The 116,260-nt window shown below is 44.3% G+C and overlaps 6 protein-coding genes across 18 annotated transcripts; 3 read left to right on the forward strand and 3 right to left on the reverse strand.

The window, feature by feature from the left end:
• Positions 1-5,631: 5,631 nt before the first annotated feature.
• Positions 5,632-46,306, reverse strand: HNRNPLL (heterogeneous nuclear ribonucleoprotein L like). The gene is made up of 13 exons (XM_071581161.1): positions 45,981-46,306; positions 29,497-29,615; positions 29,142-29,379; positions 21,316-21,401; positions 19,035-19,131; positions 18,874-18,946; positions 14,875-14,946; positions 13,064-13,281; positions 12,788-12,909; positions 11,913-12,114; positions 10,960-11,017; positions 10,749-10,847; positions 5,632-8,851 (listed from the first exon to the last, which is right to left on the reverse strand). Exons 1-13 carry the CDS (start codon positions 46,185-46,187, stop codon positions 8,796-8,798), a joined length of 1,647 nt encoding a protein of 548 aa, XP_071437262.1. The 5' UTR covers positions 46,188-46,306; the 3' UTR covers positions 5,632-8,795.
• Positions 46,307-46,482: 176 nt separating this feature from the next.
• On the forward strand, positions 46,483-78,068 carry GALM (galactose mutarotase). Of its 5 annotated transcripts, XM_071581187.1 has the most exons (11): positions 46,483-46,866; positions 52,398-52,572; positions 53,663-53,737; positions 61,754-61,834; positions 62,373-62,527; positions 65,378-65,584; positions 67,010-67,091; positions 68,673-68,814; positions 68,908-69,082; positions 69,571-69,679; positions 73,153-78,067. In XM_071581187.1, the coding sequence occupies exons 3-10, from the start codon at positions 53,719-53,721 to the stop codon at positions 69,646-69,648; spliced, it is 939 nt and encodes a 312-aa protein (XP_071437288.1). In that variant the 5' UTR covers positions 46,483-46,866; positions 52,398-52,572; positions 53,663-53,718; the 3' UTR covers positions 69,649-69,679; positions 73,153-78,067. The 5 variants fall into 5 exon arrangements, with proteins under 5 accessions (XP_071437288.1, XP_071437300.1, XP_071437295.1 ...); XM_071581199.1 differs by lacking the exon at positions 61,754-61,834 and having other exon boundaries at positions 73,153-78,068; XM_071581194.1 differs by lacking the exon at positions 46,483-46,866 and having other exon boundaries at positions 50,858-52,572.
• On the reverse strand, positions 72,878-79,176 carry SRSF7 (serine and arginine rich splicing factor 7). Its single transcript, XM_071581212.1, has 9 exons — positions 79,084-79,176; positions 78,582-78,762; positions 78,248-78,427; positions 77,292-77,366; positions 77,101-77,202; positions 76,697-76,750; positions 74,640-74,684; positions 74,052-74,087; positions 72,878-73,190 (listed from the first exon to the last, which is right to left on the reverse strand). The coding sequence occupies exons 1-9, from the start codon at positions 79,109-79,111 to the stop codon at positions 73,136-73,138; spliced, it is 756 nt and encodes a 251-aa protein (XP_071437313.1). The 5' UTR covers positions 79,112-79,176; the 3' UTR covers positions 72,878-73,135.
• On the forward strand, positions 78,910-86,013 carry GEMIN6 (gem nuclear organelle associated protein 6). 5 transcript variants are annotated; one of them, XM_071581260.1, is made up of 4 exons: positions 79,221-79,584; positions 80,544-80,695; positions 81,616-81,761; positions 84,720-86,013. In XM_071581260.1, exons 3-4 carry the CDS (start codon positions 81,634-81,636, stop codon positions 85,090-85,092), a joined length of 501 nt encoding a protein of 166 aa, XP_071437361.1. In that variant the 5' UTR covers positions 79,221-79,584; positions 80,544-80,695; positions 81,616-81,633; the 3' UTR covers positions 85,093-86,013. The 5 variants fall into 5 exon arrangements, with proteins under 5 accessions (XP_071437328.1, XP_071437361.1, XP_071437346.1 ...); XM_071581227.1 differs by lacking the exons at positions 79,221-79,584; positions 80,544-80,695 and adding an exon at positions 78,910-79,003; XM_071581245.1 differs by having other exon boundaries at positions 79,221-80,701.
• Positions 86,014-86,645: 632 nt separating this feature from the next.
• On the forward strand, positions 86,646-93,173 carry LOC139684910 (serine/arginine-rich splicing factor 7-like). The gene is given in 9 exon segments (XM_071581318.1): positions 86,646-86,762; positions 87,124-87,304; positions 87,440-87,619; positions 88,562-88,636; positions 88,769-88,870; positions 89,670-89,723; positions 91,641-91,676; positions 92,352-92,371; positions 92,374-93,173. Coding segments are annotated over 9 exon segments (747 nt in total). The 5' UTR covers positions 86,646-86,740; the 3' UTR covers positions 92,451-93,173.
• A 2,430-nt stretch (positions 93,174-95,603) lies between these two features.
• Positions 95,604-115,443, reverse strand: DHX57 (DExH-box helicase 57). 5 transcript variants are annotated; one of them, XM_071581298.1, is made up of 24 exons: positions 115,383-115,443; positions 113,532-113,761; positions 112,653-112,805; positions 112,218-112,382; positions 110,673-111,484; positions 109,076-109,269; positions 108,816-108,937; positions 108,355-108,550; positions 107,482-107,606; positions 106,226-106,359; positions 104,933-104,987; positions 103,968-104,170; positions 102,879-102,995; positions 102,437-102,533; positions 101,032-101,205; positions 100,274-100,474; positions 99,224-99,500; positions 98,581-98,676; positions 98,398-98,481; positions 98,122-98,259; positions 97,612-97,686; positions 97,079-97,213; positions 96,001-96,201; positions 95,604-95,885 (listed from the first exon to the last, which is right to left on the reverse strand). In XM_071581298.1, exons 2-24 carry the CDS (start codon positions 113,750-113,752, stop codon positions 95,742-95,744), a joined length of 4,119 nt encoding a protein of 1,372 aa, XP_071437399.1. In that variant the 5' UTR covers positions 113,753-113,761; positions 115,383-115,443; the 3' UTR covers positions 95,604-95,741. The 5 variants fall into 5 exon arrangements, with proteins under 5 accessions (XP_071437399.1, XP_071437407.1, XP_071437380.1 ...); XM_071581306.1 differs by having other exon boundaries at positions 115,392-115,413; XM_071581279.1 differs by having other exon boundaries at positions 115,355-115,397.
• Between the last annotated feature and the right edge of the window lie 817 nt (positions 115,444-116,260).

A 116,260-nucleotide genomic window follows, 5' to 3' on the forward strand; every position in this document is an offset into this window, starting at 1 on the left:
CAGCCCATCACAGGGAGATGGAAGGCAAGAGCTGCAGACATAGAGGAAATCATAATTAAACTAAAATAAAAACCTATGCCTGCTACTTTGAGATAGTAAACTTCTGCTTCAATTGACAGGAAAGTTGAGTGGGGGCCAGGAAGCATTTCAGATGATCAGGTGTTGGGACCAGAGATTCAAATCAGGTAAAATCCTGCAGAAGCCTGACAACAGCAGAGCTGCAGGTGGCTTGGTCCTGAAGAGGCCTCCATTCAAGACCCTGCCCATTGCTCCATGGCAGCCTTCTGTATTTCAGATAAACAGGACAGCTCAGGGTTTTATCACCTGGGCTGTGCCTGGCACAAAGGGAATTTAGGACTACACACTCTCCAACGCCATTTTTTCATCCTCTTTATTAAATACTATATCTTTTATCTATAGACAGAACCATAGGCCCTGAAAGGAACCAGGAGAGGAAGGAGCAGCAGAAGCCTGTTCTGAAAGGTCTGTAGAGATGTAGGCGATCAATGTCTTTGTGACAACAGCTGCCCTATACTTCATTGTTCCCACCTCCTCACTTGCACCAGATTCCTGGCAGGAACTAGTCCCTCCTGGACCCCGAAGCCCAGCAGGCAAAACCCCTGCACAGGCAGGTTATTCACATGCTCTGGGCTCCACACAACGCAACAACCAGTCCAGTAACATTCCCCTTCAAAGTGCGGATTTGTGGGAGGACCAAGACAGGCAGACTGGCTGTGCCTGTGAGGACCAATGCAATCCCCAAGGTCAAGCAAACTGCATGGGCATTCTCCAGGGGTAAGCTGCTCCATTTCACTACTAAACCAGAAAGAACTGGCAAAAGAGGAAAGTCAAAGATCTCGGGCCTCATGTATTCATCATGTGCAAGCCAAGTGACCTTGTACCAGGCCCAACACTATCTAAATAGCATCAATAAAATCCATTTTACAAAAATCAATCTACCAGACGTGTGTGTAAAAACTCAACCAGCCTGGCTCTGAAAGCTTTGCTGCTTTACAGGCCAGCAGCACAGACATTTGTGTTTGCTCTGTGCTGCTCCCACAACCAGGAGCCAAGGGTGTGCTCATGTTTCCTTTGCTCCTTTGGTCTGCTCACCTGTAACAGAGCAGATAAGAACAGTATCTCCCAGGTGAACACAGCATCAGCCTCTCCACCTCCCCTTTCTTCAGATGTCAGCAGTGAAACGGTCTGTACTTGGAAAGGACACAAAGCAAAAGGCAGTGGTTATCAGCTTGGCCTCTGTGTTGCACAGACTTAGGTACAAAGCTGATTCAGGGTTACTGACAGGGTGTTTTCCAGAAGGTAAACAGACTCCTGGCCAAGCTGCAGGACAAGTGTGGACAAGTTTATGAGCTACCAGAGAAACTAGGAGCACTGGGATCTTTCGTGTCAGGGCAGATTCTCACCCTCCCTGGCTCAGGAGCCAACTGCACGGCTGGCAGGCCTAAGCACAAACCACCTACCCAACTCAAAGCAGGCACTTGGTGGATGAGACTGTTGGGAACACTGATCTCCGTGGTCTTTAGTGGGAACCAGGCCAATATAAGGTACAGGCGGTCACACAGTGACTGGGGAAATAGGGAATATCAGCATTTAAAGAGGACTAAAAGATAGAAGCAGTTTAAGTGCTTGCAAAATGGCTTAAGAGCAGCTTCACATGGAAAGTGACTGCTCCTTAAGCAGTTTAAAGACTAGCCTCTCTCAAACATTGGTCACCTATGAGCAGCTTAGTGGAGGTATGTCTCCTGCCAAGGCTGCCAGGATGGCAGCACGCCACAGGAAAGAAACAAGTGTCCCCTTGGAACAGAAAGCCTCACCCCCCCACACATACCGCAGATGAGCACATGCCATCACAGACTCTGAGCTGTGCTGTCCTCCCTATGAAAGGAGGTTTATCCTTGGCCGGATGCTCTCCAGAAAGGTCCACAGAGTTCCTGGAAAGCTGTGACTGCTTTCAGCAATAAGAAAATCGAGGTGGTGCTGGCAGTCCCAGAGCAGGAGCTACAGCTCTTTCTTTCCTGCCAGTCTCAAAGAGCAAGATTAGCTTCTCTTGTCCCTGCATCCCTGAATATCCCTGCTCTATTTCTTCGGAAGATTCAAAATGTGCAGCAGACAGACAGATTAAAAGCTTTGCTTGGAAGCTCTGGGAGATAAAAAAAAAGAAAAAGTTGTCTCTTTTTTTGCAATGTCAGTGTCATCAAGGGTGTGGACACTGAAGGTAATGGCAGGGGCAGATTGAAGCAGCACTCAGACATAAATTATGTGTTACTGCCTGTGATGAAGAAACCAAGAAGAGGAGGGTTGCACTTGGTTGTGACCTTTGGGTCCATATCCTTAAAGACATGGTAAAGTATTATCACATTTTTATTCTTCATGGAGAGAAACCTGCCCTTTAGACCACTTAGGGTAGGGTTGTTTTTATTATTATTAGATAAAAACTGTAGCTGAAAACTGCAAGACTAGAGAGCATGTTACTCTGAAATGCTTTGAAATAAGTCTATAGTTCAGTCCTAGTCTGAAATCCTGTGGTTAGTTCTCATTGCTTCATGTTAAAAGGACACACAAAGGAAGAGTTAGAGGCATATAAAGGATCCTTTAAAAGCCACATACAAGTCTCTGCCTATAAAGCAACAAAGTGATGAAAAATCTGCACAGAAGTCTTGGGCAAGAGGAACATATTCCAGTTTGAGCTCTATGCTCAGAACTTGGGAATTTGTTTTGGATTTAAAGAGCCACCTCAAGAAGAAACATTCAGTAAGTAGGATTCCCACCTTAAACTACTGAAGTTTTAGGTTCAGACAGAAGCCATGCAGTAACTTCAAAAAAAGATTATCCAGGTCACTATTTGACCAGACAGTTTCTTAGACACTCCTGAAGCCTTTTGACAGGATGCTTATCTAAAGCCCACTGATTTAATCTGATTTAGCAGTTACAGTGCTGTGGTTAACAGAAGAGAAAACAGAAGCATGATCTATATTACACACAAATCCCTGCATGAATACTATTAGGTTTAAGGTGGCTAGAAGTTTACACTTTGATGATAGAGAAAGCATTGACTAATACAAATTGTGCTTCCTGAAGTATCCAAAGTCTGATGTAGTAACAGCCTGAGTGACAAAAAATTTAGGACTGTCTGTAAGAAGTACTCCAACTAATAACCTCTAGGGGCTTATTTGACTGCTATCCAGTTGAATTTGAGTGGAGTACAAACAATTTAATTTTCTTTGTAGCTTGAAGACGGATGAGACCACAAATGGAAAGAAAAGGTGGCCAGAGAAAATAAAAAAACAGATCATGTCTTATATGAAATTGAGCAATTACATCCTGTATTCTGCTGCAACTGCCAACCTCAGCCATCCCCCATGCTACAAGCAATTTCAGTATTTCATTCTCAGTATGGGTATACTGCCCCTGCCAGGGCTAATTTGTTTTCCTGGATCCCAGATGCTTTGGAAAAGAGGGTTAATTATGTTGCCATAGCTGCTGGCTCCCTGGCACATTCCTGCAGGACTCGTTCCCTTGTATGAAGACCCACTCAGTCTGCAGCTGTTCCATGAATGCCAGAGAAGGAAAAGCTAAATAAATCGTGCCAGAAATGAAGGCCATGCATCAGTACCTGCAACAGTCAGAAGTGCAGGGAACCTGTCTGAATTAATGCATGGCTCTGACCCAGGGAGCTGTCCAGTAAAGGCCAGGACAGGAAGACTTGGCACAGGACAGATAACAAGGCCTTGTCAACTCAAGAAAAGGGACTGAGGTTATTTCCTTTAGAGAGCCATGGTCAAAAGCACAGAAGTAATCTGGCTGCATTAGGTTTCTCCACATCCTGTGGGAATTATAATCCCTGGAGAAAGAAATCTTCTAAGAAAGAGCAATAAGCAGTAGGAGACTTAACAGTACACAAATATTTTGCTCTTTTAACTTGATAATACAACTGTCTAGAAATTGAAGCTCCTCACCCTTTAACAAACCAGATACATTAGCAGTAGAACTTGGGGGCCTCATCATCCCAAACCCTGAATGGCTACTTGTTTCAGGTTATTTTTACCTCAAACTATGGTTCTAAGGAACCCAAATGGCATGTTAGAAACATCACATTATCACGTGAGCCCTTCTGGTAACCTCTCTCCATAAGTGTCAGTATTAACGGTGCAACTGAGAAGATACTGCCTTGCTACTCACTTAGCATGCATGACGTTTAACAGGTGACTAAAACAAATGGAAAACCCTTGTTTTACAGATGAAGAATGACAGCAAATATTTCTCAACTGAGTTCCCTTAACATTTCTCACATCTCAGTCCACTGCCAGACCATGCTGTAGAGAAGCAAAGGTAGGCTGGGAAGAGCCTAGATTAAATTAAAACACGTGGTCTCTACAATTAGGAACAAACTGGTATCAAGCTAGAAATGAAGTAAAACACACCTCAGTCCTTGGGTGAGATCCTGTGTATCAGATCACTTCATCTGGCTGCAATTTAATGTGCACCTCTCACCCCTGTTAGTCCCACAGTCTGGGAAAGAGAAACACAGGTCTAGTGAACTCTGCTTAGAAAAGAATCATAGAATCAATTGGGTTGAAAAACACCTCTGAGATCATCAAGTCCAACCCTTGGTCCAACTCCAGTCCCTTTACCAGATCATGGCACTCAGTGCCACGTCCAATCTCAGTTTAAAAACCTCCAGGGATGGGGAATCCACTACCTCTCGGCAGGCCATTCCAATGCCTGATTACTCTCTCTGGAAAGAATTTTTTTCTGATCTCCAACTTAAATTTCCCCTGGCAGAGCTTGAGCCCGTGCCCCCTTGTCCTATTTCTGAGTGCCTGGGAGAAGAGACCAACCCCCACCTGGCTAGAACTTCCCTTCAGGTGGTTCTAGACAGTGATGAGGTCACCTCTGAGCCTCCTCTCCTCCAGGCTAAACAACCCCAGCTCCCTCAGCCTCTCCCCATAGGACTTGTGTTCCAGTCCCTTCACCAGCCTTGTTGCTCTTCTCTGGACCTGCTCCAGCACCTCAATATCCTTTCTGAACTGAGGGGCCCAGAACTGAACACAGTACTCAAGGTGTGGCCTCACCAACACAGAGTACAGGGGAAGGATCACTGCCCTGGTCCTGCTGGCCACGCTGTTTTTGATACAGGACAGGATCCCATTGGCCTTCTTGGCCACCTGGGCACACTGTTGGCTCATGTTGAGCTTCCTTAGTGACTTCCTTCCAGCACCACTTGCCCCTTGCTTAGATAAGATTCTTCATTCACCCTTGAATTTCACAACAAATCAGTCATGCAGCATAACTTCTCTCTGTCGTTATCCTAACTAATAGACTGGTTAGACTAAAGAGACATAAAATACGCATGAAACCGTGGAACGGTTAAAAACTCACTAACTAGTAGATACAGTTGTGAGAATGCAAGGTATTTTCAAAGGAGGAGACACACAAAAAGAATCTCAAAGATATTTAGACAGATCGTTGAAGTGAAAAAATAATAATTGAGCGTGTTCATGTTCCCACACTTCCATGTATTACTTAACAGAAGAGACTGAATGTCTCCTGCTAAGCCACCATCATATTCAGACAAGTTCAAGAACTGTTCACAAGAAAACACACAGCAGGAAAAGGAGCAAGTTGCATTTAATTACAACAAAAAGGTTTCAGCCAGTAACAAGCCAGCTTGCCCCAAACATTATCCTTTACTAAAAGACAGACTTACTGACACCACATGACGTTGCATCATTCCTTTCATAAAGCAGGACAACCAAATACCTTCTCTGTGGTTTCTTCTACATCTTCTATCACCCTAGCAATACACTCTATCTTACTGTGATGGTATACAAAGTCAAAAAACAACTCTTCTCACTTCTTGCATATAAGGAAAAATAAATACAAACAAGGATTAGAATATCATGAAGAGCAGAGGAACAGATCTCCATCTCAATATATCATTTACCTCCAATGAAAGGCGATCCATTAGAAAAATAAACAAAACTTCACAAACAAACAAACCCCAACAAAACAAACAGTGGGACAGACACATGAAGATATTACAATTTGAATTCCAGATGCTTACAAGCAGGGAATGTGCATAGCAGTGTTCAATGTTTTGCTTGCATGGCTTATGCAAAAAAGACAGTAAAAAACTGCATTAAGAGACCTTAAAAGTTTAAATTTAATCTAACAAGTATAGTAATACTGCTGCCAAATGAGACAAACTTCACTCCCCTTGAAGTGACTAACTCCCCACGTGTCCCACTGTTTTGGATCTATGCTAAAGGGCAAGATTAAAAGTGAATATAGACCTTATGTGTGGAAGGAGACTCACCTCATTCCTTCCTGAGCATAAGCATTCATCCTTGCAGGCCCAAGAGAAGACATTATTTTAACAGCAAAACACCAACAAGGATTCTTTTCTGTTCTCATGAATACATGAATAAGATGATTATTGTATGGAGAAAGAAGCCTGCACAACTTTTCAGTCTCCTCTCTTTTCTGCCCCACATGGCACACACTACTCATTTTGCATATGGGACTTCCAGTTGCTATCAGGTCCTCTAAGATCTATCTGGAACCGTACTTCATTTGCTCTGGGAAGCCACAGGAGAGATGCCTTTCACCTGAATATCTTAGGCACTGAATGCTGTGATCCACTGAGGACACCAAAACCTTAAAGTGCATTTCTTTTTTTTTTTCTTTTTTTTTAAATAAAACCTGAATGCTTTAAGGGTCGCTCATCCCACACTACAAACTGGACCAACAGAAAACATGCTATTTTTAATGCTTGACTACAAACAACTTGACTTCTGAAACTACATTAACACAAATAGCAAAGCAAGTTATGACAGAAGAAACAGGTTCCCACAGAACATTCAGGAAGAGAGATGAAAGATTGGGAGAGACCTTTTACAGTTAAAATGCTAAGCAGCATGGAGCACTCCAATAGTACCCAGCATTTCTGTGGCAAGTAGCAACATAGGGCACACAGACTTCTGCACTGGAGCAGTCTGGAAGCAATTTCTGGGGGAAGAGCACTGAGGCTGAAAAAGTATTAGCAGTGCCCCTAAAATGCAAGTCAGTTCATCACCTCCCAGACAGGAGGCTGGTACTATTCCACACCCAATGCTGATAAAGCTGCCAAACAGAAGCTGTCCTTCAGTTCCCAGGTCAGCCCTATCAGAAACCTGATCTGAATACCTGAAATATTCATTACCTGAAGGATGAACAAAATGGAGGTAGGATAAACCTGAACCATTGTTGATGAGAAAACCTGAAGGGCATCAGACACATTTTCCCTTGTATGATAAAGAGTATTTGCCTTGAAATTAAGAATGGGGAAAATAAAGTCTGTATTGAAAGATGTGAAATGCCCACAGCAACATAACCTGTTCAAGCACAAGCACACTGCACAAATCGTCTTGCATAAAGGATGGATATAGATAAAGTCTGTAAAGACAGAACAAAGAATTCGTATGAAAAACCAAAAAATAGCTGATAAAGTAATTTTCTCTGATGACAAGGAGAAGAACTGAAAGAAGCCCAAAACACTTTGCTGCAAATTCATTAAAGGGAACAAACACAAAGCCTAGGACAACACCTCCCAAGCTTCCCTGCTTGGATTCCCATTTCTGGGTTTTAGCCCAAATAAGACACAACTCCAGTTCTAGAAGAGAAGTTTCAAAGTACTGGGACAAATCAAATTATTTTCCCCAAAGTGAAAGACTTCTTGTCTCATCAATTTCACATCACATAATCAGTTACATTACCTCTGTTTAAGCTACAGCCTAGGCAAGACTATTCGCCCTTTGAATTCCTTCATGGTCATAATAGATGTTTAAGATAAAACAGACAAAAGAAAAACCTGAATTAACTGTCCAGGTATGAAAGAGCATGGTGGGGCTTGCTTTTTGTTTAAACTACTTTCACCACCTTGGTTTCTATTGCAATCAATCTTGTCACGTACCCAACTTTTACCATTTAGTATGTCATAAACACTGCTTTAAAATAAAAGAGTCAGAAGGATATGTTAAACACCAAAGATTCAAGTTTAAATTATGGAAAATGAGGATGAACACATTGATACAGGCTTGTAACTTTGATTTTTAAAAGGCCCTTATGGTGGGATATAGATGGCATCATGGTAATGTAGATGGAAAATACTTTAAAAAAACCCTCCAAAACACTTTAAATAAGTATGAATCATACCATACAAGTGCACATACGTATTAATTTTCTATGTTATCTTTGTTTGAACTATAAATCAAGTCTATACTACTAAAAGTTCAGTATGTGCAACATTAACCCCATCAAAGCATTTTATAAATACAAGCTTTTTAGTATTGCAACATACTTCACTACTTAACATATTGAAAAACAAATCCTACATTTAAAACTCTGGTGTAGAAGTTCTATCTGCCAATAAAGACTACAAATGGAAAAATAATTGCTAATCTTCAACATTTTGCAAATGCAAATATATTTTATTTTTTAAAAGAAACAATCTTGTTTATACTACTGGTGCTTCTTTAGACATTTGAAGATACTACACTAACAAAATACAAACTTTGTAGTAAGCTTACAACATGTACTTCTCAGAGGCAAAAACAAAAAATTCTAGTTTGTATTTATGAAGGAACATCCATTTATTATAAAACAAGATAAAAGATATTAGAATTAAGTTGAAACAAGGCAACATTAGAACAACCACTTTAGAGCTTTGTGAACAAAGTGTAGTTTTAAACTTGCAAATCGAGGTGAATTCAGCTCTTAACATGCTGTCCTCTTCTCTATAAATGGGATGAAGTAGAGAAGCAAAGCTTCAAGGTATACGGGTTGGAGCCATCTGTGAGGAGACAACACAGAACAGACCATGGGCACCTTGTTTAGCACAGCTCTCCTGCTGATCAACATCACCTTCCATGACCTGACAAATTCACCCATTCTGTGTATTTAAGATTCACACTTCCCTGCCCACTCCCACCAGTGTCCCACAGACACCAGCTGACCTGTTAGTAGGTGTTACTGACACTCTACCGGCATTTTTAGATACAAAAATGAAGCGATGGATCTGGTTGCAAGGCCATGTAGATCCAATTCCAAATGCTGTACTTTAGAGAAAGACTTTACCATTATAACACCCCCCTCTTCCTAGATAAATTATTTATAAAAGTAGTACCATATGGGCAATCTCAAACACAAAAGGCATAGATATTTAAGGAAGTCAAGACTTAGAATGAGGCACTTCTATCAGAGAGGCTCTGGACAGCATTTACATATGTTTGACTGAGAAAAGCACAGCAGGATTCCAGCACACCCTTCAGGCCTCTCCAGAAAGCAAAGCAAAAATGAACCCCTCTCTATTTGGAAAAGCTGGTAAGATCCACAGATGGCAGCACACATCTGCCCCTCAGGTAATGGTTCAGCCAGCCTCAGACCACTTTATTACAGCACATCTGAACCAGCAGTCCTAGGTTTAAAATACTGGTTTCCTTGTGATAGTTATATATTGGATTTTGCATTATGCCTTTATCACATTGAAAGAGAAAGCTCTTCTGCTGTTACCACCTCTCCAAACTGAGATAAAACTGAAATTGTGAACAGTATGTTATGAGTAATATCTTAAAACATATTCTGCTCCTGAAGTAATCTCAGTCCATTACTGAGAGGGTGGACCAAAGGTGTGGGAGAATAGGAAAGACTTTTAACACTCCACAAGGAGACGACTCTTAATAGTTTGGAGAAGGTAGTTTAAAATAATTAGACACTGGCTGGATTCAAAGTTATGCCTGTGAATACCTGGAAAAATTCCATAAATCCAGTAAACCATCTTAATGGTCCAGTGCAGACCTGACCTATTTTGTAGTTGTTTTGCAGGTGAACTCTCCCTGCTCAAGTCTTACCAGTTTGGAGCTAAAAATTCAGCAAGGCCTCACAATTTCTGGTTTCAAAGAGAACCCAGTACAGAAGTAGTAAACTCAGAGCAATAAGCTGAGTAAGTTGAAAAATCTTCTGCCCAAGACACTGCAGATTTCTCTGTATTTATTGTGAAATAATAGGGTTGAAGGGGACCTTAAAGATCATCTAGATCCAACTCCCTGCCATGGGCAGGGATGCCACACACTAAATTAGGTTGCTTAGAGCCCCATACAACCTGACCTTGAACACTGAGGCATCCACAACTTCTCTGGGCAACCTCTGCCAGTGCCTTACCACCCTCAGAGTCAAGAGCATCTTCCTAACATCTAAAATCTCTCCTCTTTCAGTTTAAAATCATTACCCTTTGTCCTATCATTATTTGCCCATGTCAAAAGTCACTCTTCCCTCTTTTTTACAGGCCCCCTCTAAAGTACTGAAAGGCTGCAAAAAGGGTACCCTGGAGCCTTCTCTTCTCCAGGCTGAACAATCCCAATTCTCTCACTCTTTCCTTACACCAGAGGTGCTCTAATCATGTTTGTAGCCCTCATCTGGATCTGCTTCAAGTGCCTGCATCGCTGTGCAGGGACTCCATAGCTGGATGCAGCACTCCAGGTGGGATGTCACAAGAGCAGAGCAGAGGGTCAGAATCCCCTCCCTCGACCTGCTGGACACACTGCTTTTGATGCAGCCCAGGGTGTGGTTGGCTCTCTGGGCTGTTGAGTGCACATTCCTGGGTCATGTCCAGCTTTTCATCCACCAGAACCCCCAAGTCCTTCTCCACAAAAAAAAAAGTTCTAGCAGCAAGATTAGGAAAATTTACTTACTTGGGACTCTGATCTGGTAGTGATTAAGTACAGTGAGAGCTTCCACTGCATCTGTCTTACATTCCCATTCCAACAGACCAGACAATGTTTTGGCAGAAGCTGTCAAAATGAGAAATAAAAAAAAAAAGGAGAAAATCAGTAATGTCTCCTGACAGTGCATGATCAAAATTGGAATTGAGATAATTTCCCAAACAGGTCAAATGTTACTTACGTTTTGGATCAAACACTTTGTATTTAATAAAGCTGAGAACTTCATGATCCTCACATAACTGTCAAAAAAATAAAATAAGAGGTAAAACTCCATTTAAAATGCATATAAACACATCAGCAAAAATTCCAAGTTCCTAGAAGAGACACACAAACCCAAAAAATCTGACACTTCAAGAGAGTTGCAAGAATTTATGGCAAATTATTGTTTTAAAAACATGTTTAGATTGCTGTTCTAAAGAGTTACCATTCTTCAGTATGCAAAACAAGACTCCTACATCTGTGGTATCAGTATTATCTCAAAGAACACATTTAAATACTAAGTTCTACTTTTTGACATTCCTACTTCAGTACAGTAGCTCAGAAGTTGTACATGCAAGGATACCGCTTGCGACCCAGAGTTAACTTTCAGAGAGAGCTTGAGAAAAATATTTTTATTGAACTGAAAAAGAACTCACTGAACTGCCAGCAATTTTACCATTGCCTCCAGCTAAGAGGCCCAGTATTGCATGTTTTAAGCATCCAGAGTTCATTTCTAGCTCAACTGTGCAAAGTGTTCCAGGTGCATGCTTCTCTCCATTCCAAAACATCCTAGCAGTTATTATAGTAACCATTTCAGGGAATCAGTAAATATTCTGTCAACTGTAATCCTAACTTTCATGTATCTGGCTTTGTGAGTCTTTTCCCTTTCCTTCACAAAAAATCCCCCATATTAAGCTCCTCAACTTTATTTCCAGGATTTTGTTTCTCATGTAAAAAAAAAAAACTGAAATAATTACTCCAGAATTGTAAAAATACAGCTTCTTCTATGAAGAGGGGCTACAAATGCATTTTAAGTAACAGTTCTCTTCCAGTGGCTATTCTACAACCATCCCAGTTATTTCTTTTTAAAAGTAGCACCACGTAAAGCTGGGACAGAGCCAAAAGCCCTGTATGTCAGTCATTCGTACTGCCTACCTTTACAAACGTTTCTTCAGTTACACACAGGGGAACATTATAATAATGCAGCACACAGGAGGGTGGTTGGATGATGTTCTTAGATGCTTGGCCAGCACTGGTGAAGCGATTGTTCTTACTCATTGCAAAATCCTTGTAACTACTCGTGCCATCCTCCAGTTCAAATATCTGGCTTGGAACTACTGAATGCTGCTTGGAAACACTGGAATTTAAGGATAGATAGATAGATAGATAGATACAGATAGCCAAAGTTTCTTAAATAATTAAGACTATCATACTTCGCAGATTATTGATCTAACCAGAAAAGAGTTGACATTTCTTTATAATAATTTGAAATACAGTAAGAACAAGATGGCTTGCTTGTATTTGATATTTTCCTTTAGAAAAATGCAGAAAAGATGGATAAGACAAATTAGGGAATACAGTTTACTAATGGCCAATCCATGTAATGCTAATATGCCTTATTAATATAAATTTTAAAAATTACAAGCAGTAATAAATCAGTCTTAGAATGGTTAGGATTAGAAGAGGGACCTCAAAGACAGTCTAGTTCCAACTCTCCTGCCATGGGCAGGGACACCTTCCACCAGACCAGGTTGCTCAAAGCCCCATCCAACCTGGCCTTGAACACTTTCCATGGCGCATGGGGCAGCCACAGCTGCTCTGGGAAACCTGTGACAGGGCCTCAGCACCCTCACAGGAAAGAATTTCTTCCTAATATCTTATCTAAGTCTTTCAGCTGAAAGCCAAAATAAACAGCTGTAAATTGGAAATCCTAACTCCAGCAATGACAACAGAATAATGGAATATTGTCTGTTTGAAACCTCATTCCACCTGCCTACTGATAGACTATTAATCTGATAAAAATTATTTACCAGACATTAAGTCTCTTTCCAAACAACTTGACATTATTGAGATGTGTGACTGCTCTTTCGACAGCATACTCATCACCCATTTCCACCAGTGCCGTGCCTGGAATAGTCTTCATAAATTTCACCTGAGATAGATAAGGAAAAAAATGACATTGCAACAAACAGCCCAACCAGTAGTTTCATAAATTATTAGGAAATATTTTTAGACCATCTCAGACAGGCTTTTCCCAAAGCATTTAAAAGTCATAATTACCAGGTTTCTAATAAACTATGCCTTACCTTCTCAATGTTTCCATACAAGCAGAACAAGTTGAATACCCTTGAACAGTTCATCTTGAGCTGATGCAACCCACTAACCATGACAACCGACCCAGAAGGGTTTCCACCATGCATGTAGGAAGAGGATGCCTGGGGCAATGGATAAGCAACAAGCTCTGGAGTGTCCCGAGATCCCATTCGGTACCGGCTTGGCAAGGGCAGCAAAGGACCATGTGATCCTAAGGAGATGACAGACCATGTTTTCATACGTTTGAAGTAAGTTTCACTACTTAATTGTGTATTAAAGCCCACATACACAATGCAAATTTAAAGGAGGGGTGGGTACCATTAATTCTTTCTCCCATTTAAAGAAAACAAAACAAACAATAACAAAAAACCCCAACCAACCAAAGAAAGAAACCCTCTTCTATTTCATTTAATGTTCCAAGTCTCTTCTTACACTACCGGGTAAGATATATGCAAGTGAAAAAAGGTATTTCAGTAATTACAACAATGCTATCTTCCCTGCACCATAAAAAATATTTGAACATATCAGAAAAAATATTCAATTCAACCCTTAGAAATATTCCCATGTCTACTTACAGAACTACATAGACACCAAGAAAGAATATTACAAAGTAGGGAAAAAAACAAAAGGAGTGAACTTTTAGCCAGAGGTCAGGAGAGGGGATGATACTGCTCTTTTTTCTAGAAACATGAGATTAAGTCAGAAGCCTGCCTTTCTACAAAACACTCATTTGGCAGAAACACAAATACTTAAACCCCTTCCCTAATGCAAAATGAAGCAGTCCTATTTTCCACTACAGGTGAAGTGACAAGTCTCACTGAAACAGACAATTTCTTTGTTTTTTTTTTTTTAATGATGAGACACTACTAATAAGCAATACTTCTATTTATAGAAGAGACATCAAGGGGAGGATCCCTGTTTTTCTGAGACAAAAATAATGTGAAATTCATATAAGCTAAGTATAAAAGGAACCTTCAGTCCTTTTCTCCCTAGCAAAAAGCAGTAATGACAGGGTGACAGTGGTATAGGAGAAGACAGACACATTACTTAAGGTAGAAGGATATATCAGAAGAATGAAAAAGAGCATCAGTGAATCAAGGTGGAACTTGGAAACTCTGGAGATTTGAAGAACCTTTTAGAAACATTAGGTAGGATGTCAACCTTACATCATAAAATATCATAAATACTTTTGGAAAGAAAGAGGAAAGACACATCACATTGCATCTAACAGCTGAGAGAAAAAATAACTAGAAAAGTTACGACTAAGTGGGGACATTTGTTTCTCAGCCCTGAGGTCTTGGTGCAGCACAGAACAGTGACAGATCTTCATTTACAGAGAGCACTGGTAACAACTGCAGCACTAATTTCAAAACATCATTCCTTTACAGTCACACAGCTATACCTTTTCAGAATTAGCTAAATTAGAGGAAACACAACACCCACAATTCATAGCTTTGCATGCAAGAACATCAGAGCTCTGTGCTGCACCAAACCATTGATGTTGCCGTTTTCTACAAGAAAACTGCTCTCCTAATACAGATGTTATTTTCCACCCATTGTTCGGCTCATGGCAACTGAAAGGAAACATTCTTCCAAGCAGTAAGTACGTAGAGCTGGATGCTCTCCGTGAAAGGAAGAGGCAAGGCAATGAATGCACATGGATTTCAGTGACCCAGCAGTGTTTTCAGCACTACAGGTGAACTGCTGATGCTGAAGGGATCCCCAGTCAAGCATTGATTGAATATTCAGAATTCCACATAACATGTAAAGACGTCATAACCACCTGTCATCCTGTGTTACTTACCATAACCATCATGTCTAAAGGATGATGGGTGCTCTCCCAAAATAGCTTGCCTCTGCCGGCCCTTCCCTCTGTCTAAGATGTGGGAAGGGAAAGAAAACAGTTTAGTATCCACAACTATACACTTGACTTCTCCAGTTAAGACACAAAGCTTCTAGTTAAGAAGCAAAAAAGTAATGTGAGTCCTTGTTAATTTTATAAATGATTTCTCATTCACTGTATGTCTAAAACCACAAGCTGTAGCCCTGGGACACCAAAATTAAAAGACTGCCATCTGAATAACAAATTGCACTTAAGTTGACTGGGGGCAGTGGCTAATGAGGAGATGCAGACATTTAAAGTTTATGGCAATACCCAATAGTTTTCCTAAACAGACACCACACATTAGTATAGAAAACACCATACAGCAGGATTGACCTATGTGTCTCTTAAAACAAATTTGAAATGCAGTACTTTTGAAAGACAGTACCTGAATCATAATATTAGCTTCAACAGCAACACATTTTCAAAGTGGGCTTCTTTCAAGAAGTTTCAGCATAAGCCAACAACAACCTGTATTACATGGTTTCATAATCAGTAAACAGAGAGCATTACATATGTGTACATATATATTTACAGAACACCTACTGATTTATGGGCATGCTGAAAGGATTGTACATTATGGCATTATCAGCAGCAACAGTAACAGTGCAACTGAAGAAAAATATCACTGAATAATGCATTCAAACAACAGTCAATCCTTTAAGAAAACCCAGTTCTCTAGGATATAAAGTTAAGCAAGGGATCTACATTAATGGAGAAAAGCAATGCATCACAGCTAAAGCTGTATTTTCCAATCAGATCCATGTTGCACAACAAAGGAAATTTAAACTTCCAGATTTCTTTGTGGTTAGCAACAATTGTTTTCTTACAATTAAAAAAGCCACATTGAAAAGATGGGGCAAGACATTTATCAGTTTACATCACTTTCCAGAAAATATAAGTATGACTGCTGAAAATAGTAACTCCAGCCCAAAGCAGTGGGAGGTATTTCCCCTGAAAAACAGGGGCTATTCACATCACACAACAGTGGAAGATGAAAACACGTGCCCTTTCTGCTCAGGATTTTGAGGACAGGTTCCAAGTCAGATATTTACTTTGGCAATAAAGTCTGAAGAGAGAACAGTAATGAACATCTTCAAGTATACAGAAGATTGCTGTTGTCAAGTTTTGCTTTTCCACTTCCTTTTCAGGGTAACAGCTCTGGTTCCTGGCTCTAGAAAGCAAATGGGTGTCATATCAAGTATTTTGAGCATTTAAACTGTATGCAGTAATTATCTTTCAGAAAGATCAGTTTTGTAATTCCAGTCTGTGGAGCTAAATCCTTTGAAACTGCCCACAGTAAAATACAGTAAAGCATCACATTCTTCAAGTAAAGAATTCTGGGAGAACAGTCTGACAAGTATTTTCTCCTCGTGGTGGTGTAGTCTGCTGCTCTCTCCTTGCCCTGTACTTGTTCCTTCCTTGAATAAAGTCCCTGGACTGTGCCAGTAAATACTTGTGTAAACAAGCATTGAAACATGAGAACTGATTCTGTGTTAAAAATAATTCTGAATGGAAAGGTTCTTTATAATCTTGTTTAAGTTTGGTTTTGTTGATTTTGGGGATTGTTTTCCAATCAGATCCTTGAGTCAATGAGCATGTTGGTATTACCACCAAAAGAAATGCTCCAAACTACAGTTTGAACATTTTGGCTAAAGGCAGGTGTGTTTTTTGGTTCAATCTGTTGCAATATGGGTTCATAGCAGCAGGCATTAGTTATGACACTTACTTTAGTGAAGAAATACTATGAGCAAGTCTGTAATTTGTTACCATACAGAACTAAAAGTAGTTCTTAAAAAAATGTCATTAGCAAAATGCATTTCTTTCCTAACATTTGAGGGGGTGGTGTGAAATTCTGAAAGGATTTATCAGCATGTCTGTCCCCAGAATGCAATTCCTTTGGGCTAAGATCTTCACTACAGTGAGAGCCATACAGTTCGGGTCACATTAAGTTCAAAACCCAAACAATGATGTTCCAAGAGTAAGTTGGACATAAATACAAAAAATCTCTCTCTCTCAAAGAATACCCCAACTCCTGAATTACTTTATGGGCAAAATTGCTCCAGATGCCTGCCTTCTCAAGTACATTTCAGTGTTCATTCAATAATTTCTTATTTCCATTTTCTAGAAAAATGGATGTAAGCCACAGTAAATGAAAAATCATGTCATATACAATATATAAGGAGATTGTCATATACAATACATAAGGAGATATATATTTCTCTAATTTTTTTCCTCTTATGTTTAGTGGGGTGATGTATAGAGAATAGACAGTAACAAATGGAAAACAAAAAAGTAGAGAGCTCTTGAGAGACAGCAAGCCATTCCTATCCTAAGTTTTTCATTTTCCACTGTTTGCTCTAGTTTGGGAAACCTTCAGTTCATATAACCATATCTATCTGCAGACCAATTATATAATGTAATGAGATGTACAATGTTACAAGTCAGCCTCCAAACACTGCAATGATCAAGAGATATGAGGGTCAAATTAATCCTTCAATTTTTTCAAATTTTTCAATTTTCTTCTTGCCCTTGAATTTTGAGTTTCTTCAGAATCCCTTTTATTTTTTAACTCACGAATTTGAGAAAAAAAATTTGAATCCCAATACAAGTAGTCATAATACACAAACTGCAACCAATATTGTAGCTCCCTTGTTAACTTTTTACAAGAACTTCATTTTGAAAATCCAAGCCCTAAGTTTTTAGTTGTACAACAGTTTTACAAGCCCAGCGTCTCTGCAGAATTACTTAGAAAGTGCATATCTCTTGAGACAGCCAAAGCCCTGGTTCTCATATAACCTTTGGTAAGTAGATACTCTATCTTGGTCACATTAGCTTCACTTTTCTAACTTTACATTGAACATATTATTGTACATAGGTTACTGAACACTGCACTCAATATACAGATTTTTGGGTTTTTTTGAAATAAACATTATACAGGAGTCAGGCTACACAGCAGTTTGACTGTACATATATAATCATAGTTTCCACTGACATAAGGTAAGCTCTGCTAATTTTTACAGCTGAGTACTTAAGAGACAGTATGCTGGTACCAATTATGAATCTCCCTGCTTTATTACTTGTGTATAGCTGAGGGGGCCTATTGATATTGCACTGCTCAGTTCCAACTCTCTATATATAAGGATTAAATTTCCCTATAACTAGATAATATTTACACTGTTAAGTCTGAATGCAACTCTGACATACAGCAAGTAATAAAATTATTACAACACCAATGAAATTAGCAAGAGGTTCTTAATTTTGGAGGTTCTCAATTTTTCAGTGGTAATTTTAAGTGAAATAAGACCAGCATACGTACAAACTTGAACAGAATGGGTACAGTCTATCATGTTATTCATCCCATACAAATCTGAAGTACTGAAAATGTCCTCCTTTAAAAACTTGTGGTGGTGGTGCATGCAGTATGCAGACAAGGTGAACTGCAAGTCTGAGTTTTTTTCAGAGGGCTTTTTGTTTGTTTGGGTTTGGGTTTTTTTGCTGATGCCGATGTGGTGCATGATGAAGTGTAGAGTCAGCCTGCTGAAGTCCTCTATCCTTCTTAATGCCTTGTCCAACATAGGGGAAAAGAATCCTTTCGAAGGAGAAGCAGTGTGCAAGTTTGTAGTTTATAAGGAATAGTCTGTGCCAGGTTTCCTCTCCTCCAAAGAGAGAGAGCTGCTTGGAGAAATGCAAGTCCTTGAGAAGTGCGAAGGTGCTTGCAGGTGTGGGCTCCTTGTTGAACTAAGTGGCTCAAGCACACGGCAGTAGGGGGCACTAGGGCTCAGGGTTAATTCCCTGCTGGTGACACGGCCTTCAGCGGCACTGGCCTGCTTTGAATGACTATTGCCATACAGCCTGACCACGTGAAGGATTCTCATTAGTACAGTCAAACATCTACAGTGATAACGTATGAAAACCTACCTCGTCGGCCCAGATATGGCTTAGTGTAGTCCCAACTATCGTTGTCGTTTCTAATGACATTAAGTCGAGTTGGCTGTTCAAATAAAGTAGAAGTGAAAATGGTTAAGTCTTGACTACAGATATTTTTCTAGTAAAATGAAAAGAGAAGGTCCAAGCATTACCCTTGCATATTCAATTTTCAGTGTGCAGCATCCTGCATAGATATCTGCTCCATTGAGTGCAGCCTTCGCTTTCTGGGCACAAAACACTGATTCGAACATACACGTCATGTTAAGGATCTTTTTCCAGGCGTCTCGTTCATGTCCCTTTTATCTGATATGGCTTTATTTTTGCAGCCTGCAGATATTTCGCTACTGTACATACAACAAGAACTCCATACAGACTTATAAAAAATAACCAACAAGTACATCTGGGTTCAACTTCTGTTAAGAGATCGTGCAGCACACGATGAGACCATTCATAAATCGGTTAATTCCTCAGTGGATTATATGGATGCAAGTGTTGTTTATGCTCTGATCTTATGCCATTTGGAAGATGATTCTGGTGCAGTTAGTAATTTTCATCAGAGGACATGGAAAGTTACCAGCAAGTCTAAAGAATATTCGAAAGGAAAGTTCAAGCTGCTTCATTTGGGAAGAGGTCAGAGTTCAGGTGTGAGAAGGTGTGTTTTAAGACAATGCTTCCCTGGGAAAACATGAACTCAGAGTAGTTACTGCACAGGAAAAAGAACTAAGAAACTGTATACCCTTTTAGCTTTTAGCCAAATAAAATCATATAACTAAGAGAACTTTGAATGAACAAATAATCATTTTGCATCAAAAAAACCCAACAGGTAGACGCACATACCAGGCTCCAACAACATAAGTTATTTCATATGCTCTAAGATTAGTTCTATGATTAGCAGAAAAATGTACCTGAGCCTTGGCAGAGCACAACCCATGATCTTATACACCCTCAACAACATATAGTGTCAGAAAGTCTGAACTTTGCAGTAGAACAGACCTTTTGCACCATGCTTTGTTATCATTTACTGAAATTTTGAAAGTAGTCTACAACAACAGCATATGCCTTGAGTTTTACCACATTCCTTGCAGCCCAACTTCTTCCAAAGTGATGCAGGCTCACTGTGGAAATTAAAAGTGAGAAAAGTTAAGCTTCCCAGACCTATAAGAAACTGCCACTGGCTAGAACTGTGGGGAATCTGCAAAAGTAATAGCTACTGCAATTAGCAGTGGAGTAAATTTTAAAACTTTTCAGATAAGGCTTGTCTTGAAGCTCAGTTTCCTCTTGAAGCTCAGTTTCCTCTGGCCACCCAGTTGTTTACCTGTGCTGCTGCATTACTTCACTGGTATTTGTGAGTTTTCTTTTAATTGCTGGTTGTTTCTGTTTTTAATAAAAGGCATGCTATGGAATTTAATTCAAAGGACATAAGTATACACACAGTGTGTGAAGGATCCTCCCCACAACTTCCCTAATCTTTCACAAGATACTGAATAACCCCTGACTGTACAAGTCATATTGTACAGACAAGACCACTTACCACAAACTCAACAGGAAGTCAAACTACTATTAGAACACACAATTTGTCTGAATATTCTACACAGTTAAATAGCAATTAGTTTGCTTTTATGGACATAAGGCTACGTCTCTGCCTGGGTAATCACCAATGCAGCCACAGGTTAAGTCCTGTTTTACAGATGGGACCCACTAATAAAGCTTGCTGAATTACTACCATCTGCAATCACAAAAGAATGCCTGAGATGTTGTTAAATTTTGTCCAGATAACAGCTCAAAAATGCAGGGTAATCAGCCTTTAAAAAGATGGCTATCAGAGTTTTATAAGTGAAGGCATAATCATATCAGACTTTGGACTTTGCAAACAGCAGTAACACACAACTCTGAACATTCAACCCATGTACAACTTAATGCCACAGAGTAAACAGTTGGATAACAGAGCAGGGAATTTCCTCAAGACATGATGAACAGGTCAAGGAGGCCTAAGCTGGTCTTGTGCTTTACTGAAGTCAGAATAGTACAACAAGCAGTACATTCTGGAACTATTTCAGAAGAGTCTGAAATCAAACTGCACCTCTGCAATCCCTCACCCATTTCTTGAGTATCAACACAGGCAGAAGCCATGAAACTTTTGTGTACAAGGGGTTATCAAATCTGTGACATATGTCATGTCTGCAATGATTAGCCTTAGGGCCTACAAACATGGCTATCCAGACCACTATTGACAATGCCATTTTCCTATAAAGATGAAATGTGTAAGTGTAACTTTCTCTTACAGACATACAGAAATTAGAAACTTTCATGTCTTAGACAGAAATTAAAAAATAATTTGGTCTCAAAATACCATGGTATTTTTCTGGCATTCTCATATTAAACCCATCTGGAGTCAAGAATCTACAGAAAAAAAATAGCACTGAAAAAGGATATTCAACCATGGCTTGTATTCCATTTCTCTTGAATATAACAATGCGCTGAACCTTTCCAACAGGGTTGCACACTGTATACAAAACATCCTAAGGAAAAAAACAGAAATATTTTAGTCAGATGTGAAATTTCAAACACTTCTGATCCACCAAACTTTTTCCTGCATTGGCATTTAAATGTCAAAGAGCAAAGAAACGTCTGGTTAACTTTTTGTTTCTCATTTTCCCCTACTTAATTGATACATACATGATTAGCATTTTTCTTCTCCGGGGACACCCCCTTGTCGCGGGGGAGAAGCTTGCGTGCCCTCATGAGGTTGAGAGCTATGCTGGAGGTGGTTTGCGCCGCTGGTAGGGTCTCCCATGCCAGACAAGTCTCAGCTGAAGGGTCAGACAAAGTGTGTCCACGGGCAGGATGGGCTCACTAGCCGTCTGGCAACCATCCTAGGAGAAGGACAACTCCAACCCCAAACCCGGGCAGATGGAGCTCGTTTAGCCCTGTAAGGCCATCCACCTAAGAGAAGGATACTCTAACCAAACCTACGTCCTGAGATATTCGCTGTCACCGTCCAAGCTCGCTAGGCCGTGGCAGATGAACCTTAGGAGTAAAGGGTGGGGCCAGTTCTGTCACGGCTCAACATTAACATTGCTGATCTCAGTGAAGTTCGTCTTCATGAGGAAGGCAGTCTTAAAGAACATGGTGCTGGCTACACACTCTACTGGTCAGGCAAACCCAAAACCAAAAGACACCTTTCAGGAGTTGGCTTCATGATTAAATACTCCATTGCCTCCAAACTTGAAAATCTGCCGATAAGGTCATTCCAATCACATTATGTCCTTACGCCTCCCTCTACACAACAAGCAACATGTTGTTCTTTTTAGCGTATATGCCCCAACTCTCCAAGCTGACCCAGAGGAAAAAGAAAAATTCTACACAGACCTGCGCCTCCTCACCCAAAATGTTCCTGCAGATGATAAGATCATAATCCTTGGTGACTTCAACACCAGAGTAGGTAAGAATTCTGAAGCCTGGAAAGGAGTCCTGGGCAAGCATGGCATTGGAAACTGCAATGACAACGGACGCCTCCTGCTAGAGTTTTGCGCAGAACGGCAGCTCACCACCACCAACACTATCTTTCAACACAAAGACAGCCTGAAGACAACCTGGATGCATCCTCGATCCAAGCACTGGCACCTCATTGGCTATATCTTAGTACAACAGAGAAACGTCAGTGATGTCTGTCATACTCGAGTGACACCGAGTGCAGAATGTCAAACAGACCATCGCCTTGTGCGCTGCAAACTTAACCTCCACTTCAAGCCCAAACCTAAGAGAGGCGGCATTCCAAGGAGGAGGCTCCAAGTCAGGAATCTTCAAACAGCCACAGTGAGAGACAGCTTCCAGGTAAACCTTCAAACAAGACTTAAAGATAATCCCATAGATCCCTCTCCTGAAGCGCTTTGGCAACATATTAAAAGTTGCATCCTGCAGTCCTCTGAAGAGACCCTAGGATTCTCCTCCAAGAAAAATAAAGACTGGTTTGATGAGAACAATCAAGAGATCCAGGAATTGTTGAAGAAGAAGAGAACTGCTCACCAAGCACACCTTGCTCAGCCATCTTGCCATATAAAAAAAGCCGCCTTTTGTATTGAATGCAGCAAGCTCCAACAGAAACTTCGAGACATCCAGAACAAATGGTGGCTCGACCTAGCAGAAAAGACACAACTATGTGCAGATTTGGGTGACCAAAGAGGATTCTATGAGGCCCTGAAAGCAGTGTATGGACCCTCACACCAGGTTCAAAGCCCCCTACTCAGTGCAGATGGTCAAATGCTTCTAACAGATAAAACCTCCATCCTGAACCGATGGTCTGAGCACTTTCAGACTCTCTTCAGTGCCAACCATGTAGTCCAAGGCTCGGCAATTCAGCACATTACACAAGAACCGGTGAAACATGAATTGGATGCAGCCCCTACAATGGGAGAGATACTCAAGGCCATACAACAGGTGAAAACTGGCAAGGCAGCTGGGGTTGATGGAGTTCCACCTGAAATCTGGAAGCATGGAGGTCAAGCACTCCATGCCAAATTCCACGAGCTTGTTGTGCATTGCTGGGAACAAGGGGAACTACCACCAGATCTCCGGGATGCAGTCATTATCACCCTGTACAAGAAGAAAGGAGAAAAATCAGACTGCTCAAATTACCAAGGTATTACTTTGCTCTCCATTGCTGGTAAAATCCTTGCAAGAATACGTCTGAACAGATTAGTCCCCACTATTGCAGAAGATCTACCTGAAAGCCAGTGTGGTTTCAGAGCCAATAGGAGCACCACAGACATGGTGTTTGTTCTCAGACAACTGCAAGAGAAGTGTAGGGAACAGAACAAAGGTCTCTATGTAACCTTCGTTGACCTCACCAAAGCTTTCGACACTGTGAGCAGAAAAGGCCTGTGGCAGATCTTAGAACATTTAGGATGTCCCCCCAAGTTCCTCAAAATGATCATCCTGCTACATAAGGATCAGCGTGGACAAGTCAGATATGGCGATGCACTCTCTGAGCCCTTTCCAATAACCAATGGTGTGAAACAAGGTTGGTTCTTGCACCAACTCTATTCACAATCTTCTTCAGCATGATGCTCCAAAGAGCCACAGCAGACCTCGATGAAGAAAACGGCATCTACATCCAATATCGTACCGATGGAAGCCTATTCAACCTAAAGGCGACTGAAGGCCCACACCAAGAACCTGAATCACCTTGTCCGTGAGCTGCTTTTTGCTGATGATGCCACCCTTGTTGCTCACACAGAAGCAGCTCTGCAGCGCTTAACATCCTGCTTTGCAGAGGCTGCTGAGCTTTTTGGGCTGGAAGTCAGCCTGAAGAAGACGGAAGTTCTCTACCAACCTGCACCTCAAGAAGTCTTCCATCATCCTCACATCACCATAGGCAATTCAGAGCTTAAGTCAGTCCAGCAGTTCATCTATCTGGCAAGTATCATTTCCTCAGACGGTAAGATCGACAAAGAGATAGATAACAGGCTAGCAAAGGCATACAAAGCCTTCAGAAAACTCCATAAAAGAGTCTGGTCCAATAAACACCTGAAGAAAAGTACAAAGATTAGTGTCTACAGAGCCATTGTACTGTCTACTCTTTTATATGGGTCTGAATCCTGGGTCATCTACCACCACCACCTGCGGCTTCTCGAACGCTTCCATCAGCGCTGCCTCCGTTCAATCCTAAACATCCACTGGTCTGATTACGTGACCAATGTGTCTGTTCTTGAACAGGCAGGGGTCAGCAGTATCGAGGTCATGCTGAAGAGAACGCAGCTGCGCTGGGCAGGGCACGTCTCCAGGATGGAGGATCACCGCCTTCCGAAGATTGTGCTCTATGGTTAACTCGCCACCGGCTGTTGCAAGAGAGGAGCCCCGAAGAAGAGATACAAGGACTCCCTGAAACAACACCTCAGCCTTGGCCATACTGACTGCCACCAATGGTCCACTCTGGCCTCCAATCGGGATTCATGGAGACACACCATTCACGACGCTGCTGCTTCCTTTGAGAATGCACGGAGAGTCAGTCTTGAGGAGAAAAGACAACGCAGAAAGAACCGTTCCTTGCCAATGTCACCTAGGGAGATGTTTCGCTGTACCTTTTGTGACTGGACCTTCCTATCCCGTATCGGCCTTTTTAGCCACCAGCACACTTGCAGCAAGCGTGGGTAATGCCCTTCTCAAATCTTCGTTCGCGAAGCCTAGCCATGAATGAATGATTAGCATTTTTATGGATTAATACAGTACAGCAAATCAAATCTGAAAACCAAGAAAAAAACTTCTATATGAAGTATTCATGCAAACATCAGTTTAACAAGTATTTTCAGCTGTGTTAAAACCCAGTAATTGCATCCATATCTCAAGCTCTGCTACCTTTGAAGGATGCACTGCAGTGGTTCTACTAAAGCAGAGAGAGACAAAGTGATACTGTAGTTATAGCACATTGAATGTCATGAGACTGTAGCAGCTGAGTCCATGTTCATTTTCATAGAGTAAATGGGGACAGTCCAAGATGTAAACCTGGGTAGCTCATCAAAAGAGATATTCAATTGTTTTCAATTGAATCAAAGACACTCCAAGTGGGTGCTATGCATCTTCATTTAAGGCAGAGAAAAATTTTGACAGCAAACTCTGGATTCATGCAAACTCATTGCTAATGCTCTGCTTTCAGCAGCATTTGTCTGTATTACAAGGAATCAATAAAATTCACGACCATCCTCAGTGCTGCAGGGGAACCAAACAGTAAGGGGTAAAGTTCGCTCTGCTGCACGTCAGGCCAGCTCAGGATGTGGTGCTGGAAGTAACCGAAACTACATGTAACAATTCAGAATCACAGTACCGAAACTACTTGCCAGCACAACTCTGGCCAAGAAAAATAAGTTTATTTTAGAGTGATTATACACCCATACTCAGAATTCCCAGGACTCAGGCCTGAGAACCCAAGCAAACAGGAACTTTGATTTCTAAAAACAATTCACCCATTAGATCATATTCAAACAGTTGAAAGCGCGTTACTGGACAGCCAGTTTCATAGCTACAACCAGCAGGCAAAGGCACTGACACCTTGGTAAAACGCTCTACCACAATCCATTTTTTGTTTCCTTTTTTAATACCTCAACCAAATACCTCCAAAATGATCGTTCCAGGATACTGGCATATATCCTCGAGTTTATTTGGGGGACAAGAGGGAGAAGGAAGAAAGAAGGTAGGTGTAGTATTTACTACACTTCTGCAGAAGAGAGGAGCAATTGGGAGGCACAAGGGTGAGAGGGATGCTGCATTTCATAACACTAGAAAAAACACAGCCCACATAACCCCCACACAAACACAAGAAGAAACTTGAAAAAGAGTATATTTTTGGTGGCTACAGCTCAGCTGCAGTGGTGTAACTTCTGGCTCATATAAAGTACCATAAACTTTAATATACACCTATATTACCTATAAAAACAAACAAATAAAGCCCCCCCCTACAACAAACCAGACACACTGGCCATGCTGAGGGGCCTTGCCCCAGACACTCCACCAAGCCTTCTGTCAAGCTAAATGAAGCAAACAGAGGAGGTTGTCAACCTTAAGATTTTTAGAAGATGGACAGACATTTTTAGAAAGGATTCAGGCAGCCTGAACCCATAAAAAATAAAATCTATGAGATAATTTATAGGTATATTTTCTATGCACACTCCACAGGACAAAACAGCTGCCGACCATCTCCCCTTGTTTGGGAGAAAAGATTCCTAGAAACTTTCCAGCTCCAGGTGACATTAATTTTCAGGCATATGACTTTCTTTCACAAGAAATTTCTGCACAGCCACTTAATTAAAAGCAAAAAATTGTCCTTCAAAACGGAAGCTCTATTCAAAATGCCATCAGTGCCATTAGCCAGCAGCCACACACACAGCTTGATTATTTTATTTTTTTAAATTCAGCTACTTTGTATTATCAAATCAATCAAGTGATTCAAAAGATACAGTAACATGGGATGTTTATAAAAAATTAAGCACTAGCATTGTATACATACTAGAATATCACAAAAAGGTGCAGCAACTTAATCTCAGGGTATGTTGATAGTTAAGTTTAAAACATTTCAGTTGCCAAGTCATATCATAACTTCCTGGTGCATGTACAGAAGGCTTAGAATGTAAGAACTAAGAGAGAGCAGCACAGGTATGGCTGAACAGACAGCAATGACTGCAGCAAGATGAGTCACTTTGAGAAGGTCTGTTTGAATAGACAAATCCCTGACAAAGTTCTGCCCACAGATAAGGAAACTGGGAAAAGAGAACTTCAAAGACCTACTTATGACATCTTGGGCAAAAAGCAATTAGGAATTAAATACAGGTAATTCGCCCTTTGCTGTCACACCCTTAAAAAAAAGGGTTGGAGAGAGAAGCTGGTCATAATTTTAATGCAGGAAATAACCTGCAGCAAAATTTTTGAACAATTTTGCTTTTGCCACAAGATGCCCTTGAACAGACCAATTTCTCTTTAAGAGCTCTTTACTGTTTTGAAATAAAACTCTTAAAAACTATGGAACAGTTACTGCAGTTATTCACACTTTGCACTTAAAACTGGTTGCAATTTTTGATATGTTTTGTCTAACAGTAGTTCAAATTTAGGAAGAGAGAAGTGTTGAAGAGGAAGAAGTGGTGTTGGGCTTTGTGCCTTTTTTTTTTGAGGGGGAGGATTGTTTGGTTGATTTTTGTCTTCTTTTCCCAGGGGTGTGTTTTTTCTTGACAATGTCGACTTTGCCTGAGGCATTCTGAAGTCAACTGTTTCTTTAACCCCTTGGCCAAGTGCAAAATTGGTATTTTTCTCATCACATTCTTAGCTGTTACAGGTACAACTGCTGTCACTGTTGGACTGCACTGTCTTCAATGAGCTCTGATTTTTGCCAGAAATTCTGGAAATGTGCCTGCTTCTAGCACTGCTGGTATATGCTAAGCAGACAGCTGGGTGCAGTGGGAAGGAAGATGTTGGGAGGCAGTGTTTGTTTTTAAAAAGGAGCTATACTATGCTTGGGGTTTCATCCTCAGAATTTCCATGGGAGTCTCTCAGCCAGAACCACACATTGCTACTAGTGTCTTCAAGCAGTGTGTTCAACTCAGCTGCTTATGCAGGACAAATTTAAAACACGTGAATGAAACAGTTTCCAAAATTTGATCCCAGTCAGATGCAAAGAATACTTTAACCTAAGTCAGTGGGGATTTGTTCACACAGCTCAGAGCAGGTTCATTTTTAAACACTAAAAAGCAACTCATACCTTGACATGATTTTCTATAAAGAAAACTGACAGGAGAAAGGAAATTCATCATCCACTAATGAATTAAGAGGAAAAAAACTATGGATATTCACAAAATAGTGAAGCAGAAAGCACAATATGGAACTGACTACCTGAGGTAATTTCAGGAACACTAAAGTTGCAATCAGTCTGGTAGCATAATTTACAGCACATTAAACAAAACTTAATGCCTGCATTACATTACATGGTTCCACACAACCCAAACACTTTGATTGGTCCATACCATCCTATATACTTTCCTAAGAACAGGTAATTCATGCTCGTATTATAGTACACAATTTTAATTTTTTATTTATTCCTGAAATATTTCTGTGCAATTAAACATGTACTATAAAATCTCTAAGAAAAAATATAAGCATTCAATGCATGATATAATATACATTCTAAATACTAGCAAAAAACCCCTGTATCTTTAAAACATCCACATACGTGTGCCATAAATTAATGGTACTACACTAGGATGCAACTGTATACATGATATGACTTGAAATAATGAAAAGGAAAATGTATAAGCCCAAATAAAAGTGAGGAAGAGTCCATCAAACTGGAGTTGACCATCAACAGGTGAACATTTCAACTTTTCATAAAGGAAATACTTAAGAGGGACTGCAAATAAAATAACCCTTCCAACTGGAAAAATTACTTGCTCTTTAAACATACACCACTCAGCCTAAAGGCTAAAGAACAATCTTGATGTTGTGGCAACACATTTGGAAGTATTTCAGTAGCATTTCAAAATCGTGCCCTCTGAAGCCTTCAAATGTATCGTGAAATATCCATACAAGACCGAATCATGTTGAAAAACCCTTCCTTTTAGCTCATGTTACCAATGTGAAGATGGTGTAAAGATTTGGTAGGTGAATTTAACTTCTACTCAAATTAACAAGTAATACTCAATGGAAATAATGTAACAGAGATTGCTGCTCCCTGCTTTGTATTATTTCATTTAAAAACCCCAAAAAATTTAAAAGAAACATACCACTGTAATTGGGTAGAGAGGATTCTGAATTGACAACAGGAGAACTTTATTTCCCCCAGAGGGGTCATCAGTGTTCCCTGGCCGAGTAATCCTCTTGCTGGTGGAGTAGTTGAAGAAGGCTTGCTGCCCAGCAATGTACACAGGCTCGTCTGCTGCAAATGTGACACATTTCTTTGCACTTTCCACATTCTCAAACTCCACCAGAGCCTGGCGCTTAAATGGCATCATCATGACATAGCTGGTGAGAGAAATAGCACAGGAAGTTTTCTGAAATACTTGCTCTAAACAGCTCCCAAGTCCCAAAATGGTCATGTATGACATGGCTTCTTCTAAACAATTCCTATCAGAGACATACCATATGGTTCCAAACTTTTCTAGAGCTTCCACGAGATCTGCTTCCACAACTGATTCACACAGTCCTCGGACATGGACGACAGGAGACACAGAGACTTTGTGGTGACTTCCCCCAGCATCCTAGCAACAAAACGGCATTTTAAAATTCAGCACAGAACAAGGAATACTGCTGTCATTAACTAAAGTTAAGTATTTGGTAGATACCACACTAGGTCCAGAAGCAGCCATCTCCACAGTCTAAGTATGTATTAAAGAATTTAACTTTCTTTCCAAACAGATTGCCAAGTTCAGTTGCTGATGTTTACCTAAAATAAAAAGCTTTTTTAATTAATCTGTTTGCACACACAACATTTTTCTAATATTAAAAAAGAAGCCTATTTACCACTGGTTGAATTGCAGGATGGCTTACACCCTATTCATTGAAAGCATAAAAAAAAATTTAGGACATGCCAATAGCTAAAATATTTCTGACATTCTTTCTGTTTGCTGTTGCCAGTATTTGTTTGAGACAGGCTGGGGGAATAAAAAAGCAAGAACAAGGGCCATCAGTAAACTGAATGAAAATTGAGTATTTTTCTAATGTGTGTAGAGCTTTGCTCCACAACGCAAAAAAAGTCAACTCTGGGCTATACTTGAAATAAACCAAACCTTCCTTCTAATTCTGAACACTGTTCACACATATTATAAAAATTCACGATTTCTGTACATATGTGTATGTTCTCTCTTTTTACTATGAGTTTGAATACCATTAAGAGATCCAGACACTGTACATTAGCACACAGAAATTCCCACCATGAACACCTTTCAAGCTACTGCTGTGACTTCAGAGAGTCTCAGTTCTGTGTGACAGAAAAATTTGGGCTGGAATCAGCTCATCTTTTCATGCAAAGCCTGAAGTAAGGCTAAAATTTACCTTACATATTTTAAGATACAGGGTAAAAAAAAAAAGTCAGCTAATAATGAGAGATAATAAAAAATATTAGAGACAATAAAGGGCACACTAAAATATACTGCAAACACCCAGCACCCAAATTTCCTATGTGTAACAGCAGTGTAAAGTTGATGTATTTGAATTTAGAAACTACATCAATGTGTTCAATCCAGCAGATCAGGTCTTGTTGATTTTTCACTTTCTCCTAAACAGCAGTATAGCATCTTCTGGAACTACGGAGAGATTCTCATCTGTAGCACAGAGGAGCATTCAGCTCCACTAATTAAATAACCACAATGATTGCTGCTACTTCTAGACATTCCTCTCTTCCTTGTCCATTTGAACAACAGATTCAAGGAAAAAAACACACAATCCAGATAATTACAAATTGAGTCATGTGTTTAACTCCTGTGTTCCATACGTGTGGCAATGCATTCTCAATACATGGCTTGGAGGATGTCATGTCAGAAATGGGCTGATGAAGAAAATACACCAGCCACAGAGAATGCTTTAACAACTGATATTTTTAATGTGGTTTAAATGTACTAAATGTAAAAATTGCATAGTCACTGCTTGTTCTTCCCATAAACCCCTGCCAGGCCAGGGGGCTGGGAGAAGGACAGTGACCTCATATTTCCTGTCACCCCCTCCCATTGAATGTAAATCCCCATACTCCTATTGGCACAAATCCAGATTTCCCTCTTGTCCCTTATTGGTGAATTTGTATCCCTCCAAAGTCCATATAAACCTGTACCCCTGATTAAACTTCCTCTTTGTTCCTGCCTTCGCCGGTGGTCCCTGTGTGTCCTTTGTGGGGGCTCTCAGAGACCACATGGTTGGGGTGAGCATAGAGCACACACTTCTCCTAGGTTAATGGACTGATAATCCAGGACCAGGAGATTCCATATCGCTGCAGATTCCTTCAGCACACAGCATAACGAGGCTACAAGAAACCAACCCTCATACATATGCAGTTCTCACTAAACAAGTACTTTTTTCTTTAAATCAAGGATTGGACCATTCTGTCTGAGCTGAAAGTCAGCACTTCCGACTTCCTCAGATGTCAGAACAATCTTCTGTGTAATTTGTTAAGCTCAGCTTACATTTTATTTGTTTGCAATATGAAAGCATTTTAAGTGGCAACATATTTCTTTGAATAAGAACTCTGACAATGCTGGTAAAAAACCACTAGTGATATTTGCATAAGATACTGAATCAGCTCAGGTCTACAGCAGCAGCAGCGATCAAAGTCATCATAAAAGGTTAATACTTTCAACTGCAAATGTTTAGGCAACTGCAGAAGGAACAGAACTACAGAGAGGTTTTATTTTCAGCTTATATATTCTTAACCCACATATACACTTTTCAAAGCTGAAAGAAGCATCTAAGAAAACCGTCAAAAGAAAACTAACAAAAATTATGATTTTTTTCCTGCAAAGCCTATTGCTCTAAGGTGTTAAGATAGCAGGCACCCTTATTTACAGTCTACAGAACAATCAAAAATTATTACATTTAATATTCATTGCTCTGCATACTATATTAAGATCCCAGTTAGTGCTAGGGTGTGCTGGTTTAAAGGTGAACCAGCAGGGGAAATGAACTCACCACGAGAGAGATTATAAGACAGAGCTAAAATTTAATAATAATATTACAATAACAACACTGACACACAAGGGAAATTGCTTTCAACTCACAAAACCCCAGCAGTATAACCCAGTGTCCTGGGGCACAAACCCAAGGGGGGGTTGTTTGCCCTTATGCTGAGACCCCTGTGGTTCCCCCAAGTCCAGAGCAAAAGGAAAAGAAAAACCTGTTGGTGCAGGCGAGGGCTGTGGTCTGGGCAAGAGCGGGGATCTCCTCCTGTCAAGGTCCTGCTGCTGCTCTGGATCCGACGAAAGGTTCCCGAGGTCTTCTTACCCACCACTTATGTACCCTCAGGGAGCACTCAGTCCCTCCCCCTGGGCGGGGACTCACACAATGGGTGATTAACTCTGGGAGCCAGGGGGTGTTGAGCTGTTGATGGCCCATTAGCAGCTCCGCCCCCCTCAGGCTGGGTGTGAAGGTGATAATGGCTCCCTGGGCAGCTGCTGCTAATGGCCCATTGACCTTGGGGAATGAATAGAGGGGGTAGAATACACAGCTTTGATCACCCCCACACAGGGTTAGCTGGTCCCTCCTACTGAACTAGGACATTATCCACCCCTTATTCTACTCCATCTAGTCATTCCCAAATTAATCTCCCTTTTTACCTATACATCTATATACACATATATACAATGAAACATTACAAACTCTTCTCGCTCAAAATTAGGTCCCCTTGTGGTACACAACATGTTTCTCCATCTTTTTGCGTTACCCACCAAGTGCAACCAGGTCCTTGAGCAAAGACAATCCCTCGGATGGGTTTGCCTTTGTTTGAGGTGGGACTAACCCAAACAGTCTTTCCTAACATACCCCTCATATGGACCACAGGGACTTTATCTCCATCTACAGTATTCAAGAGTTCTGATTGGGCAGGGCCAGCTCGATTGATGGAGCCCCGGGTGTTGACCAATCAGGTGGCCTTTGCCAAATGCAGCTCCCAGTGTTTGAAAGTTCCCCCACCCAATGCCTTCAAGGTTGTTTTCAGCAGTCCATTACATCGCTCAACTTTCCCGGCAGCTGGAGCATGGTAGGGGATATGATACACCCACTCAATGCCGTGCTCTCTGGCCCAGGTGTCTATGAGGCTGTTCTTGAAGTGGGTGCCGTTGTCAGACTCTATTCTCTCTGGGGTGCCGTGTCTCCACAGAACTTGTTTCTCAAGGCCCAGGATGGTATTCTGGGCAGTGGCGTGAGATACGGGGTATGTCTCCAGCCATCCAGTGGTTGCCTCTACCATGGTCAGCACATAGCGCTTGCCTTGGTGTGTTTGGGGAAGTGTGATGTAGTCAACTTGCCAGGCTTCCCCATACCTGTATTTCGACCACCGTCCACCATACCATAGAGGCTTCACCCGCTTGGCCTGCTTGATGGCAGCACATGTGTCACAGTCATGGATAACCTGTGAGACACTGTCCATGGTTAGATCCACCCCTCGGTCACGAGCCCATCTGTATGTCGCATCTCTGCCCTGATGACCAGAGGCATCATGGGCCCATCAGGCTAGAAACAATTCACCTTTATGCTGCCAATCCAGATCTACCTGAGAGACTTCAATCCTGGCAGCTCGATCCACCTGCTCGTTGTTACGATGCTCCTCATTAGCCTGGCTCTTGGGTACATGAGCATCTACGTGACGGACCTTCACACTCAGCTTCTCTACCCGGGCAGCGATGTCCTGCCACATCTCAGCCGCCCAGATGGGTTTCCCTTTGCGCTGCCAGCCGGCCTTTCTCCAGCGCTCCAGCCATCCCCACAGAGCATTGGCCACCATCCACGAGTCAGTGTAAAGGTAGAGTCTTGGCCACTTCTCTCGTTCAGCGATATCCAAAGCCAGCTGAACAGCTTTCAGCTCTGCAACCTGACTTGATCCACCTTGTCCTTCAGTCGCTTCTGCAACTCGACGTGTAGGACTCCATACAGCTGCTTTCCATTTCCGGCTTGTCCCTACAATGCGGCAAGAGCCATCTGTGAAGAGAGCATATCGCTTCTCCTCTTCTGCTAGCTGGTTATATGGTGGGGCCTCCTCAGCTCGTGTCACCTGCTCCTCTTCTTCTTCAGAGGACAATCCGAAACTCTCACCTTCCAGCCAGTTAGTGATGATTTCCAAAATCCCAGGGCGATTAGGATTCCCTATCCGGGTTCGCTGCGTGATCAGAGCGATCCACTTACTCCATGTGGCATCAGTGGCATGATGGGTAGAAGGAGCTTTTCCTTTGAACATCTATCCCAACACTGGTAGTCAGGGTGCCAGGATGAGCTGTGCCTCAGTGCCAATCACTTCTGAGGTGGCTCGAACTCCTTCATAAGCTGCCAGGATCTCTTTCTCAGTTGGGGTGTAGCTGGCCTCAGATCCTTTGTATCCCCGACTCCAGAATCCCAGCGGTCGTCCTCAAGTCTCCTCAGGTACTTTCTGCCAGAGGCTCTAGGATGGGCCATTCTCCCCGGCTGCAGTGTAGAGCACATTCTTCACATCCTGTCCTGTCCTGACTGGCCCAAGGGCTACTGCATGGGTAATCTCCTGTTTAATCTGTTCAAAGGCTTGTTGTTGTTCAGGGCCCCGCTGGAAATCATTTTTCTTCCGTGTCACAAGGTAGAGAGGGCTTACAATCTGACTGTACTCAGGGATATGCATCCTCCAAAAGCCCACGGCACCTAGGAAAGCCTGAGTTTCCTTCTTGCTGGTCGGTGGGGACATAGCTGCTATTTTGTTGATCACCTCTGTTGGAATCTGACGACGCCCGTCTTGCCACTTCGCTCCTAGGAACTGAATTTCCTGGGCAGGTCCCTTGACCTTACTTCGTTTAATGGCAAAACCAGCTCTTAGGAGAATCTGGATTATCTTCTTTCCTTTCTCAAAAACCTCCCCTGCTGTGTTCCCCCATACAATGATGTCATCAATGTACTGTAGATGCTCTGGAGCCTCACCCTTTTCCAATGCAGTCTGGATCAGTCCATGGCAAATGGTGGGACTGTGTTTCCACCCCTGGGGCAGTCGATTCCAGGTGTACTGCACTCCCTTCCAGGTGAAAGCGAACTGCGGCCTGCACTCTGCTGCCAACGGAATGGAGAAAAAGGCATTGGCAATGTCGATGGTGGCATACCACTTGGCTGCCTTGGACTCCAGCTCATACTGAAGCTCCAGCATGTCCGGCACAGCGGCACTCGGGGGGGTGTGACCTCATTGAGACCACGGTAATCCACCGTCAGCCTCCACTCTCCACTGGACTTACGTACTGGCCATATGGGGCTATTAAAGGGTGAGTGAGTCTTGCTGACCACCCCTTGGCTCTCCAGCTCACGAATCATCTTGTGTATGGGGGTCACAGAGTCTCGGTCAGTGCGGTATTGCCGACGGTGCACTGTGGCTGTGGCCAGCAGTACCAATTGTTCTTCAACTTTCAGCAGTCCCACAGCAGAAGGGTCCTCTGAGAGGCCAGGCAAGGTGCTCAGCTGTCTGATTTCCTCTGTCTCCACAGCAGCTATGCCAAAGGCCCAACGCAGTCCCTTTGGGTCTTTGAAATATCCATTCCTCAAGTAGTCTATGCCAAGGATACATGGGGCTTCTGGACCAGTCACAATGGGGTGTCTATGCCATTCCTTCCCAGTCAAGCTGACTTCAGCTTCCAGTACAGTCAGCTGTTGGGATCCCCCTGTCACCCCAGAAATACAGATGGATTCTGCCCCGACGTATCCTGATGGCATCAACGTGCATTGTGCACCAGTGTCCACTAAAGCTTTGTATTTCTGTGGGTCTGATGAGCCAGGCCACCGAATCCACACAGTCCAATAAACCCGATTGTCCCTCTCCTCTACCTGGCTAGAGGCAGGGCCCCCCTAGTTCTGGTCATGGTATTCATTGCGCTCTCCCTGTGAATAAGACCGGGAGGTTCCTTCAAGACGATCGGGCATAACATCATCATTCCTATACTGTCTGGAGCCTTGCCCACGAGAGACCGGAGCAGCCTTCAACCTTGAAGAATTCCCTGTGTTAGTTGTGCCTCTTTGCAATTCACGTACCCGAGCTGCTAAGGAAGAGGTGGGTTTCCCATCCCACTTCCTCATATCTTCTCCATGCTCATGGAGGTAAAACCACAGATTGCCGCGTGGAGTGTACCCTTTCTCCTTAGCTGAAAGACGCCTGCTTCTGATGGCAGAGACTCTCGTTTGTTCTGGAGAGATATGGAAGAGTCCTTCCTTAATCTTCTCTTCCAGTTCAGCCAGTTTTGTTTCCACAGCTGAGACGTGGGCTCGTAATGGAGCAGTGACAGTGTCTTCATAAATCCTGAGTTTGCTGACCAGTGCACCCACCTTGTCTTCTCCCTCTCTCCACTGCAACGTTGCAAGGTAGCGAGAATACATTTCTGGCCCAAGTCGTGCAAATTTTAACCACATCTGGGATGTGCACTGGACACCATCTGGACTTTTAGGGAATCTCTCATCCTCTGAAAAGATTATCTCCAGTACGGCTAATTCCCTTAAGCACCGGATACCTTGTTCCATCGTGTTCCATTGTCCTTGCTGTACGTGGAGGTCCTCCTTACAAAGATATCTCTCCCTCACGCTTGACAACAGTCGCCGCCAGAGGCTGAGAGTTTCCTGTCTCTTTCCAATGCCCTGATCAATGACCACATCTCGAGACAGGGATCCCAGCTGCCTTGCCTCACTCCCAATCTAGAATTGTATCATTGGCTGCAGCATCCCAGATTCGAAGTAGCCAGGTCAAGATGGACTCATTTGCCTGTCGTGTGAACTCTCTCCGGAGCTCACGCAGCTCTCCCAGGGATAGGGACCGGGTGATTATTTCTGGCTCCATTTCTTCTGCTTGAGATGAAGGTCCTGACTCTTCCTCGTCATGCGCTATACGAACTGATTTGGTCTTTGATTTTCTTTTCTGGACAGGGGCAACTGCTATCGGTTTCTGTTGTCCTTCTGGCTCCTCCATGGTTTGTGTGGACATGGTGCTGGTTGATTTGTTTCCCTTTCTCTCTGGCTCAGCTGTGGTTTGTGTGGGCATGGTGCTGGTTGATGTGTCTCTTCTCTCTGACTCAGCCATGGTTTGGGTGGACATAGTGCTGGCTGATGTATCTCTCTTCCTCTCTGGCTCAGTCACGGTCTGGGTGGACATGCTGCTGGTTGATGTATCTCTCTTCCTCTCTGGCTCAGCCGTGGTTTGGGTGGACATGGTGCCTGTGGATTTGCTCCTTTTCTCCTCCTCTTGATGATGCTGTACCACACCAAGCAGTGTGCGGTAGGCAGTGGCCAGGGCCCAGCAGGTTGCTGTGAGCTGCACATCTCTGGGACTACCAGAGCATCTTCCTTTCACATAGCTTAGCATTTTGGCAGGGTCCTGCAGTTGTTCTGGGGTGAATTTCCAGATCATTTGAGGAGAGAAGGTCTCCAAATACTGGCCCATATCTTCCCACTTCCCGTGCCACTCAACATCATCCGCTCCCAGGGCAGGCCTCCAGCAAGTCTCCTTAGAAAGCCCAGTTCTGACCCTAAACATGGTGTATACAGTACAGAGGAGACAAAGCAACACTAACAGCACTAACAGTAGGATTATGCTGTCCCTAACATCAAAAGGAAGCTCAATATTTTCAATGATTGTTGTAGCAGAGGTGAAAAGGTGGAAGTAACCATCTCCGCCTGTTTTCCCCACAGTCTGGGTGCTATTTTTAATGAGACCCCAGAGATAATAACCCAAACCAGGACAGGCACACCAGACTGAATATACATTCACAATGAAATTCATTGCTTCTGATGTTATGACAACATAAACATAGTATATTAATAAAGCAATTTTGATCCTTCTCCCTGGTATTAAAGAGAGCATCAAAATAGGCACATGGTTCCCCATGTGTCGGAATATGAACAGGCCCAGATACAGCATCCACATGAATACATCAAGCAACATGGTAGTCAGGGAGTTTCTGTATCCAAATACACAAAATGAAATTGTAATTCTGACTTCTCTCTCGTGGCCCCACGCTGGGCGCCAAAAGATGTGCTGGTTTAAAGGTGAACCAGCAGGGGAAATGAACTCACCACGAGAGAGATTATAAGACAGAGCTAAAATTTAATAATAATATTACAATAACAACACTGACACACAAGGGAAATTGCTTTCAACTCACAAAACCCCAGCAGTATAACCCAGTGTCCTGGGGCACAAACCCAAGGGGGGTTGTTTGCCCTTGTGCTGAGACCCCTGTGGTTCCCCCAAGTCCAGAGCAAAAGGAAAAGAAAAACCTGTTGGTGCAGGCGAGGGCTGTGGTCTGGGCGAGAGCGGGGATCTCCTCCTGTCAAGGTCCTGCTGCTGCTCTGGATCCGACGAGAGGTTCCCGAGGTCTTCTTACCCACCACTTATGTACCCTCAGGGAGCACTCAGTCCCTCCCCCTGGGCGGGGACTCACACAATGGGTGATTAACTCTGGGAGCCAGGGGGTGTTGAGCTGTTGATGGCCCATTAGCAGCTCCGCCCCCCTCAGGCTGGGTGTGAAGGTGATAATGGCTCCCTGGGCAGCTGCTGCTAATGGCCCATTGACCTTGGGGAATGAATAGAGGGGGTAGAATACACAGCTTTGATCACCCCCACACAGGGTTAGCTGGTCCCTCCTGCTGAACTAGGACATAGGGATACACATTTTCTTTAACACATTCAAAAAAATCTTACCTAATAATATTTCTGTCTAATCAGATGGTAAATATAAGCAATGACTGGCTCATTGAAGCAAAGACTCCCTAGTAAGAGCACAGCTACTGGCAACTCAGTACTTGCTACTCACTACCTTACTCAACTAGTAGCTCCATAAATCAAGTCCAGTTTTTCAGAAAATGGATCATAATGGAGTGGTATTTTGCTTTCCTTGCTCTTCCCAACTCAAACTTCAGTTATAGTTTCAGTTCATGTTTCCTTGCCAGGCATATCCATTTGTATTTTTATCTATTAGCAGAAATTATTTGACACAAATCTAACAGTACAGACTCTCTCAAAAGTCAAGACTTTTATACTTGCATCTTCAAATCCATTATACAGGAGTTATCACAGAATCACAGAATCAATTGGGTTGAAAAACACCTCTGAGATCATCAAGTCCAACCCTTGGTCCAACTCCAGTCCCTTTACCAGATCATGGCACTCAGTGCCACGTCCAATCTCAGTTTAAAAACCTCCAGGGATGGTGAATCCACCACCTCTCTGGGCAGGCCATTCCAATGCCTGATTACTCTCTCTGGAAAGAATTTTTTTTCTGATCTCCAACTTCAATTTCCCCTGGCAGAGTTTGAGCCTGTGCCCCCTTGTCCTATTGCTGAGTGCCTGTATATGCACATATACAGGTGTTTCCACTTCTGCAATTGGAATTATTCTCAGAACTATCAACAAATACAAATTTCACTTTCTTTAGTGGTTAAAGCAAAATTTGGCTTTCCAAGCCAAATTCTTCTCTCCCATAACAACATAGAGAAAGCGTTCTTTTAGCAAGAGACTTAGCAGGAATCTAGACCTGCTGCTACTAACAGCAACCTGTGCAGAAGCTCAAGAAGCACGGAATAAAAATACCCAAAACCCCCTAGCCAAACAACAACAAAAACCCCACCCTCTACCAAAAAAAACCAACTAAACACAAAACACTGAAATCTTGCCATGAACTTAAGGACTTACCTACATAGCATTTCAGAACCTCATTTATACAGATAAAACCACTGAGATGGCCAAATCAGTGGCCTCTGCATTACTTAAAAAATGGTTTCTAGCCAACAGCAGCAAATGACAGCACAAGAACTGAGCATAAGTCAGTACTGAGCCAGGAAGCCTCAGACTTACACTCATAGAGCATACAAAGACAGGAACACGTGCCACAGGGGTATGTGTGAGAGCAAAAAAGTCTTCACACAGGGCAGACATCCATATTATCGTCAAACAGGTTTTACAGCTACAAAGCAGATCTAGAATGATCCTTGATTTCCTCTAGGAGAAATAAAACCACTAGACCACACGAAAAATCAAACACATGCATCTACAGCTAAGGTCAGAACGTGTACAACTCAGCCAACTGCTGCTGTAATTTCTTCCCAGAGATGAAAAATACAGGAATTTGACCAAGATCTCACAGTCACTGTACCTTGAAAACTACACAGGCTGCAGCTGAGCTGATCCACAGACAAAGGTCACATCAAAGCATCTGCCTGCTACCATACAGACCAACCACCACCAGTACTTCTCTGCCTACAAAGGAGTCTTTCAGTAACTCCCACTACAGCACAAAAGCCCCACGCAAAACTCCAACACGACCCCTGCACTCCACCAACTCCAGGAGAACAGAGTAGCTGATGTTACTGCTGCAGCATTAATATATACAGCTTAGAGGGGGGTTGAAAGCTCAATAACAATTTCTTGAAGAATCATTAGCTGGACAGAAACTGCAATTATTTAAACAGATAGTGGAAAAAGACTTCCTTTCTACATGCTCAAGGACCAGTAACAAGGACAGAAAAGGTGTCTCTCAAGAAAGAACCTAAGAACATAAAAATCTTTAACACTGAAACAGAGCTGAGGCACAAAGGGAAGCACTGACGTAACCAAGCAGATGAAGCACAAACAAGTGACTTCACATAGGTAAGACTAAACAGGAGCAGCTTGAAAGAACAGCTGTAGCAGTTTAACATCCATTTTTGGTGACCTACATAGCACTAGACAACATTTGAAATACATCAATGGTTTCTTGACAACTAATTATGATTTGCCATTCCAAAAAGGAAGAAAGTCATCACGGGCTGTAGGATGATGTCTTTCTTGCTCACTAATTGCAGATTAGAATTTTTTCACCAACTGTTTAGCACAATAATGTGTCATTTATCCTTTCTCCAGACACTTTCCAGTCAGTAAAGTCACACTAGTCCTACAAATTTGTAATACCCTTTTTTGAGCATTTCCTTCTTTTCTTTTCACTGTTTACCCCATCTCTCTTTTTTCTGTTACTGCAAAAGGATGGCATTCCTCTCTAATATTCTCTCCTCCAGGCACCTAAACATACTGTTATTTAATTTCTTGCCATAGAGATTATCTTATTCACTCTCAACTTTTTCGTCTTTCTGCATCCCTTTTAACTGCTCTGAAATTTCTTAGATAAATATGACAGAACTGGTGGCCAAGGGGGGAAGCCCTAAAAGGTTGCTTAGTAAGTATGCAAGTGCCCAAAACTTCATTAATGCCTAACTATGGACTGACCTGCATCCAACTGCCTTGCTGAATGTCACAGGTAGCTAAAATTATTGCACTAAAAAGTCAAAATGAAGGTACACAACACATTTCCCAATAATCTCAGCACTGCCCATGTCAGGTAGTCTGATTAGGAAAGGCTTTCCTAAGCAGATACATAGCACCTCGTGTATACTCTTCAACTGATACTTTTAGTGCATCCTGATGGCATTACTTAAAGCTATTTGCCCTGACAGACACCATCCCTGCTATTACACCTGTCTGACTTGAGCGGTTCTGTCTCTTCCCTACAGAGGCACAGGAGACACCTCTCTGCATGACACCTGTGCTGCAGTGACAACAGCATTTCCAATAAACAGTGAATTAAGACAGTGTCTCAGAAGAACCGAGCAACAAGACAAAGTTAAGGTTCCATGGCAGTAGAGGAATATATCAGTTTTGTATATCCTGGATTTGTGCTTTTTTTCCTCTAGTTGGTTTAGGGGGAAAGGCTACATGGTGAGAAAGGCATTAAGATTAACCACACTCCATATCTGGAAGGCTACCTGGCATTTCTGTTTTGGATGAGTAGTTTGGGTATAATTTCTCTTGTTTAATGCAAAGCTCTTCCTAGCGTTCTACCCTTTCAGTGATTTCAACTGCTACAGAACAGAATACCTGCACTCTGACCCTTTCTGCTAATTCTGAATTTGACCTGCAGTGGTCAGGTAGTTGGACTAGATGGTTGTTGGAAGTCCCTTCCAAATGAAATAGTCTATCCTACTTTCCTCTCTGCTCAGCACAATCTGAATATCCTTCCAAAAAAAAAACCCCACAACAAAACAAAACCCAAGCAAACACCACCCCAAAACAAAACCCCACACAACACAGCATTATCAGGAGATTCAACCTAAGGTACTGAAAGAACTATACTGAAGGTTTTTCGACAGGAGACAAAAGAGGGAAGATGATTTACACTTATTCCAAAACCGATTTCTAGGATGTACTTTATTTAAATGAATACATGAACAGGTCAAGCAAAATAGGTCAAGATCTGAACTCACTGTACCTAGCTCCTGCTTCCACACTGTGATAAACACCAAGTAACTGAGCTGCAAAGAGCTGCTTTTCATTTACCACCAAGCAAGAACACTGCCCCGGAAGTTTGAACAGAGTGGCTGAGAAGCTGCATGTTACATCCCTATCATACCTTGCGGTAGTTTATAGTTATCTTTCTGTGTCTGGACACATCTCACTTCCCCAAGAACAGGGATAATAAATCTTCATTTCTTCACAGAAATTTTTAAGAATAGGTATGTAAGAGACACAGTGAATGCTACAGTTTATGCAGATTCAACACTAATCAATAAAACTGAAATTCATGGGAAGGAGAGGGGATGGAGCCAAAAGGCCCCTCAACTCCCTTAAACACAGCTCTTAGCACACATCCTCCCAGTGTTCTGACCCTCTGCTAGACTGAAATTCTGATTACTCTGCCCAAGCCTCTTCACCACTCAACACTGCCTCTGTAAAGGTCATTCTTCCAAATCATACTCTCCTACACTGAGTTATTTTTGTGGGAATACATCCTGCTCTTTCCCTGGTCAACATTTTGGTCTCTTCCTGGCTCTTCATGCTCCTCAGCCTGGAGATGAGCCATGAAGAAGAGGGTACACCTCTGGGTTGTGAGATGTGTCCGCATGAAAGGCTTATGCAGCCCAATGAAACAATCCCAGAACAGGAAACTGCCACAATAATAAATATAGCCCAGGAAGGAGACCCCACCAATCTGCTTAGAATCATAGAATCAATTGGGTTGGTAAAGATCTCCAAGATCATCAAGTCCAACCCTTGGTCCAACTTCAGTCCCTTTACCAGATCATGGCACTCAGTGCCACATCCAATCTCAGTTTAAAAACCTTCAGGGATGGTGAATCCACCACCTCTCTGGGCAGCCCATTCCAATGCCTGATTACTCTCTCTGGAAAGAATTTTTTTCTGATGTCCAAATTAAATTTCCCCTGGCAGAGCTTGAGCCCATGCCCCCTTGTCCTATTGTTGAGTGCCTGGGAGAAGAGACCAACCCCCACCTGGCTAGAACTTCCCTTCAGGTAGTTCTAGACAGTGATGAGGTCACCTCTGAGCCTCCTCTTCTCCAGGTTGAACAATCCCAGTTCCCTCAGCCTCTCCCCACAAGACCTGTGCTCCAGTCCCTTCACCAGCCCTAGCAGGGTTCTACCACAAAAGAGTATATAATCCATATGAATGCACAGTTCACTGATATTCCAGGGCATATGTCAGGGAAAAATAAAACAAAAATAAACGATTACCCTACCAGACTCCTACCACTCCTTTTATCCTGGTCATCCATTTTCCCATTTCTCCAAATTCCCCATTCTCTGCACTTCCTCCTACTTATTCTTCTTTCTGCTCTCTTCTGAGCAATCCAGGGCACTTTCACTTCTGCCCTCCTCTCAACCTGCTTCATCTTGTATGTCTGAACCACAGACAATTTTTATAAGCTGAGACCATTTCCCTGCAGATAAATGAATAAGATACATCCCAGAATAAGTTTCCTGTACATCTTTGCATCAACTAGAGAAAAAACCCATGAAAACTCATATTAACTAACTCTACTTAATTGATGCTGGCATTTTGCTATTTAAAAGCTTCACACAAAATTACTAACAAAAGCACCCTGTCATTCATTTTTCATATATCCACTTGATGTTATAGCTTAATCTTAAAAACTAGTTTGATCTCTACTATCAAGACAACTTCTGCCTCTCCAATAGTGAATCTGGGAACAGAGACAGTAAATCCTCAATCCACAGGCAGTAAATCCTCAATGACCACCCACCTCCTTGAGGTACCCTGTAACTGACACAACAAGCTGCCTAAAAATCCTCATGTTCTTGACCTGGTACACATTTCCTTCAGTTTCTTTACTCACAAGATTCAGCTCATGCCATTCTTGAGATGCTAAACGTAAAGTTACATATTCCATGCTCTCATTACCTAACGGGGTAGGGCAGCGTTACCGCACATTAACTTGGATAAACTGAGATACTCATAGATCATGTAGCTGCTCTGAGCCAGAACCCAGAAAGAAGGAAAAAGAGAACGGTACAAACTTGTTCATTTTATAAAAATACTGCAGAAAAGAGGAAGGGAAGAGCAGGATCTTGTTCCTACTTGAAACACTCACTGCATGATGTCCTGCTCTTGTACAAGACAAAGCACATTGCTCTGTCTTGACTGCAACAGTGACAATGCTCTGTCACAAGAAACTAGAGAATTAAAATAGTTCTCTCCAGAGATACATTTTGTTGCAGTTTCTCAGGGAACTTTTGTAATAATGTCCTAGTTTGGGCTGGAGCAAAGCTAATTTTCTCCATAGTACTATGGGCTATATTTTGGATTTGTGGTGACAATACAGACATGTGATCATTACTGCTGAACAGTGCTGGCTACACAGAATCAAGATTTTCTCTGCTTCTTCTACAGCTCCACTAGTGAGCACAGCCAGGAGAGATGACCCTGACTGACCTAAGGGATATCCCAGACCACATGACATCATGCTCAACATATAAAGTGAGGGAAGAAAAAGGAGGACAAGGGCGTTCTGAGTTTTCTCGCTTGTAGCCTTCTGATTCCAACCCCCATCAGGCTGGGGAGTGGGGCTGTGAGCATCCCTGTGGTGCCTGGTTGCAGGCAAGGGTTAAACCACAGTAACAAATGTAGCAGGTACCCTCTCCATCAACAGTTTTAACTGATGGGAAAATGGTAACAGTCATTTAATTATCCCAATAATTGCACACGGCAAGTTCATTCTAACAAACCACGAAACAGGTATTCTAAATACCAAGGTCTGCCTCTAAAACAATGTTTTCTTTATCTGGCTTGTTCAAGTAAGAAACAGAAAGAGCCATCAAGAAGAAAAATGGTTGCAATCAGATGGACAATTAGTTACTTAAGGAATTAAACAGTATATATGAAAGTGTTATTAGACCTAATTTATGGCTCAAGGACTATCTTGACACTTAGATGCAAATTCAGGAAGAAAAGGGCATGTTGCAAAAAAAAAAGTGAACAAGCATGTTTATAGCACTGGCGAAGGGGAAAGTAGAAAAACTATGAATTTTAGGAGAAGGCAAGCCTTTATGATCAGCGTTACCGGGGTATGCTGCCAGACACAAAGGTAAACCCGAACGATGAAAGGAACGCTGTGCCTTGGCTGCAACACCCCCCATGTTTCTATAGTTACACTCAGCAACAGGGCGAGCACAAAACTTGCCGTGGCGATACCCCCCAAAAGACAACCCAGCTGCCCACGGGAACAGCGGCAATCCCTGAGCCGCACAACCCAAATCCCATCCATCCATCCATCCATCCATCCATCCATCCATCCATCCATCCATCCATCCATCCATCTGCAGGCTCAGTCCCTTCCCGCGGGCACCTCTGGTGCAGAACAAGCGGACATTTGCGGAGAACAGGACCCAGCCCGGTGCCCCCCGCCACTCCCAGTCCGGAAGCGCCTCCATATCCCGGGAGGTCCCGACCCCGGGAAGGCCCCACGAAGCCCCCCGCCCCCGCCGGGGGAGCAGCGCCGGGGGCGGGCACGGCCTCGCCCGTGGAGGGGCGGGACGGGCCCCCTCCCCCCGCCCGCAGCCTGAGGGGAGCCGCCCCCCAGCCCCGCGTCCCTCACCGCGCCCGAGAAGCCGCCGCCGCCGCCGCCGCCGCGCGGTGCGGGGGGCTTGTCCCGCCGGCCCTCGCTCTCCTCCGCGCCGCTGTACTCGATCTCGCCCTCCTCGGCAGCGGCGCTGGGCTTCAGCCGCTTGGCCTGGCTCTCGTAGGCTCCGTCCTCCTCCTCTTCTTCCTCCTCGTACCGCTCTCCGGACGACGGCGACGACATGGCCGCGGGGGGGAAGGGAAGGGGCAGCCGGCGGTGAGGGAGACACGGGAGCGCGGACAGAGCCGACGGCGACGCCGATCCCGAGCGATGCTCTGCGCTCCGGCCCCGCACACGGCCCGGCCCGGCCCCGCCCCCCGCCCGCCACCGGCGCTTCCATTGGCTTTCAGCCGGGGCGAGTGCGAGAGCGCCGCGGCGATAGGTCAACAGGGATGTCCATCAAGCCACAGCGTGGCGGTGATTGGGCGGCGAGCGGCCCGTCCGCGCGGTGAGGCGGTCGCGGCCCCGCCCCCTCGCAGCGGTGCCCGAGGGCTCGGGCTGGGGGTGGCGGCGGCAGCAGGGACGAGCCGAGGACTCCCCAGAGTCCGCCCTGCGCCCCCGGCACCGCGGCCTCTTCCGTGCCCACTGTCGCCTCCTGCAGTCCCCGCCGCCTTTGTCTCCTTCGCGGAGCCGCCGGCCGAGCGGGCGGCGGAGAACGCGCGCCCCGGCGCTGCAGGCCGACAGGGGCGGCGCGATCGGTGCGTTCCGGCTGCGAGGGCCACGGCAGCCGTGAGTTGCCAAGGTCATACAGAGGCTTCGGAGAGCCCTGAGACCGCCTTTGACCACCCACACCTGGCCTTTGGCCCCTGGCAAGAAGTAGGCACGCTCGTTCACGGGGGCCGGTGGGGTCCGGTGTCCAGCGGTGAGAAACAGCAGCGCTCTTTGGGCGAGCCCGGTGGGCAGGAGACCTGCCTGGACAAAGGGCACTGTAGTATTGCAGGCAGGTCTGTTTGCTGGCAAGTGGTGGGTCTGCTCAGGTTCCTTCTTCAGGGTGATGCCGAAGGTGGTTCTAAGAGCCCGTGCCTGACTGCAGAGAATCCAAACAATCCAACAGCCCAGGCTGGAAGGCAGCTGGCAAGAACACTGGTCCAACTTTTATGAGAGGGAGCCTAGACGAGATTATCTAGCAACTGTCCAGTAACAATGTGAAAATACCTCCCGTGACAGGACTCTCACCACCACGTCCATGGTCCATGGGTTCTAATCACTGGTTATTCTCACTGTGAAAAAATTCATGGTGTCCCTTGTCTTCTCCCTGTGGCTCTTTGTGAAGAGTCTCCATCCTCTTTGTAGCCACTCTTTAAGAGCTGGTGTATTCAGATTAGCCCCATCCCGAAGCGTTCTCTCCTCGAGGGGGTAAGACCTAAATCCTTCAGTCTTTCCTTAAGGGCAGATTGTTTTCCAGTTTAGTATCATCGGCCAACGTGGTGAAAGTGCTTTCAATCCCCAGGATCCACATCATTGTGAAGATGGTCAGCATGGAGCCCAGAGTCAACCCCTGCGGGGGTCCACTTGTGACAGGCAGGCAACCTGAGTTACCACTGTCTGAGTGCAGCCTGTTAGCCAATTTTCTACCATTTTGCAGACTACCTCTCCAATCTGTAATTGCCAGTTTGTCCAGGAGAAGGCTTCCTTATGGATGGAAGCATGGAAAGACTTCTAGTGTTATATGCTTACAGGACATCCTAGCTGAATTAGTTTCTGCAGCTGTGAGTGCCAAACCCAGATGGATGTGGAGTGGAACCCTGCTGGAAGTAGATCACTGGAGAATGGATATAGGTTTGCTTTTGCAGTTGAGCAGCCAAATAGGAAGACAGCCAAAATAAATGTTATCATTTTCTTCTTCTTTCGGTGTACATGTGGCAAAAACCCCAAACCCCCACACCTTGTTCCTTGTTTCCCTTGTTTCTTGTTCCCCACAAACTTGTTCCATCTGTGTGGGATGATGGCCCCTCTGATAAAGCCTGATGGGTTGACAGAGACGCCCCAGCCCCCTGCAGAGATGCTCCTGGCCGAGGACAAAGGCTTTCAAACTGAAAAGATTAACAAAGGATGGAGTGTTAAGAAACAGCACAGCCTTCCTTTGCAATATCTTCTATGGCTGCTCTAGGAGCCACCTTGCCTCAGGCATCTGCATCACCATCACCCCTCCCAACAGATTGACTATTGGTCACAAAACCACATGAAGGAAAAAAAGGTATAAAAAGTGTGTGGAGTTTTAACTCCAGCAGAGAGGGGGAAATGCCAGTGTCTCTGTGAAGGTAATTACTGCAGCTTGTCCTGTCTCCTCCTCCTCCTAGAACAATGTAGGGGTGAGACCATGTGCTTTCTATTTTTAGTAACTTTACTTTCTTAACTTTCTTCCTTTCTAACAGCTACTTTGATTCTTACTTTATAAGCATTTCCTTTACTAAATGTATTTTGCTGCCTTAATACTAATAACAGTAACTTGCTTCACACTTTGCTACTTTATATTAGTTATCACTTTTTGCTATTCTTACTTTATAAGACCAGCTCTGTTTTGCAACTACAGTAACTTGCTTTACTTTCAAGGTGCAGTTTCTTTTTCAACATGTATGTTGATAAGAAGCAGCTCTGCTCTTTCCTTTTGTGTTACAGAGAGAGTGGTGTGCAAGATATTTTATTGTTATTGAGAGAGTGTCTGGATAAGTGTTTTAGGTGGCTGTGTTTTTAGTTAGTAGTTTTTTTCTTGCTAGTTTCTGTCTGTTGTGAAAATGGGATACATTGCTGTATTGTAACTTGAGTTTAGTGTGTTTGTCTCTGTAGAATGTGTTTTGCGCCGGTATCTTTTGGGATCTTTTATTATCAATTAAATACAATCTTGCAGCTGAATGTTATCACCGGCAAAGCAGAACCCACAATAACTGTCACGTATTTGTATTAACAAATGTTATTTCGGAAGCTGTTGTGAGAAAAGTTCCTTTTATGGCTTAAGTGTGGCTTCATATTAGAAGTCAGAAACACTTCCAACCTGTGGGCTGTCTGTTAGTTGACAGACAGTGTTGGGGAACATAAGGCTCTGATTATCTCGAAGCACTTATTGCTAATAATTTTCTCCCTGACTTAAGTGTGATCCTCATATCAGGGGTTAGAAAACCTTCCAGCCTGTGTTCTGTTCTAGTTCGGTGGGCAGCGCTGGGTTCATAAGGCTCTAATTTTTCTGGAGGCGCTTATTGCTGTAATTTCTCCCTGGCTGAAGTGTGGCTTCATATCAGAGGTCAGAACCCCTTCCAACCTGTGTGCTGTCAGTTAAAAGACAGACAGTGTTGGGTACATAAGGATTTGATTGTCTGGAAGCGCTTACAGCTAATAACTTTAATACAGTTAAGACTAGATATCTTTGTATTTCTGTCTCTCTCCTCCCTTTCACGTGACAATCTGAAATGGTACTTGTAGGCTTTGAAAGCTGGAAAAGAAAGCAAATAGTGTGTTGTTTATGCATTTTCTGTTATCCTGAAACTTAAGTAGTAAAGGCACTCCTCCAAGAAGTGGGAAGAGGTTCAGTTTCCCATTCAGCCTGGCATGATTTGAACCTGCATCTCTTGGATACCTCACCTAAGCATCTTATCTACAAGCATGTACACTTGATTTAACTTAAGTTGCTGTGTTTCTCACTTCGTTTTCTCTTTGGCCTTTGTTTCTTAGTTTATGTTTTTCTTTCAGTATTTCTTATAGTTGTACCTATTTTTTTAACAAAAAACATTGCAGCTTTGAGAGCATACAGTCCATAGGGCTGAGGCTGTGCGTACATCTGTTGTGGGTTGAAACAGTCAATGAGGAACATGCCATCTGTGAGCATAAAGCTTTCTTTCTTTTCTTGGCACTTCTTTCCAAATACATTACTCATATTTCTGCTATGGACATAAATGCTGACTTGCCAGATGATATATCTAGTAAATTAGTTTTATGTGATAGAGCTCTGGGATTTTAGCAGACATTCACACCCTAACATTGCAAAAAATAACAGCCTGAGAAATCACAGAATGTACCAGAGTCAGAAAATGGCACTGAAATGCTGCAATAATTAGATTTTATTTAATAATTAAATTTTCTTTCCTCCGTGTATTTAGAATTACTTTTCTTTCTGAAAATGAGGAAATGACATACTGTTTAACCAAATTCTTATTTACAAAGTGTTCTGAGAAACAGAAAAATTTCAGCCTGCTTCTGTGCAGCACGTGGGCTCCAATGTCACTGGGTAGCAGCCCCTGCTTTGCTGACTTAGTAGAGTATTTAATTATTCCACTGTGGAGATGTCAAGGTTTTTTACACATTTAACTTTCAACATTGAGCCTTCCATACTAAGCTAATGTGAGCAGCTTTGGATCAGTTGTTCTTTCTGCCTGTGCCCTGTGCATAGGAAAGGAGGGAGGAAATATGGAAATACACCCCAATTATGTAAATTTGTAACTGAGCATCTGACTCAGATTTCACTGTTACATTGCTCGTCAGACCTGCTTCTTTTATAAAAGAGAGAGAGAAGAAAGATGCTAATACTGCCTGAAAGAGTTCTTTCATACAATTTTTATTACCTGGAGCTGATAAACAGAAGTCACAGTTTCAGTCTGCTACCCTCCAATAAGAATCACAGTTAGTGTTATTTGCTTACCACTGTACACTCAAGTATAACCACATAATTACATAAAGAGCACAACAATGACATCAAGAAAAATCCCCAAACCCAGCAGAAATCTAAATCACATAATTATACTCGTAGTTTGGAATTACATGTTACCAGTACAATTTTCTCTCCTCTTCCTTTGTGCCTTGTCTTTCTTGCATCCTTTACTGTAATTTATATTACATTAAGCTATTAGCTCACTGTAGCAAGGAATGTGTCTTACAATGCTAAAGCATGACATTTGCAGGGTTTTTGTTCCTTCTTTGGAATTTACTCTCAGCAGTTTAAGAAATTAGTACTCTGACCACACTCCTGTTGGAAGTTGCCTCTACCTCACTTGCAGAGGGATGGTGAAAACACCAACATACCTGCACAAACCAAACTGGAAATTTTTTCTCTTTTTTTTTTTTAAATTTTTTTGATTTCTCCATGCTCTCCTCTAGGCTCAACAGCACTTACTGCTCCTTGCCACTTGTTACTCTTTTCAATCCACCCATAGCAGTCTACAGCCCCCTATCTGGGTACTCATTGCAAGACTTTTGATGCCAAAACTCAGTAGTACTAAGCATGTGAAACACTAGTTGTTGTCAAGAGAAACTATGACTGCCCAGCATGTTTGACACTGCCTTGAATACCTAAATTGGTGTGTGCTTGGGTTGATAAACAGCTGTGGTAGAGGTCAGATCCACTGACCAGTAAGGACTTACATTGCCTTACATGGCAGAATCACCAAGCTTTGCACTATTGCCAGCACATTCAAAAGGTTCACAAATACAGGGATATTTATTGTTTCTTAAAGCATCATACTACAAATATCTCCAAATTTAATTCTCTAAGTAAACCTATAGAAGTTTGTCTCTGTCTACTGAGTACATCTGAAAAAAACAATTAATTTTTTTGATTGCAACTGAAAAGCATGATTCTTAAATGCTCCCATGCCAGGGGCAATCCAGCTATAGTCAGTTCAAGTACACAATCCATAAAATCACAAAAGCAGATCTCAGGTTTACTTTTGGATCACCCGACACAAAGTTTTCAAATGTTTTTGTTCATTACCACTGTGTTTCTGTATATATACAGGGTCAGAGTGCACACAGATGCACACATACACAAGGAGTTTAAAAGTGATGACACTGCTTGCTTTCTCTTCAGACAGCATAATATAGGCAAGTTACTTGAACCAGATGCTTACAATCAGTCACTGTTTTTTTCTCATTTTCTTACAGATGAGGTGGCAATCTCAAAATTTATTTTCAGAACTGAGTGCAAGATAAAATTGTATTATCTGTGAAATCAGGCCTTAAACATCTTAAATAGTCCCTTAAGAAGTGTATGGCCAGAACACATCTGGCCAACAGCTGTCTACATATCAGTCTTCTAGCCCTGCAGCAGAATACAGCAGCTGCTCACCTCACATGGCAGTGATGTACGGCAGTGAAAAATACTCAAAAGAAAACAAGTCAGTTTTACCAGAGGAAGAGCTGGGGAGCTCTGGGCACGGCCTGAGCTCCCTGTCTGAGGGGGAAGAAAGCAAAGACTGAGCTACCTGGGCCCAGCCTGCCCAGTACACCAAGTGAGGCTGCAGCCCCATGAGCAAATGAATCACTGGCTGTAAAACAGAAGTCCTTATCACAACAACTTATGCATAAAGGGATCAAAATCAGCCTGCATTTACAACTTTCAGTTTAGCATTTTCCATTACGTATCTTTTTGAATTTGCATGTTTTATTCTTTTTCTTTGTTATATGCAGAATGTGTGATTACCCTCTGTTAAAAGGATAAAAAGGCAGCCTGACAGGCCATCCTGTGGGATTTTTCACCCTTGAATACAGCAGAGATACATCAGCAGACAAGAGGCACTACACTTGTTTGCACTGGTGCAGCCATAGTGAAGATAAAGGTCCCACTGTCACAGTTCCTACCCAGGTATGGGGCCCCTATGTGGGCAGTGGTTTTTTACCTCTATGGTTTGTTTGGTTATCAGCACTGGATGGACAGTGTAAGGTATCTGTCTGGTCAGTGCTCGTTCTCTCTGGTTCAGATCACTTTCTTCTGCATAAATACTAGACACCATTTGTTGTTCAAGACACTATAATGGCATTTTCACATTCCCATCCAAGGATAGCTTTGCTTCTTAGGGGCTGTAGCACTAAATAACTGCAGTTTCAAAATTTCTTCCTTTTGCTAGCTGGTTGCTAGATTGTCCACAAGACACAGATTTTTCCAGCAACATATGGATGTGCTAAACACATTGGTTGTGCCCTGTGCGTAATCAAGTGCTCTGAAAGAAACCCAGGCAGCTTTCTTGTCCTGCCTGGCTTAGAAAACATGGTCGGAAATCATGAGTGAGCAGGACATTGGGGTGTGCAGAGAGAAATGAGGGCTGACCAAGATGGCCTGCAACAGTAAGAGACCCTGGCTGCCTGTCAGTGTAATGCTCTCAGGGTTGTCACACAAAATAATGCTGGGGCAGCCTGTCCTACTGAGGAGGCCGAAAGCTTTCCTGTGCTGTGGACACAAATCATGCCCTCAACCAGCTCTGACCTTTGCTTACAACCTGAACTGCCATCTGTGAGGAAAGTTGTATGCAGATACCAAGACTGTTCTCCCTATCTTAAAATAGCTGCTCCATTTTAAAGGCAGAGAACTTGGAAGTATTTTTTTGTTCCTAAGCTTGGCATCCCTGAATGGGGAATGGGTCACAATTCTGGATTTATATTGGGCAACAGTTCCTAAAAATAATCAGTGCTCAATTTGTGAAGCATGGATTGCTTCTCAGAATCACATGATTCACCTTGTGAAGAAGAGCCATCAGAGCTACCAGAAAATATATGATTTGCTGAAATAGCAATTTATTTGATGTTATGTGGTTTGTATTTTACTCTTTGATGATGGAAACTTAACTTGAGCATAAGGTCCAGTAGCTAAGTGAGAGAATATCTGAGAGTCCAGTGCTTTCCTATGAGTTATTGTATTCTATTTCTAACCTTGATCTCCTCCATCTCTTTCCATTCAGGATGAAGCAATGCCTCTAGAGTATTTTGCTTTCTGTGGCAGGAATGCAAACTGCTGATGGATTTTGATCTGACTGGTAAGCAAGAATGTCTACAGGGTGAGACTGGGTGCAGCACAGAGGTTTCCCCCGCCCTTGCGCTGGCTGGAGGTGCTACCACCCTAGAGCACAAATCAACCTCTTCTATGTGTCTTTGCTTGGGCTTCCAGGTTAGCTTAATGCACATTATACAGCACAAATACTTTGTAATATTAAAGCAATTCTGCTTACTAATGTCCTTGTGCTCTATGTGGTACGTGAGGATTAGTTCTATTGATTGTCATTAAAATGTTGTCTACACCTATTTTCACCCATTCCAAAGACGGTTCTGCTGGCTAAAGCCATACAAAACATTTTGTACCATTTCACCTAGTTAGCTGCAATAACCTTGATGTAAATCCCTTGTAACTTCCCTAAAGAATTACTTTTGCATCTTCCTGGACTCCCTAAGAGTGACACTAGCACAAGAATTTTGACTGTAACAAGGGGGGTGAGTTCAGCAAGTATTGCTTCATAAGGAGGAAATATTAAATTAAATTAAAATAAATTAAATTAAATTATTCCTACTTGCACTTTGCCCAAATTGACAGCCTCTAAACCTATGACAATTAGATGGCTGCTCCTGGCAGCCACAGATGACAGCACTGTGTGTGGGTGGAGGAATTGGGCTCAGTGAATTCGTGGTTGGTATCTATGTGCAGTCAGCTTTCCCTTAAGCAATGGCAATACAATTCACCACCTGAGCTACTCCATGACTATTAATTTGTCTGGCACAACTCCCTGCCTGAGAAAATGCTGTTTATACAGATAAAGTCTGTGGAGCATCTTTGCTACCCCTTTAGAGCTCCTGACTTGACTATCATGTCCTTAGGGTGCCACTGGCATGCTCTCTTGGGTGACACACTTCAGCTTTCACACTCCACAGGAGCATTTATGCATTGTCCAGCTGTTGCCATACATTTAGGCAGGATACCTACCCTACAGTTATGTAAAATAAGTATTTTTAATGACACGTGAGAACAAACTTTTGAGAGTTTTTTTCATCTTACGCTGTCTTTGCGAGAGAAGTGAGAAGAAATCTTCTTCTCTGAGAAGAAATCATTACTAGGCCAGCAAGAATACTTATCTAGCACAAACTATTTTTCCAATAGAGAAACCTGGCAGGGGGTTATGGGAAGAAGACGGTGACTATGCAGTTTTTACATTCAGTACATTTAAACCACATTAAAAACATCAGTTGATAAAGCATTCTCAGTGCCTGGTGTATTTTCTTCATCAGCCCATTTCTGACATGACATTCTCCAAGCCATGTATTGAGAATGCATTGCTACAGAGAAAGGTTTTTCCAGCTTCCCCAAATTTTTAATGTAGCCGCAGCTTTCGCTTTTAATATAACAAGTGGATGTTCTGAGTCATTAGCAGCTCATTACAAATGTGAAATATCAAGTAATTGGTAACAAAATTGAATACCAAATTAACCCAAAGAAAAATCTAGTTGTCCAGAAATACTTTCATTAATAATTTTTTTAGACCAGTACTGCCAGTCCTAGAAATCAAGTCATGGATTGCCCCTGTCCTGCTCCCCACCTAAACCACAGCTTAAAAATCAGAAGTCATATTTTTGTGGTTTAATCAGTCTGCATTATTTTGTTTGCCTTGTGGTAACTTGTGACTGTATCTCATGCTTGGATCATGTTTTTAATTATGATTTAAAGTCCCCATAACAACTGCAGCTTTCCTGTTTAAGGCAAACCAAGATTCTCCCACACTCGACTCCATTGTGGGTGAACGAAGAAATTTTGTTACTTTGTTAAAGCTGCAGGTGTTGGCCACTCTGAATACAGGTGTTTCAAACACAGAGGATAATCTATAGAATCAAGTAATACACTGGACTGATTGTGAAATTTTGTCTTCACATGCCTTTGACTTACTTTTTTGTTTCTTGGAACATCTTTGCATTTAGAATTTTGTATCTTAAATACTGTTTTTACTGGTGGGCTTCAGGGACAATTTTAAAGTTTTGGTATACCAAAAATGCAGCCACATTTTCTGATATAAAAGCAGAAAATTTACCTCAAGAGCTTTATAAAAAGGCCATAGGAAATTCTCAGATTAAAAAAAAACAAACAAAGAAACATCACCACAGGTTTAATAGAGAACAAACTACTTTTTCTCATAGTTAAAGCCTGCACAATGGAACAGCTGTGACTTAAAGGTTTGGCTCTCTAATCATAAAAAGAAATTTTAAAATACCATAGAGAACCATGAGTGTTGCAATGAAGCATTTCCCGAGTCATTTTTTTCAGGGATTTCCTTGACAAAGTCTATCATCCTGTCTTACCCTGGGATTTTCATGATCTTTAAGTACTATACTTAGAGGTGCTGTGTAAGTAATCTTGGCTACACCCACACTGAGGGGAAGAGGGCTTGGGAACACCAAAACTGCATTGACTTCCAACCAGCCTGGTGTCAGCAGAAGGCAGGACACAACAAGCCTGTCCCAGTCAGGGGGACATGCAGGTAAGGCAGGCTGAGCCCCCCATGCCCAGCATCCATAGGCTCTCCCTGCCCCGACGGGGCTTCAGGGCATCAAGGCAGTCCTTGTTTGGTGTTCACTGCAATGGCAGCATCACCCTTGGCTTTCCAGGGCTATCCCTCCATAAGAAAAGTTACCAAGCTTTAGTTGTACCAGTGTTGTTAAATACAAGACTCATCTAGAAATACATGGGCATGCCAAAGGGTGCTTTATCCAGCATTGCCTGGGAAGAATGGGGATGCTCATATGACTTCCTGCTGCTTTAGCTCTGTTGGTAGAGCACTGTATTTCAGCAGTCAGGCTGTGTGTACGCTATGCCTGAATTGGGGGTGGGGATTGCAGGGATGGATCTGCACATCTACATGTGTGAAGCAAGTTCTTAACACCTGCTCCCTGCAAGCCAAACTCATCCCCCTCACATAGGAAGGCCTAGTTTTGGCCTGTGGTTTCCCCAAACACCCTCCCTCCCTGCAACTCTGTATGTTGCTGTTGCTCAAACAGGAACTGTTTCGTGCTCACAGCCTTTAGTAGATGATGCTCTAATCTCCCTTTGACATCTTCCTGCCAGTTGCCAGTGCAGGCATGTACACATCTGAGAGCAATTTTTCTAGGACAGCAACATGAGGCAAAATGGTTTCCCTATTTGTTTTCTTTGTCATTTCATCCTAGCTCTTCCTGCCCCCTTCTCTGAGCCCTTTTTTATACCCTCCTATCCTTTTGACTGCAAAACCAAACTGGCAATTGCTGGGACCCTTATGTAGGTCAACCCTTGTGAGTCATGAGTGTGGTCTGCAGCTGACCTTCAGCTGCTTCATGATGCAGAAGGGTTATCAGGCTTATCATTTCTTGTGCCACTTGCCCTTGCCTTTCTGCTTCTACTTGCTTGGCAGATCCAGAAGTGCCATGCTGTGCCAGCCCACCTGGCTGTGAGCGCCACAGAAATCCCTGTTTTGTCAGTCCAGGACCCCAAAGCCTTCCTATTCAGTGCCTCCTCCATGACCATGCAGAGCCCTCCAGAGATGCAGGTCCATTTGGTAGTTACTTTACCAGTGAAAAAAATGTTGAATGAAGCAGGGCTGTCCTACTGGTCACGTTCCTCCTTGACCTGCTTAGGCATTTTTGAAACCCCTCTAAGCCCCCACACCCACTGTTTTGTAGGGTACTCAGTACTGCAGATCAGTTTTGGCATGAGCCTCACTCTGTCTCCTACCAGCTTTCAGTAACAGAAATGGAAAGCAAATCCATGTCTTCACCCCATCAGAAACCACAGCTGCAAAGCGGTCTTACTGTTTCATAAGCTACTTTTATTTTTGAACCTTTAGACCTGTAGCACATCCTCTACAAAGGTTGAATTCAAAATTACTTGCACAAGCGCAGAAAGAGAAGTCTGTATCTCAGCATACATTACAGTCCCCAACCCCCTCCAAAACAAAATGGAAGTGTCTCTGGTTCAAGGCAGCCTACACAACAGCGAGCTGCAGGAGCTGTAAGCTATTATTTTAGTTCCCAAGGAAAGTAATTACTATAGCAACCAGCACATCTGAATGGCTCTTTGGCTGCTACCGAGGCACAAACAACTTCGCACACAAAGGCACATCAGAAACGTGCTGTGTTTAACGTTCTTGGGGAGCTCTGTCTTTTGAAGAGCTTTATAAAACGTGCGTAACAGGCTTCTGAGAAATGACTGCCAGAATAACAGCAAGCAATTGTACCATGCCATGATCCCAAAATAACCTAATGAATGGCTCAGTATACTTACCCCTCAAGAGATGAAGCAAAAAAACTGCAGGCTCCATTTTAAGCCTGTGTGCCAGGAAGTATCCAGCAGAGCTGAAGATACATTCAATAAACAGGCAATAAAATGGTGGGGAAACGTCTCCCCTTTTGTTCTCTGTACTGATGCAAAGTCCCTGCAAGCTTCAAATGCCAGCTCATCCCCTAGGGCTTATACAGAGTTTGTTGGAAAAAGGGATTTAATACAGCTTTGTAATGCTGGAGGGTGTAACAAGTCATGTCTGGCATTCTTTCCTGTGTCTGTGCAGCAAACAACCCCCACAGACCCCATCTCCAGCTGCAGTCCTGGGTACATCACTGTTGCTATTGCTGAATAAGGAAGCTTCTTGAGCAACAGCAAACTGTAATCATTGGCCATTGCTTAAGTATTACAGCATATTGTCTGTCACCTGCAAATCAAAATGCCACTGGTGTAACAACCGCTTGCTAGTTTCTGGTGTCTGCCTGCAAAGCTGTACCACTTCATGGTGCAGAGATATACAGCTTAGATCCCCAAAACAAGAGATCTGGTCCAAGCAACCTGGCCCAGGAGTATTGACTGAAGTTTTGACACAGGACACATGCACATATGTCACCTGTCTCAAGGAAGGTGAGGAGCATTAACATCACATTCCTGCTCCATTTCACAAGGCAGTTCTGATGGAAATGGAGGTTATGAATTTGGCTAACTCAGAACAGAGCTGGATCCTATAAGGGAGTACATGTCCCTTCCCATATCTGAACTGCCTTTTAAAATTATTTTTTAATCAGTTGAGTCCTAAAGTCTTTCTCTGGGCTCAAAATAAACTGAAAATGACAGCTGGATTTAACATAAAGACAAAATTAAGGAAGGAAATGTAGTGATGTAATTTATTACAGAAGTGTCTTACAACCAAATAAAAAAGGATCTTGTCATGGCAGGTTCTGCACGACAGTGTTTTGGTTGACAGGAACCTTTTAAGCAAAGTCACTTTATTTTGTATTAAAGAAAAACATGCAAGAAAAAGCACAAAAATAAAATATTCGTAAGAAAATAGCACAAGTACATATAAAATCCAAGCCCCACTTCTATCTTTGAACATGGTAGTTGCCCTGTAGGCATCTGGAATTTCCAAACTGCTCATCCCAGAGAAATAAAATCTCCTCTGTAATTTTTCTCATAACAAGTTCATTTTCTGATAGTAGTTGACTGGGCATTATATAGGTCCCTCTTGAAAAAAAAAAACAAACAAACAACAAAACAGTTCTTTTTCATAGTGTGCTTTTTTACTAGCTCTTTGGTGGCGGAAAGACAGGACCACTCAGAAGCTGATTTCCCAGTTTGCCTTTGTTACTAAACAGGAATATCTTGCCTGATTTAGAGTAGCTGGGACCAGTGGGACCAGGCTTTGAGGCAGCACATAACCTGCCTTCATGCCATACCTCTGCTATACCTGAAGGGTCACTGGCTGCAATAGAGCAGGTAGATCTTTGTTTCTAACAAACATTTTGCCTTTTGGGTTGAAAAAGGCTGCTGCAGTGCCTTTTCAGTGAGAGCGAGGGGAGATACAGAGTAGAGAGCTAGTGCATTGCCCAGCTGCTCGTGCAGAGCTGCAAGGCAGAGAAGTGAAACCAAAGTCTCAGAGGTGAGCAGCAAACTCTTTTGAACACTCATCAGCTGTGGAAGTGCCCTTCTGCTAGTGCCAGGTGTGTTCATGCCAGAACGGCAATTTTCTTTTAGGAAGAAAGAAGACAAAAAGCAAATGAATAAGGCCCAAACCAAATGCTTTCTTGAACACAGGAATGATCAAAACCAAAATCCAGTGTGGTGAGATATTGAACATGACTCACTTGTATCTTCCCCTTCCCCTCATCCACTTCCCCCATCCACCAGAGGCAGATGGGCAGGATGTATACAAAGGTGAATTATGAGAAATCCTCAAGGTCATGAAGCAGGACTGTTGGAATACCTTGCTCAAAACCTGAAACTGGCATTGCTCCTTACTCTTTCCTGCAAAATTCAGGCTTGTGCAACCTGTTTTCTTTTCTAGTTTATCTGTTGGCTTGAAAATCGAGTGAACAGATTTGTATGTGGTATTGCTTTTGCACCTACACAGCCTTAGATGTCACTGACACTTGAGCGGTCTTGCATCTGTGAAGGTAGGTGAGAAAATCAGGGTGTTCATGACTATTACATCAAAGACCTGGACCTTCTCTGGTGCAAATCAGAGAAGTAAATCAAAATGGCATCCCCTGTTGTGTTTAAAAAACACAGAGCTAATGAAATCCTGTCTTTGCAAAGCAGAAATGCTTCCTAGCCCTGAAGAAGCACATTAAGAGAGAGGTGTTGAGGGAGCCAAGGTGCTAAGGACTGAGCTTCTGGGAACTCTCTGCATGTGAAAACATGTTATGAAATGGTTATAAAAGGTCATCCTCTCTTTCATCCATCTGGAGCCTTCCTCACTCCAGAGTTTGTGCTGCTCCCTGTCCTGTCTCAAATTGGAGGTGGTATGGATGAGCAGTAAAAAGCATGTTTACTTGCCATGTCATTTTTGGATAGAGAGCATTGGTTGTGAAGATGCAGAAGAAAACACAGCAAACAAAGAAGTGCAGGTTCCCAAACCATCTCTGCTCAGCCCTGAGTGGGAGGGCTTATTTCTGTGTTAGCTTGGAATTTGTCTCCCCAAAAGATGATAGCTGTGTTTGAAATTAATATTTAGCTACCACTAGTTTGATTGATTGATTGATTGATTGATTGACTGATGCTTTTTGGTGGCAGTTCTTGGAATTACTGCTTCTTAGAACAAATTCTGAAAATGGGCCCTCATAGAAATACAACCATATCAAATTGTCCTGAGGTTCTCATCTTGGACTTGAGCCTTGCCAAGAGAGGTCAAAAATGTGTACACACATTACTTAAATGTTACTGGGGATTTTCCCTGCAGACTGAAATTGCCTGCAAAGACCTGAGATAGTCAGAGGTCGATATTTAAAAAGACAAAGATTTTTAATGGAGCCCAGGTCAAAGCCATGACTTTGAGAATATCAACATCTTGGTCAGTAAATGCCCTGAGCCTGATTTAGAGTTCCATCAGCAGGCGCTGCTTTGTGCCTCTTGTGGAGGGACTATGTGTGGGGCGGGTCACAAAGGGAAAAAACAGCATTCTATCATGTCATGCTTTGCAAGGGCCGTGAAAGTCGTATCGGTGTGATGGAAGTGGGAGAGAGCAGCCGGTGGCGGCAATGTTCTGTCCTCCGAACTTGCGAGCTGGCGGCTGCGCTGCCCGACCCGGCATCGCCCGCCTGAGCACCGCAGCCTCGCTGCATCCACTCGACATCCCTGCCGCTCCTCTCGGCATCCTTCTCGCTCCCCTCGGCATCCTTTTCGCTCACCTCGGCATTCTTCTCGCTCCCCTCGGCATCCTTCTCGCTCCCCTCGGCACCTCCCGCGCCCGGTGGGGCTGCTCCTCGCTCCCAGCCCCGGACTGCCCAGCGCTCCTCTCCGGCTCCTCCCCGCCGGGCGGGTGTTCTGGCCGCCCTTTGGAGCCCTGTGTGCTCCGATCCCGGCCGCCATTGCTCCTTCCTCACGGGCGTCCTTCCCGGGCTGTGCTGAGGCTCCCCGGAGGTGCCGGCGGCCGGGTTTTGGGGAGCGATGACAGCGGTGCGGAGAGAGGCGTTCGGGCGGATGCCCCCGGAGCAGGGAGGGGGAGAGGTGGAGAAGTTCGTCTTAGAGTCGGACAGCGTGAAAGTGGAGATCTTGTCCTTAGGGTGCATCATCGCCGCTTTGGAGACAAAAGACAGGGATGGGAAGTTTTCAGATGTTGTCCTAGGATTTGACACTTTGGAAGGTGGGTCTAAATCGATTTCTTTAAAAAAAACAACAACAACAACAAAAAAACAAAAAACCCAAAAAACCCCTAAAAAACTCCCAAAACAAAACCAGGAACCACGATCAGGCAGTTTAGCAATTTAACCAGCGTTTACTGGTTTATTGTCACACTGTGTGATCTGCTCCTAAGCGTCCCCTCCAAATCATGATCTGAACAGATGCAGTTCCTGCTGCCTGTCCTGGGCTCAGTGGTGGGTGTGGAACAGGGACACCAGTGGCTGCAACTTGCAGTGTGCCACTCTGATGGGGCAGCTCTTTAACTGCAAGAGGCCTTTTCTGCAAGTCTGCAAGTACGCAAGATCCCATCAGGCCATTTGAATCAAAGATGTACATGACTAGTGAGCTATGTGTCCTGTGAAACACTGGGACTGCACTCACCTATTTAGTCCTGGAGGGAAGCAGAGAGAGACACCTCTGGGTACATAAACACACCTGGAGACCACCCATCCCTTCCTTCCCTATGCTTCTGTTTAACTGTATGCTCTTTTTCTGTACAGGTTACACAAGGAAGCATCCCTTCTTCGGTGCTGTTGTAGGGCGCGTTGCCAACAGGATTGCAAAGGGGAAGTTCACTGTGGATGGAAAGGAGTATCAACTGTTCCTCAACAATGGGCCCAACAGCCTGCATGGAGGAGCCAGGGGATTTGACAAGGTGAAAATCAGGCTGGCGGTCCCAGTGTTGGCCCAGCACACAGCCTGTGGGGTTGTGGTTAGAGAGTATGATGTCTTTGCTCCCGACTCTGTAGCATTTTCTGGTGGTTACTGGGTTGAATCAACTCAGAAAGTGCTGTGAGTGCAGGAATGGGGGAAAGTGAGACAGATCTTGTGAGCTGCTGGGTTGACTTGTCTTTGAATTTGCAGGGCTTGCTGATATCATCCTTGGATGCTGTGCAGAGAGGGGTGCTGTGCTTCCTCTGTGTGACCACAGCCCTGTGTGTTCATAAGCCCAGTTCTGACAGGGTTGTCCTGGGTGAGGTGCTGCTGCCACAGAGCCTGGGTTGCGACACAGCAGTGACGGCTCAGCCTCAAGTGAAACGGAGGCTCCCAAGGTGCCAGCTGTACCACCCTAAACTGAGTACTGCAGTTGTGCCAGTGTCCAAACACAAGTTTCCTAGGGAACAGTGTTCCACGCAGGCTCATTTCTACCTGCAGTTTCAAGGATAGGCGGTTGCCTACCCATTGCTCCTCCCGGAGTCAAAAGGACCTGGATTGTGGAAACTAGGTATCATTGTTTGCAACAACACTGCCAAGTAAGGGGAGAGGAGGGTGGTGCTGCAGGTTCAATGCAGTCGTTGCATTGCCCCCTTCTGTGCTGCCTGCTGACAGCATCTCCCAGGCTCTCACTGACTCACAGCAATGGGGACTTAGATCAGGCCTCCAAAATGCCCCAGGATCCAAGATTGCTATGTCTTCTTCCCAGCCCCTCTGCCATGACCTCCTGAGATAAAATAACCTTTCCCTGGCCCCAGGGCACCCAACCTTTTCCATCTTCTCCCAATAGCTTCTGCTGAAGTCACATACTGCCTCTGCACTATAGATGGTAAAGCAACAGAGCATTTCCTCTCTTGAAAGTCTTGCTGATAACCTTGCTTGATTGCAGAGCAGGCTTAGAAGTCTCTACTTTCCTAATGCCTTGGGCTTTGTCAGTTCAAATGTATTTGTAACCAGCAAGTAGCTGATCCACCATTTCCCCAGAAGAACATATATGAATGAGCTGGTGGAGCTACTTTCCTGGGTTAATGCTTTATTTCATGAAAGGACATCCAGGCTGATGGGACAAAAGTCAGAGTGTCTTGAAAAAAAACACTTTGAGGCGGTGCAGTGTGAACTGGCATCAGGTTGGGATGAAATGCTCCTCAGCAGCCTTAGAAGAAAGGGTGGTTTGGCTGTTGTACCCCAAAGAGAACAATCCAGTTTAAGGTTTCTTTATATATACCCTGATCCCTGTGAACTGGAGCTGAAAACAAACACTCCATTGCACCTGGGACTTCCAAGCTGTCTTCTGCAGGTGGGGAACGTGGTCTCTTCTCCTGCCTCTTCCCCTTGCTTGCTGAAGGCACACCAGCTTGGTGGGAACAAGGCAGTGACATCTCCCAGCCAGAGCTTTGTGTCCTCTTGCCCACAGGGCACACATGGGCACCTGCTCAAGACCTCTTCAGCTAGGAAATTATCACTGTTCAGAGACAGCCCTAACATGAACAACAAAGACCAGCATTTGTCTGTGATTATCTTTACCATCTTGTCAGTTTTTCCTGATCTTACAGATCTCAGCACTGGGGTCAGTGCATGGTCTGATGACTGTCTTGCAGCTGTGCTTACATGGCAGTGTGACCACACTGCCGGGCCACTCTAGAAAATAATCCTCTTATCTTAAAAAAAATAGTTATACCTGTATGCTTCCTGGACTTTACTGGCTTTTTCTTCAAAGAACCTAAATTGAAACTCGTGTTTAAAACTGCAGCATCCGTGCAACAGTGGGAGCTGCAGTCAAACTGCATTCTGTGCAGGAGGACCTGCTCTGCAATCTGATATATTTGGCATCCTCAGTTCCCCTGTTTGGTGAAAATGCTGGCTTTTGACACTGCCCTGTGTTTGTGATCTCTGTGCAGGACATGGGAGGGATCATCTCGAAAGCATTATCTGGTCCCTGTTCCTGAATCTGTCCTTTTTGACTAGACAGTAACTGTTCGTTAGGTAGATGCAAAGCTCCAGAATCCAGACACCTCACCTCTTGCCACGCGTCCATCCTTAACACCAGTCCCATGGTCAGGGTCAAACAGGCTGTCTGGGCAACTGTGTATGGTATGCTGCCTTGCTTTACTCACTGGAAGACCATGTTTGGCTCCAAGCAGAGCCCTGGTCTCTGGCAAGGGCAAGAATGGGAGCACTCTGGAGAGAGACCTATAGATGTGTCTGGCAGTACATCTGGTATTGTTTAATGCAACCCCAGCCCCTGAGCAGGAGCTCCCAGTGTGTACTTATATTGTCCTAGAAGCCAGAGCCTAGTGAGCAAAGGAAAGTGTGTCAATTTGTTGAAGTGATGTGATGTTGCACATCAGGAGATCCATGGAAAGGTGAAAAAGTCCAGCTGCTGGACAAAAATCAAGCATGTAGACTCTCTTAGGCATAGAGTAACACAGGCTGGAACAGACCCTCATCAAACTACCAAACTGCCTTTTTGTTTGGCTGCTCATTGGAAAAGTTGCTCCATGCTGCTGGTCCTGGCTGACCAAGAGTAGGCCAGTGCCTGTGTTTTCTTCCTTTTTTTTTCCTCCAACAAGAGGGATCTTAGTTTTAATCCTTCATAAGGAGAAAAAGATTGATCGGGCTCTTGGGTTTTTTTTCTTCTAGAAGTAAAGGCAGGAAAGATGAATGACAAAGCCTTTGTTTCAGTGCAACATCCCTTGAGTGCCTTCTGTCCCTGGGCTTAGCCCAGCCTGAGGCAGGAGGAAAGAACATCATGTTTCCCATTACTGTCCCACTAACAACATGCTCCTTGCAGGTTCTCTGGAGCCCCCAGATACTCCCGGATGGTGTCTGCTTCTTCCGACTCAGCCCTGACGGTGAGGAGGGGTACCCTGGAGACCTGAAAGTCTGGGTGACCTACACCCTTAATGGCAGGCAGCTGTCCATCAACTATCGAGCCCAGACCAGCAAGACGACACCCATCAGCCTAACAAACCACGCGTACTTCAACCTTGCAGGGCAGGTAAGTGTGAGGAGATGAACCCTGTGGAGAGACACTGTGCAAGGTAGGAAAGCCTGGGGACCCATGGGATGACCCATGAACTTCCCATTGGATCATTGGGACCAACATGCTGATCTGGGGACAGAGCATGTTTTTGGGGGCAGAGCAGTAAGGATTGTCTCTGCATCGTGGGCTGCATGCAGGGGCAGGACTGAATTGCAGAGACCTCAACTGAGGACATGTTGTTTCTGTGCTTCTTGAACAGAGACATCCCATCACGAATGTTAGCTCTCCTTTTGTGTGCAACTGGGGAGTCTCAGTCTCTCCTCGTCCCTTGGGAAGATGACAGAGGAGGTGCAGAGCTGGCGTGCCCTAGTGGTGGGCTGACATTTCTTAGCTGTATTCTGTTGGCACTTCTGAGACCACATGCTGAACACTTGCATAGGTGGTGCAGTTGAGACTGGGGCCTGTAGTGCCAGCACTGAAATACCCAAGGTAAAATGGGGAGGAGAAACATCATAAAATGGGGATGTGAGATGGCCAGAGTTGCAGAGTAGCAAGGTTGCAGTAGCTGGGTGCCAAGGTCTCCCACACACTGTACAGGGTTCTGTCAACCAAATGGGCACTTAATTGCAGCAGTGTTTTAGTCTCTGTTTATAACTGAGGAGAAAAAGGAACTGAGAAATAAAATGTTGCTGGGCAGAGCAATAGGATAGTACAGTGCAGTCACGCTTGGACATGAGACAAAGACCCTTACAAGTGTTAGTGGGAGACAACCCAGCCCCTCTGTGCAGGAGCTCTGCTCAGGCCGCTGGTGATAATGTCTGTGCAGTTACTGGTGTACCCTGTGTTTGTACTCCCAGAGGTGCAGTAATATCCACACCTGCAGCGCGCAACTCAGATGTGTTCCAGAGGAACAGGAGACCTTTGGGCATGAAATTGCTTTTCCGATTAGATAGTGACCTGAAGGCTCAGCTTTGGTCCTGCTCCCTTTCCAACCTAGCAGGTTCCCTGCCAGCTTTCCCAAGGCTGTGGAAGAGGAGGAGGAGCGCACTCCCACTGCAATGCAGGAGGTGAACCAGGAGGATGGGTTTCTTTTCCCCGTGCTTGCTTCCTTCCCCCTTTGCCCACTGCTGAGTGCTCAGCACACAGTGTGTTTTGGATAGTTAGCCTGCAGGTTGGTACTGCTTAGTGAGGTACAAGTACAGGCTGATGGTCTCAGCCCTGTGGGATTTACAGCTCTTAGGGCCCATGCAGGTTTTTGCCTGTGCCAGTAGCTTTGTCCTGTGCCCAAGGTCAGGGCAGGATGATGGCCAGGTGGTCCCCCAGGCACTACCAGATCAGCTGTAGCACCACTGTGGACAGTCACTTCCCAAGTGTGTTTAGGGTTGCTTGAATAGTGGAAGGGCTGCAGCAGGAATCCCAGCATTTCCCATCCTTCTGCAGGGCTCGCGAGATGTCTATGACCATAAGATCTCTATTGAAGCAGATTTCTACCTTCCTGTGGATGACACCAAGATCCCTACCGGTGGGTGGTGCGGCACTCGTGGCACGTGGTGGGAGTGGTTTTACAGAGGAGTGTCTGTGGGTGTTGGGAGCAGCACTGCCCAGCAAGGGGACACGCCAGCATCCAGGGGACCCCAGACACAGCAGGGCCCTCATCCATGGGCACAGAGTGGGCAAAGTGAGGTGCTGGTAACAGGGTCCATCACTACCTCCAGACCTGGAGACGAGGGTCTGCCTAGAGGGTGCAGGTAGGAGCAGCAGGAAATGGGGTCAGAAGCATATGTGATGCCCATCCAGAAGAAAAGCTAGCTGTGATACCTGGAGGAGTGGATTCCCTGGTTCAGGTGGCTTTTGCTCAGCTCGGTGTGTCATGCCTGTGCTAAAGAAGAAGAGCTTAAGGCCATACCAAAACCACTGCCCTGCTAGAAGCTTTCACCGTCGAGCTATTTTTCATGTCTTAGTTGTGGCCAGCTTGATACTCCTGCTTTTTGAAGTTCCCTCTTGTGTGTGTTGTCTTAGTCCTGGGGTGAAGACAAGACTTGTGCAACTATTAAAGACTGCTGTATTTTATGTAACTGAATCAGAATGGTTTCATTTTTTTCCAAGGTGTTTTTCCACTCCACAGACGAATTGAGTAAATACATTCCTTTTAGACAGGATCAGGAGCCACAGAAGTGCTGTTTGTCAGGTACAGACTGATGCTTCCCAAGGTTTGCAGAGCACACCTGGTGCAGAGCCACAGATGAGGTGGATGTGTGGCTGCAGTGAGCAGAGAACAGCTCATGGGGCCAGCAAGGGGGCTGAGATGTCCCCATGCCAGCATCCCCAGTGCTAGAAGCTGCCTGCTGACCTTTGGAAACCTCTCCCTTTAGAGAGGGGCAGAAAAAATATTCCTCCCCTTCCCTTCCTCTCTCCCCTCTCCCATGCCAAACCCCTTGCCTTTGGGTTGGGGTGACTGTTTTGCACTGTGTTTGGTATGTCTTATTGTTCTTGCTGCTTCATCACAGGACTGCATTCCCACAGCACACCTTAAAAAAGATGAGAGAAAATGTTGAGTTTATGGTCTTGAACCATTTTGCTGAAACAGTGCCCTGAGGCAGAAGGGGACTGGTCCCACTATACAGCCCATATTCACCGTCCCATAGGTGGACCACCTTCATGGCCATCTCACAGGTGTTTATTCAGAGATTTGGGAGGATTCATTTATTTATACAGGGAGAGATAGTATATGTATGTAAACACTATGCATACACAAACTTTAATAGCCAAGAAGTTTTGGGGTTATATTAATTAGCTGGTATAGTTACATATACAAAGCTCCCTTATGTTTTCTTGCTCCCTGTCTGTGCTTTGTCCCTGCTAAGAACAGCAGCATCCCCAGGGGCTGCCAGCTATGCTGGGGACAAGTGATGTCCCAGCCCCAGTCACAGTGGCCACAAGGCGAGCTTGCTTGAAGCAGGACACTGCAATGAGACAGGGATCACTAATGGCTAAAACCCCTCAGGTCACCAAACCAACAGATCTCAGCCCTGCCCATGGTCAGCCCCACCAGGGTTTGCTCGTGTGTGGGTGAGTGGCTGATGCTGCTGTTCTCCTTGATCAGGGGAGGTTGCTGCCGTGCAGGACACCAGATTCGATCTCCGGCAGCCCGTGGAGCTGGGGAAGCACATGCAGAAGTTTCACCTCGATGGCTTCGACCACAACTTTTGCCTGCAGCAGGTGCAGTCTCCACACCTTGTAGCCAGGTAGGCTGGGACCTTGGCAAGGGTCCCCCACCCCTGGAGCTGTGGGGGCCCATTCAGCCAATCCCCTGACATCTTCCACTGGCATCTCCCCAGGGTTCACCACCCACCCACTGGCAGGACCATGGAGGTTCACACCACCCAGCCTGGCATCCAGTTTTACACGGGGAACAACCTTGATGGCTCCCTGAAGGGCAAAGGTGGCATCACATACCCCAAGCACTCGGCGCTCTGCCTGGAAACCCAGAACTGGCCCGATGCCATCAACAAGGTGAGCTGTCTGTTCCCCCACAGGAGCCCTGTGGCAGGAACCATACCCCCACTGCCCTCAATGTGTCTGGGGCATTACATATATAAAGAGAGTCTGCTTGTCAAGGAGATGCTTTGCAGACACCAGAACAGAGGCAGGCACAGGCCACAGCATACCATGGCTTTAGGCAGGGGTCAGTCAGTGCAGCGGGTACTGGCCCTGTGCAGTCCCAATTCCCAAAAGGATGGGGTCTACAGTAGAAGGCTCCACTGGGGCCTTGCCACATCCTCATAAATTATTCCTCATGGTCTGAATTCAACCAGCAGGAGGACTTGCCCACTCAGCCAGCTGGCAAGTGATGATGGTTACACACTGCTGCTGGAAATGGCTGGTGGGAGCTGTGAGATGATACCCTGGGAAGGCCAAAGGGATGCAGCCATACTTTTATGACCCTTTGTGGTCCCATGGAATTCACTTACAGTCACTGACATGCTGCTTCCTTTCCCCAGCCCCACTTCCCCAACGTCCTGCTCCAGCCAAGTGAGGAATACAACCACACCACATGGCTCATATTCAACACTGCCTGAGAGGGGCTGCTGACTCCCACCAGTGAGAGGGGTAAGTGCCTCCAACAGCTTAACCAGAAACCTTGCCAGGTGCCAAACAGATCTTTCCAATTACCCTGGGTGACGCATCCCACTTGGTGGGAGCATTTTTCCTCCTCTGTGGTTTTCACCTGCAGTTCCTGCTGGTTTTAACGTGTGTCACAACCTCTGCTGCTGTCTGGTCTGTGCAAAGCTCTCACATTCTTTCCAGCCTCACCCTGGGCCCTGGGTTTTGTTTTGCAGTAAAAATGCACTGAAAACACCTTGTCTGGGGACATGGCCTGTCGCAGCCCCAACTGCAGCTGGGGAATATCTGGTAATATTTACGGAGAGCATGTGGGAAGGCTGATGCAGTCGTGGTTGTTCATTACAACATCTGCTATTTCCAGAAAAGTGCTCTGAGCTGCTCTGGCTGCTGCTGTCTTTACACAGTGCACAGTGCTCATGCAGAATAGCTTTCCAGAGGATGATGGTGTGCTGGGATTATCCCAGCTGGCTGCCCTGGATCCTCTGGTTTAACTCCTATTTTGAAGTCAGCAAGAGCTGCACAAGAGCATCTTCCGTGCTATGCCTTGGCTGCTGAAGTGAAGCAGGCACATCCATTTAGTCCTGAATATGCAACTGCAGGAGGAAAACCATCATCTTAATGTTGTGTTTCCACATGAAACACACCATCTCAAAAACCCTGTAACAGGAGCCTATCTGATAAAAATCTCCATGTTTCTGAGGTTTTGTACAAAATTGGCAGAAGCCAGGGGGATGGCAGTACTATCACATTAGGTAGCTGACAGCCCTCTCCCCAGGGAAACAGACAGGCCTTGGGCCAGGTACCCTGTGCAAGGCACTGCAGTCTGACTCCCACCTTCTCCTGCCTTGCTGCTGCTGAAGGGCATGCATAAGCCCCGGCTCCCACTGGCAGATTGCAGCCAGGGCCTGTAGCACTTTCAGCTTGCTTCCTCAGCTGCAGAGCTGCAGGAATGCTCTTGCCCACAGCGTAAGTGCCTGGCCATTGGGGTTGCAGAAGTGGCAGACCTGTCAGTCAGTTCTGCCCCCTAACACCTAAAGAAGCACCCTGCTACTCTCCTGTCACACCTGGCATTCACAGACATGCACAGTGAGTGGTCACACTACGCAGCTGCAGTTCCTACCGAGGGCTGGTATCCCCTGGAGAGCAAAGCCCAGCAGGGGGGATCACCAGGTTGCAAACCAAGGGAACACCATTATAGGAGCGGGGTTTGCACACCACACCAGAGACCTTGGATGCTTGTCCCCTGACACTGAGCTGTGTGGGGTATGCACACCCTGCCCAGAGGCACAGCCTAGGAGGGTCACAGCAGCAGCAATCACACCACACACCTGCCAGGGAATCTTTTCGTAATGCTCACGCTGTGTGAAATTTGTGGTGAAATCCTACCAAACTCACGTGAGAGCTGGAGCTACACAGCCTCCAAGGATGAGGAGCTGAGGGAGGCACCACAGCTGTGCAGAAGCACAGATGCCAGCTTTGCCACTGCTCCCTCTCTGCACCTTAGAAGTGCTGGGTGTCCTTCATAGTGGCCGTCCCTGCCAGGACAGCCATTTCCTTGCTCAGGTTCTTGCTGCTTTGCCTGGGTTTAGAGGAACCCCAGCCCTCTACAGAACCCCCCCGGCTCCTCTGCTCAGTCTTACAGTGTCTCTGGGTACTGAAAAACAGGTACCAGCATAGCTGTCATGTCAGTCTGCAGGTTTATTGTGGAGTAGGTTTGCCTTAAGAGTACAGAGAAGGTGATCAAATTCCAGAGTGGTGGTGTCGTGTGCCCCTCACCAGGCACACCATAAACCAAGGCAGGCAATGCGCAACCAGTAAATATTCCAAACACGTTATCACAGGCTTTGGGCATTTGGGATAAATCACTGCAGGCTAACATTTTGTGCCACCCCCTGCTCTCCCCTTGCAGCAATGGTGGAATATAATGGGTATTGGCAGAACACTGATCATCATATATGAACACCAACACCCACTTTGCTCAAAATCTGGGCTGTTGACTCATACACCAGAAAAGCTTCATATTAACAGTAAACTTGGGTTTTGAAAACCATGGGTTACGCAAGGTATGACTGAAGTTCAGCTTGTAACTTTTTTTCCATTTGAACTGCTCTGCTGTGGCTTACACATTGGAAGCAAATGGTCATAAGAGGCTGAAACAGGGCTTGCTTTCCATTTCAGTGCTTATTTACTGATGAAACTGGCTTTTACTTCTGCTACACGTCCCATCCTAGCAAAAAAAGTTTGCTTTTCTCCCCTCTGCTTACCAGTCTTTGTTCACAGTCTAACATTATTTCCAGACTTTTGCTGTGATCTGCGTCTACAAAGTGCCTTATCACACAATTCTTTCATACAGAATGAGGACAGAGCATGGCACACCTATACACAAATAATTAGTCATGCAAGTTGTACATTTGCTGTAAGAAATCAGCATAATTTAACAACCCCAAGATATGGATGGTGCTTTAAAACCATACTGGTGGTTTCTGTGAAGCAGGTTAGAACTCCTGAGGTCAGTCAGCTGGGAGGATCTTTGAGAGGGAGAATTTGAGTGAGTGGCAAAAGGACTGATAATAATTTTCTTTTGCCTCTCAAACACATTTTCATAAGGTCCTTCAGAAAGTAGGTCAGAAGACTTTATGTCTTCCCTAAAAAAAGGAAAACCTGCCTTGAGATATTTTAAGAAGTTTTCTTTGTATTAATAGCCTAAGGAACTAAAAAATGCAACATGTGACAGTAGCAGCTGTCAAGTTATTAATGATTTCTATTACCTCTAGAGGTTTCTGCAGATCTTGTTTGCTTAAAAGACTTGTTTTGGAGAAAAGTTTATCCTTAAATTTTCAGGCATCTGGTATCACCAGTCAAATACCAGGGAATAAGCTTTGCAGAATAAGGAGATCAGGGAGGAAAATGAATGCCCACTAAGTAACACCAAAGAATGAAAAGGGCACATGCAAATTTTCATCCATCTGCTAACAGAGATGGATTTTAAATTCCACTTCAAATAAACAGGAACCAATCCTTCACCAAAGACCATTCAACAGTAGATGTGAAAAGTAGCTCCCTTGAGAAGACACTGACCAGTGTTAAGCCATTCCCATTTTAGACATTTTTCATCCACAGTACATGGCACAAAGCTAAAATTACGCAAATGTTAACAGAAGCAGCAGAGTTACTACAGAGAAGTTTTAGTTAAAAATACACATTTTATTTCAATGTGCCAATAAAAAGTCCCACATTTTCATATAACAGGAAGTTATTTCATACAATAAAAAGAGACCCGTGCTAGTCTATTGGTGTGACTAACTCAGAAGACCCAGATCATGCCAAATTTTAGTCGATATACTCTTCTATCTACATTCTTACATTTACAAAGACACCACAAAATCCCTTATAATAATGTAAGCAAAATAACTTTCTTCCTAAAAGATTAACTTCATGACTTTAATCCATTCTTTCAGGACTTGCACTTCTTTGTGGGCTTCCTGATGGTGAACGGCTGAAAGGAAAAGAATCCACAATTAATATTTCACAGCAGTCGTTTGGGATTCACAAATACAGGAAAAAGCAACAGGACAACACCTAGACTTTGGCACCCTTTAAGCACTGTTTTTCAATAAAATAACCAACCACTAGTGACAAAAATTAATAGGTTGGAGATAATACTTCATTTTTATTACACAATTTAAATGTGATTACTGTAAAGCCGCCTAATTACTAATAGTGACCTTCAGAGAGGTAGGATAACCTCTTCACTGCTCTGATACAGCAGCTTGTCAAAACATACTGTGGTGATCACTCAGCATTTGTGAGCACTTATTTGTGCCCTTCTGATTGTTTGATACTGAAGCCGGAAAAATGAACTATTAAAGAACTTAAATTAGGGAAAAATGCTGCTGATTCTCTCATTATATATGTGTGCAGACACACAGAGAGAAAACTATTTACTGACTTACTGGGATAGAGAAAAATAATCCATGTAACAGCAGGAAAAATCACAAGCTCGATATTCTGACCACACTGCCAGGTTACTCCACTCTACCTTCCCCAACCTCCACGCAGCTTTTAATGAGACTGAAAGCTGATTCACACATTTATTCTGTGCTTTGAACTCATCAGTCTCTGTGCAATAAAACTGTCCGTGAACTCAAAGGAACAGGGGAGCAGACGAAGACGACTTAAGACTGCTATGTAACCAGTACCCCACAATCACAACGTTATTTCTGCCAAAGAGATCTCAGCAAAATATCTTTCCAGTATTTTCCTGCAAGCAGCAGTCAAACTCCTCAGCAGAGATCCCTGCAGATACTAAAATGCCAGCTCTACACAGTCTATGTTATTAGTAGGGAGATCAACATACCTTCTCTTTGGAGATGGTGTTCGGGACTTTGACCGACTGTCAAAACAGAATATCATCAATGTAGCTTGAAGGTCAAGCACTTTTATATTCAAAACTTTTATAAAAAGCAGTGAAATTACTACAGGAATCTTTCCAACAACAAAGTTTTCAAATCAACTTTTACTCTGACTTTCAATTCATTTACCATGGAGATCAACTGTCTTCAGCAGACAGAACAAAAAAACAAGGGGTAGTACTGAGGTGAGACTTTGAGAAGAGCAGTATCACCACAGATTCCTGCTGTTTGATCAACAGCATTAACCAACATCAAGCCCTTTTTCTGAATAGAAAAATTTAACAGAACTGAGCATGAAGGCACAAAAAAATAGTACTATGTTGGAAACTACAAAGAAGTAATGAAAGCAAAGGGACAGGCAAGGAACATATTCCAAAGAGCTGCAGAAGAAATGTTTGATCTCTCATATCACAAACAGATTAGCTGGGGACCCATGTTTAGATTTTTTTAAATTAAGGATCAGGCTCTGTTAATCACACCAACCTAACACTGAATTTGAGATACTACTGCAGGCTTTCTCTGTGCATGCTTACCTCTTAGCTGGTGAGCCAGATTTTGATCTGCCATGAGACCTAGACCTACAGCAAGGAGAAAAAACACAGCTCAGCAAGGAATCTGACAGCATGGATGTTCCCATGTTTCAGACAGCAGGAGTTTGAGAACTGTCATGTTGAACACAAAATCCTGCAAATTGCAAGGGCTTTGTCTGCCAAGTTTCAGAAGAAAGCTTTTTACTTGGATATGTTGCTCTGTACTGGCTCATGACAGCATTTGCTGTTGCAGGTGGCAGGAATACATGAACCACCCAAGTCCTGGCCAGTGTGTTCACAGAGCTAATAAAATGCCATGCTCTAAACTCGCAAGCTTTATTAGGCCTGAGTGACATCTACCCCTACAGATGAAACTGGCTGCAGACAGCATGTTCCTACAAGTATCTTCTCCTCTGTGAAGTTCATCTTACATATGCACTTGCTTAAAGTATTTTTTAAATGTCTGAACTTAATCCTTGTGAAAAAAGTCCTAAGTGTCAGTCTCTGAGATAAAACTGCTGCACTGTAAGAACAGTAATACTGCCCGAAAGCCTAACTGAAATTTTTAGATCCCCAAAGGAAATGTTCTACATTCCACATTCAAGGCTTTCCACAACTTCCAGATGTATGTTGCGATACTGTCAAACATCAGCAAACATCATGCAGTACTTATTCACTCTTTCTCATGAATCCAGAGCCTGTCTCTGGGTGTGATGCATTCCTTGGACTCTTTGTAAAGCAACCATCTTTCAATTGCCTCGTGTGGAGCTTAGTATTGACTTCATTGGAGTTAAGCACAATTATTTTGCCACTTCTTTATATTTGTACATCTGTAACTTCCTCTGGTTCCGTCACCCAATTTCTACTTACAATGAAATGTGTCACATAATAGTCTAGAAATGTCACTAAAGGTATTCTTTACCCTGCAGAAAACCACCCTGGTACTAAAAAAAGAGAAAACAATGGCGGTAAAATTGAGATATTTTTCTCTTTGAGAGTCTGCTGCCTGGAGCTGTTTTCTGTTCACCATTGACAGTGTGCATGTTGAACCAACTGGTATTAAGATTCAACAGGTAAAGAAGTGTACCTGATCTACTGCCCTGGGGAACTTCCTTCTCTCTTTATCAGCTTCTGGACTACTAGTGAGTTTCTGCTCTTAATTAAGCCACCTTCCAGTCTTCATCTCTCCTTTCCCATAAAATTCCCATCATTGCTTGCTGTTCCATTCTCCGAAAATGCCACCTTTTAGGCTTTGCAGCTTGCTCCCTTCAGTTGAAAGCTTCCCTTTATTTTTCTGTATCTCTTCATGGTTGACCATTATGGTACTTATTTCAGAAAGCAGCCACCAAACCAGGGCAAGTAGGCACAGGGATGGGCTGGGGCATAAGCAGCACTTCAATTTACTCTTGTTCTCCTGCCAGTCTGTCAAGCACAGCCTGTCAGCCACACTGCCGGGACAAGGCCCCATGAAGCACCAGCCGCATTTACTTACCATGAACTACAACTTAAGAGAACAGGTGACATCCTGTGTTCCTTTAAAACCTTATCATTACTCTTATGAGACATTTACTGGTACAAAGTAATTCTGACAGGTGTTTATCTCAAATTAAAATCAGCTCCTGCAGACAGACACTTTGATACTTAAAAAAGCAGGAATTACAGATGTAGCACTCAGGGCACAGTAAGCCCTTCAGGACTTGTCTGGCAGCTGGTATTAATGCATTCACACATTATCAGAAGGGCATCCTAGGTCTCCCTGAAAAATAATGGCAAGGATCCACAATCTTGTGTGTGGTACACAAAGAAACTTTTGAGATTAATTCAAAACTTTTTTGCTGTGTTAGCCGTTAGTACAACCTGATCAAACCAGTTCTTGTCATGACTATGGGGACTTGGACGTTAGTGGCATGCAAAAGAAAAAAGTAACATCTTCTGCATTGCTTTTTAAAACTACCAACCACTAAGTTACTGGAGGAAAAACAGCTTTTCTTGAAAACATTAGCAGTTGTTAGCCTAAACAGACTTCTACAAACTATCTGCAGCTGCAGAAGAGATCTTACCTGCTTCTGGGCCACGTAACAGATCTCGATCTAGATCTGGATCTTGATCTAGACCTGAAATAAGAAAATTAAGATAAATGAAAAACTCAACTCAACCAGAAGTGATGACAACGACAGCACTACATAAATTAATGTCTGCATGTTGAACTTAAAACCTACATGATCAACAGACATTATAAACACAGAAATTCAGCATGGGAGATGCTGCTAGTAAGGTTTCAAAATGCATTGAATTACCACGCCTGTGAATTTAACCAGGGTTATCAGAAACTCTTTAAAGCATGCTGACTTCTAGAGATCAACATCCTTTGAAGTCTGCTATCAAACACCTTTGGGAAGCTCCTAATTAAAACAAAAAACTCCCAACAAAAATAAAACAGCCTTTTACAATGAATACTAATTACCTTGATCTCTTCAAGGAAGCCGATCGGGACCGGCGGGGAGACACAGACCTAGACCTACGAGGAGAAATGGACCGGGACCTCCGATAGGAAGCTGACCTGGACCTGTAAAGAAACCAATTAAAGAGTTTTACAAGTGCAGCTTTTCCGAAGCACAAGAAGGAAACAGGACGAAAAGACAAACTGAAACACACCTCCTACCACGGCTCCGACTGCGTGACCGAGAATACCTCCTTCCCCGGGACCTGGAGCGAGATCTAGACCGGGACCTGGGTGTAGGTTAGAGAAAACAGGTATCAGCAAAGAGCTGCAGCAACCAGTGCATGTGAGGCCCTGCTGAAGTCAAAACTTATTTCAGACAACTAAGGAACTAGCAACTGTCAGTTGGAAAAACTCTCTGGGCCTACTCGTCTTGAGCATTTTTACTACCTAGAAAAATGTTAAAAGCTGAATTACATTGCAGAATTACATTAGAATAGAAAACACTGTAATGCGTATTTAAAATAAACCTTGCAAGTTTGCAGGTCGACCCTCTTTGGCCCAAGGTCTAGCAGATCTAGACGATCTAGAAGTATCTATAGCCGATCGCTGCATCTAGGTGTTCTCTTCAATCTAACGACGATCAAACTGACAGCCCAATGAGCCAGGGTGAGGCTTGATTGACGCAAGAAGATTTTTCTAGGTGGGAATGTGGTCAATCTGGTGTTCCTCTTTCTAAACCGGAGGGGGGCCCCAATTGAAAGCCAAATTTACTGTTACGGCGGTCACCGTCTCAAATTTTCTGCCCTTAAAGAATAAGGTGGAGCTACGTGTAGATGGCTCGAGGGGATCTGGCCTCTTATGCTGATCACCTCAAGGTCTAGGAGGATCTTAAGTGTCGGATTTGCAAGGCGCCTCAGCATGAAATCTTAAGGCTCGTGACATTCTGAATCAAGGCGACTGACTCAAACGAAGAAACCTGAAAGGTTTTGACCAGGTTGATTATTAAGATAGTAACATTTGATAGAAATAGCAACAAATTGTAATATACACCTATACATTTATTCTAGCGTTAAAGTTTAAAGAAAACTGGTGTAACATTGTGTTCTTTGCTAACAAGAACTACACAACAGCGAAACTGGCGAAGCAAGGCGGCCGCCCCTGCACGTACCTGCTCCTCCTGCTGCGACGGCTGTAGCGGTGACAGTCATAGGCATAGTGGCCTTTCTCACCACACTCGTAGCATCTGTCGTTGGGGTCGAAGGGGCGCCGGGCTGGGGGCCTGTCGTAACGGGAGCGGCGCGGCATCCCCGTGGACACTTCCACTCTCACCCTCGAGCCACATATCACCCTGCAACGATCCAAGAGGGCTGCAAGTTAAACGCTACAACCTACGGCTAACAAAATTAGCTAAGAATTAACAAATACAGGAGAACGAGCAAGAAAACCCCGATGTTCCCTCTGGTCTTAAGACCGGCAGCTGCCCCGCCAAAACGCACACGTACTTCCCGTCAAGTCCACGGACAGCATCTTCAGCGTCTCTGGGGTCTTCGAACTCCACGAAGGCGAACCCCGGTGGGTTCCTCGCGATCCACACGGTTCTCAGGGGGCCGTAGTAACTGAAGGCTCTCTCCAGCTCGCCTTTGCCCGCGCCCGTGCCCAGGTTGCCCACGTACACCTTGGTCTCTGCGGGAGCGAAGCGGTGTCAGCGCCGGGCCGGGCTGAGGCCGCCGCCCCTCCCTTCGCTCGCCCGCCGCCATTTTGTCCGCGCGGCCCGTTTCCGACTTCTCCGCGAGCGCGGCGCGCGCGGCCGCGCCCCCTCCCCCACAGCCACTGACGCAAAATGGCGGCGGCGACATCGGCCGCGGCGGCCACTTCGCCTTCCTGCCCTCCCCGCCAGCGCCCGCCGGCCGCTCCGCTACCCGCGGTAATCGCCCCCTCCCCAGACTCGCCTCGCTGCCCTCCCCGCGCCGCCGCCCGCCCCCGCGGCGCCCCCCGCGCCCTCACCGCCTCCATAGCGGCCGTAACGCGACATCCCCACGGCTCCGCCGAACGCGCGCACGCGCCGCCGCACGCGCCTGCGCCTGCCCCTGCCCCTGCCCCGCGTGCCCGCCCCCGCCATGGGCCGCGCGCGTGCGCGCGGTGGGCGGTGCGTGAGGGCGGGTTTTTGCGTGGGAATTGGGAGTCCTGGAGGGGAAGTGCGCTGCCTTTCCTCGGGAAAGGAGACACCTGGTCCCGCTGTTGGTGCTGCACAGGATCATCTGCCCAAGGCCAGCGAGGCCTTTCGGTCCTGGCGTCTCTTATGTGGGAGCAACCCTTGGATAGACTCAGTACTGGGGCCGATATCCAAGTCAGGAGCCAGCGGCGCCCGGGAAGCGCGGCCCGTCCGGGATAACGCCGGAACATGAGGAAGCTGCTCGAAGAGGTGCTGATCCCACGGAAAGGGCTCGGCAGCCTTAGGAGCATCGTGCCGCAATTCCAGCAGAGCTGTTCCAGAGGAAAAGCAGGGTTTGTCCCGCAAATCCCGTATTTATGGCCCGATCTGCGCCAAGAGCTTCCCTTAGCACAGTCCCTTGAGCTGGGAGGGCCGCACTTCCCTGGGACTCTGATTGTCACCTCTGGTGGCTGCTACATTTAGGGTGGGAGAGCCCTGGTGTTCTTAACACCGACAACATTGGAGAAAAAAAACAGCGATTAAAACTAAAGACTTTTGAAGTATTTTGCTCAAAAGGGACTTTGAACAAACCACACTCCAGTCTCTGATCCAGAAGGGAACCAGTTAGTTTTAAACAACTAAAATATTATGCATATACATACATAAAAACTATGTTTACTCTTTCCACTGCTTCTGTTTTAAATGGAAGCTGCTTCTCCATTGTGTTGCTTGCTCTTAGAGTGAAAATAGTTAAGATTTGCCATCCCTGCTTTCTGATAAACTATAACTGAAAGGAAGCAGTAGCTGAATACAGTGGCACAAGCCATTAGTAAATCCCTGTAGTAGTGTAGAAGTTGAATTAAAAGTTTTTTAAAAAAAGGAAATTAACTCCTTAAATCTGCAAAATAGGACTACCTCATTTCATACCCTTGATACGGTTTCTGTTACGCTCAGAAAACCATTGCATGCTCACTTTCACAAATCACTGAGATGACTGGCAGCTTCTTTGGTTCATCCATAGGAAGTTTTTTCCTTAGTACTGCTGAAACAGAGCAGCTGGCGTGGGTAGGGGTGGGCGCTGGAGTCAAGTTTCTCACCTTCACAGCGGTGCAGGAAAGCTTGTAAAGGCAACTGAAAACCAGGCAGCAAAAATATCTTAATTTTATGTAGGAGATGCAAACAGCATGCATCCATCCCTGTTTGTGCACTGGGATTACCGTGCACCCATCCGTTTTTATGCACCGGGATTAGCGTGCATCCATCCCTGTTTGTGCCCTGGGATTAGCGTGCATCTATCCCTGTAAATGCACAGGGATACCTTGAAGAGGCTCAAACCAGAGGTTTGCGCGCTGAAGCTGCAGTTCCAGAAGCATCCCAGGAGCAAACACAACTCCGGTGGGGCAGGAGGCAGAACGGGCGGCGGATTGAAGAGCCACAAGCTCCACCTCCTCGTTTTGCAGCCTGGTACATGTAAACCTTTACGCCATTCATGTGTACACTCGTAGTTACAAACCCTCTCCGCATCAGGCCGTTCTGTGCTCACAGAGCCCCGCAGCGTGGCGGGGAAAGGCGCTCGGGGGCGGCAGGAAGCAGCGGTCCCTCCCGGGCAAAGCTCCCGGGAGTCCTCGGTAGGACTGGGACCGGGAACGGGAACGGGAACGGGACGGCCGCGGCCTCGGGTCGGTGAGCGGGAGAGCTGGCCGGGCACCGGGGGGCTCGCGGCTCTCCCCACCGCTGCCCCCGTGGAGCTGGGATGCTGCAGGCGCTCCCCTGGCATCACCGGGAAGCGTACGGGGAGCAAACCTCCCCCCAGCCCTTCGTCCTCCCCGCCCTGCGCTGCTCCATCTCCCTCCGGCCCCTTGGGCAGGGGGACGCTGGGATGGAATCACATGCTGGACTGGGGACAAGGGCTGGTGCGGGGAAAAGAGAGTGGAACGCGCTTGCCGCTGCTCTGCCGTAGGGGATGAGGGATAGAGCCGGGAACCGGGTGGGTAAGGCTTATCCACAGGCAGCGGAAGGGCTTGGGCACAAGTGATGAGCCAGTACGCAAAGCAAAGGCGATAAAGTTTTTACCTTCAAGGGATGGCGATCCCGAAGGTTTTGTAAGAGGGCACAGCAATAAATGGAATGTTCAATCCAATGGGAAAGCGTCATGTTAGTAGAACAGTGGTTTTTGAGGCTTTGCTGGTGTGCCTTTAAAAACAAGTGAATGGTGTGGGAAATTACAGAACTGCAGTTGCATGCAAACTATTTGTGTGACTGCTTTTAAAAAAAGGCAGATTTTACTTAAGACGAATCCTTACCTGGAGGCAAACTCAGTTCTAATGTGAAGAGCAAAGCAAAAGGATTCACTGCTTTCAGTAATTGCTCTGGTGGTTTTATAGGTTCTGGATGTAGGAAATATGAATGACTGGCAGAAGAAAAGCCCTCTAGACTGGCAAATATACGTGAACAAATTGGTGAAAGTTATTGCAATTGAGAAACACGAATATGAAGGATGGGTTTTAACAGTTGATCCAGTTTCTGCCAGGTAAGTAACCAAAGCTTTTATTTCTGTAAAGCTGATAGAAAACAAACTTTTTTAGGAGGAGAAAAGAACCCAAGACTGAAGCAAACTCATTTGGAGCGAAAACTACATGTTGGGGCTGTGTGTCCTGGGTTTTTTAATTGTCAAGACCTAAAAGAAGGCAATAGTGTTGTTGATGAGGCCAGTTCACCTAAATCCATTTTTTTAAATCCTCTCAAGGGACTGAGTTTGGGGAATGAATGAAATCTAACATATGCTGACTTTATTGTGGACTTGAAGGAGAACTTGTTGCCCAGGCATTCTCACACACCATTAAAAAGTCACACACCACCTGAGACTGTCACTGCTGGGACCAGAGTACCTTCACACCTCCAGTGAGACAACAGGTGCCTGTTTTGGCTACACACACACACAAACACACACACTCAGTCACTCAGTCACTCACTCGCTCACTCACTCACTCACTCACTCACTCACTCACTCACTCACTCACTCACTCACTCACACACTCTTGGGCATGCTTGCTTCATCTTCAGATTGGACCCTGCAGCAGAGTCTGAGATGGAGGACTTATAAAAATAAATAATTTAAGAGTGGTTTAGCAGGAGGTCAGCGTGAGCTGGGCACCTACAGAGAGGGACTCAGAACAAAGAAATCCTGGGGGTTTTATACCCTTACAGCCCATGTGCCAATTCTTCACATGGTTCTGGGCCCCTCAGTTCAGGAAAGATATTGAGGTGCTGGAGCGGGTCCAGAGAACAGCAACAAGGCTGGTGAAGGGACTGGAGCATAAGCCCTGTGGGGAGAGGCTGAGGGAGCTGGGGTTGTTTAGCCTGGAGAAGAGGAGGCTTAGAGGTGACCTCATCACTGTCTACAACTACCTGAAGGAAAGTTCTAGCCAGGTGAGGGTTGGTCTCTTTTCCCAGGCACTCAGCCTAGGACAAGGGGGCATGGGCTCAAGCTCTGGGGAAATTTAAGTTGGAGATCAGAAAAAAATTCTTTCCAGAAAGAGTAATCAGGCATTGGAATGACCTGCCCAGGGAGGTGGTGGATTCACCATCCCTGGAAGTTTTTAAACTGAGATTGGATGTGGCACTGAGTGCCATGATCTGGTAAAGGGACTGGAGTTGGCCCAAGGGTTGGACTGATGATCCTGGAGGTCTTTTCCAACTCAACTGATTCTATGATTCTATGGTCCTCGTGTATTTTGCATGTGCTTCTTGGTCCAGTGGTGATTTCTGGTCTGGGGTCTTTAAACACCTTACTGGATTGGTTCACCATGTTCCTGCAGACAGGCCATTAACTGTTCTTGTGGAGTTGCAGCTTCTGCTGATGACTGCAGCCTCCTTATCTTCTGGTTTGTACTTCCTTTGCACCTCCTCACTGGCTGAGCATGGAATATTAAAAAGTCGTGGATTCAGAGCAAGTGCTGCTTTGCAACAACCAAAACATCAGTGTGCTGTCAACATTATTCTCCTACTAGATTCAAAACTCAGCACTGTACTAGCTTCTAGGAAAGTTGTTAGGAAAATTAACTCTACACCAGCCAAGGTGAAAGTTCACAGCTTGTGGCCTAAGGCTTCAGCAAATCCAGCTGCTCATGCTCAGCAAGTAAAGCTAAGGGAATAGTGTACTAAATCACACAGTATTACAATTTTGACTCACTCTGATTTAAAACTTACATATTAAACTGAACAACTATTACCTCTCAACAATCCATGTCTTTAGGACTGCTTTTAATAATAGAGCAAGCCCTACTTTATAAGAAGAGCAGGAATGCAGGAATGTTTTTAATGGTTTTAGGTATTGAAATCCATATCCTCTGTCCAGAGTTGTTGCATCTATGCCCTGCTTTCCCCTCCAGCCAGACACCCATGAAGGTGGTGTGGCTTCTTTGGAGGGGAAGCAGGAAAAATCAAAAGGGGCATTGGACAGAAAGTGGTATACCAGGCCTCTAGTATCTCAAGTGAGTAACTTAAAAACAGGGTTTGAAAGGCAGAATGCACCAGGAAGTAGGCAGAAATTTGTCTCTTTGCTGGCAGAGCTCTTTCATACCTTTTTAGTTGTGAGCTTGTCCCACATGAGCATGAGATGGAGGCCAGAAACTAAAACATTCAGCTTCTGATGTGTTTCAGAAGAACTGATTGTTGCCTCAGCTCTGGAGTATCTCTGATAGTCTTCCTTTGGAGTTTCTGATCATTTTGGTGGGAAAGGTGCACATAGCTGTGACTCTGGTGATGGTCCAGAATGAAATCAAGATGTATTTCACTGGACACATCCCAAAAAAGTCATTACTTCCACTAATGGTGCTAACAATACATAGTGAAGTGCTGGCATCAAGTTCTGGAATTTTGCTTCCCACAAGAGGAAGAAAATTGTTTCTGATGCTTTTTGTTGATATATGAGGAAGAGATCCTAGAAATATAACAAGCTGCGTTCCTACCTGCATTTTAGAACTTCTGGGATGCAAGTGCCTTTGGGAAGAGACCAGGCTTCTACAACGTGAGCCTGAACCTGCTGTAGTGTGTCCCCTTCTAATAGTCAAACTATTTCATTTAAGAAATTAGCAGCAGTCATTTAAAAAAATACTCTGTTAGTAATGATCAAGAAATATTAATAATTTTTCATTAAAAGGTTCTGGTGGTGGTAGCTGCTACCATTGCCTTCAGTATTCAAAATGCTGAATGTATGAAGGGTGGGTATCATTGTTTCTTTAAACTAAGGTTCTGCTTGATAGTGTCTGGAGTAGTTTCCTATGCAAGACCATCAATTGCCTGCAAAGCCTATGTTTTTAGTATTTTAAGGGTACAGCAGCATGCTTTTCAAAGAAAACTGCTGGGTACTGGGTATTGCCTGAATACCCACGGGTTAGGCTGATGCTGATGAGCATCAACTCCAAAAATTTTGGCCTGTGTTTGTCAGTCTTCAGTTAAGAACTTACACATCCTTTTTTCTTGACAGTATTGTCCTTGCAGCATTCCTGGGGAATGAACAAGTGTCCATTTCGTTTGTCATGGGCCACGCTGTCCAGGAGGTCGAAATACTGCAAGAAGGGGACAGTGAAATGGAGCAACGTCTGTCTCGCATATTTGCCCCCGAAGAAAGCAAAGCCTACAGCCCAGAGGAACTTGAGAAGAGGAAGAATGACTTGAAGACTTGGCTAGAAACAAACCACATCCCCGTGACTGAGCAGGGGGAGTCGAGCAGGACGCTCTGTGTGGCAGGGGTGTTAACGATCGACCCGCCCTATGGCCCAGAGCAGTGCAGCAGCTCCAATGAGATCATCCTGTCCCGGGTTCAGGGCTTGGTGCAGGGTTATCTGGAGAAACAATAGTGATGCCTGCTCTTTAAAGTATTTGTCTTTAGGAATAGGTCTACCTGCCCTATTTTAGGAACTGTCCTGGATATCAGTATTCACTGTTTGCAAAAACACTGGGTTGAGGTACTTTTGTCTGATTTTTTTTTGTGTAAAGAAAGGGATAAAACAAGCAGTATAAGCCAAAAGCACAAGCATTTTTCATGCACTATTTTTTATTAAAATTGAGCTATTAGATAATGATGATGTATTAAACTGGTGTATCAGCTTAATATATCAATTTGGTATTTTTGTAGCAGTATTGTGAAAGATGATACATGATGTATTTAAACTGTGTTTTCCTCTGCTTTTAAAATTAGTTTATTTCATTATCTGGTGGTGTAGCCATGTTTGTTTGAACTGCTTACTAGATTATTTTTTCTTTTTTTTTCCCCCAAGAAAGAATTGTGACACTTGGACTCCCCAAATCAGATTACAAAGTTAGTTCAGAAAGCTGGGGGTTTTTTTGTAGTTGGTTAGTGGTTGTTTGTTTTCCTCACATTCTTTTCCTGGTTTAGAACATGAATTATAGTGTTCAAATTTGTAAAATTATTAGGAAATGTTAGCAGGCAAAGAGTAGGTTTTAAAACCATTTGAAACCATTCCCTATGTATTTGTTATTTGAAAGCAGCAGCAATTGAAAAACCAGTGTTCTGTAAAAGGAGAATTTCTTGCAATTCAGTAAGTTTGTGTTTCTTAATGATTTTTTTTCTTGTTTATAGCAACACAATGCAGGAATAATTATGTGATTATTCTTGAATTTATGAAGCCAGTGAGAGCCTTTAGAGCCCTCTTTTCTCATGGTGTGTTTGTTCTGCAGAACAGGTTGCTGTGCTCAAATGCCACTGAACAGTCTGTCAGACCCTCGTTAATAAAGAGCTTTCCTCATTCCTGCTGGGACTTAGCTAAAATTAAGTTTGTCACGTTCATGTTGGTTTTTCTTAATAAGTGCCTGCTGCACACGCGCTTCTGTGCGTGTCTCCCTGGAAGGACTGGGAGATACCAACACGAGAAAGCTTCAGCTGCGTGTCAGAGGTGGGGGATTAAACCAGTGCCTGAACTCTGCAGCACCCACGGCGTGGGTGGGATGGATCCATGGTGAGCCAGTGTTAGGGCAAACTCCTTACAAGAGGTTTGAAATTAGGAAACCTTATTCAGCTTGGGAAAGCCTTGTGACGAGGAAAGAAACGCTCCTGCCTCCGCGGCGTGGAGCAAGGCCCGTGCTCTCAGTTTCTTTGTTGCCAGAAGCCCTTGTGGGTCACTCACGAGGAGGGCGAGGTGGAAGGAGGAGCTCCATCACTCCTGCTCTCTGCCGGCCCCGGCGCCGAGCGGGAGCTCTCCCGGGAGGGGCCCGTGACCTGCGGCCGCCACGAGCCCCGCGGGTCCGGGTCCGAGGGCAGCATCACCGCGATCGCTCCCGCTCAGAGCCGGGAAAGGCGGGAAAGGCGCGGCCCGGCGGGATCCCGCGGAGTACAGCCCGCGCAGCGCCGCTCTCGCGAGACCCGCGCGTGCCGAGGCGCGGGACCGCCCCGCCTCCCCTCCCCGCCGCAGTGCGCAGGCGCAGCGGCGGCTCCTCTATATAAAGCGGCGCCTGGAGGACCCTGAACTGTCGTCGGGAACCGACAGGATGTCACGATACGGGCGTTACGGTAGGGGCGGTGAGGGGGGAACCGTGTGTTGGCGGCTGCTGCCGCTGCTGTAGGGGAAAGAAGCCGGTGTGTGTGGTGGGAAGGAGCGGTGGCGTTCGCTCGGCGCTGAGGGCGGAATGAGGTGTCGGTTCCCTCAGGCGGCCGCTGGGACGGGCAGGGGCGGCGGCGCGGGGGGCAGCGCCGGGGCGGGGACGGGGGCCGGCGGGGCCCGGGGCCGACGGGGCGGGCGCTGCGGGCGGGCGGCAGCCCTCTTAAGATGGACGCGCAGCCAAAGATGGCGGCGGGACGGGAGGGGGGAGGGGCGGCCGCGTGCCCAGCGCGGGCTGACATGGCGGCCGTCTGTCCGTCCGCCCATCCGCAGAGACCAAAGTGTACGTGGGCAACCTGGGCACGGGCGCGGGCAAAGGCGAGCTGGAGAGAGCCTTCAGCTACTACGGCCCCCTGAGAACCGTGTGGATCGCGAGGAACCCACCGGGGTTTGCCTTCGTGGAGTTCGAAGACCCCAGAGACGCCGAGGATGCCGTGCTTGGCCTCGATGGGAAGTACGTTCATGCCTGGAACCTCCTGGACTGCCGTGGCCGCAGTCTGAGCTCCCTACCCCACGCCAGTCATTGGTCTCTCATGCTTGTTGCATGAGCACGGGTGTTCCTGTGGCTAACACGTGCTACGTCTTGCAGGATAATATGTGGCTCGAGGGTGAGAGTGGAAGTGTCCACGGGGATGCCGCGCCGCTCCCGTTACGACAGGCCCCCAGCCCGGCGCCCCTTCGACCCCAACGACAGATGCTACGAGTGTGGTGAGAAAGGCCACTATGCCTATGACTGTCACCGCTACAGCCGCCGCAGCAGGAGGAGCAGGTACGTGCAGGGGCGGCCGCCTTGCTTCGCCAGTTTCGCTGTTGTGTAGTTCTTGTTAGCAAAGAACACAATGTTACACCAGTTTTAACTCTTAATATTGTAAGTCAACAGGTGTATATCACAGTTTTTTTAATAATACATATAAAATGTTACTATCTTAATAATCAACCTGGTCAAAACCTTTCAGGTTTCTTCGTTTGAGTCAGTCGCCTTGATTCAGAATGTCACGAGCCTTAAGATTTCATGCTGAGGCGCCTTGCAAATCCGACACTTAAGATCCTCCTAGACCTTGAGGTGATCAGCATAAGAGGCCAGATCCCCTCGAGCCATCTACACGTAGCTCCACCTTATTCTTTAAGGGCAGAAAATTTGAGACGGTGACCGCCGTAACAGTAAATTTGGCTTTCAATTGGGGCCCCCCTCCGGTTTAGAAAGAGGAACACCAGATTGACCACATTCCCACCTAGAAAAATCTTCTTGCGTCAATCAAGCCTCACCCTGGCTCATTGGGCTGTCAGTTTGATCGTCGTTAGATTGAAGAGAACACCTAGATGCAGCGATCGGCTATAGATACTTCTAGATCGTCTAGATCTGCTAGACCTTGGGCCAAAGAGGGTCGACCTGCAAACTTGCAAGGTTTATTTTAAATACGCATTACAGTGTTTTCTATTCTAATGTAATTCTGCAATGTAATTCAGCTTTTAACATTTTTCTAGGTAGTAAAAATGCTCAAGACGAGTAGGCCCAGAGAGTTTTTCCAACTGACAGATGCTAGTCGTGTGTTTTTGTTGTTTTGTTTTGTTTCATTTGGTTTTTGGTTTTGTTTTTTTTTAATTGCTCTCTCTCTAGTTGTCTGAAATAAGTTTTGACTTCAGCAGGGCCTCACATGCACTGGTTGCTGCAGCTCTTTGCTGATACCTGTTTTCTCTAACCTACACCCAGGTCCCGGTCTAGATCTCGCTCCAGGTCCCGGGGAAGGAGGTATTCTCGGTCACGCAGTCGGAGCCGTGGTAGGAGGTAGGGTTCTAGCAGTTGTGTTTTCTTTCTTTTTCCTTACTTCTCCCTCTGCCCCCTCATTCCCCTCCCCTTTAGTTGTTCTTGCGAGAAGTATCTTACAGTGATTTGGCTGGGTTTTCCCTTGTTTTGTAGATCCAGGTCAGCTTCCTACCGCAGGTCCAGGTCAATGTCTCCTCGTAGATACAGATCATTTTCACCTCGCAGATCCCGGTCTGGGTCTCTGAGAAGGTCAAGGTATGTGATTGTCAAAGGGAGCATAACTTGGGAGTTGGAGCATCAAATATTTCATAGAATCATGGAATCGCTTGGGTTGGAAAAGACCTCCAAGATCATCAAGTCCAGCCCTTGGTCCAACTCCAGTCAGTTTACCAGATCATGGCACTCACTGCCACGTCCAATCTCAGTTTAAAAACCTCTAGGGATGGTGAATCCACCACCTCCCTGGGCAGGTCATTCCAATGCCTGATTACTGTCTCTGGAAAGAATTTTTTTCTGATCTCCAACTTAAATTTCCCCTGGCAGAGCTTGAGCCCGTGCCCCCTTGTCCTATTGCTGCCTATTCTATTTACATGGAACATAAACATTAGGTTTCTACTTTGTAATCCCTGCGTTTGTAGGAACCTTTATGCTGTTTGGTGCCTCAGCAATAGTGTGAATGTTAAATCTAATGTAAATGTTACATGTAACTAATTGTTACATTAAAAATCTAAACATAAAATTTTGCAGCTGCTGTTTCTAAGCTTTTCTTTTTTGTTAATACTGTCCCGAAGTTACACCCTTGATCTGTGGTTAAGGTTTCCTAATTCAGCTTCAAGGGCACAGGGTGTAATTGGTTAGTTAGGGGCAGTAGGATTTTTTTTTTCATGGATGGCAGTGCTAACTAAATGTACTACAGATTTGTAATAACTAAGGTTACTTCTGCAAAGCCTGCAGTAGAACAATATTCTCAGTATTGTGTGACTTTCACAGTAACTGATCTCTGTCATCTGGATGAGTCCTGCAGTGGTAAAGCTTCCCCTGCGTTTTTTAATAGGTCTCGGTCCAGGTCACGCTCACGGTCCAGGTCTGTTGTGTGGCCTCGAAGCAGGTGAGATGCTTATTTTAGTTCAAACCAATATTTTGATGTGTTTGATTGTGGTTTTGTTTCCTGTTTTTGCCTTCCTGGGAGAATTTGGCTGGCAGGAGTTGAGGGCTGTGCAGTATAGCAATATTTCCACTTAATTTGTGCCTTTGACAGACAGAGGTAGTTACCAAATTTAATAAACGTGAGTTTGTTTTGCTATGTATACATAGTCTATGTATACAGAGCCATAAGAAAGCATATGCATGATTTGAGCTCTGTGGAGAGAATTTTTGAAAACTAGTTAATGCTTCTGTATGTAGTAAAATGACAGTGTTGTGTCTTGCTTTGCTTTTCTGTAGCAACAGAAGTCATGCTTGTGTTAAAAGTACCAGTCCTGGGTGGCTGTGAGCAACCTTATGGAAAAGTTATGGTTATAGTGGTAGGAATTGGGAAAGACAGTGGCTTGTGACAGTAACGTGGAAGGTTTCAAAGCAGTAGCATATAACATCTTTTTTAACTTAAGCCAACAGTGCCCATGTAGCATTTCTGGACCAGGTAAAGGTTCTGGTGTTTAGAATAGCACATGCCTAAATTCTGACATTGTAGGAAGACAAATATTCTAAATAACAGCAAATACTTGAGTTGATAAAGTAACATGATAAATGTGGGAGGAAAGTCTCAGTGTTTGAGTAGATTTTAATTCACAAGATGAGCTGGGACTAGTTTACACATTAGTAGTCAGATACTGAAGAGAACTGAAATGCTGTGTTCATTGGGGTAACTGATGAAAAATCAGGAATAAAATGGGATTGGGAACTTGACCTGAAGAAGGTACAAATTTATTTGTGGCTGATTGCAGGCTCTTACTGTGTTGTTACAATATTTCCTAAGACGACACTTGAAATTATTACTCCTTTTATAGAAGGGATACTTGCAGGTAGGAAGAAGGTCTGGGAGTCTGGTCTTCTGTCTTGTGAAGGTGGTAGCTGAAGCTTTGCTGGGGAGCTTCATGTGGTTGCACTTCTGTCTTCTGATAAGTGGGGTCTTCTGCAATAAGAGCTGACGGATTCTCCTGAAATGTCACAAGGAAAGCCTGCAGCACCAGAGCCTTCCTCCTCTCTGGTCTGGGATGCTGTGCAGTGTGAATTTGCTGTTGCTGTAGCTAACTTTCATTGTATATGCATGCCACTGGCTGCTTTGCTGAGCTTTATTTTTCTCCTGTTGTAGGTCTGAGTCTCATGGTAGATCTAAATCTGGCTTACCTGCTAAAAGGTGAGCATTTAAATACAAGTAGCACTCAGTTGGTCTTTGTTTTGGTTGGTGTTTTCTGTGGGGTTTTTTTGTTTTGTGGTGGTTTTTTTTCCCTCATGATTCAAAATCTGTTTGGACCAGTATTTTAGTTGCATGTGGATGGATGAGTGTTTTGTTTTCGGGTTTTTGTTGTTGTTGGTCTTTTAATAGCTGATTTCAAAAACATTTTTCGTACATTATTTTTGTGGGGTTTTTAATTGCTGATTTTTGTGTGACAGTAGGCAGTTCTTACAGAAGGATTGTGCATAGAGGTTTTTGTTTCACTCACTATTGCAACAAAACAGTATTTTGGACAGGATTTGGGACATATCTTTTCCTGCCTTTGTTTTCAACTGTGTGTGGTTCTCTCTTTCCCTCACTCTCCTTGATGCGCTGCTCCTGCTTTGCAGGGTTACCGTGATGAGTTTACACTGCTTGGAAGGTGTGTTGCTCTTTTCCCAGGGGCCCAGCTTTCAGCATTTTTCTTTCTCACCTGCAGCTTCTTGCTTAAAGTAACTGGGTACACTTCAGTGATGTCTTTTAATGCATTTAAGGAACATCAAACTGTTCTAGTTCTAGATGGTCAGAAGTGGTTAGTGAGAGCATCAAAATGTCCCACACTGAGTTTTGTTTGTTTTTGTTTTTTAACAGTCGCTCAAAATCCAGATCTCCATCTCCAAAGAGAAGGTAGGAATGTCTTAAAAACTAGAGAGGCTCTGGTTAAATAGCACTGAAGTTGGAGTGGTTCCTATGGCTGTTCACTTGGACAAGGATAAAAGCTTAGTTTTTTTACTTGTCTAAATGTGTGAACTATGAAAAGATGAATTGTTGTGGGCGCTTCCTGCTGCAGGTAGTCAAAATGTCATGATAATAATTCTTAGGGAACCTACTTTAATGAAATGTTAAAGGACAACAGAAAGCATGGGCAAATGAGAACCAAGTATCCCTGAGTTCCTCAGCAATTTAGAATTGGGGGAAGAAGTGAGTAATGCAAGGTATGGAGCAAACCATGACTAGGTTGTACGATTAAATTCCTGCTGGTGACTGCTGCTGGCTCAGTTGCACAGCTGCCAAGTTGTGGTACGTGCCACAAAGTAAGAAGTTTCTTAATGTAACCAGGGAAGTATGTGCTGAATTGAGATTTCTGAACAGGCTTCACATCTCACCTGCAGCTGATCTCTCTCTTAGCTTAAAGCAGTTTTTATGTATAAAAATGTAAAATACAACATTCCTCTCATTGTTTGTGAACTTTAAATGAAAATGGGGGTGGGACTCCTGAGCAGAGGAAGCCTGAGGTAGCATGCACAGTTCCTGTTGGTTTTGCTGTAGGAGTTGTTCTTAATCGTTTTCTCTCCCTTTCAGTCACTCACCATCAGGAAGCCCTTGAGGAATGAAAGTCCTGAAAGAATGGATGAAAATTTACGAAGTTTAAGAAAAAAGTTTATTTTGTTTACATTATAAGGGATTTTGTGATGTAAGGGCTTAGTCCTAGAAGGCTGTTTCTATTGACTAGCAAGTGGCATGAAAACTATGATCTTTTAAAAGTCTTACTAGCAGACTAATACAAAACTGTTTTGTTATGTTAATGTTCTGTGATCTGGAAATGTTGGAATCTTGGGCTTTTTTTTTATTGGTGCATTGAAATAAACTGTGTATTTCTAACTAAGAAATAGACTGTGCTAACCCTACTGTTTCTGTTAATATTTAGGTAAGGGAAGCAAGTGCTGTGCCCTTGTGAAAAGCAGAAGGCAGGAGGTGACAGTTGCGGGGTGGGGTATAGTGCAGTGGCTGTGCTGCAGGTGTGTCTTCATCCCTGCAGAGCACCAGTTACAGTGAAAAGTGACCAGCACCAGCTGTCACTCCTCCTTTTTTGGTCTGGAATGTCGCAGTGATCTGTACCTTGTGTTATTCCTGGCACCTCCTCAGACCTCAGTGAAGCAGAAAACCTGTCTGGGGGTGTTTGTGTGCTCAGTGATTTCACTTACAAAAATGTCTATGCAGGACATTAACAGATTGAAAAAAAACCCGATGTGAATGCTGGTTGGTCTGTCCTGACGATTAAAGGACTAGTGATGTTCCCACCTGAAGGAGTTTTTCTTACAGCTGACAGGTCATAAGCAGAACCTGCAGGTCATGTTTAAATAGCAGTATATTTGGGGAATAAAGAATTCATGTTACACCTGCCTGACCTGTTCTGCCTGGTTGCATTTTTAGCAGTAAAGTGCGGCTGTCCTGATCAGTCGTTGCTTTAGGAAACCAAACTGCAGCTGCCTGTATTTGGATGGTTCCCATCCTGCCATGGATAGGTTAGTTACTGACAGATTTAATACGATAAACAAGAAATTTTCCAATGTGATAATCTTTGCAGATGATAATGGCTATTACCAGAAGAGTAAGGAAATCTGAGTGCCAGATAATTCTGACTTGCAAGTCTTCCTTATACCATGTTCTGCCCTATTGCTCTGCCTTACCTGGCTGGGAGGAACAGGCACTGTCTTGGGGCTTCCAGCTGGGCAGCAGAGCAGTGCTGCAGCTGGGCATGGGTACCCACCCCCAGGGCTTTGGAGGAACTGTAATCAGTGCTTTGTAAGAGGTTCAGGAATTGAAAGAATGATAATGAACCACTATATATATATATTTATATATGACTTTACAAACACTCTTCCAATCTGTCTTACCCCTCCTCTCACCCATGTTTGTGCATTGCAGTGCACTGGGGCTTAGGGGACGGTGACTTCCCTGGCTGCGGATGGACCACAGTCCATTATAAGCTGCAGCAGAGGGAGCTGGAAGCAACAGCATTAAATGAGGGTGACCTCCAAGCCATTGTTAAACAGCTGGGGACAGCATTTATTGGGGTGCCTGCCCTGCTGCAGTGTGCAGCATCAATGGGGAAATTCCCAATGCAACAGTGCTTTCAAAGTAGTAGCCTTTTTCTATTCTCCCTCTAAACTGTTGAACCAAGTGACTCCCCAATAAGCCTGTCAAACCCTAATCCCTTCTCTGCTTTGTTCCCTTACCAGACATGCCTATTTTGCCACTAAGGCACTACATTGAATGGTTAACAAGTCCTCTACCAGTGGATGCTGCTAATAATGACCTTGTACAGGCCCTGTCTGAGTGGTAGTTTCCCTTACAAATGCAGCACTTAAGGATGATTAGAAGTCATTGGAATATTCAGTGGATACCACCTTGGAAGTAGTGCGTATGGAGTCAGGGCCTCTTCTCATGCCACCCCACTACTAGACAGGAGGCTGCAAGTGCACAAGGAGCTGGGAGGGGACACTGCTGGGACACCTGGGCCCAACTGACCAAAGGAATATCCCACATCATATTCACCATATATAACTGGGGGAAGAAGGAAGAAAGGGGGAGGATGGTTGGAGAGATTGTCTTTATCTTTCCAAGTCACTATTAGGCACGATCACAGCGGGCCCCTGCAGCTGCCTGAACACCTGCCTGCCCATGGGAAGTGGTGAATGAATTCCTTGTTTTGCTTTGCTTGTGTGTGCAGCTTTTGCTTTACCTATTAAACTGTATCTCAACCCATGAATTTTATGACATCTCCTTGGCCCTGCCAGGTCATGGAGGTGGGAGGTGAAGGTGGGATGGAGGAAGGAGTGGCCCTAGTTGTACTTAGTAGCTGGCTGGGGTTACACAGCAAGCAGTTCAGCTGCAGAGACAATTCTGCCCAGGTGTGTTGGTTGTGGCACTCCCATTTTCTTCCTTATGAGGGTGTGTTGGTGTGAAACTGCTGCTACAAACATCCAGGTGTATTTTTTAAAAACATCAAACTATTCCCCAAACAATATGCCTCCCTCAGCCTGAAGGTTACTGCTGGGTAGGGATGGTGGTAGAGACAATGTTCATGCTGGTTTTACTATTAGAGGTGACAGCCAAGTCCTGTCACTTAAGGCACGTGGTATTATTGGCAGCTGGCAGGCTGCAGCAATGTCACTGGGATGAAATAGCTATTACCTACAGCATTTTGTCCCACTCCATTGCAGGCCGTTCCCCAGAGCAGGCATTTGGATAAAAGTTTCCAAAAGTGTGACTTCGTTCCAGCTGTGCCGGGTGGCAGGAGGAAGGGTTAAAAATTAGCAATGCCATTCCCCAGGAATTCATTTTTAATGCACTACAGCAATCCCTTCTCAGCTGTTTTACTTCCTGGTGCAGGAGGAGCTAGAACTGCTCTCCTGCAGTTTTACCCTGGGACTGGAACAGCCTGCAGTGATCCACTACAGTCTCCTCAGATGAGGACATTGTCTAAATATCAGAACATCTTGATATGAATCAAAAGGTGTTCACTTCTATATAAGGGCTTTGCAATTGAACCACAAGCAACTGAACACTGGTCAGTCAAAACTGATCAACTTGGGTAAAGCCTTGGCTGAAATGGAGAAGTGAGTTTAAACCAACGTGGGAGTAGCTTAGTATATCACATGCTGCCTCCAGAAAGACGCAGCAGCAGCCAGGATACGGTCCCATGAAAAAACACTTTCTTACTTGGAGTTTCTATTCCTCTTGGGAGATTTCCCAGAGTGTACTGTAAGCCACCTTACTTCCAAGAAGAGAGCAAACAAAGGGTAAAAAAAATCAACCCAAAAAAGTGTCAACAGTACCGCTGCCAACTTGTTCTTCCAGAGATCAACGCCATGTTTTGAAACAATAAATATATCAAGACACTGATGTTTACTTGGTCTGTAACAGGTGGTAACAAACAGCGAGTCTTTAGAAAAAACTGTTCTGATGTCATTGTGTGGTCACAAGCTTTACAATCATCCCAATGATCCGAGATCCACGGGGGCACATGTACAAATCCATGCTGGGATTCTTGATTTTATCCTGCAGCAGCTGGTCCAGTTCACAGCGCAGCTCCTTCACCAGCTCACCCACCTAACGTGGTAAAACACAGAGGGAAGTGTAAGGCTCAGGACATGCATCTCCTGCCTTCCTAACACCAGCACAGCTCTGCAGCACTCCCAGGATTATCCCTTCTGTTCCTCCTCACCTGGTGAGAGGCAGCCACGAACCGTATCCATCCGTCATCCAGGGAGATGACAAACTCTCCCTTGTGCAGCTGCATGTGCACCTGGCCGCCCCCGAGCAGCACCAGCGGGTACACAGACACCATACTGCAGTCCCGAATGAACACACGGCTCGTCTTGATCTTCTCGTGGTACATCAGGTAGGGGCTCTCAAAGTGCCTCGTCTGGAACACAGACACCACAGACTCGTTACAGTGACGCTTCTCTTCCTGCCTGCTCAGGGCCTGCCTCTCCTACAGCTGCAAAGAGCAGCAAATGTGCCTAAAATGCACCTGCATGACAAACAGACTCTCTCTGATCTGTAAGAACTGCCAATAACTTTGCCAGCGACCACAGGAGAAACCAGCTAATTCCCCAGTGTTGCCTCAAGGCCCCAGCATCCCCATTTCATGCTAAAGACATTTTCATATGTGTATGTTACTCTCTTTCAGAGCAAAAGTGACACAGAGTTCAAAGCCTTTATAACCCAAGTACATGGTTAATGACTGATAAAACACTTTTTTAAAGCAAGTAATTCATATCTTGGAATAGCAATGAATCATCAAACACAAAGACACACTTCATGAGACAAGTATTACCGTACGTCATTGCAAAGAGAGAAGAGCTTTTACCTAAATATTAGTTATTAAGCTGGAAAAGAAATTAACTTCATAATTTGAGGACTCAAAGAAACAAACCAGAGTATGTCCCTGGTTTGTTGATTATTTACCAATATTTATCAATACTGAGGAGAAGCCAGAGGAGCATTTGCAACTGAAACTTCTGCATGCAGCTTTGCAGACATAGCTTAGGAAAACATGAACAGGGGGGTTACGGCATTTCTAGTTCTGCTCCAGAGGCTGGAGCTTAACTGTGTGCCCAAGAGGACACTCAATTCAGGAACACACCATTATATGCAATCCTAACACAGGACTGTTCAACCATTAAGATCTTTTATTTTAAACATCAATAGGGACCCTCATTGCAATCTTAAATACACAAGCAAAGGTGATTTCTTTTACAAAAAAATAGCATGCTTTGCAGAAAAAAAAGAATCCTGACCTGATAATTCACAGATGAAGGATGAATGTGAACGTAACCATCATTTTTGGTAACAAATTTCAGCTCTTCTGCTTTTGGTTGCATTTTGACTGCTCCTGTACTGGTCTTCTGGTATTTACCCTCTGGCTTTTTCACCTGTATGGTAAGAAAAAAAGTTATAAAAATCTGTGGAACCAGAAAACTTTTTACCCTTATGTTCTGAATTTTTCAAAACCAGAAATTCAGTAGTAGTATCATGTCAAGTCATGACACGCCAGGTGCTGTCTAACCCTCACTGTTTGTGACCTCAGCCTTCAAAAAAGCTTTAATTTAGTTTTTAACATTTGCTGCTGGGTCTTGGTGGACACTACAATCAGCCTGTACGAACAGCAGGGGTCTCAAGCAACGCACAGTGGGGCTCCACTGCCTGTCTCTAACACTGTAAGTGGCAACACTTGGTAACCTCAGCCAGGCTCAAGGCTGCCACAACGAGCCCAGACTGGAAGCAGGACGTGTGGAGAGCAGAAGGAAAAAATGAAAAAGCATTCTTTTACCTGGACAACGTTGGGATACAGAGCAGCACACAACATAGCTGAGATCAGCTTGATGTTCTCTGCATTTGAATTTGCCTGTGAAATCAATGCATGCATTAGGTATTCCACAGTTACGTGTATAAAGGGAATGACTGAATTCCTAAAACTGGTTCACTTTTATAGCTGCACTGCTGTGCTTTATAGAGGAGGACACAGCACTGCTCCTGAGGTCTCAGTTTAGACCTGGACTGTGTTCCCCCCACTATCAATGCAGCAAATATGACATCATTATCCTGATGCAGTTAATGCCGAACTGAATTGTTCTCTGACATCTGGCTACAAAGCAGCACTCGAGAGAAAACAAGGACCAGTTGTCCCAATGCACAGTGAGATTCTACAACTGCCAAATCCGTATCACCCTCATCACCATGTAGCCCCGGAGATCTCTGGCCCCAGAGGGATCACTTTGTGAAGACTGCCCACATGAAAAGCTGCAGCATTCTCTTGGAGCACTGAAATGCTGTGAATTACCTCTTCTCCTGTGGCATCCAACACGCCATCGCCTCCTTGGGACCACTTCTTCTCAATGTCCCTGGCTCTTAATCCCTCCTTCACAAATCCAATGTCAGAAAGCAGCTCTGCAAACTGCCGTTTCAGACTGGCAATTTCCTACAAACAGACAAAGGGCTGATGTGTGATGGCCACCACACCCAGTGGGGACAGTCTGTCCCAGTCACTTATTTCTGTCACTAGGGCTCTGCCAGTGTCTCAACCAGTCCCTGTGCAAGGCCACGAACATTGACTTACCTGAAGAACTCTTCCTGACAAGAAGTTCTCCCTGCAGTAGTTGTAGCTTGCTTGAGAGCCCTCTTTGACACTTAAACGCCATCCCTAATTAAGAAGATGAGAAGAAACCTTTAATAAAATATTTCGGCTTCAATTTCAAACACATCACAAAACCCTGAGAGAGGCTACTGAATTTCAACTCACCTTATAGGCCTGGAGAAGAGCCAGGTAGTCACTGTTTCCTACTGCAAACTCCAGCTTCTTTTTGTTTGCTTCTTCCCTTTTATCCCATGGTGACACCTAGACAGGCAGCAACAGATGATGTTTTCTTCCCCTCACCACTTAGACAAGCCACTCTAGAGCTACATGGCACATTATCTTAGGAATTTTCATAGCAGCTCACAGGTCAGAATGCAAATTTTCTCCATAGATAACAGAAAATATGAGGCATTCAAGAAGCCAGACTGACAGTGATTCAACTGAGATCCAAACTGAACTCTGCATTCAAAGCTCAGACATGTTAGTTCCATCATTACCTCAGTTTTGTAACTTGTATTACCAGTAATTTTAAATTTTTACACTAAATTTAGACAAAAGGTCTGCACTTCTTATTTTGAAGTTTAAACTAATATTCACTCTATTTCTACTGTACACTCATAATATAAATACGATTTTGTTTCTGCCACATGGATTTGAACTTCTGCTTATAACTGGACTGTTTCAACAAGCACAACATACAAACAATGTAGGCTAAGAAGAATTAAAATACTGAGGTGTAGAATGCTGCGAGTTACAACAGCGTTTTGCTGCTGCACAGAAACACAGCACTTTGGTTAACAATACTTACAAAAGGTGACTTAAAGGCCAGGCTGGCTGCGATCGTTAGTGCGGGATCCAGGCAGCGGAAGATGGTGCCAAACAGCATTAGCTTCCCAATCCTGACATCAACAGGCAGCGAAGCCAAGTGATATCCCAGCGGGGTGAGCTTTTCATCTGGAGTTAACGCTCCCAAGTCCTGCAGTCGCACCTTTGATGCTTGCAAAGACTCGGTTCTAGGGGGCTCAATTAGTCGTGATAAGACAGAGTGAAGACTCTGTGCAGAAAACATCTCCAGGATCTTAATTCTTAAGGAGGGGGGGAATTAAAAAGAAAAAAAACAAAGAAAAAAATCAGCTTAGTTCCATACACAGGATAAAATAAACAAGTTTTTGTAAAAATAAGACAAAAAAACCCCAAAAGAAAACAGGCTTCAAAGAACATGCTGCCTATAAAAGGTCCTGTAACACATATTTGAAGTCAGGGAGCAATGCGGAATATTGAGTCTGTAAGAACTGGTTTCTATTTAGCATAAAGTTTTTACTGTAAAAATATAATTTGTGCTGTTCTGTTTCCTTTTAGTACAAAGGGGTGCACAGTGTGCAGCAGGGATAGGGAGGCCTCTTCATTTAACATCTGTATGATGGTGGTGCTTAATGCAGGTTGTGGCTTTACTGCTCTGTGCTGCACAGAAACACTGCAAGAGTTCACAGCAGGGAGGCACAAAATCTGTGTGGTAGGTCTGGGGTATAGGAATGCAACTGTCTTCTCTGCTGCTGAGAGATGTAAGAGATGTTATGTTTTCCTGGGATCAGGTGAGAGATAGACAACATGAAGAACAGGGAAAATTGGTGGAGGGTGCAATTAGAGTGGGACTCTAGATCCAGAGGCAGCGCGATAGTGGGATCAAAGCAACCACTCAACAGAGCCATAAACCTACAGAGCATGTTGCTTAGTTTCATCACGTGAGAAAACACTGAGAAGTCAAAACACCTTGATAATGGCATTACAGGTGCTCACGGCAGTAAAGGAAGGACATTCTGGACACTGACTTCTTCAAGAATACAGGGACAATGCTCACCTCAGACAAAGCTGCTCCAAGGGCACTCTTTGTATTTCTGGTAACTGTTGTTTTACAAGCTGATGGTTATAGTGGTGGCTACTGAAAAGATGAAAGCAGACACCCGAGGCTACCCGGCCCGCTCGCCCTTTCCTCTGCAGAGCATTGGCCTTGGACACAAATGTGTCTTCCAAACTTTCCATTCCTTTGCCTGGGTCATATCTGCAGGAGAGGAAGAAAAGAGGTTATATCCATAGAACCATAGAACAGTTTGGGTTGGAAGGCACCTTAAAGATCATCAAATTCCAACCTCACCTGCCATATGCAGGGACACTTTCCACTAGACCAGGTTGCCTAGAGCCCTGTCCAGCCTGGACTTGAACACTTCCAGGGATGGGGCAGCCACAATTTCTCTGGGAAACTTGTTCCAGTGCCTCACTAAAGAATTTCTTCCTAACAGCCAATCTAAACCTGCCCTCTTTCCATTTGAAGTTATTACCGCTTGTCCTTTCACAACTTGCCTTTGTAAAAGTGAGTATTCATGAGTGCAGAGTGAAACAGGCTGGAGGTTAAGCAGGCATATGCTGCCAATTTCTGTATGGATACGATTCCCACCTCTGCACTTGCAGAGTTTAGACTGGCTTCCTCCACCTTGTAGCAGCCTTCTTCAGACCAAGTTTCCTTCGAGTTTTTCCCAGCATTTTGGAAAACTAAAGTTTGCAGCTCAAGACATAGAACAGTTTCCAAGCTCACAAAATCCTCAGGAACTATTCCAGTACCTTTTCTCTTTCATTTTTCCAGAATCAATCACATAGACCACATCATCAATGGTGACAGATGTTTCTGCAATGTTTGTAGAGATGATGATTTTGGTAACATCTGCAGGAGGCCTGAGGAACACAGACTGCTGTTCTTCACTAGACAGTGAAGAATGAAGTGGATAAACAACACACCTGGAAGGACAATATGACACCATGGTCAGTGGCTTTGTCTCCAGCCTCTTCCCTCTTAGGAAGAATCTGCCTGCACACACTATTGCCTCACTAGTGCTACACACTGCCCACAGCCATTCAAAGCAACATAAAACCACAAACCACTCTGCCATAGCACATTTAAGAAACAGAATCATAGAATCATAAAGGTTGGAAAAGACCATTAAATCATCAAGTCCAGTCACCAAACACTGCCACGTCCACCACTAAATCATGTCCCTCAGTGCCACATCTAGACAGCTTTTAAATGTCTAGGGATGGTGACTCCCTGGGCTGCCTGTTCCAATCCCTGACCACCCTTTCTGTGAAGAAATGTTCCCATTTAAACCTTCCCTGGCAAAACGTAAGGCTGTTTCCTCTTGTCTTGTTACCTGGGAGAAGAGGCCAACCCCCATCTGGCTACAATCTCCTTTCAGGTAGTTGTAGAGAGTGATAAGGTCTCCCTTGAGTCTCATTTTCTTCAGAATAAACTCCCACTCAGCTGCTCCTCATCAGAGTTGTGCTCCAGACCCTTCACTAGCTCTGTTGTTCTCTGGAAATGCTCCAGGACTTCAGTGTCTTACTTGCAGTGAGGTGCCCAAAACTGAAACCAGGATTTGAGGTGCAGCCTCACCAGTGCCAATCACTGGTCCTGCTGGCCATGCCAGTGATGACAGATGTTCTAAGAGAATGTTGAGTTTATTCTGAGACCTGTCACTTCTGTAGAGCTGAGCAAATATTCTGCCTCTTTTGAAGAGCCTAAAATCTGACATCTATAATGCCAGGCTGGAAGAAGTCACTCCAGCTAACCTTGCCATGGACATCTGTGTGATAACTGTTTAGTCAAGGATAAACAATTACTTCTAACAATCTGAGGCCAAATGCAACCACAACTAATGTATCTCAGCAAACATTCTGAAACAGAACAAGGGCTGAAATGAAGGTTCAACAGCCCACTGGATCATGAAGAACACAAAATAGGAAACACTCATCCCTAGGGTCTCTAAGAACTTCAAGAAATAACATTCCTGAGCTGAGGGGAAAAAACAAAAGGAGCAAGCCAATAAGATGGTAGAAAAGGAATTACCCTGACTGGAGTCAACTCACACAATTAACAACTTTTATTTACCCCTGGATAAAGGCAGGTTTTGTGCAGGAAACGACTCTTTATATATGGGTAAAGACTGATAGTTTTGTAGCTTTTCTGCCTTACCTCTTGCTGTGCCTGTTATTAAAAAGAGCATTAGACTGAAGCTGCTCATAAAGCATCTTGATTTCTGCTAGACCAGGCAAAAATATCAACACAGCACCTATACATGTAGATTAAAAAAAAATAAACATAAAGGACACCATGATATTTTATTAATGTGCAGAAGGGCTAAATCAAAATTTCAGCTCTGTTTTGCAATTATTGTACAAAAATAGCACACAGACTGTAACAGTCCTTCCCAAAAGACTTTCCAAAGTAGACAATTCTCTTACCTTCCCCATCCCATGCATATCAGAATCTTTGTTACTTGACTAGAAATTATTTTTTTTAAAACTAGTCAGTAGCTACAGAAACTCTGCATGCAAATCATTAGCTTTGGGCTGTCTGTAAGTGCACAACTTCCAAGAATCAACTTTTGTTTATCTCCCAAGGACAATGAAATTACCTGGGGGATATGAATGGCTGCCAGCAACTATCCATTCCAGCAAGGCTTCAATTAGTTCCAGGTTAACTTTGTCCAAGTCCATGAGAGACATTGTTTTCAACACTGCCTTGTTAACCCCTGGGGAAAAAGAAATAAAACACCCAGTAAAACCCTCTCTTGTAAAAAACATTCATGGATGCATTGAGCCAGTGTTGCTGCAAAACAAGGCACAGCTTAGTTTAAACAGCACCTGGCTTAGACCAGGCAGTCCATAGTGACTCTGTGTCATGCTGTCCTTTCCATGCTTTCTGCTCTTCATTTCCTTCCTCATGCCTTACTGGGGCTCAGACCTATCCCAGGCACAGACCAGGCCAGGATTCATCTACTAGCAGAATGACATACACACACCAGTGGTAAGAGGAGCCAAATCACTTCTTATGTCACTTACAGATACCTCCAGGACTCCCTTTTCAAGCTCTCTCTTCTGCCTTCCAATGTTTCTTACATCAACTCCAAAAGACACCTGAGTTCCCTTACTCTTGGTAACTGTCTAGCAGGAATCTGAAGATTTTAAGCAATGGCTCTCACTCAGTACCACTGTGGAGCTCACCACAAGGGTGTGCAGGGATGAACTCTTCAGAACTAAGCACGAGGAGGATTTTGACGATGGCAGAGTACAAAGTTCATGGAAAGACCTGTTTCTCTGATTAAGTCATGCACAGTGTCACTGAATTTCCCAAAGAAGGCTTGACACGTAGAAGTTACCTCCTTGAAGTGGGCAGATGCAGTCTTAGTAAAGCTGCTTCAGCAAGAACAAATACAGAGGAGAAAGTAGAATTAACAATGCATCTCAAAAAGCATGGAAAAAGACAGTAGCTGAAATTGTCCAGTTTCAGATGCTGAGAACTGGTTTCAGCCAAGATGTTTGCTCTAGTTTAAGAGAACAAGGGCTTCTTTTATTTTTTTTAAACTGGCAGGTTTCTCACTAGAACTTCACAAATACAAAACTCTGAATAATATATAAGCATTCAACTTACAGTATTACATGCTGACATACCATATTGTCTGGCAAATGCTATTGTGCCAATTCATTAAATATAAGAAGATCACCTTTATATCGTGTTAGGAGCTGCTTCAGAGTTAATTTTTGGTCTGGGTCTGAATTGCTGACAATGGTGTCTGTGCCTTCCAGAAGGCCAGCACATCTCAAGTCCTCCTCTACTTCTTCAAATGCAGTTCTTTTGTGTCTCCCATTCTGTTTGCTTTCTTGCTTTGTCTTCCGCCTGTAGGGACTACTGTCCTCTAAAACATACCTGAACAGCAGAAGAACATTTGGTGGTGTAAAAAGAAGCCTATCAGTCTCCTTCTAATAATTAACTACAGAGATAGGGTATCAATAATTTATTTTAAGTCTGAGAGGAACTTTGCATAAGCAGGTTGCAAAACCATGGGTAATATGAAGGTCAAGGTGTCCTTTTACATAGGGATGTTAATCTATTAAAGGTTGTGATGCGAAAGACTAGGACTTTTACAAACTTGACAACTAAGTGGGCTTAGTGTTGCTCAGAGCAACAAACTGCAAGTAATTAACAATAGTTGATCATTTTATTATCTGGAATATCTGAAATGCTCTCAGTAACTATAAATGGTAACAGAAATCCACTACCTGAGTTGAAAGGTAGGGCTTACAAGAGGGAATTGTTTGGTATCCTACGTTTTTCATCTCCAGCACTTAAATCTACATCCAAATTTCTTCTGCTTCTCAATATCTAATCACCTCTGAAACAAGCAAAGCACAAGCACCAACAAAGTATTCATTAGCAAAGCTGACCTTTCCTTGAGTACTAATGTGGTATCTAATGCAAAAAAGCTTTGTTTTGCATGAGATCCTAAACCCCACTGCAGTATAAGTCATAGTTTAAAGTCAGGGCTTTAGCAGAGCTCCACGACTGCACATGATGGGAGAGATTTGAGAGCATTTACTTTTTAAATATATGCAAAGCACTACCGCAGTGTCAAGGTCAGCAGTGCAACCTCAAAGGCCAAATGCACCTGAGAATGTATGAATTTCATACCTTGTCATTGCAATCACATCTTCCAGAAAAAACTGGTCCACAGGAAACGTTCGACCTAAAAGGAAACAGGAGAATGGATCTATCTACATGCCACACAATACACAGAAAAGAGGAAAAATAATATAATAATTTGATACAGGTTATTATGACACACACTGGCTTCGCAGCTCTCCTTTATGCTGCACCCTTCAACACAATTTCTGACTAGGATAAAAGAGTGGGTGTATACCAAGCATGGTTTGCAGTCTCTGATATAAATCAAAAGCAGCGTGACCAGCAGGACAAGGGAGGGGATTCTGCTCCTCTGCTCTGCCCTTGTGAGACCCCACCTGGAGTGCTGTATCCAGCTCTGGGGTCCTCAGCACAGGAATGACATTGACCTGCTGAAATGGGTCCAGAGGAGGTCATGAAGGGGACTAGAGGGGTGCAGCACCTCTTGTGAGGAAAGGCTGAGAGAATTGGGATGGCTCATCCTGAAGAAGTCTCCAGGGTGACCTTATTGGGGCCTTTCAATACCTAATGGGGGCCCACAAGAGAGCTGGAGAGAAACTTTTGACAAGGGCATGTAGTGATAGAACAAGTTGTAATGGTTTTAAACTGTGAGAAAGTAGGTTTATATTGAATATTAGGATGAAATTCTTTACTGTGAAGTTGTTGAGACACTGGACAGGTTGCCCAGAGTAGCTGTGAATATCCCACCCCTGGAAGTGTTGCTTGAAGCAACCTGGTCTAGTGAAAGAGTGTTCCTGCCCATGGCAGGGGCGTGAAACGAGATAACGCTTAAAGGTCCTTTCCACCCCAAACCAACCTAGTTTTTACAGTAACGTGCTCAATGCACTTACGCAGACAGAAGGGTTGATACACTTAGACACTTATGGGAACACATCATGAGCCTACATGTTCCTATCATGGTCCATGTAATAACATAGCAATTTAAAAGGCACATTTGGCTAAATATGTACACATCCAGCTGGATCCTCTCACTGATCCTTTTTCCACAAGGATACAGAAGTCTTCAGCTGTGGTGAAACTAGCCCAGAGAACCATGTCATGTTCTTCTGCTGGTATACAGACCACAAACCCATCTCCATTTCCAAGTCCTTTCTCTCCTAAATCTCATTAGTCTTTCCTTCCAAGCCCTTAGAATCATACTTCTTGCATACATCCTCATCTTGCCACTTTGCAAATTAGCCCCTTGCACTTGAATTGAGAAAAACTTAGCAAGAAAAAATGCTGAAAACAAATGTCTAAAACAATAAATGTGACAAGATAATAAAAATGAACAGTTTTCACCTGGTATGTTAATAATTGGACAGGAGTGAAAGTATTGAGAAAAAAGCTCTGCATTCAGGGTGGCACTCATTAGTATAATGCGCATGTCTGGCCTCTGAAGCATTATATCCTTCAAAACCAGCAGCAAGAAGTCACTGAAGAAAACAAGCAAAAAGACATTTAAATTCCTTCAGTGTTAACTTTCAGAGCCTCTATTTTTCTCCCCATTCTGTCCACCTTCCTGGTGTTTTCAATAGCACAGTAGTACCATCACAGAAGCATGAACTTCTCAGAATGGAAGGCAATCTGCAATCTAACTCTTTTTGGTTGTTCCTTACTGGAGTGTCAGGATTACTTAGCAAATTCATTTAAGCAACAAAAAGCCTTATAAACTACTTGCATTAATGACAATGTAAGAAATTAGGTAAGAAATTAACTCAAAGTAACGGACGAGTCCTTTTTGCTCCTCTTCTTCACTGGAAGAGTTATTCAAACTTATTCACTCTTCCCTGCTCACTGTATCCTTCCCTATGTATTTATAGCTTTTGTGGCATGCCTGGAAGACTAATTTGAAGTGATTTTAGATGAGGACAAAGAATCCTTGAGAGACACAAGCTGTTTTACAAGACTACAATATCATCTGAGTGAGCTGTAGAATAACAGGTCATAGAAAAAGCCTGTAAACCCACTGCACTGCAAGGTTTCAAAAGGAAAATAGCAAAGAAAAGGATCCTTGCCACTTCATTTACAGAGATACTGACAGACATTACCTTTTGCCTGTCATCAGCAGGTAAGTACGGTAAAACTGCAGGAGGCTAGAGCAGGACAGGATGAGACTGTCTAGAACCAGTAAAATCTATAGACATGAAGAAAATGTGAGCACTTGTCCCTTGCAGGTGCTCTGCATCAGGACAAAAATTCCCCAAGGGACATGTGAAGAATTATGGTATTTGATAAATGCTGAAACATAGAAAGTATAAGGAACAGACAGCTCTGGATAAAAAGTTACTTAAACCTCCAGCCCCATCCAAAACATCTTTTCAACACTATTGCAATGTGACAGTACATTGAAGACACAGCAATTTCAGAGAAATGTGCTTTCTTGCAAGCTGTGCAATATAATTTCCTACTGCCCAAACACAAGAACCTAAAACCAGACTCCTTCCACCATCCCACATTACTGCCACAGGATCAGTTACTTGCACCTTAGTCACCTTTATCCTTTCTTTCTTCATTTGGCTTAGAGGATAAGAGATTATTTATAGGAGATTATTTACCTTTCTTCTGTTCTTTCATGAACTTCATCAACAATAACATGTGTGATTCCCTGCAAAGTCAGATCTCCTTCCAGCCTTCTCAACAGCACACCAGTAGTGCAGTACAAGAGTCTAGTAGCTGAGGACTTGAAGGGTAAGACAAAGCATTCAGTTAACTGGGCAAATTAACACAGTGCAAAGAGTGTGTGTTACTATAAAGCATTTGGTTTCAGCTGAGTCCCAGGTTCGACAGAAAGGGAACAAACAATCCCTGCAGGAGATAGGCTGATTGATTTTAATTTCTTGACTGAAACTGAGAACAGCTGCTTCTTACCAAGGGGCATTGCTAACGATCAAAAAATCAGAACCATTTTTCCTGTGGATATTGTTTTCTGATAAACAACCAGATCTCTGTTCCTAGAAAGAGTCAGTTAATCTCTTTTTTAACACACTTCTTGGAAAAAGCAATCACCTGCAATGCAGACAAAACTTCACTTGCAAGACAGCAGTTTGAATTCAACCACCCCCTTCTGGCTGACTGTAGCTGTACCATTCAATCTCCACTTGGGAGACAAATGGAAATGGCAAGAGGCAGAAAAGAAGCCAGCAGCCTTCCTAAGGACAGCAGCATTACTCATCCTCTCACATCCCATCACCTCTGTCACCAGAAAGCACAACCACGGGACGTATCACTGCACTCTCATTCTGTAAAGTGAACTGTGCAACTTGAGACAAAATAAAATAGAGAATATGGTTGATAATATAAAATATAGGTGATACAAACTTGCTTATCTCACTACACGGCAGGTATAGGACAAAGATTCTGCATACCAGAGAAGCACTAAGCACATTTCAACAGAACTAAATGAAAATCAACAAGTAAAGCACAGATACCTTTACACTTTCCAGACGGATCTGATATCCAACAGTGAGTCCAATCCTTTCTGTTCTTTCTTTGGCTACACGTTCAGCCACAGAAATGGCAGAGATCCTGCGAGGCTGAGTGCAGATGATGTTTGCAACTCTGCTTGGAGATCCTTGCAGTGAAGCATCCAAAATAAACTGAGGAATCTGAGTGGTTTTCCCACATCTGTACAACAAAATCAGAGATTAATTAAAACCCCCACAAATGCAACACCTTCCATCCACATAAATTAAGTTGACTGCACTCCACTTTAAATTTGCATTGCTTCATTAGAAGTGATCTTTCATATGAAGTTCCCCTAGGACTGCTGTCACTGGTCACACATGGACCACCACCCTAACCTTTCCAAGACATGGATATTCACATGCATTTCACATTCTTCTGTGTCTACTTTGATACACAAAGTCAGTATGCATAATCACCCTCTTACCCTGTCATGCCACTCACAACAAGAACTTGGTGGCTCTTCAGCAAATCCAGAATGTTTTCTCTCTCTTGCCATGCAGGGAGCTTCTGTCTTTCATACAGCATGGACTGGAAGTGCCTAGAAGACTGATGCACAAAACCATACAGCACAGCAGTAAGAACACCACTGGAGAGGAATAGAACCATTTGAAACTTCAGCTTGTGCCTTAAATATTTCTCTCTAAAGTAAGCAAGAAAGAAGATTGTATGTTCTGCACATTATACCTTTCTCTGCTGAAACTGCGCGCAGATTTTAACATTTTCGTTATAGAGAGACTTTGCCTGCACATCATACTTTTTGGAAAGCTTTTTCTTGAGGTTCACATAACTCTCATTCTCCACAACAACTTGTTCAGGCTCTTCTTCCTCCTCCTCTTCTGCAATTGCCTCTTCTTGCTGAGGCTCTGACACTGTTGAGGCTTGAGACAGAGAGCACAGAGTTAAGTATTCTCATTACTAAAGAACAGGATCTCATCAGCAATGCAGAGAAGACACACATTCCATCAGCATTCTCAATGAAGAACCTGATTAGACTGGACCTGAGGGCCTGCAGGACTGTTTTTGACAAGCATTTAGTTCAACACAACCAGCAAACCTTCCCTCACTTCACCAAACAAACCACAACTTCTCCAGCCCCATCTCCACTGCTGCACCAGCTGTGCTGCCAACACCATGCCCTGGGTGGCCACACAGGGAACCAGAATGGTAACTTGGGTTGCCTTCCTGAACTTCTGTGTCTCAGTTCACCTCTCCAATTACCACACAGCCACTTCTATGGGACACAGGACTTTGATGGTCTTAGTGTTTTAATTAATTGTTAAGTGACTGCCAAATACTTTTAAACCAAAGCTGAGACCAGGCATTTTGGTGCCTACTGCCCATCAACTGAAGTGGGATTTTCTCAGACTATAAGCCAGCCCTTGAAAGTTTTAAATTTACATTTATCTAAACAAGGTATTTTATAGCATAAGAAAGATTTTATAACTAACAAAAATGATTTACAATATCTTGATTTCAGTTTCTGGAACAAAGGTGTCTTTCTGTAGAGCTATTAAAAATGGAATAATTTGTTTTACTGTAACAAAACCACAGGCTGTCACTATTTAAGTGCTCTAAAATGTGATGCAGTTGTTCTTGAAGACTGTTGAAGAAAGCTTGCCTTAGATAAAACAGTTTTGAAATTGAGAGCTTGAAAGTCACCTATGCCACAGAGTTGCTGTCACTCTGCCATAAGTGACACAGCCTCAACTCTCCTCCCCCTGCGAAATCAACCTGATTGCACTTGTATATATAAAAAGGGATGATGCTTTTAACAACATTCTAGAACCAGCTGCAACACTTGCTTAGCCTTAAATCCACCTTTATAAAGTTAATTCAGAGGAAGTGTTAGCAATTTTCAGTTAATTAAAAAAAGTTTCTGAACTAGTGAGTAGCAGGTGCACCAAGGTATTGCAAACAACCTCTCCTGTTCCCTTCCAAGCCTCTGGTCCATTTGTGTGAGCTCATACCATATTTCTCCATGCCTTTTCATGGATTGTGTGGGAATGGGCATCACTCACTCTGCCAAACCACACTCATTAGCTCTGTGCTCCTTTAACTCAGTTCTGCCCATCACAAAACCTCTGCAGCAGCCTGATTACAGAAGGGACTTCCTAAGGCACAGACAGATAATGGGTCTGGCTCACCACATAATCTGAACCTCCAGAAACAGATTTGGAACAGATGGCAGAACTGGGGGTTGTCTTGTCTCTCTCTTTTCTTTTTTTCCTTTTACATATTTTTGACTGTTCTTAACCCAGAAACCATAGAAGATTTGGTGTACCTTCAGAGAGCTGACTTGAACCAGGTGTAGTCTCTGTCTGTAGCTTTACAGAAGGTGTTGCCAGCAGGGACACTGGAGGAACACTGTACTTGTGTTGCGTACTGCCAAGTAATGCGCTTATTTCATGTTCATCTTCTAGGCAAGTCACTAAGGTATACACCACTGGTTCATGAGACTCTGCAGCTACCAAGGCCTTTCCAAAAAGGAATTCAGCAATGTGTAAACGACAAGCAAGGGGCAGATTCTCATCAGTGGAATAGAATGCCACAAGAGGTGCTTGAAGTGGATACTTGTTGTCTTCGGGAAATCTTACTTCAAGTTCATATATGGGACTATCATTTTTATGTCTGAGATGAGCATCATCTACAGAGTTCTTGGATTGTTTTAGTGGATGGTTTGGAGGGAATTCATGTGCAAATCTGCATTTTGAACCAAACCTGCAGCCTCCTTGGAGATAAAATTTACATATTTCCTTTGAAGTCTGTTTTGCTGTGTCCCTAGTACAACCACCCTTTTGTTTAGATTTGCTGAGTCTGTTTGCTAGGTACTCCAATTCCAAACTGAAAGTCCAGACATGATTTTTAATTCTTTCTACAAATTTTTCTCCATAGATTGACCGGAGGGCAAAAGCTTCTTCTTGTCTCTGTTCTAAACATTCTTCTTGACTGGCTTCAGCAGGTGTTGCAGACACCTGCATCTTCTCTCCATATCTTTCAGTAAAGCACTGCAATAGCAAATACTCCAAGGATGCCCCAATATTACCATTGCAGGATCTTAGTACTGTTCTACAACGCTCACAGTCAAAGCCATACCTGCACCAAAACAGAGACAACATGGCAACAAGTGAGTGAGAGACTCATATGAAGCAAAATAACCACAGATCTGCTTGATTAGGCTTATAGTAAGAAGCATGTATGGCATGAGATACTATTATTACCATTAGGGGAAAAATAACCCCACACAAAAGTATTTATGCTCTTAAATAACAGTGGCAGGCAGCAATTTGGTGTCTGTGAATGGCAGTCTGTGGTTTATAAGACAATAAATTAGTTCAGGTGGCAACTATCTTACACTTCTGAATGCAGCACATAATAGTTACAAGATTGGATTTCCCTATTGAACTATATATACTAAATCCTTCCAAAAAGCTGTCACATATAAAATACTCTCACACAAAGCATAAATATTTAATAGATACTCATGCCTGAGCAAAATGGATGAAGAACACTCACAAGGTTTTGAAACACTACCTACCTGGGAGAAACATACATGTAAAAGCAATGCTCCCTAAGCTTTTCTAGTATCTGTTTCATTGTCTTGGAGAAAGGATTGAAAACATCACTGAAAGAGGCTGGAGCAATTATTTTCATAAAATCATTATTTTAAATTCACCTAGTTGAGGATTAAATTTGTAGGAGATACAAACTCAGTTCCGCACATAGAACCTCCCCAGCGTTAAGAAGAAGTCCAAGCCCTGAGGTCTTACAGTATTGAGACTAGTGATTTACCTCTTCAGAATACAAATTATTCACTAAAGAGCATCACCTGGAGAGTTTGTGTACAGCAAATGAGGACACTTCACTTTCTACAATTCTGTGCTCAGCTGGCTTGGCAGACAACCTTGGTATTACTTCAGAAAGTTCCTGTTCTGTTGACCAGCACTGTTCATCATCAAGGTAATCAGGTTCATCATCATCTTCACCAGCTACACTGATAAAAAGAGTTATCAAATTAATAAAGTGAAACAAAATTATACTGTTGAGTAGACACAAAACTCTCCCTCTGAAGTTTTAAATCCTTCATTTAAATGGAATATTTGGCTACCCCTTTCCCAGAGTTAATATTGTAGATAAACAAAGCAGATTCAAAACTGTAGGATTTAAGATAAAATTAAAAGTTACTGTTTTCATTTCTAACAGTACACCTGTTAAACCATGCCCATTGGGAAGAGCTGGCAGTAGTGCCTCCATTTAAACTAACCCTGATTCAGGAGCCAGCTCCTGGCCTTGAAGCTCTTGAAGAAGTTCTTTCACTCTTCTTTGATTCTCTGATGTCATGTGTATGGTCTGGAGAGGCATTTTTGCTTCAGGTCTCTGTTTCATTTGCCCTCCTCTTTTGGCAGGGGCACTTGATCTGAAAATTAAAATAGGACACAACCATGAGTTATCTGCCTGGCTCAAATAATCTTGACTGAATTGGGATGTGTTAGGGTCCAATCCTGTAATTCAAAACTGGCAAATCAAAGTAAGGCAAGTCCATCACCTAAGGATTATTCAGCTGGATTCACTCTTACATGACCAGGATCTGTGCGTCTGTATCTGCACACACATACATGCACATATGTATCCTACGTCAAATCCAAAGTCATTTACTAAGAACTTTGCTAGGTAAAGCTGTTCTCAGACTACAAGACAACATATTTCTAAGATCGATTGGTCAGAACACATACAGGATACTAAACTAACTCTACACACTTATTTTCTATGGCCCAGCTTCTGCTTTGTATACATGACAAAGAATATCCTGTGTTTATTAGTGTTTTCTGACCAAAAGTGTTCTGAAAATACTTTATGACCAAAGAAGAAAAACAGACATTTAAAAAATAAAACCCTATCTTAGCTATAAAATTTATAAAGTTTTAATCAAAAAATATCATAATAATCATAAAAACTGCTTCATACTGAAACAACTTCATCACCCTTTCACTCTTCTCTATATTTAAAGAACTCCAAAACCCACTCCTAAATGTCTATGTAACCCAATCTGCAAAAAACTATCCCAAATGTTCTGAGGTATTCCAAACAATCCTGAAGTATACCAGACACCTCTATGCCAATCCCCCCAAATTAACAGAAATACCTGGATTCTAGCCTTGGGTCCTCGAAGAGACAAAAATCATCTCCATCGTCCCAAATTTTGGTTGAACCTTTCCTATTTCCACCAAGCTGAGGCTTATTTGAATGGCCACTGCTGCCTCCTCCTCTTCCACTGCCTCCTCTCCCTCTTCCTCCTCCCCCTCCTCCTCTCGCTCTTCCTCCTCCTCTGTTGGGCTTTCCTCTTCTCCTCCCTGCTGAACTCATATTCTCTTGCTGCAGAATGAGAAAAAATAGCTCTTAGTTATGAAGATGATTCAGCACATTGCATATGTCCAAGCACACATTATTTGTTTTCCTATGTGACAAGAGAAGATAATGTCTCAAACCACAGCTAATTATCTGTATGTTGGTGTGTCTGTATGGACCTGGAGCAAAGAATGTTCTTCTACAACATTGTTTTGTAAGCTCTGTGGCTTTACAAAACAAAAGCAATATTCCTCACAGCTATTCAGCTAAAAACTCTCCGTCAGAAACATGAGCCCACCAGCAGTGCTGCCTAGCCTGGGAGCTCCAGTTCTGCACTCTGATGGAATTTTCTTGGATATGGAGGCCCACAGGACAAATCTTCAGGGGAACTTCCACTGAAGAAAGCAGCCCCTGTGCTGTCACTTTTCAACTCAAGAGTTTGCAGGTTGAGAGTAAAAGGTGGAAGCAGAGCTAGAGCCAAAGATAAGATGTTTCTTCATGTTAGCTGAGGTCAAACTCCTGATCCATCCCCTTCTGCTCAGAGCTGCCCAGGCTGTGAGCGCTCTGGGAGCCTCCTCAGGGGAGTGACTAGGGACTGGTCTTGGAATACAGAAGCCTTCCTCTCCTCCACACAGCAGGATCTTCCCCAGTGCTCACACAAGCCCATCAGGACTGAGCAGCTGCCAAGGCCAGAACAGCTCAACATGATGCTCCAGCTGGACATTCCTGCTAATGGAAAGCTATTGCAGGGAGAGGCAAGGACCTCTAAGCAGTCCGACAGGCACTTATTCCCTGGATCTTTCCACTGGCACCTCTAGAGCCAGGACAAGAACTGATGTGGCCACGCACAAGTAACTGCCCAGACGAGGGTTTGGAGGAGCGGCAGCGGTTTGGGCTCGGAAAGGACAAACTCTCCTTTTAGTAGGCGTTGTTCCCACCGGGGCCGGACGGGAGTTCCATCCAGGCCGGCGCCCACGGAGCAGCCCCAAGGCAGGGAGGGAAGGGGGCGAGCAGGGCGGGGAGAAGGGGGCGAACAGGGCGGGGAGAAGGGGGCGAGCAGGAAGGGAAGAAGGGGGCGAGCAGGAAGGGAAGAAGGGGGCGAGCAGGAAGGGAAGAAGGGGGCGAGCAGGAAGGGAAGAAGGGGGCGAGCAGGAAGGGAAGAAGGGGGCGAGCAGGAAGGGAAGAAGCGGGCGAGCAGGGCGGGCGAAGGGGGCGAGGGAGGCGAGCAGGGAGGGAAGAAGGGAGCGAGCAGGGCGGGCGAAGGGGGCGAGCGAGGCGAGCAGGGAGGGAAGAAGGGAGCAAGCAGGGCGGGCGCCCCGCGGCCGCTGCCACTCGGGGTGTCCCCCCTGGGCACAGAGCGGCCCCTCAGCCTCCTCCCGCGGGCCCAGCCCCGCACCCCCTCTGGGAACCCCCAACCTCCCCTCCCAGCCCTGCCCCTCTCGTTCCTGTCCCCAGCACCCCATGCCCTGCACACCCACTCGCCTCCTTTGTCCCCAGCACCCCATCTCCTGCACACCCACTCGCCTCCCCTCAGGCTCCCTCGCAGACCCCTTCCCCGCGCACCACCTTCCCCTCCGCGGAGCCGTGACAGCCTCCGGGGGCTCCACTGCCCGCTCTCACCCCGCTACCGGTACCAGCACCCGCACACCTCCCTGACCCGGAATCGCGGCGTTCCCTTCCGGGCCGCGGCCGCCCCCGCCCACTCCTTCCTCCCCGCTCCTCCTTCCTCCCCGCTCCTCCTCCCTCCCCGCTCCTCCCTCTGCTCCTCCCTCCCCGCTCTTCCCGCTCCATCTCCTCCCGCCGCTCCTCCCTTCCCCCCGCTCCTCCCTCTTCGCCGCTCCTCCTTCCCAGCCCTCCCTTCCCGCTGCTCCTCCCTCCCGGCCCTCCCTCCCCGCCCCGCGGGCGGGACTGGGGGCTCCGCACGGCAGCCGATCACTCCAGTAGAGCAATGAGTCGTGTGCAGCTTTAGGCTACTGTGCATTTTAACATACATGTATACCTATATGTATATGTGTCTGTATGGGTACCTGTATGCTTGAGTTTCGGCCAGCAGCTGTGACAGTGACAGTTTCTTTCTCTATAGACCCAGGTAACAAGTGACAGGAAAGGCTTAGATTGGGTATTAGGAAACATTTCCACAGAGAAGGGGTGGTCAGGCTTGGAACAGGCTGCCCAGAGAAGTGATACAATAACCATCCTTGGACGTGTTCAAACAAATGAGTAAGTGTGGCACTTCCAGAACATGAGTCTGGCAATGTTGGGTTAATGGCTGGGCTCAGTGATCTTGGTGGTCTTTTCTAGCCTTAACTCCAAAACTGAGCATGTGGGATTAAAAGGGAGGAAGGCTGTACCAGTTTCAGAGTGAGGGTGACATAAGTGACAAGACACTCCAAAGCTGTGTCGCTGAGGTGGGGAGGTCTCTCTGCAGATCCCCTGAACAGACAGGGTCACCCACGATAACTGCCATGCAGCACATTCCATAGGGTCTTGAGTAATAACTCCATGGATGGAGACTCCAAAACCCCT

This window comes from Pithys albifrons, chromosome 2, assembly GCF_047495875.1.
Source record: "Pithys albifrons albifrons isolate INPA30051 chromosome 2, PitAlb_v1, whole genome shotgun sequence".
NCBI lineage: Eukaryota > Metazoa > Chordata > Aves > Passeriformes > Thamnophilidae > Pithys > Pithys albifrons.

Bases quoted from the DNA above. Each gene is read 5' to 3' on its own strand.
- HNRNPLL (XM_071581161.1), bottom strand. From the start codon at position 46,187: ATGTCGTCGCCGTCGTCCGGAGAGCGGTACGAGGAGGAAGAAGAGGAG. The intron at 12,115-12,787 runs GTAAATAATTTT...CTTAAATTCCAG, and splicing joins GGAAAGAGACTTAATGTCTG to TGTTTCCAAGCAGCATTCAG. The intron at 10,848-10,959 runs GTAAGTAACATT...TCATTTTGACAG, and splicing joins CAAAGTGTTTGATCCAAAAC to CTTCTGCCAAAACATTGTCT.
- GALM (XM_071581170.1), top strand. From the start codon at position 61,639: ATGACAGCGGTGCGGAGAGAGGCGTTCGGGCGGATGCCCCCGGAGCAG. The intron at 62,528-65,377 runs GTGAAAATCAGG...TGCTCCTTGCAG, and splicing joins GAGCCAGGGGATTTGACAAG to GTTCTCTGGAGCCCCCAGAT. The intron at 69,083-69,570 runs GTGAGCTGTCTG...TCCTTTCCCCAG, and splicing joins GGCCCGATGCCATCAACAAG to CCCCACTTCCCCAACGTCCT.
- SRSF7 (XM_071581212.1), bottom strand. From the start codon at position 79,111: ATGTCGCGTTACGGCCGCTATGGAGGCG. The intron at 78,428-78,581 runs GTACGTGTGCGT...GGATCGTTGCAG, and splicing joins GTCCGTGGACTTGACGGGAA to GGTGATATGTGGCTCGAGGG. The intron at 73,191-74,051 runs GTATGTTGATCT...TTTTCCTTTCAG, and splicing joins ACACCATCTCCAAAGAGAAG to CCGTTCACCATCAGGAAGCC.
- DHX57 (XM_071581298.1), bottom strand. From the start codon at position 113,752: ATGAGTTCAGCAGGGAGGAGAAGAGGAAAGCCCAACAGAGGAGGAGGA. The intron at 108,938-109,075 runs GTATAATGTGCA...TTTGTGCATCAG, and splicing joins CGCAGTTTCAGCAGAGAAAG to TCTTCTAGGCACTTCCAGTC. The intron at 95,886-96,000 runs GTGAGGAGGAAC...TTACCACGTTAG, and splicing joins TCGTGGCTGCCTCTCACCAG to GTGGGTGAGCTGGTGAAGGA.
- GEMIN6 (XM_071581227.1), top strand. From the start codon at position 78,920: ATGGCGGCGGCGACATCGGCCGCGGCGGCCACTTCGCCTTCCTGCCCT. The intron at 79,004-81,615 runs GTAATCGCCCCC...GTGGTTTTATAG, and splicing joins CGGCCGCTCCGCTACCCGCG to GTTCTGGATGTAGGAAATAT. The intron at 81,762-84,719 runs GTAAGTAACCAA...TTTTCTTGACAG, and splicing joins GTTGATCCAGTTTCTGCCAG to TATTGTCCTTGCAGCATTCC.